The sequence below is a fragment of the Puntigrus tetrazona genome, chromosome 17 (genome assembly GCF_018831695.1).
Source record: "Puntigrus tetrazona isolate hp1 chromosome 17, ASM1883169v1, whole genome shotgun sequence".
In the NCBI taxonomy this organism is placed as follows: Eukaryota; Metazoa; Chordata; class Actinopteri; order Cypriniformes; family Cyprinidae; genus Puntigrus; species Puntigrus tetrazona.
In genome coordinates this window covers 19,885,500-19,997,463 of record NC_056715.1, presented here as the reverse complement: position 1 = coordinate 19,997,463, position 111,964 = coordinate 19,885,500, and the positions used below count along the sequence as shown (strand labels likewise).

At 38.9% G+C, this 111,964-nt stretch overlaps 5 protein-coding genes and 1 pseudogene across 7 annotated transcripts; 4 read left to right on the top strand and 2 right to left on the bottom strand.

Annotated features, from left to right (window-relative positions):
- Positions 1 to 316: 316 nt before the first annotated feature.
- On the top strand, positions 317 to 13,456 carry LOC122362215 (C-1-tetrahydrofolate synthase, cytoplasmic-like). The gene is given in 30 exon segments (XM_043263559.1): positions 317 to 507; positions 2,211 to 2,295; positions 2,500 to 2,559; positions 2,683 to 2,736; positions 2,837 to 2,973; positions 3,097 to 3,197; positions 4,074 to 4,210; positions 4,440 to 4,551; positions 5,317 to 5,444; positions 7,058 to 7,155; positions 7,476 to 7,649; positions 7,754 to 7,890; positions 8,070 to 8,116; positions 8,197 to 8,304; positions 8,994 to 9,068; positions 9,182 to 9,284; positions 9,463 to 9,539; positions 9,953 to 10,027; positions 10,029 to 10,094; positions 10,179 to 10,247; positions 10,372 to 10,498; positions 10,872 to 11,011; positions 11,120 to 11,161; positions 11,338 to 11,407; positions 11,410 to 11,437; positions 11,787 to 11,964; positions 12,064 to 12,171; positions 12,446 to 12,598; positions 12,803 to 12,903; positions 12,995 to 13,456. Coding segments are annotated over 29 exon segments (2,817 nt in total). The 5' UTR covers positions 317 to 469; the 3' UTR covers positions 12,893 to 12,903; positions 12,995 to 13,456.
- A 130-nt stretch (positions 13,457 to 13,586) lies between these two features.
- Positions 13,587 to 15,253, top strand: LOC122362216 (glutathione peroxidase 2-like). Its single transcript, XM_043263560.1, has 2 exons — positions 13,587 to 14,501; positions 14,657 to 15,253. The coding sequence occupies exons 1-2, from the start codon at positions 14,280 to 14,282 to the stop codon at positions 15,008 to 15,010; spliced, it is 576 nt and encodes a 191-aa protein (XP_043119495.1). The 5' UTR covers positions 13,587 to 14,279; the 3' UTR covers positions 15,011 to 15,253.
- Positions 15,254 to 16,943: 1,690 nt separating this feature from the next.
- LOC122362397 lies at positions 16,944 to 29,571 on the top strand (annotated as a pseudogene).
- A 971-nt stretch (positions 29,572 to 30,542) lies between these two features.
- On the top strand, positions 30,543 to 52,241 carry LOC122362030 (mitochondrial dimethyladenosine transferase 1-like). The gene is given in 9 exon segments (XM_043263275.1): positions 30,543 to 30,631; positions 31,297 to 31,451; positions 31,555 to 31,706; positions 33,188 to 33,296; positions 33,728 to 33,879; positions 34,898 to 34,970; positions 34,973 to 35,016; positions 51,333 to 51,460; positions 51,989 to 52,241. Coding segments are annotated over 8 exon segments (1,044 nt in total). The 5' UTR covers positions 30,543 to 30,631; positions 31,297 to 31,318.
- LOC122362271 (claudin-20-like) lies at positions 46,068 to 51,291 on the bottom strand. 3 transcript variants are annotated; one of them, XM_043263655.1, is made up of 2 exons: positions 51,064 to 51,291; positions 46,068 to 47,057 (listed from the first exon to the last, which is right to left on the bottom strand). In XM_043263655.1, the coding sequence occupies exon 2, from the start codon at positions 46,951 to 46,953 to the stop codon at positions 46,222 to 46,224; it is 732 nt and encodes a 243-aa protein (XP_043119590.1). In that variant the 5' UTR covers positions 46,954 to 47,057; positions 51,064 to 51,291; the 3' UTR covers positions 46,068 to 46,221. The 3 variants fall into 3 exon arrangements, with proteins under 3 accessions (XP_043119590.1, XP_043119591.1, XP_043119592.1); XM_043263656.1 differs by lacking the exon at positions 51,064 to 51,291 and adding an exon at positions 47,453 to 47,823; XM_043263657.1 differs by lacking the exon at positions 51,064 to 51,291 and adding an exon at positions 47,193 to 47,435.
- Positions 52,242 to 52,997: 756 nt separating the features above from the next.
- Positions 52,998 to 62,551, bottom strand: tiam2a (TIAM Rac1 associated GEF 2a). Its single transcript, XM_043263685.1, is given in 16 exon segments — positions 52,998 to 54,326; positions 55,296 to 55,319; positions 55,322 to 55,452; positions 55,532 to 55,613; positions 55,688 to 55,784; positions 55,942 to 56,000; positions 56,312 to 56,356; positions 56,359 to 56,419; positions 56,507 to 56,625; positions 57,452 to 57,515; positions 57,518 to 57,633; positions 58,640 to 58,748; positions 59,352 to 59,405; positions 59,407 to 59,478; positions 60,042 to 60,110; positions 62,370 to 62,551. Coding segments are annotated over 16 exon segments (1,842 nt in total). The 5' UTR covers positions 62,499 to 62,551; the 3' UTR covers positions 52,998 to 53,715.
- Positions 62,552 to 111,964: the final 49,413 nt, after the last annotated feature.

Sequence of the window (111,964 nt, the reverse complement as noted above, 5' to 3'; positions counted from 1 at the left end):
GCATTTATGGGGATTTATTACATTCCAAAGTTTGTAATTTCATATTTAACAGACAGATAGATAGATAGATAGATAGATAGATAGATAGATAGATAGATAGATAGATAGATAGATAGATAGATAGATAGATAGATAGATAGATAGATAGATAGATAGATAGATAGATAACTCTTATAGAGTGAAAGTTGTATTTCTAACATTTCTCGCTTTACTATAGCCTTCTGTTGTATTCCTCGTCTTAAGGCGCCTCGGGTGTTGATTGGTGCAGCCAGAAGCACGTCATTGACGTATTACGCACTTGACGGTGTTCAGAAACGCGGGGGCGGATTCAGTTCGTAACGTCAGACGGACACAGGGCTCGAGAAAGAAGTGGAAGAAGACTTCAACACGTGCTCTCTGTTAACCGTGCAAACTGCAGAACACAAAACCTCACCTCACTTTAAATCCGCAGCGCTTTTCAAATCTCACGATGCCAGCCCAAGTCATCTGCGGGAAAACGATCTCAGCGTAAGCTACTTTCTAAGTTTGTTTTTTTTTTTTATTCATGTCACGGTGATGAAGCTTTGCATTTTTTTTATTTACGTGTTTCACGTTCGCTTGTATCTGTTTAAAGCTGAGTGCGTTTTTATGCCCCAGCATTAGTGATTGTTACAAGGGTTTTTGGGCGCATTGAACTCTGAACTTTGAGACATTAACTGGGGATTTCCATTGATCTCGTTTATCGATGTTAAAGTTTAAAAGACTATTATGCAACCCGTGCATTTTTTTGCATAGACTTATTCAAGGAGACCAAACATCACATGATCTCCAACTGACCCTTATTACAAGACCCTTAGTGCAAAAGCCATTTAGTTAGCCATTCAGTGCACTGATGAATGCTTTTATACAGTTTCTTATTTATCCTGTGACTATTTTTGTTTAATCCAACTCTTATTTTTGTGCATTTCCAATTATAGTTAGCTAGTGTAAAAGCAAAAAAAAAAATACATGAAATGGCTTTGTCTGTGGTTTGAAATCCTATTCAAATGACATTTCTGAAACTCTGTTTTAGGTTGACCGCTCTGAAATGATTTTCTCATGGCATTTAAAATGCGAACGTTTTTAAGACGTGCTTAAATGTCTTGTGCATTATGTTGTGCATTTGTCAAGTGCATATCTACAGTGTATTGAGGTCCTAGGCCATTGAGTAAAAGTACTTTAAAATGTAGCTGGAAGCCCGTGTAAGGACCTGAGGACTAGTGTGATATGCTGAGATTTTTTGGTTCTAGTCAGAATCCTGGCAGCAGCGTTCTGGGTGAGCTACAGCTGTCTAATGATCTTCTTGAGAAGGCCGTGAGGAGACCATTACAATAATTCACCTTGCTGGTGATAGAGGCATGAACAAGTCTGGACTACAAACAAAACATTGCATCTTGCAATGTTTTTCAGGTGATAGTATGCTGATTTAGTTACTGCTTTGACATGACTACTAAAACTAAGGTCCGTCTCAGAATCGCACCAAGATTCTTGACTTTTTAGTTGTTTGACCTCTAGAGTCAAAGTACGCATTCACCTTGAGAACTTCATCTTTGTTTCCAAATCCAAATTTCTGGCACATCCAACGGGTAATGTCTCCGCGTTAGCATTGGCAGAGGGAGTCAATGGGGCTGTAGTCATGTGGAGATAAGGCTAGGTGGAGATAATGCTCCTGCTGTTCCTCCTTGCACAAAGGAGTGGATGCGGGTCTTGCTTTTGGGATGTTTCTATTCTACTTCCCAGCTCTCCTAGTTTCACAGCTCTTCTCCCAATATCTCACCATGCTCTCGAGACACACTGAACCTCCTCGTGAAACATAGATGTGCCATCCTGGAGGAACTGGGCTACCTGTGCCTGATTGGGTTGTGGGTACTACCTCATGGCGCAAAAGGAAAGAAAGACCTGATCAAAACACTAATGTCAATAAAAGCGCAGGAAGGATAACCAATTCCAACTTGCGCTTCCTAACAGGAAAGATTGGTATCCCTGAAATTCAACACCAGTTATCAGCAGCTGTACTATGTAGTTGTCTGTTCTGACACACATCTATTATTTATTAATCTAAAATGTGTGATGTAGATTTGAGAGAAAGCTGTATTAGTAGATGTAGAAAGTAGATGTGTTTGTAAGTCGGTGTAGTCTACTTTTCTTACACCATGACTTGCACAGCTTATTCCGAATCCTTGTTTCTCCAGTCAGGTAAGAGGGAGACTGAAGGAAGAGGTGGAAGGCATGAGAGCGACTCTTCCCAATTTCAGACCGGGCCTTGTGGTGTTACAGGTCAGTGGTCACTTGTCTGTGAATGACAGTTAATCATTTGTGAAGTACTGATGAATATTGATGGTAATCGTTTGTGCATCGCTTTATTGCGTTTAAGAACGTGTTCAAAAGCATAAACTGGAATAGAGGAAAGACATTTTCATACATTTTTTTTCCAATGAAATGTTTTTTAAACGTTGCTTGAATGTTTGTGTTTTGTTGTAGGTGGGAGATAGAGAGGACTCAAACTTGTACATCAGCATGAAGCTGAAGGCAGCTGCTGAGGTAAAACCACGTTCAGCACAGTGATTCAGACATTTTAAATGCAATTTGTCTTAAAGGAACATAGCGAAATAAAAAAATTCTCCGTGTGAGCCTTTAATGACTATCACCGTCTTGTTTTTTTAGATCGGGATCAGTGCTGTGCATATGAAGCTTCCAAGGACTGCAACTGAAAATGATGTAGGATAGCTGGAGCCATTAACTGTTAATCCACGATTTATGTCTGCTGTTAACGGCTGTTTTAGATTTAGCTATTTGTAATCAACTTCGTGTTCTGAAGGTTATGAGCAGCGTCATGAAAGTCAACGAGGACTCCAAGATTCACGGGCTCATAGTCCAGCTGCCCCTCGACTCCGTCCACGCTATTAATACAGAAAGGATCGTCAACAGTGTGGCTCCAGAGAAAGATGTGGATGGGTACAGGAAAAATAACTCTCTCTTGAACAACACGATTGAACGTAGACTTAACGTTTCTTTCAACAGATTAATAACGCAAACTGTTTAAATTGTTAAAGAAAGTCTTTTCTTCGCTTGCTTCAGATTGACGAGTATAAATGCGGGGAAACTGGCACGCGGCGATCTTGGAGACTGTTTTATCCCTTGTACTCCCAACGGATGTATGGAGCTCATCAAACAAACAGGTGAGACAAACACCAAGACTTCAGACGGGGTAGGGTTGTCAACTGATTTAAAAAAAAAAAGCTAATTTATTATGTATGCTAAATAATTAATTTGCTGAGACGTGTGATATGTGCATAAAGAGAGAAGTTACTATACGGTTTTCGCTTTAAGTTTGCTACTTATTAATAGTTAGTAAATGGCTGGGGTATGGGGTAGAATCAAGGGATCAAAAATATGCTTATGCAGAAAAGTAGTAATAGACGATATGCTTGTAATGTGCATGGTAATAAGCAACTAGTTAACAGTGAGAATTACTCTCTAATGTAAAGTCCTTTGTTCTATTATCATTCCAAACTCGTTTTTTTTTTTTCCTTCTGCACAAAAGGACTGTTACTTTCGCACACACTATCAAACTCGTTCTCATACACTGGAACACTCTAACTGTGCTTCTCGTCTGGTTTGTGACCGCATTAAGACTGGATTAAGAATGTTCAAAGTTAACTTTTAGAAGACACCGTAAACTACACTGGTGGTTTGTTTGTTTTTTACTCCTTACGAGGGTTCAAGAGTATCCCTACTGACATACAGCTCCCTGTCCTTTGAAGAGATACTATCACTTTGAATGATCATCTCTATTACAAAATCTAAATGTAACAACCAGTCAAATAGATCAAACGTTAGCCATCATTACTTTATGATAGGCCATGCAAGACCTACTTTGATAAGACTGACTGTTCCCCGTTGCTTTGGGTTTGCGTATATGAGGTGATCAATGACTTTAGTTAGTTAAAGAGTCCCTTATTGTGTTTTTGGAGCTTAAAACCGTTTATATTTCAAAAGATTCCATTTCAGATGGCGATTTATTCATAATTTCATTTCTACAATGTCTTGTTTAGGTGTATCGCTGGCAGGAAAAAGGGCCGTGGTGATTGGCCGGAGTAAGATTGTTGGCGCACCAATGCACGACCTTCTGCTTTGGAATCATGCGACTGTGCTCACCTGTCATTCAAAGACGGCGGACTTAGCTTCTGAGGTACAGAGATTACAAGAATTGTTAATACATTTTTTTTTTTTTAAACTTGAAGTGAAAGTTCTATTAATTAGTCAAAAATCAAGCAAATCCATTGATCGCAAATGGGCAGATTTCAATATGTAAACACATTGTTTACATTTTAGAAGACTAGATACAAAAATGATTAAAACGAATTGTCAGATAGTTGTTGTTTGTGACATTATTATTTGTACTGTACTTTGTGTTGTAGGTGGGACAGGCAGACATATTGGTGACTGGGATTGGTAAACCAGAGATGGTTCGTGGAGAGTGGCTGAAGGACGGTGCCGTTGTCATTGACTGTGGTATTAACCCCATCACAGGTATGTAGATTGTAACGCATGCACTTTTTAAATGCAGTTTTTCAGTAGGAGTATACCATGTTTTAACTTGATTTACAAATATATGATTTTTTTCAGTTAAATGTTTCCTGCTTTTCCTTTTAATTGGTATAAGTCGAATTAGTGATACCAGATTTCAGGAAAATTAAGGAAGGAATGTTAACATTCATTTTCTTAAAAATATGATAATGCATCGTTTTATTAGTACTGAATAATGCATGTGGAGAATGAATACAGGCTTTCTGCATGATATACACAATGATATGAAAGATTAAATTAATGCACGTGTGCTACATTGCTTTCTATTTTAATTTTGTTATAAATGAACATATGATTGTGCGATTACATGCAGTTCACATTTGTACAATACCTTTCACATAAAGGGCCTGAAAGTTGATTTCAGTACTTAAGAGGAATTGCTCAAAAACAGAGATCCTTTAAATATCTTGATATGTTGTCATTAACTCTCTGGATGATCAACAACTGCTTTATCATTTTGTGATAAGTTTGAGTAATTCATCAGTCCCGAGCGGTTAATCTGGTCACTGTTATTTAGAGAAATCCTTTAGGTTTTTTTGTGGTTTCCCAACATGGTGTTCATATTTTGAAACCTTAAAAACAGATGTTTTATGGATGTGAAGTATTATAAGTCATAAAGATTTCAGAATTGGAACAGTAACTCGGGTGAACCTGTAAAATCCATGGTTCGGAAACATGGTCATTCAGTCACTTAAATTTTTATCTCAGACAGCAGCAGGCCAAGTGGGAAGAGGATCGTTGGAGACGTTCACTTTGACTCTGCTAAAGATAAGGCTGCTTTTATTACACCTGTACCTGGAGGAGTCGGTCCAATGACTGTAGCCATGCTCATGCAGGTACATTATTCCTGTTTCTAATGGACACTGGTTTTTTTTGGTTTACTTTTTATACTTGACTAACTTTTTCACTTGAATTAATATTTTACTCTGTATCTGGTATGTCTTGGCCAGAGCACATTTTTTATATTTAGTAACTAAATTCTGATGAAGGTTTCTCAACATCTGCATTAGGAAAAATGCCTTGATTGACGTACATTTATTATGAAAATATATAATTTATAGATTTTGTAGAACATCTGTGAATGGTGCCATTGCAATGTTCACATCCCTTCAGTACTAATACATTCCCATATGGATACAGCATGGTTTCCCTGTCATTATAGGCCTTGGCAAAGGAAAAACAGTTCCTTGAATCCAGTATGGACAGTAACAAAAATTGTATTTGCCCAGAGTTATTTATGATTATGCTTAATTTTGCCTCTATAAACCACTACAAAGTATTTGAAATAAAACAAAAATGTGATTTGAAGTGCAGATTTATGACATTTAACATTTAGGAGTTCCAGCCATTTTATGCAAAGCATCTCCATTTTCAAGGGCACAATAGTATTTGGACAGCTGATTAAGAGGTTAATTGACCAGGCGCTGTCTATTTCCTCAGTATTTCAAAACAAATTAAGCAGATAAAAGAATTGGAGTTATGAGAGAGCTGCATTTGAAACCATTTTGATTGTTGCTACCACTATGAAGTCCAAGGAAAAGTGAAGGAGGTCCTCATCAAGCTTGAAAAAAACAATCTATAAGAGAGATAGCAAAAACCTTAGTCGTGGCCAGGTCAATGGTTGGCTAAATTTTTCAACAGCATCAAGGGCCTGGAAGACGACTAAAGTGGATGATCACACAGTCCTTTCCTTGGTAAAGAAAAACCCCTTTCATAATATCAACAGAAATCAAGAATACTCTAGAGGAGGTAGGCGCATCGTCAAAAATCTACAATCAAGAAATGCTTTGAATGTAAGTACAGAGGGTTTACAACAAGGTGCAAAGAACTGGTAACATTGAAGAAAAGGAACATTTTACCAGAAAACATAAAAAAAAAGCTTTCCATGTTTTGGAATCCAAAGCCCATTTAAGCACAAGACTGACGGCAAAAAGACCCACAAACAAGAAGCAGCTCAAAGTGAAGACCTCAGCCGCACTGAAGACCTGGCAAAGCATCTCCGTGGAGGGAACTCAAAATTTGATGTGCAACTGTGCTTATATTTACAAGTTGGTAGCAGTCATTGCCTCACGGATGAAGATTCAGACCTCTAACCTGAAGGTCTCTAACCACAAGTCACTTAACTTTCTGAACTGTAGCTTTGTCAAAATACTTTGGAGCCCCTGAAAAAGGAGGCAGATTGCTTAACTCCTAAATGGTCAATGGTCAAAATAAATCTCAATCCCATTGTGGTGTATAAAGGCAAAAGCACAAAAACCCAGTGTACAGAATACTCCCAGGGAATTTATTTGTCTATCTTTGTTGCCACAGTTTTGGAAGTGCCTTTTTCTGTTCTACAGAAGGGGGTTTCCCAATACTTCTGTCCATATAGTGAATGTACAAGTCAAGAGTTTTTGGCTCAAGAACTGCTTTTAAACTCACTCTTTATACTTTTCTTTTAATTTCTCAGAACACAGTTCTGAGTGCCAAGCATTTCCTTCAAGCACAAGAACCTGGGAAGTGGAACATAAATTACACCGCACTCGACCTGCAACGGCCTGTTCCAAGGTTTGATGCATTTTTAGCTATGCAAAAGAAAAACAAACCGTATTTGTAGTAAATGTGATGACATCTAATGATAGTTTACAGTCACAATGCACTGTCAAGCTAAAAAAAAAAAGTGTTCTAAAACAATATAATAGCTCCTCAAACAAATCATTTGGATGTCCTCAGCAGTGTTAATTACATTAACAGTATTCACCACCTTTCAAGATTTATTTTTTTTGGCATGGATCATTTTCAGTTATGAACAATTCCTTGAATTAAACGGCTGTTTGAATAATCAAATTTTTGTTCTTGCCATTGTTTGTTCATTTTTCATTATGCAGTGATGTCACCATCTCTCGCTCCTGTGTACCTAAACCCATTGAATGGCTTGCTAAGGAAATCGGTCTTTTCTCGGATGAGGTTGAGCTCTACGGCAGGACCAAAGCCAAAGTCCAACTGAAAACAATTGATCGACTGCAGACTCAACCTGACGGCAAATATGTGGTCGTTACCGGGTATCTTTTTTAAACTTCATTGAGAGAGAAAAAAATGATACGTTTAATTTAAATCGAAATTGAAATGAGCGCCTTGTAAGCTATTGATACTTTGTTTAATGTAGAATCACTCCGACTCCTCTGGGTGAAGGAAAGAGTACAACTACAATAGGCTTGGTTCAAGCACTTGGGGCTCATCTGAAGCTTAATGCGTTTGCATGTGTGCGCCAACCATCACAAGGTCCAACATTTGGCATCAAAGGTAAGTAATGATGATAAGACGATAGTAATACCATATTTTACCAAACAATATTACATAACAGGTTTGTTAAATCAAGGTTTGTTTACTAAACTTGCACAAAGGAAGTAAAAAAATCTTATCAGTTTTCATAGGAGTGAGAGCAACTACGGAAAATGTAACCTTAAGTTTTCTATCTATAGGTGGTGCTGCTGGTGGGGGCTACTCGCAAGTTATTCCCATGGAAGAGGTATTCCTTTTGCATCAGATTCTTGTGATTTGATAAAGCTGTATAAAAGCATGCATTTAGCGATCGTCTTCTCTTTTAAGTTCAATCTTCATCTTACTGGTGACATTCATGCCATCACAGCAGCCAATAACCTGGTGGCTGCTGCAATTGATGCTCGTATGTTCCACGAAGCCACCCAGTCTGATAAGGTATTGTCTTGTCTTCATTCATTTATTGGATCCCCGATATCACATTCTGATGCGATCATGGATGAATTTTTGGTCAAACGTGATTAAGGCTGTCAGCTAATTCGCTATATGTAACACGTAATAGCATTAGACAAAACATTAATCATTAATAAAAGAGTTTGTTTGCAAAAATATATTAATTAATATATATATATATATATATATATATATATATATATATATATATATATATATATATATATTTTATTATTATATTATTATATATTATTATTATTATATATTATTTATTTTATTATTTTACATTTATTTTTTTTTTTTTTGTATTTAAATTTTTTTTTTTTTTTTTTTTCTACAAATCACTTTTTTGGTGCCTTCCAAGTAATATCAATCAAACTACAAGTAGGGTTGCTTTAAGTATAATAACTTAAATACAGGTAATTTACAACATTAAGTTTTATTCCCGTTTTAAGTGTTATCATCTAACACAGTTTTGCAAAACACTAACACTGGCAAAATTCATTGTTTCTTTGACCTTTACGCTGCAACCCGAGTGTTATCATAGCTTAATACTGAGAAAATGAGCAATTTAAATGTGCCTCTGCACCAGTTTAAATTATATTATCTGCATCACAATTTAAGAATTGCTTAGTCCCTATCAACAACTAAATGTCATTCTATCACTGCATTAGGCTCTATTTAATCGGTTGGTACCCTTGACTGGAGGTCAGAGGAAGTTTTGCCCAGTTCAGATCAACAGACTTGAAGTAAGAATAATGTTTATTTGCTTCTTTTTGTAATTTTATAGCCTCTCTCTAAGATTTGCATTAGTTTAGCTCTTTCATTGTCATGCTTTCTATACTTTTTATTGTATTGATAGAAACTAGGTATAAAGAAAACTGACCCCAGCACGTTAACAGAAGAGGAAATCACACGCCTTCGCCAGGCTGGACATTGACCCGAGTCCATAACTTGGCAGCGAGGTATGATAGAATGCATTTGTTCTTATGCTATAGAGACAATTGATCTGAAATCAAAAATCTTTAACACTTGAACATTTGTTTAGATTGCTATTCGTTTTAATGTTGGTGAAAATGATACATTTTTATAGCATATGCACATCTGGATGAAATGTAAATCGTAAAATTTAATTTTTTTAAGTGCTGGACACAAATGATCGCTTTCTGAGAAAAATCACCGTTGGCCAATCTCCAACTGAGAAGGGCTTCACCAGAACTGTGAGCATCGCACACATTACCACATATTACCAAATGCTTTAGATTCAAGACTTGCTTTATTTTATAAAGCCTGTAAAACTGAGTAACACTACAATAATGGTAGTAGCTTCTAATAATTCACGTAATAGAGTCTTGTGGCTTGTCCACCAGCAGAAGAAATGTTTTGTGATCTTGTTCAAAGAACATTAACTTTTAATAGCTCAGGAGTTACCTTTTATTTCTATCCCATGTGGGCCATGGATAATGTCTTGTCTTTCTGCAGTATTAGTCTGTTATGACTGAATAAAAAACAGAACTTGAGAGTCGAAACAGACAAAACATGCATGTTTAATCAGTTGTAATGACAAGGGAACCAAAGCATTTGATCTCATTCTGTTGGCAGGCAATACCCAGTTTTTTTTTTTTTCCCCCAGGCCCAGTTTGACATCACTGTAGCCAGTGAGATTATGGCAGTTTTAGCTCTCACCACCAGCCTGGCTGACATGAACGCAGAGGCTTGCAAAAATGGTGGTGGCCACCAGTCGCAGCGGTCAGCCTGTCACCACCGAGGATTTGGTGTGCTGCTGTCATGCGTCTCATTTTTATCTCGAAGTGTGTAGAAGTTCGTCCCGTGTTGATTCTGTAATGTCTGTGTCTTAGGGAGTGTGTGGAGCTCTGACGGTACTCATGCGAGATGCCATCAAGCCAAACCTCATGCAGACGCTAGAGGTGAGAAGAATTGTGTTGGGTTGCGTACCCCGTATTCGTTCCCAACTGCTCTAGTTGCTTAAATCGGTTCCCCTGCTGTTTTCTTGTCGCGTCTTTCTCTGGTGCTTCAGATGAGTGTCGTAAGTTTTTGTATGTTTTAGGAAACCCCGTGTTTGTTCATGCTGGACCTTTTGCAAACATTGCGCATGGAAACTCTTCAATCTTGGCAGATAAAATTGCACTGAAACTGGTTGGACCTCACGGATTTGTGGGTAAGTACAAAGCCACCTTTTTTGTTATTTGCTTAAGCCCCAGTATGATTCGCAAACTTTGGGGCTTACAAAAAAAGATGCATATGAATACACACGTGACTTTAAAATTAGTATACTGTATACAGCAGTATACACATGCTTGAGTCTTTTCGGATGCACCAAAGCAAATCTTTCAAATCCATTAGTCCTGATGTTGGAACTCAGAAATTGACTGAGGTATCTCACAGCGCAGTGCTGCTCACTTTTGTTAGAGACGGGATGGTAAATTGCTTATTGGCTGATATTATTTCCAAAATTGTGCAAGAATTGTATTGTTTGGTTGTCTTGGATCTTATCAGTGTCAATTCCTAAAGGGTTTGTTGTTTTCTGCCAGTCACTGAAGCTGGTTTTGGAGCAGATATTGGAATGGAGAAGTTTTTCGATATCAAGTGTCGGTACTCTGGTCTCAAGCCTCATGTTGTGGTCTTGGTTGCCACCGTTCGGGCACTCAAGATGCATGGAGGCGGCCCAACGGTGAGTCTGAGAATACAGCATCTACATTGTCATGTAGATTTTCTCCCATTTAAACTTATATAAATTTGTTCATGGACTTAATAAATATGCGTTGCATCTTTTCTGTAGGTCACGGCAGGCACGCCTCTGCCAAAAGAATATATCGAAGAGGTACTGTTATATATCATTTATATGTCTTTTGTTTAACCGAAAAAAAAAAACCTGTTCTCATTTCTGCTTACTTCATATCAAATAGAAAAACTATTGAAACATTACATGCACCTTCGCTCTGGAAACATTCCCAAAACTTAATGTGGTACTGATAAAGTTGGTTTGACCTCCTGCAGAATCTGGCACTGCTGGAAGCTGGCTGTAGTAACATGAGGAAGCAAGTGGAGAACGCTCAGCTTTTTGGGGTTCGGTAGTTGTGGCTGTCAATGCTTTCAAGTAAGACCGCACCTGCTGATTGCATCTGCATCCGTTAAGTTAACACTTAAGTTGTTGTTTTTATGTGTTTTGTTCAAACTCTTATAAATGCTTCAAGGAGAGCTGAAAGAGCAAATTCCCATTCTACATCGGGACAGACCGACTAATGAAATAATAACAAAATAATGTAAATATTTCCTCAGCAAATATGTGATTGGAGGTCATACTCAGAATCTTACGATGGTAAAATTTGTACTCCAATTTGACTGTGTGACTAGATTCGTTTACGTGAGTAAAGTGCCTGGGAGAAGATATTGAGACCTTGTTGATCAAACTGCTGTATGACTCGAGTGCCATCTCTTGAATGCAGGACCGACACGAAGGCTGAGCTGGATCTGATCTGTAAACTAGCCAAAGAGGCGGGAGCGTACGATGCTGTGCATTGTTCTCACTGGGCTGACGGGGGCGCCGGCGCTGCAGATCTGGCTAGAGCAGTGCAGAAAGCAGCAGACCTACCCAACAGCTTCAAATTTCTCTATGACGTTGAGGTAAAAAAATGTACATGTTACTTCCGATATTAGAGGGTTTGCTCTGCAGTCATATTTTACAGTTACCTGTTCTTCGGTTGTCCGTTACCTATATTGCAGTTACCTATTGTAGACAAGATCAGAATCATCGCTCAGAAGGTCTATGGTGCAGATGACGTTGAACTTCTTCCAGAGGCCCAACACAAGGTGGACCTGTACAGCAAACAGGTATGAATAGTGCATTGATCGTCACCTGTTTGGAAACCGTGTTGCTGTGACAGGCCACTTTCACAGATTCATTTCCACAATTATGAACTTGATGTTTCTCCCCAGCAAATGTGAAAACGATCCATTATACTTGAAAACAAACAAGAAGTTGGCTAGCTGCACATTGGATCCAACACGGATTGAAAAAGTGTAGCAAAACATATCTGTGGATAATACATATCTTTAAACGTGAGGTTGCAATTGCATTTAGAAAGCTTTTATTGTCTCCCTCGAGGGTTTTGCGAGTCTGCCCATATGTATGGCGAAAACTCATCTGTCTCTGTCACATGATGCTGAAAAGAAAGGTGTGCCTGCTGGATTTGTTCTTCCAATTCGTGACATCCGTGCGAGTGTAGGGGCAGGCTTTCTCTACCCACTGGTTGGCACAGTAAGTGGCGTAATATTCACATTTTTACATAGTAAAATTTTACATGATTGTTCAAATAAATCGTATTCATTAATTCCAGAACAAATTCACAATTATGTAGGAAGAGTAGTCATATATATATATATATATATATATATATATATATATATATATATATATATATATATATATATATATATATATTCATTTTATTTGTTTCTGCAGATGCCGACTATTCCTGGCCTTCCTACTCGGCCGTGTTTCTATGACATTTGTCTGGACACTGAGAGTGGAGAGGTTCATGGGCTTTTTTAAGCTTTTTGGGGGTATGCATTCATCTGTTATTTAAATGTAATGCATTGTGCTGTAAAATTGTTCACCTTTATTAATATAGCTGTAATTCTTTTTCTTTTTTAGTTTGTGGCAGTCTACATAGGTTTCCTTCCACTGGATTAAAGAGCTCAGCATTCCTCTCAGACATTTCTGTGGTGTCATAACTTCTCATATATTCTGATATATCTATAACATTTGTTTGTTTTCCTGATAAAAAATCTAAAGGAATATTTGTATTAAACTACACTACAACACTGAGCCAAAAAAAATGTATTGTCTATTACATGATCTGGTCCAAATATTTTTGTAAGTAGTTAAGGGTTTTTTTGTTTTTTCTATTTCTTGTCATTTCTAAACTAATTTTGTAGATTTAATAATGGTGCTTTTTTCTATTAATAACGGTTTTCAATCTGTACGTTTTTTTTTCTGTTTGTTTTTGCTTAAGTGCCAAACAGGAGTAAAAACTATTGACTGACAAATCTAACTAACATTTGTCAGATACATATTTTTGAATACAAAATTCAAATAAACTGTAACAAAGCCTCATATACAGTCTCTCTAGTTTTTAATTGTTTGGTGTGGGTTTTTTTTTTTAACCTAGTAAATAATTTTTTTATTTTATTTTTATGATTTTTACCTTTTTAAACAGACCAGTTTTTTTTAAATAAAAATATAGCTTTTTTTTGAAGTATCCAAATGCTTTTTGGTTGCAAAATAGGTGTTCTGTTTGGGTTTTGGCTTTGTCTTTAAAGTTTTGTTTCTCCAACAACAGTTGCTAGCCTGTTCGTATGCAGGCTATGAATGCATTTCTGCACTAAAATCATGAGATGGAAGCTGTGCATGTATGCATATTTGCACCACACTTGCACAAAGAAATGAATGGTACTAACAAAAAATAAGCATTTAAGGGACACAATACGTTGCATGAAAGATCTTCGACATGCTGTGCAATATAGTCACTCTAAAGATGATTAACCTGTGCAGCCATCCATTTTTTATAGCATTCAAGGTAATGGAGACAGACTTTATTAATAAAGCATGGCCCAGAAACTGATACACTTGGTAAAATTTCCACAGAACTTCATGGAGTGTTATTTAATCTGTAGCAGGCTGTGAATTGATTTCCATTTAAATATGAACGTATTGTTAACGTAGCTATGTTTGAGTAGTTCAAGAAAAATCTACATTGGTTCATTGCATTGTCTTTAATTCCAACTTCTGAGACGGGTGTCTTCTCAAAGGTTGATGTATCGCGTATCTAAGACACACGATATGCGTTATACACGTGATCACGTGACCTGTGCCGTCAACAATAAAGTAGGAAGAGACACTGCTGATGTCATTGTGAGGAGGAGAGCGATAGAGAAAGATGGCGTTTATAGCCAAGACTTTTTATGATCTGCGTGCGACTAAGCTGGAAGGGGAAACGGTAGATTTCAATATCTTCAGAGGAAGAGTGGTGTTAATTGAAAATGTGGCGTCACTTTGAGGGACGACCACCCGGGACTATAACCAGCTTAATGAGCTCCAGAGCAGGTACCCTCACCGGCTTGTGGTCCTGGCCTTTCCCTGCAACCAGTTTGGATACCAGGTTTGTATGACCAGTGTGTTTCCATGACGTTTAGTTGCACTTTATTTAGTTTGGTGTCACGTAAATGCTAAATATATCTGTAAAGTTGCAATTTTGTACATCGTTTGGATTGACGTACTAACTATTGCATTTTTGTCCTCTTTCTCATTTTCCAGGAGAACTGTTCTGATGCTGAAATTCTTAATTCCTTGAAATATGTGCGTCCAGGTGAAGGGTACAAGCCTGCATTCACCATATTTCAGAAGTGCGTTGTTAATGGGAGTGATACGCATCCCGTCTTTTCTTACTTGAAAGACAAGCTTCCGTACCCAGACGATGACCCTATGTCATTCATGCAGGACCCCAAATATCTTGTCTGGAATCCCATCAGTCGGAATGATATTTCATGGAATTTTGAAAAATTTCTAATTGGACCGGAGGGTGAGCCCTTCAAGAGATACAGCAAAACGTTTCAGACTATCGATATCGAACCGGACATTCAACGACTCCTAAAGCTGACTAAGAACTAATCGAACTTAAGTGAATCGTGTTTCACGTTCGGGCACGTGTTGACTCATTGTGACGATACTGGCAGTGACGGTAACGTTCATGTTAGCACACGTTGTGGCATCATCTTAGTTTCTTTTATATTACTTAATGAGAGTGAGGCGCCAAAATGTGACAGGGTTTCACTTGAGATTGTAAATATGAAAGGATTACAGACGGTGCCATTAACAAAACCTCTACAATGGAATGACCTTAATAAAATATTGATTAACACGTTGATTCTGGCTTAGTCTTTGCACTGGGGCATTGTGAAATCCCATGCTTCACTTCTTTTACTAAATGCCTACTCTGTTTTATTAATATGACGTTGCAGTAGAGGTATACTGTAGATTATCTTTAACAAGGTGACAGTTTTCGTGCAATCCACCATACTGCTTGATATTGACGTATCAGTGTTTAGAGTATGCTGGCTCAACATTGAAATTTTGATTAAAGTTCACGGCACTCATGAGTGAAGAAAAGGACACTGAGCTAACATCAGCTTGTCGTAAATCGATGACTACAAGTTCATGGAAGTATATCTATGCGGAATGGGTTTTTTGTTGTAATATGTTGGGGATTGGTTTAGGATACTTTAAAATACTAATAGGAAGCAATGAGAGGAAGCGAATATGTGCAAAAGTACTGAAGTGTTTATGAAATGTTCATTACGATCGAATAGCTTCATTGTAGAATAAAGTATTAATAACAAATAAATAAGAAAATGCCAAATGATAATGGTTAGCTAGCAGTAACCCACATGGTAATGACATCCCTGGTAATGACTCATCATTGACTTATTATTTAAATAAAGCAACGCGCAACATAACATCGGCGTTTTCCAGTCCACCCTGGAGCGAAGAGGCAAAAGAAAGCCTTTAAATCCCGACAAAACATCAAACACACAAGCCGCGGGATGATTAAACGACAGCATTACATATTACTACAATACATACAAAATGAACCGAGGTTTAGATATTGAGGTTTTGTTGAAAATAATAAAGTAAGAGGTCAGAGTTTGCTTTGGTTGGGCTCTTGACCCTTGGCTTTCCAGCATTAGTTTTTCTCTTGTGGCATTATCTGAGTCTTGGGTGATACTTGCTATACTTATTGGTGATCGATTGTGATTAACTGACTCCACCCAGAGTTCAAACCAGGCTGTTTGGGGTCACAACCGACTTCAGAACTAGAAGAACAAAGAAATTCATACGGGTTTGAAACTACTCGAGGGTAAATGATGACAGAATTGGGGCGAACCATTCCTTTAAGGCTTTATTTAAATTAAGATTTTACTTTAATTTGATAGTTTTTTTTTAGTGTTTGTTGGTGTTTTTAAATGTATTTATTAATTTATTTCTTACTTTTTATTTATTTTTACAACTTTCCATTTGTTTGCTAGCTTGTGTGCTCTTGTTTGTACTTTTGTCATTTTTCATACACTTTTATGTAGCTTGAGAAAAATGTATATTCTATAAATAGTACTGTAATGTGTATTTAATGCTGTACTACTCAATATAAATTTTCTAATTAATTTATCGAAAGTATCATCTGCATGCAGGACATTCAGTTGAAACTATTACATAACTTTATAATAACCGGCTATGATAGTATCCTATACAGACAACGGTCTTGGAGGACTATATCAATGTATTATTAAACCATAATTATATGATGCATTTCATGGATTTCAAACCAAATATATTTAATTTTTAACACTTTATTTCGATAGCCATTAGACATTCTGCTAAGTAACTAAACAATAATTAAGGAGAGAATATGAACAATGCAGGGGCTTTCACTCACACTTCCGCCCGGCAGGTGGCGCTAAAGCGCCTGAAAGTTGTGCCACAAAATATTGCGAAGAAGGAAATAGCGGCAGAATAAACGCGTGGAAGTTTGTTCGCTGTTGATGTTTGTTTTTGAAGGACAGAAATGAGCGACGTTCCTCTAACTTCATCCGTGTCCAAGGTAACGTTGAGCAGACGTTCGTTAATCCTTACGTGGTTGATGATATATATACACATATATCCGTGCTGTTTTTCAGGGATGTTTTGTTTTTAAGTCAACCTCTAAAAAAAGAAAGCGACATGTAGGAGTCGGTGAGTATTTATAGTCATTATTACTTTACGAATCCTCATCTCCATTGTCGAGCGTCTTCGTGTTGTTTCTTGGCGTGTAGGTGGATATTTGGCGGATGGTGGTGACGACGACGGCAGCGATCGCTTTAAGGTCTGTCAGAAATTATGGGAAACCGTTCAAACGAACACTGAGGTACGTCCGCTCTGCCGCCGCTGTATCCATTTCATTGTTACCAATACGTCTTTGTCCCTTGTTAAATATATTTATTCGCAGGTAATACAAGACCAGTTGAATAAAAGGTACTTGACAGTCTCGCGGAGTTCATTAAAAGCATGGCCTCGGCCGTTCGCCTGATGACTGGAGACAGAGATCCAGTGAAATCCCCACAGCTGCTCTGATGCTAGGTATTTCTTGACTCTTTGCTCTGTTTTAATTTACTGATTTATTTCCTATAATGCAGCACATAGCTCAGGAGAGTTGAACGTTTAGAAAAATCACTACCGTGTTGGCTGTTTGAAAGTCAACAGTTAGAGTTAATACGCACACAGCATTATGATGAAAATGTCATATTGTACTATGACAGGTATAATAACTGTCCAATTTAAAAAAATGAAACTATGTTTTTGTGCATTTCCTTTTATTTAAGTATTTTACGTAAACAGATGAAACGGATTAAAGTGCAAAAGAACGATCAAGAACAATGTGGTAACACTTTATGACGGGCTACATTTGTTACGTTAGTTGTGTTAACATTAGTTAAATACAACTGAGCTTTGTTAGATCCGTTGGATAATACAGTTTCATGATGCATTATATTTTATTGGCCCGTTCTTAATGAAATGCTAGGTGTTATCTCGAATCAGCCTCTCTAGTGGTAGGCACTGCGTCGGTATTGTTACAAACGGCACAGCCCCGATATTAGCTCAATTTATTATTGACCTCTGTAAAACCTTTTATCGTCATCTAGGAGTAAATGTGCCTGATCATGCCATGACGTTTCGAAGTCTGTGTAATCTCCTTCAGGATTCTGTCACGCCGTTTGTGGTGTCCGTTCATGCCAAAGAATGTGCAGGTGCGTATTTCTGTGCATTTAAATCTTTCGGATTATATGCATATGTATCTGTGCAGAGTTTGCTCTTGTATAAAGCTCAATGGATGATTTAACGGTTTTATCCTCTGTCCGTCTCTGCAAAACCTTACTATGACTTACGTGTAGGGCTGGGCGATAATTCGATAACGATAATTTTCACGATATAAATTTTCTCGATAACACGATAATGACAGTTCGATAAGCGCTCGATAATGTTTACGCACTATACGTAACGCTGCGCGCGCATTTTGCAGCCTGCGCTTCTGGATGCCACACGCAGTGTTAGTACTATACAGCCATACAGTGTCAGTTGCACGTGTTGGAGGAGTAAGAAAAATGAGCGACAGTGAAGAAAATGCACCGTCCACGACTAGCTCGCAGGTCACAGACTTAGTTGACAAGAAAGGTCACTCAACTTCAGTAGTCTGGAGCTATTTTGGTTTTTTGCAATCCGACACAAAACAGAGCGACGTGCACTGCAAACTGTGCAGACGACTCGTGCCATCAAAAACAGGCAACACCACAAACCTCTTTCATCATTTAAAACAACGTCACCCTTCAGAATACGAAGATGCAAAGAAATTACAGACCCAAACAAGTGTTGGTAAACGTCGTGGACCATCTACAAGCATCAGCGCAACTACCCAGCAGAGTCTCATGTCGTCATTTTGAAAGCCGTGCCTTATGAGAAAAAAACAAAAAGACATGGAGACATCACAAAAGCAGTTGCATATTGCATTGCAAAAGACATGCTTCCCATTAGTCTTGTCGAAAATGAAGGATTTAAGAATCTTATCCACGTTCTTGACCCCAGATACGAACTACCGGGCCGAAAACATTTCTCGCAGACAGCGCTTCCACGGCTATATACTGAGTGTAGGGAGGCGGTAGAGCGGCATCTGCAAAATGTACAATTCTTCGCTACTACTTCGGATATATGGTCCAGTCGCACATCGGAGCCTTATCTGAGCCTTACAGTTCATTTTATAGACGAAGACTGGAATCTTCAGAGCAAATGCCTTCAAACAGCTTATTGTCCTGAAGATCATACAGGTGAAGTTATTGCCCAAGGAATGACTGAAGCACTCACCTCCTGGGGCTGAGTGAAACCAGACAAGTATGTATCACAACTGATAGTGGTGCAAACATGGTAAAAAGCTGCATCGCTCAATAAATGGACACGACTTCAGTGTTTTGGACATCGACTACACTTGGCTATTGGTAAGCATTAGTCTCCGTATTCCATCTAATAACAAAAAGTTATAGAAATAATAATAATGATGATGAATTTTAAATCAATATTGTATTTAGGGCTGCAACAACGAATCGATTAAATCGATTAAAATTGATTACTAAAAGTAGTAACTTTTTGGGAGTAACGTTAACTTATGAATTTACGTGCTGAATCTTGCGTTGTGTGTTAAAATTTTTGAATTAAAACGGAAAAATAAAATAAAAGGGATACATCTGTCATACAGCGTTATTGTGGCTGCGTGTGTCACGTGACAAACATGACGCGTAGCCATGGAAACATTAAAGGTGAACGTTCTAAAATTACGGTCGCCTAAAAAATTCACTCCTACACTGCAAAAAGCTTTTTACTTAGTAATTTTGTCTCGTTTCCAGTCCAAATATATTAAAAAAAAAAAAATCAAGATTACTAGACAAGAAAAAATGGCATGAGAAAATTAAGAGATGCTTAAAACTTCTGTTTGAGATGCTTTAAATTCTTTTTTTGGAGTGCACTTTCTAAAGATTTTAGTTCTGTTTGAATAAAAATTAATGCTTTAATTGTTTTTTGTTTTTATCAATTGATCGATTAACCAAAAAATAATCGACTGACTAATCGATTATTAGAATAATTGTTAGTTGCAGCCCCAGTTGTATTATTGATGTGTTCTTAAATGTTAATGATTACAAGAAAGAAGCCATATTTAAAACTGAAATGCATAATTTAGCCTAAATATTTAATGTGGAGTAGTAGTAGTAATGATGCTGATATAAAAGCTAATTTATATAGTGCTGATGGCCTTGTGCTGCTCAATTGTTGCTACAGTATATTATATATATTTTTCTTTACATATTGTGGATACATTTGAAAAAATATTGTGTTGAAAAAGACAAAGTAAGTATCTATTTCCATTCCTTCCTCAGAGAAAGCGGGGAAGGACAAGAGGTGGAAGCAGGCTGTCGGGCTGTGTAAAAAGTAGTGGCTGCCTTCTCTTTCTCTTGGAAAAGAAAAGAGACCTTGTGACTGCTCAGGAAGAACTTAAACTGCCCAGACACAAGATGGTGACAGAATCACCTACCAGGTGGGGCTCACGTCAAAGATGGTGGCCAGGGTGATTGAACAGCACAAGGCTATCAGTCAGGTACTCACTGCTGACAAGAAAACCAGACACTTGGTGCCTACCTGGCAGGACATTGACGTTTGGAGTCAATAAATGAGGGCTTGAAACCACTTCTTGAGTTCACAGATTCACTGTCTGGTGAATCTTATGTGAGTGTGTCCTACCTTAAGCCTGTGCTGCACCTCTTCAAAACAGAGGTCCTGAAACATTCTGATGATGACACACAGCTCACAAAGGACATAAAGACAGTAGTCATAGACTATCTCAGTGAGAAGTATGATGAGGAGATAACAGATGAACTGCTTGATATGGCATCCTTGGTTGATCCAAGGCTTCAAGACTCAATATATCAGGCCAGAGAAAATTGAGGGAATCAAACAAAGAGCAGTTTCTGAGATTCTGAATATGGAAGGAGACCAAGGTCCATCCACTTCACAGGCTTCATACAGAACAGAAGAAATGGAGGCAGAGGGGAGCTGCTGCAGCTGTTCCTGCCAAGAAGCAGAGGAAGTCACTTGGCAGTTTTTAAGAGGCCATCCCCAGCAACACAGGACTCACTGACATGCAGGTAGTGGAGATGGAGCTGGAGCACTACCTCATGGCTCCAGATGCAGACAGTGAAACAGAACCCTGGATTGGTGGAAGATGTATGACAAAAATTTCCAAAAGTAAGCCAACTAGCAAGGCGTTACTTGTGTATCCCTGCTACCAGCTCCCCTTCCGAGAGGCTTTTTAGTACTGGAGGAAACATTGTGACCTGTCATAGAGCAGCTTTAAAACCTGAGACTGTAGACAGACTTGTCTTTCTTGCACGTAACTTGTAGGGAAATGTCTTTGGCTGTTGAAAACTTGAGCAGTAAATGCTGAAAAATGGTTAAGATTGTTCTTTTGTTTATTATTTTTTTATTTATATTGTCAGACAGCTCAAACATTTTACAAAATGTGTTAAATCAGCTGCACAAAGGGATTGGCATGCTGAAAAGATTTGTCTATTCTCATTTTTGTTGGAAGATAAATATACTTAATCACTTTAACTCTACATTTACAGTCAGAGCCATGTTACAAATGTTGTATAATTTTACAGTTCTTATTTTTTTATAAAAACGTTTTATATATTCTATTAATATTAATAATATTATTCTATTGATGTTGATGTAACTAGTAATATTCAAATCTGTATCTACCTCAATTGATCATTGTTTGAAAATTATTTGTCATGTTCTGACAATAAACTATAAATAATAATTAATTGTCTGGTTTTCTTTTATTCAGGAGAGAAAAAACCTGCCTTTAAAATCGCTAGATATAAAGATTTGACATTTATCGTGATAATTATCGATATCGACTGATAAGGAAAAAATTATCGTGATAATTTTTTTTTGCCATATCGCCCAGCCCTACTTACGTGTAGCCTCTTCTGCATTCGCATGTTTTCATCAAAATGTGACGTAATCGTATTTTACGGTATAATGCTTTTTGACAGCTGTGAAGCTCTTGATTCAGAAGGTTCTAGAGCAGCTGACGGGAAGAGGAGTGTCAGTGGATGATGAACAGGAAGATGATACGGTTTTGATTCAGAAGACACAGTGTACAATTAGCGCTCTGTGTCAGTGGTACAAGACCAAGGTAGGAAAACCTAAACTGCGCCTACCTACGATAGAAAGAGCGTGTTTATAGTTTGCTCCGTAGTAATGGGATCTCCAAATGATGCTCTTTGATCGTTTCTTTGCGCATCGCCGTGTAATTGACGTTGACGTAGAATAAAATGCTCATTTCAGATTTATAAGCTAAGAATGTTTGATTAGTTCTAGCAGAAATCTGAAAGAGATCCTAGGCTGTTATTTACTTTGTGTCAAGCTACTTTAATAATCCGAATAACTGGTCTTTTGCAGAAATGCATCCAGGCTTCTCCACAAAGGAAAGAAAACTCGACTAACGGTGACTTTCCTCAGAGTTTGCCTGTCGTTGTGATCTTCAAAGACTTTGAGGCTTTAAACTCACAAGTTTTACAGGATTTTATCCTTATTTGCAGGTGGGATTTGTGTAGTAAATTTGCGCAATGGTAGCATGAAAAGTGTGTTTCCAATAAGAGCCCTATGAAGCCGTTTTAGCTGATGGATTACCCAAGTCTTTCCTTTTCTTTAGACTATTACATTTAAGCCAGTGTAGACCTATACAGCACGGCACGTCACGTCAATGTTGGTTGAAATGTTGATTGTCAAGGCGACGGCAAATACCTGAAGCATCATTTGAACAGAATCCATTGACTGAGATTACCTCAATTTTAAGATAACTTTCTTTTGCATGCCTTGAAAGCAATGGTGTTTCCTGTTTTGCTTTTGCTAGTAATGTTGCATGCCTGAAATTCATCGGATATAATCATGATGTGAAAATCTTTTTTTTTGTTTTTCGTCTTACTAACAGTCGATACACTCAGGAGCTTCCATTCGTCTTTATTTTCGGCATTGCCACTTCTCCCAGCGCTATCCAGCACAGGCTTCCCCACTCGGTGTCGTCACTGCTCTGCATTGAGGTCTTTCATTCTCTTTCATGTACTCAGCATTTAGCCTCTGTTTTCGACAAGGTAAGTAAGTATTGTGTTTAGCAATGCACGCTAATGTCAACAGTTTTATTCTGCGTGTTCTTCTGACGTCATCGTTCTTTTTTCTAGCTCGTTCTGAACTCTCAGTTCCCATTCAAGCTCAGCAGCAGGGTGATACAGGTTCTGGTCGGCATCTTCCTCTACCATGACTTCTCTGTTCAGAATTTTGTTAAGGGCTTACAGGTGAGCTGACAGTCTTGTTTAGTTCTTTTCATCATGGCATATGCAATGTTTCTTTGTTGCTTTGGAATTATGTCTGCAGCTGACGATTATTTTGATCATTGATTAGTTGGCTGTATATAGATATAGCAATATATCACACAACATAATCGTGCATCTGATCAATAAAGCCGTTTTTTTGATTAGCGATACATCTCCATTAGCTGTAGAACACTGACAAGCTAGGCTGGCTTTACTAACCAGATGCACACCAATATATCATGTGATATTGCCCAGCAGTTTTTTTTTTCTTCCGTGTTTTATTTGAAGGACATTGGGCAAATGTCAATTGCATGCTATGAAAACGGTTTAAAAAAATGGCTTAAAGTGTTTAACGCCCCTGTGACAATAAAAAGAAAACAAATACTTTAGGATTGAAATCTATACAATTTATTTTATTGTTATTTACTAGGCAAATAAACCTAAAATAGGCTAGTATTTATTTGGGTAACAAAACTGGCCTCCTGTGATTTTCGTAACCGCTTGCGTTCTTGCTGGCATTGTTTAGGTAATTTTTCACTGGTGTCTGATTTGGTATCTGGGGAAAAAACCCACTGTGCTTGACTCTTTTTGTTCCAGATCTGCAAAAATCATAGCTTTAGAAATAACTTACTGCTACTAAAGAGCTTACGCGTAATGGAGGACTAACCACTAAGCTGAAAAATTAGTTTGGTGTGTTCTGTTAGTTTAGTCTCAAAGCCATACATTTGTTTTAATAAATGTGTTAAGCACTGTATATAGTGAAACATAGTTGAAATATATTAAATATATTTGCTAACAGGATGGAACTTTCTGCAACGATTGAAATGCTTGCGTGAATTTGTGACACTTTACGCTGATTTTCATGATATGGCACCTCTTTAAAGAATGTATATTTTGCCAGCGCTCTAATGGAACCCTTTTTTCTACCAGTTCTCTCCATGTTGGAGCACTTTAATAGCCAGCCTCTCAGTGCGCTTTGCTGCCAAAACAAGAGGCCTTGCTTTCTGCCAAGACATTGAGCAAACGAAACGTTGAGCGAATCCGCCATCTACCATCATTCATGAGGTATGCACATCAATGTTGGCTCCAGTAAAGGGATAATGACAGTTCTGTAGCCACACACTTAAATAAACGATGTCTTTGTAGGTATGTGGAGACTCAGGAGCCCCAGGAACAAGTGCGGCTCCTTACCAACGATGAACATGTCAAGGTATTATTATTATTATTATTTCATAGTAGTCAATGTGATTTGACTGAAATCACTAATCTATTTATTGATTTTACAGAGTCTTTAGACATACCCCTATCCTATTCTATTGTAAGTCAGTTTATCTTATTGATGCGATTTTTAATTTAACGATATTGAACCACAAGCTAGGCGTATGTTTTAAAATAAGGTGAAAAGACGTATAGATCTTTAATTTGTTAGTGTTGCACACTGCTATGTACTGAGAGAGAGACTACATGTCGCATGCAGGAAAATGTATATTGTTGATATTAATTTTACATTCTCTTGTTTGAATTTAATTGTGGCCATAAATTAGGAATTTGTTCATTCATATAGGAGTAACTGTACTGTTTAAAAGCATTACTAATCTTGTTTTTTTGTTGTTTTTATGTATCCCATTTTCAGTGTGCACATTTATGACTCCATATATTAACAGATTATAACAAATTATATGAAGTGAACAGTGATAAATCAATAGAATAGGTCACACATGGCTCTCTCATTCATATTTACTAAAGGGGGAAGAAAAAAAATGTTTGTTTTTTTATTTATTTATTTTTTTTACATGTTTTGTGCAATGCCATTTACATTCGTTTTAAAAGGTTTCTGAAATAATTTTCAATTTTTTTTTGTAGAAGTGTTAAAGTCTGTATAAGTGTTTATTGCTGTTTTTGATGTTATTTAATTTGTATTTATATTGTTTGTTTGGGGTTTTTTTTGCATGTTGACAAAATTGTTAATTATTGGAAATTATATTGAAATTATATTAATCAAATAGTTTGAATGATGCAATTGAATGAATGTAGCCGTTGCTGTTAACTTGGCATCACATTTTTTGTGTGATTTCTCTCTTTTCAGGAAGTATGTCAAACATTACTGAAAAAGCTCCATAAATACCACAAGAATTACTATCCCGTTCTACAGTGTCTGCACTCTTTGACCTCGTCACTGCCTAAGTTTCCTCTAGGAAAGCATGTTAGTACACCTTTTAATAACCCTATATTACACTGTCCTTGTCACATGCATTTATAAAACTAATAACAGTAAATTATATGCAACTTACCATAAACTTAAGAAAGCTGACAAACGTTTAACTTTATACAAAGATGCATATTCATTTAAAATGAGTTGGATTACGCCTCTTTGCCTTTGTGTGAACACGTGTTGGTTTTAATCGCTGATACAGAATAGTTTTTACTGTATTTAGTTAAATAATAGTCAGTGTTTAATGCTCAGCACTTATGAAACGGTTACTGCGTTTACAGATACGAGAACTGCATGTTTCTTGCATTGAAAAGAATTTGTGGGAGACCGAGGAATATGAGTCAGCCTTGCAGCTTCTGAGGTAAGTTGGGCTACTGTCCGGTCCGAAAACAAGAAATAGATTTGAGTGTCACTCTTCACTCTTAGCTTGTATTTCTTTCCAGGATTCTAGCAAAAGATGAGCTTGTTGCAGCTCTACGGAAGTGTGCTGAAATTCTCAAATCTGCAAGTTCCAAGAAAATGCTAAATGTTCTGCGACAACTGGAAGGTTTCATTGGCAGATTGGAAACACGGGAGGGTAAGACAGACTCAGTGTGTAGTTTTTTTGTTTTTTAGATGGGATATATTAGATCACTGTGTTTAATGGCGCTTTTCCATTGCACGGTATGGCACGGCACAGTTTGAGTTTCCATTGCAGTTTAGTGTTTGTCTTTGTGAAATATTTACATGGTTTAAAGTCATATCATTGATTCAAAAAACATGTTTTGTTCAGGCAACTGTATTTTTGTGCATCGTGGTGTTTCCATCCAACGGTTTATTGCTAGAATGCTGTTTAAGAAACCAAAGTAGATTTTTTCGTTTTGTGCACTGTATTATTAGCATGTACTCAACTATAGTATATATGTGGCAATGTTAATCAGCTCAGCTTTTTCTTTCCGTTTGATGAACATTAAAAATGTAACATGAATTCTGATTAACTCTCTGTTTTAAGCAGTGAAAAAACTATGTGCAGTGCATGCTTATAATAATCAGGAAGCATTAATTGACTTTTTTATCACTATACTATTGAGATATAAATCTTTCATAAAATGATAGTGTTATAATAAATTAGTTTTTGCCTCAAGGTTGGTGGGCATGGTCGTGTATTTGCTAATGTTTTATATTTTCTGAATCTGTATTTAATAATTCAAAAAGTCACGACTAGATGTAATGCATTGCTTTGTCTTATCAGATGTCTCTTCAGAAGATTCCTCCGGAAATGGCATCATCTCAGGAAAAATGGAATATCAGAGAACGGATCTCTTTCAGCTTCAAAAGGCATATTATTTATTGTACTTATTTCTTTTTCTATTTTGAGAGTGTAGGAGGCCGAGTCGGTGAAATCGTTCGTGGTGGAGCTAAAGAGCTTTCGGTGTGTTTTGGAATTGATGGTCTTTTAAGCAGCACGCATGAACGGTGTAGTTTTTCACCACAAATTCCTTAAAGATGAAATTCAGTGACGTGTCTTGTTTTATAATAATCCGTTTTCAGAAGTAGTGTTAGTGTATTGCTGTCTTTTACAATCCAAAGATGCTGTTATTTCTTTTATTTTGTCATTGCCTAGTTCAGAAGTTTAATATTTAATAATCATTAATACAATTGCTTTTTGCAGTGTAATTTAGCATGTTAGCAGTCCAACTGCGCACAATGAGCAACAAAAATGAACGCCGCTGATTGGCCACTGCAGTCATAAGCTCAACGGAATCTCGTGTGATTGGTTTGAACACTAAATAAAATATGAAGGAACACGTAAGCCTTAGTATTAATTGGTTGGCATTACCAAACCAAAAATAATCTTAATCGTCTTGCTGCTGTAAGTGGCACCAGCCTCTCTGACTCTGGACGATGCGTAATACTTTTGTCAATCAACACAACTCTAATGCTAATTAAACTGGATGTGGCACAAAGCATCACTGACAGTAAATAGATGTCTCGTTACTTCTGATCTACTTTATATGATTGCATTACGTTCAGTAACGGGACAACAGGATTTTCAATTACCTCAACAATTCAGTGCTATATGTATGGACTACAGAACGTTTTTTGGTGTTGTGAATACCAGTACCATACTATAGGGCTATAAATGATGGAAAAATAACATTGCTGGATTTCTGTGTGCAGACTCTGCTTGAAAAAGAGTCCCGAAGAACAAAGAGAATGAATCCGTTCGAAGTGCTTCGAAGTGAGGTGATAGACTTCATTGATAGCCTTGTGAGGTGAGTTGAAGTTTATTAATAATGCATTTTATTTGTAATGCGTAACAGTTTTAAAAAGGTTGGTTTTCATTATGAGCAAGTTGAGCTTAAGTACTTGCTTCCCTCACAAAACGGTGTAAGATTTCTTGATCTCTCCAGAGAATACTTGACTCCAGCAGAACTCCAGCCGCTCAATGAAGTGTGCTACTACAGTTCCTCTGGGGTCCTGAGACAGCGACTCAATGTCACCCCTCGAACATCCATTCAGGCTGCTCTCAGTCATCCTTTTTATTACTTACAGGTAACTGACCACTCATTTTGACTAATCGGGGATTTGGTTGAGGTATTTATATAAAATTGAAAGATGCACAGTATATACAATTCTTCGCTTTTTAATGAGCCGATATGTGACATTGCAGAGCTTCCCAAACTCAAGCAATAAAGCTGTTTTTGTGAACGGCTCCTTTTATGGATTTGATTTTTAGCCGAGTAGACATTAGTGAAATGATTCGGACCGATTCGGTCTAAAGGGTTTCTCTTTGTAGAAATCGGTTGTGACCGTTTGCCAGCTACGGTTGCCCCAATGGAAAGCATATTTGCTGTCGGAATATTTACTGCTTCCCATTAGCTATGTAATGGACGAAAATAGCCCATGTGTGAACAAGCTGTAGTTTATTTTGTAACTGAAGGGTTCGAGACACTGCAGATACTAGAGAGCATTCGACTTGGAAGAATAATTCATGAGAAGTGCAGAATGCTGTCATCAAGTTTCTGATCGGTACTTAATGTAGAGAGAGACAAAGATTTAAACGCATATCTTCTAAATATGAATTATGTCATTGTTTAGGGGCACATTGACTTATAGATAACCTTAAGCCATACATACAGTTTTTAACCTACATCATTTACAGTATGGGAAAGTTTACCCAAAAATAATAATCATTTACTCACCCTTGTTTTTTCAAACTTGCATGATTGACTTTCTACTGTGGAACATGAAAGATCTTTTGAGAAAACTTCCTTTTTTTTTTTTTTTAGTGTCCATCATTCCTCATACACAGTATAGCAGTCTCTTAGTTTTATTACTGTTCTGTTTTTGCCGCAGAATGAAAACCTGAAAACGGACCTTGTGCGATCTCCAGTGCTGCACCAGACCTCTGCATTGTATACAAGCTTCATCTGGAGTGCGGAAGACTCATAAATCTGTATGACTGGCTTGAGGTATAAACACGCTAACACAAAATCACATATAAAGGTGGATTCTCTTTCCCAACAGTGTGTATCGAACCTGTCATTTCCAGGCATTTGTAACCGTGATGTCATCCGCTGAGGACCAAGATACTAATTCTGAGGAGGGAGGCCAATTTGACAGCCTTAAGCAGTATCCTTTTTGCTTATTCTGTTTTAGTTATGAAAAATAGTTTATTTAATTAACATTTAAAATATGGTTCGTGCATTTATAGAATCATTATAGTGACTGCGGTTTGTTAATTGTATACAGTAACCAGGCTTTACAGATGTTAGAATTATGGTTTTCTAGACATGTGTTGTTCTTAACATTGACAGCGCTCGTTTCATTCAGGCTGTGTCGGAGATGGAATTTCTTGGTTTCGTTAAATCGACGAAACAGAAGACCGATCATGTGTCAAGACTGACTTGGGGAGGTTGTTAAAGAAATGCAAAGCAAAACGCTGAAGTAATGTATAATGTATTTTGCATCAATTATGTATCAACTGTATTGTATGTACGTGTTACTATTAACTTTTTAACATTTAATGCCATTTTGGTTATGTGGAATAAAAATGATGAGCTGTTTTAATGTCTCCGTCTCATAATTCACATACGTCTTTTAATTTACTAGATCTGGGTAATTTTTAATCAAACCTCAACTGTATGAGTTAAAATATTTGAAAGCAATAGATAAGACATATATTCTTTGACAATTCAGAGAAATAAATCCACACGGTTGGTAGAAATGGCACTTTTAAGTTTTGTCAAACACTGCAGAAATGCAGGGAGTGTTAATAGGCTCCCGGACTTTAGTGCAATTTATTTGTTTTATTCTCCAATATTATATTTTAATACTAAAATAAAAGCTCCAGCACTTAACAGGTGCAATTAAACCCTAGGACCCCAGAAAGCCGTATTTTTAATGGATACAATGCAATTTTGATTTGTATAAGATCGATATGTTCTCTGTTTGGAATAATCAAGTCACCTTTAAAATTGTGCTGAAATTAATTATAATTTTCTGTTAATCATTTAAGTCAATAATAAAAAAGGGAATTTCTTAAGGTTATGTCATGGCCTGCCAAGAGCTTACAAATGTCTCAAAAATACATAACTAATAATAAGCAGACAGAAAAAAATTGTTCAATCAGAGTCCAGATTTGTGGACTGATTTCTGACTGATGATGGGATAATATGAAGGACATGCTGTTAGATGACCAGATATTGGAAATATACACCAGGGATATTTAGCTAAGTATTAAAAATAGAATTGAAACCTCGCCTGATCTGTGAATCAAATCAAATAATAATAATTTTATTGTTTCTATACTATTGTAATTCCAAATTATTATAATGTGTGTGGTTCAAGCGACGCATTTTCAAGGGCACCAAACGTCCCCGCCCTTATGAACGCGATTGGTTAGTCTGTTCATTGCCAGCACTGCATTGGAGGAAATAATCACAGCGTCGGTGTAACCGCCTCCGCCGTAGGAAGGCATCTGCGCTGGTGAGGAAAACGTGTTTCCTGTTTGTGTCGTCCTTTAGCCTAAAACAGTTTTGTTCTTATTGAACATAGCTGTCGTTTAAATTTGCGCTCGAGTAAGAAGTTAAGTCATAAAAACTCATTTCTAGGCGAATTAAATATGTTAACAAGACAGAAGAAAGCATTCTCGTTTGCTAGCATGTCGCTGTCTGCACTGCTCACGGAATTATTTGAACATGTACAGACTTTGTTATAAATCTCTCCACCGAGGAAGTGTGTCTTAACTTAAACACAATTATATTGTTATTAACTGCTTTATCTAAGTGCTCAAGGGCGGTTGTTGTTACAACTTATATACATTTACGTTGCTCAATTATATACTGTATCTTACAATTAAATCACAATCATTTTATGAATGGGAAAAGTCCTTCACACGCCATACGTTTTACCTTTAACGCTTAAATGTCAGTTATTCTAGGAAAATAACCTAGTTTGTTTCTGCAGTTCAGAAGGTTAACCACAAGGTGTTACCCTAATATCAATATGTGGTGGTGTTTGACTAATATAATATAACATAATAATAATAATAATAATGTGAATGGCATGTGTTATTGCACTCTCTCTGCTCAAATCTTTTATAACTGGGAATATTTTTTTTCTCATGCACTAAAAGTGTATCTTTGCAGCGAGGCGTTCGGGGGTTGTTCTGAAAATCTGAGCTCTATTTTAATTCATTTAAAGATTTAAAAAGACAAGTCGTGCAATTGAAGCATATTTTTGTTTTTCAGTTGTGATTTTAGCTGAAGGGAGATGGCAGCCACGCAGAAACTGGCCTGTTTTCGGTTACCTCCTCTGCCTACCTTAAGGGAGATCATCAAACTGTTTAATCTGAAAGCAGAGAAACAGCTTTCTCAGAACTTCCTCCTAGACATGAGACTCACAGGTCGGTCCAGCTGTCGTTTACATGGGTTTCAACGAAGTAGCGCCCTGTGTGTGTTTGTGTAATGTGCGTGCAAAAATGTGAACAAAATCATTGTGGATTGCAGATAAGATTGTCCGGCAGGCGGGAAACCTGAAGAATGCGCACGTGTGTGAGGTGGGACCCGGACCTGGGGGCCTCACCAGGTCTATTCTGAAAGCTGGAGCAGCAGACTTATTAGTGGTGGAGAAGGACACGCGCTTTATTCCAGGATTACAGGTTCACAAATAAATCAGTCTGTTCTATAGAGCAATACGTTTTTTTAAATATTTGACTATTCTGAGAGGTGTTCATTCCACTTACTGTACTATCATTTTTAAATATTTAAATATTTTAAAATATTGGCATTGGCAGTGGCAAAGGGGAAACGCTGTATAAAAGAAGTTTCACTTATATTCCATTCCCAGTTACTTTAAAATGACACCCAGGGATGCATCATGGGTGAAAAACATGACAAAGACACACTTTGTATAAGTGTTTTTTAAACAATATTTAAAAGCCTTGTTATTTTTAACTGTACAGTTGTGCAAAAATTCACATTTCATTCATAGAAATGACAAAAAAAAGAAAAAAAAACCCTTTGAGATAGCATTATTACATTAAATTAGCATTGTATCCAGTAGATGGCAACAGAGTATCACTTAATAGCTCAGTTGCATTTCTAGTCCCTAGTTTTAAGCTAATGATTTTGAATTTATTATAAAATAATGATTATAACACATTTTAGCACTGTGCTCTAGAATAGTAATATAGAAAGCTCCTGATAAATCAATAAAATACCTTGATAAATCAATAACTAACTGCACAATCTCTTATTTACGTCATGTTTTTTTCTCTCTAGAAACTTATGGAAAAACTATTAAGGTAGTTCAGAGAGGATTCTTCCGATTAACCTACAGAAAACGCCTCTGACTGACCATTGAAAAAGTGGTCTAAAAGCCATAGAAATACTTTCTCATTGGATCTAAATCTAAGTAGATGACCTATTTTGATCTGTAAATGTTTAGGTTTTTACCAAAAGTGAGGAGTTTGCATCTGTGGACACCTGTTTGTGTGGATACAGCTGCTTTACCTTAAAGCATATATTTTTAGCTACTAGTGCCTGATATCCAAGAAACACTATAGGACACGTTTGAAATAATTAAGTTTTTTTTTATGGTTTAAAAAAAAAGATTTTATGTTCACCAAAGCTGCGTTTGTTCATTAAAGATGCAGTAATATTGTGAAATATTGCTGTGAAATATAACCAAAAGTTGTTTAAATATATTTTAACATTTTAAAATATTTTAAGTTATTTTAAAATAACTTTTAAAATTCCATTACCTCAAAATCAAGCTGCTTTTCAGCGCATCTCATCCTAATGGACTGAGAAAGATTTGCCAGTTCTTGCTGTGAGAGGTTACTTCACTCCGTCACCAAGGCACTTGCAAGTTATATTGTTGTAAGTTTGCGCAAACACACAAGGAATTTATGTTTTTAAGGAGCTCTTGGTACATGCATGCGTAGAGTACATATAACCATGAGAACAAAAATAACATCTAAATAAGGAAAAAACAATAAATTATGATCATTTGGTATGAATCTGGAACAGAACAATTATGTATGTGTACGTGTGCGTTTCTGTTTCTAATTTTATATTGTATAATTAGGCTGAGTAAGCATGTATATGGAAGTATGTGGGTCTTCTTCTGTTTGTTCAGCTCTTGTCTGAGGCTGCTCCTGGAAGAATGAGGATAGCACATGGAGATATTCTCACATACGGACTGGAAAGTGGGTTCCCAGCCCACCTATCAAAGACATGGGAAGATGGTAAACATTATAAGTGATCTCAAACACAGTTCGATAAATAACTAGCACTTTGCTATGGAGCGATATGTTTTATTTCACCCTGCGATCAAATACGAGCAAAACACAAATGGCAAATGCCTTTGCTGCTTATCCTTTTTGTCTTTGTAAAGTAAAGACTTATTTTTCTGACACGACCTGGCCTGGCCAAGCATTGCACAACCCCCCAGACCTCTGTTTAAAACCTATTACAGCCACTGTCATATTTACACACAAACAAGCTAAAGACACCTTGCCTTAATATCTGCCATCCAGTATTCAGCCTTTTCTGGGTGATCTAAGGCCACCTTAGGAAAGGTCAGCTGCCTGCTGGTGCATCATTTGCGTACTCTATTGTTACGTGAGCGGTTGAAGAACGCGAAAGGTTCTTTATGAATGTTGTGTTTGTGTTTCAGTACCCCCCAACCTGCACATCATTGGGAATCTGCCCTTTAGTGTGTCGACTCCTCTCATTATAAAGTGGCTGGAGCAGATATCGAACAGAACTGGGTGCTTTACGTTTGGACGGACAAGGCTTACGCTGACCTTCCAAAAAGAGGTGGCTGAAGTAAGTTGAACAATATCCCTGGTATATTTCATTTGCAATAATTTGTTTTAAAGTTGTTATGGGCAGTGAAAGGTTCGTAGTTTGGTTGCAAGGTCAAAAAAACTTTTTACCTTAAAACACTTACAGATCATTAAGCGTTCTTTGCATGTGGTATGAATGCATGTAGAATAAATATAATATGCATGTACTGCATTCATCATGTTGTAATTGACATGTGACCTAACAGTGACAGATTCATTGCCATTTCCGTGGCCTGATAAGATAATAAAGTGTTAAATGGATGTGCACTTTAGATTATTGCCAGAAGTAGCCTAGTAGGTCATCCAGTTACTTTTTTCTCTTTTCATGAATACTGCTCTTTGGGCTTTTGGGCTGTTTTGTTTGTTTGCTTGTTTGTTTTTGCCTTTTATAGTTAGGAAGTATGTATATTTTGATAAAACAACAGGCTGGAACATGTTAGCAACAAGCTATAACCTTATACACTTGTGGTAATGTAATAAAAAATGCTAGCATTGTCTAGACAATCCCTAGCTGAGTGAATACCACAACAAAGCCTATTCATTGTTTAGAAGTTTCTTTTGGTCCTTTATAAAGGCCTGCAAACCAGAGTTAACAGACGTCAATTTCAAATATGAATTTCGTCAAATATTTGATGTTGCACACTATGCAAGAAAATATGTTTTATATGAACAGCAACTGTAATAAGATCTTACAATTAAATTTACAGGAAATATGTTATTAGATTAAGTGAGTGAGTATAGGTTTTCAGATTTCATTGTGCTTTTTTCAGTTGTTATTTGTCTTTCAGCCTTAACTGTAGATAAACAAGCTATGTTCGGTTTATTTTTAGCATTTTTAGACGTTTTGGCACAATGTAGCAAATACAAAATATTGTGTGATGGTAGGTAACAAGTTAGAACTTTTCACGTTCCTTTTTACATCTAGAACAACATTAAACGTAAGTATTTGAGTGCATTATTTTAAAATTTAAAGAGATTGTCCTCTCTTTAATTGCTAGAGGTTAACAGCCAGCACAGGAAGCCGTCAACGCAGCCGCCTGTCTGTCATGGCTCAGTATCTCTGCACTGTCAAAACTGTTTCACCATCCCAGGATGTGCCTTTGTTCCAAAACCTAAAGTAAGTCCCTTCTGCTGCCATTTATGTTTCTGTGTCTCTCTGTGTTTGACTGCTCATGTGGAAGGATGTGGGTGTTAGCTCATTAGAAGAGCACAGAGTCAATGTTGTCTTAGATATGGAATCAGAGATGGCGACGCTTACTGTGTAATGATGCCCACAGGGCATTTGGTGCGCCATTCTTTTGTACAGTAAAGGAAATAAGAGCCTTAGTCTCGCTGTTTTACTCCACTGGATTTTTGAGTTTTGGGGAATGCCAAGGGTTTGTAGATAAGAGGTCCTATAAAAGAAAGTACCTTGCGCACAAAGTTCCCTTGTCTGTAAATATTTTATCCAGCCAGAGTGCTTTGGAATGAAGAAGAGAAGAAAGGAAAGTGGGACGAATTGCTCATTCTCTTGGATTAAATGGCACGGATGATTATTTCATTGCATACCAAGGCTTTTACACAACTGATGAAAGAAGTATGCTGCTTCATGAGGTTTCTCACAAGAACTTACTGAAACATCTCGAGATATAAATTGTACAAGAGTGATGATGCACTGTAGACACACTCCTGAGAAAAAGCTTAATTGTACTCTTTGAAAAAACATAGGCTAACACTTCTAAGATATCTGAGGGCTGAGTGCTGATAGGATGTTTCTCCATCCACCGAATTCCTTCCATTTTTAAGAAAATCTTTTTTTTTTTTCAAACACTGTGGTATTGGAGGACAAATCAATTTTCTTTGGTTGACTGAAATTCAATGAGGAATTCACCTTTAGACCTATTTGTATGCTATTTAGTTATCGCTCGTGTTTGTCTTCAGGTGTCTGATGTCAGGAAGGCGTTAATCTTGTGGAAAGGCAAAATAATAATCAGTGTTAAATGAAAAATAACCGCTTATCTTTGAGTAGGACTTAACATGCAGTTAGCGTTTTAGTGACTAATGAAGTGGCTCGCGGCTTCTTTGTGTTGCTCTGCTCTCGGTTTGTGCTGTGGTGGTTTTGAATGACATCAAATTGTGTGACATTCAGATCTAAAAAGGTCTTAATTTTTATATATAATAATAACAAATAATAATAAAATTGAATTGGCCAAACAGACTGAAGAAAAAGTCACATGCCGTATCTTTTGCCATTGGGCCAGTGATCAACCACCATGTGCACGACTATCTCGTAATTAAAAAAAAATGTCGAAATCTAGTTTACACTGGCCATAGGGACAGATAAATGTATGTGTTCTCCTCATGCTTGCATTAAAGAAGTGAATTCTTTTTGATTTTAGTTAAAGCATTTATTACTGCAAATTTGCCTTTGCCAGTTTATTTGCTTCACAGATCTGTGGTGGTGTGGATGCCATCTGTGTTGAAGAGGCTTACCCTAGAGAGGACTGCTCACGTCTTTTGAAATCAGCATTAGTTTGTGTGTGTGTGTGTGTGTGTATTGGCTGTGGAGTCTGCATACTACCTTAAATGTCAACCTGGTATCAAAAGGATGTAGTTTTTCCGGGATTAACAATAAGAATGGTCTAGGTTTTAGGCAAGTTCATGGATCAGCATCTTGCCCTTTTGCATTTGATTCAGCAGTGTCTCAGCAAATCTTAAATTTGTTCATGTACAGCCATATTTATGCCTTGCAAATTCTACTGATTTGTCAGATTGATAACGATCAGTAAGCGGCTAACTTACAAAATGTTCATGTAAATATTCATTTTATATATAAAAATGACTGTTTGTAATTCCAGTTAGAGTGTCTGGCATAAAGCCAGTTCAACGTTAGATTAGTTTACCAATCAAATTAGGGACTGATGAAATCACTCTTGGTCACACTAGGTTCTCTTGATGCACATGAAATATCATTTAAACTAAAATAATTGGAATAAAGGTGTTTTTAGTGTTTTTTTGTCTGTCTATCTATTTGTTTAATTATACCTTAGTTTATTATATTTTGTAATTAATATTATGCTCAGTTTAATTTTAAGTATACAGTCATGTGGAAAAGTTAGGACTGAATTCCATGGTTTCCATATCAGGACATAATAAAACATTTTCGCAGTTCTAAAAATTTTGAAAAATAAAACTTCACATGAACAACAACATATCACGTTGCACCAGCATTTCATTATTTATTTAACAAAAAAAGGCCAAAATGGAAAAGCCATGTGTGACAAAGTTCACCCAGTGGTAACATAGGACTTAAGAGTAAACAGCAGTTAAGCTATTATTAATCTAACAGCTTTGATTAATCATCAGCAAGTAAGTTTTAGCAGTTTGCTGGTCTGGACCGTTCAGGTGTGTGTTAACACAATGACAAGGAGGTAAGACACCAGCAATGACCTTAGAGAAGCAATTGTTGCTGCTATTAATCTGAGAAGACTAATATGGCCATTTCCAAACAATTTGAAGTCCATCATTTTACAGTGAGGTAGATTATCCACAAGTGGAAGACATTCAAAACACCAGCCTTGCCAGGAGTGTACATCCCAGCAGATTCACCTCAAGATCAGACTGTAACGCTCAGAGAAATGGCAGACAACCCAAGAACTTCATCCCAACAGGCCTCAGTTAACGTTGATAAAGTTCAAGACAAGTACACTGCAGCGTGGTTTAGGTTTGCAAAGTTGCATTTGACATGTTACAAAGAAGAGTGGGTTCAAGTTATTGCTGCTAAAAGTGGAACTACAGGTAATTAATCCATAGGGTGTTCTAACTTTGTCATTTATAGCTTTTCCATTTTTTATTTATTTTGTTAAATAAATGATGACACGGTGTGATATGTCATCTGATGTAGTTTACCTGAGGTTCTATTTTTCAAATTTTAAGAACTGACAAGAACCAGATAATTTTTATTATATCCTGATAATATTATCACAAAACCATGGAATTCAATAGGGGTGTCTAACTATGTACATGGGTCAAAGGCGAAAAAGGGTTTAAGCAAAAATACAATAAGTATAATACTGTTAAGTTAAATTTCAGTTGTTTTTCCCCCAACAAAAGAAAAAGTTTTCTGTTTAATTGCAAAGAATAAATGATACATTTTCCTGATTTACAAAAAGCATCCGCCAAAATGTCATTCAGTGTTTTCACAGTTCACAGTTTTGTCAGACATATTTACAACAAAAATCAATTTATGACATATTAAAAGGCTAATTACTTTCACCTCGAATACTAATTGTAATTTTACATTCTCAGAATTTGCCACTATCATACACATTAGGTACACCTTACGAGTACCAGGTTGGACCCCCTTTTACCTTCAGAACTGCCTTAATCCTTTTGAACAAGGCACTGGAAACATTCCTCAGAACATTTTGGTCCATATCGACATGATAACATCACGCAGTTGCTGCAGATTTGTCGGCTGCACATCCATGATGCGAATCTCCCCTTCCACCACATCCCAAAGATCTACTGGATTGAGATCTGGTGACTGTGGAGAGCCATTTGAGTACAGTGAACTCATTGTCATGTTCAAGAAACAAGTCTGAGATGATTTGCGCTTTATGACATGGCGCGTTGATGGGTACACTGTGGTCATAAATGGATGGCGTTAACACGATGCTCAGTTGGTACTATTGGGCCCAAAGTGTGCCAAGAACATCATTGCTCTTGGCACACCACACCATTACACCACCACCAGCCTGAACCGTTGATACAAGGCAACGTTTTTCCAATCTTCTGTTGTCTAATTTTGGTGAGCCTGTGCAATTGTACCCTCAGTTTCCTGTTCTTAGCTGACAGGAGTGGCACCCGGTCTTCTGCTGAGGTGGTAGCCAATCCGCCTCAAGGTTTGGCGTGTTGTGCATTCAGAGATGCTCTTCTGCATACCTCGGTTGTAACGAGTGGTTATTTGAGTTACTGTTGCCTTTCTGTCAGCTTGAACCAGCCTGGCCATTCTCCTCTGACCTCTGGCATCAACAAGACATTTGCGCCCACAGAACTGCCGCTCACTGGATATTTTCTCTTTTCGGACCGTTCTCTGTAAACCCTAGAGATGGTGCGTGAAAATCCCAGTAAATCAGCAGTTTCTGAAATACTCAGACCAGCACGTCTGGCACCAACAACCATGCCACGTTCAAAGTCACTTAAATCACCTTTCTTTCCCATTCTGATTTACGGTTTGAACTGCAGAAGATCGTCTTGACCATGTTTACATGCCTGAATGTATTGAGTTGCTGCCATGTGATTGGCTGATTATAAATTTGTGTTAACGAGCAGTTGGACAGGTGTACCTAATAATAAAGTGCAGGTAAAGGTGACCATTTGTCAGCAAGAATGTTTTACTAATTAAAACATAAAATATAATATCGCTCCCTCATTCTTCTATATATTTTAATATGTACAAGACAGAATAAGCTTATTGTTTGAATTTTTACATAAATACTGTTACACTGAATGACAATGTTGGTTTCAAACCAATTCCAACATTTTATTCTTCAAAACGTATCTAAAACCTTAACCTAGTAGAGACTTTACTTACATTTAATGTGCTTTATGGACATAAAATTATTTAAATTAAATAAAAAAAAGGAGTATGTATTTATATATATATATATATATATATATATATATATATATATATATATATATATATATATATATATATATATATATATATATGAAAATAAAGCTTATTTTGCATGTGATTTACCATATGACAGCATTTGTTTTAAAGTTAATTTGTAACCATGTGAGTCTAATTGGGTTGGTCTGGTTTTGTAACCAATCATGTAACTCTAAGTTTGTTTCATCTAACTTCATGGTACAGGACCTGTAGTCATACTTAAATTTTTTAAATAAAATGCTTTTTTTTTTTTTTGAGTGTAGTTTTACCTGTATCTCACGTCATCCAAAACACAGTACCAGTAAAACTATATGAAATAAGTCTGTGTGAATTGGTCCAGAGATCACAGCACACGAACACTGTGCAAAGTTAATAGGATTTATCAAGGTTTAGAGAGAAGATGCGTCTGGGAGTAAGTTGCCACACATGCTGTATAATACACAGCCTCCTGTTATGCTCTTGTCAAATTAACTGGATTAGAGAACTGAATATTGTGCAGCTGGTAATTAGCAGTAGCTCATTCACTGTATTTAGAGAAGAGTCCTGAATTGCTCTGCACTACATTCACACTATGGCTTGAATTATTAGATTTGCCACGTTTCATTTCCCTGCAGAACCCCTCTGTAAGGTCAGAGAGAATTAGCGCAGCATTTCAGAACAGGATGGAGTTGTTCTATTTATAATCAGAGCATTAGCTGATATTGGCATGCCACTAGGGCTGTGTTTTTTTTTTTTTTTTTTTTTTAATGTGGCTTTTTTATGTCTGGCAGTCTTGTGTGGACGCTGCGAGGCACCTTGTTCTGTCACATTGAGTGACTATGGTTGTCCTTGAAGGCTTGTGTCCACGGTGATTGGTTGTGCATTGCATGTCCTCAGGCCCTCGCTGCACTCGCTGGTCTCCTCTGTCACGGATCTCACTTGACACCCCCACCAGGTGCATCACAAGGCTTTAACCCCAGCACTTGCCCACGCAGTGACTGCTACAGTAAATGTTAAATTATGACACGTTTAAACTAAAGTTCTGATTTCTAGCATGCATGTCTTATTCAGCTGCAATACTTGAGTCATCGCCCACACCGTGTCTGCTGTTAGACAGGACAATTGCATTCCTTGGAATGACTGAATGAATAATTATAATGTCTTGATCATCAGATGCAAAAAGTGGTTCAGTAGCGAAGCCCCCACGCGTTTCACGAGCTGCCGTCCCTTGAGCTGATGCGTGTACGGAGGCAGACATGGAGCCAGCTGCTACTGCAGTGTCCTTCCCACACACAGAGGATAGAAAGTGTGAGTATGGGGAGACAGCTTGAGGATGAGCTCACGACAGAGATTGATCTGTAGAGAGAGTGAAGCGTGCCTCAAGCAGATGTTTGTCTGGATATTAAGAGTAATGGAGGCAATGGCACCTCCGTCCCTCTGCGATCTCTGAGGAGACGATCCTACACAGCTACACATGTGGGTGGATGACATCCGAGCAAGAAAACGTGGAAAAAGGCATAAAGAAATAGTTTTGAATCCTTTGAGGATTTGTAGTATATGATAACTGCAGTTGTGTTTTTAACTACATTTTTTTTTTTTTTTTTTTTTTTGTAATTCAGTTAATTGGTGAAAGGTGTAGGAGCTTTGCTAAAACCATTATCCCATTTCAGTTCTTTTATAACAAGTTTATCCTATCAAATATTCCCATTACTTAAATTTGATCACAGATATATTTCAGCTATCATTTTTGAATGTTTCAGCAAATGGTTGTGGGTCACACACAATGTTATTAAAAAATATCCAGATATATTCCAGTAGAGACTTGCTGTTCTGCAACAGCAGTATTCTGGCATTATTTTCTCATTTCTTAAAATAAGAGGGAGAGAGGAAAAAAAAACCTGAAAAGCTATTTTGAAATGATATCCTGGACATAAAAAGGTGTAATTTCAACTACATAGCAAGGCCAGTCGCTTTTTTTATGTCCATTTTAAGGATCATTAAACTCTTTTTCTCCATTGACTGTAGCACCATGGGACCATCACCGAAAAATGAAACCTCATAGAGTGAATAATGGGGTCAAATTTGGTATAAGTAGTGCTCCATTTTAATAAATGGGGTCAAATGAGGTATCAGGAGTAAAAGAAGGTTATTTCAATGTCGCAGAAAGCCCACAGCCAATATATTTGGATTACATATCTAAAAATATCCCATTTTAATATGAATGCTTTGTATTTTGACCAAAGCTGTTCAGTTTTCAATGAAGATATTTAAGAGATCTGGCAAATGTTTTTTAAATCAACTGTAAGATTTGATTATTAACTGCTGTTATGCAGTCTATTACAACAGCATTATTTTATGTTGGGCTCCTCCCACATATTTACTTATAATAATTATTCTCCTCTGTGTGTGATGCTTAAATGCACAAAGTATTTAAATTTAATGACAAAATACAGTAAAACCGTCACCGAAAGAAGCGTAGTATTTACTTTTAAACACAAAATTTCGCTCTGAAATCGCTAGTAAATTTCACAAATTCCGAGTAACACAAGTTAATTGACTGAAATAGTATTTTTCTAAAACATACTCCAGTAATCTTTTATTTACACATTTAAAAGCAAAAGAAAAATAGTTTTCGTGCAGGCTGTTTTATCTTGGCATTCTATACTGCCTGTCTCAGCAGTTCACAATGCACCAAACAAGAGCAGTATCATCATTTCATTGTGCTCACGGTACTGAGTGTGTGTACAGACCCAGAAGTGTTTCCAGAAGGGCAAGGTCAACTACAGTGTCTGACAATCATCTTCCATGCTGCTCATATTACAAAAATAACACACTGCCTCTAAAAGCAAATCATAATAATAATAATAGTAATGCTTGCAGTGAGGGTGCTAGTACTAACTGATCGATGGTCGCTGGTGTTACTGAAATGCTTTACCTTGCATGAAGACATGTAATGCGTTATTTTGCCTTTGTGTGATGTAATGCAGTAGCTGGGGGTTCTTCTCATCACTATGTACAACATGTATTAAACCATATTAAGATGACCTAAAAAATTCACCTACAGGACCAAGCCTGCAGTGTTTAATGGTCTGTGGCACTATGATCAGTGCATACATCAAATCATAATGGATAGTAAATCATTTAAGCATTTTATATAAAAAAACAGCCACATCTGCTACTAGTAGTAATAGTGTAATTCATATGTACTACTATGGTGTATGCAAATGTGCTTTGTCATTTAAATGCATCATCCTTGAATGAAGAAATTGGGTAAACACCTCTTATAATGACCTCTTTCAGTGGTCTTCTAGGACACGAATGAATGAAAGATTTTATTTTTCCATTTTTAATGTTAACTAAAAATACAGTAAATGGAACTGTAGCTGTGTTTTCAATTCAGATTTTTGCCATTTGTTCCTCAAATGAACAATACAGCACAAATGAATTAAAATAAGACTTAAGTTGTTTTTAAGAACATACTACTTTACACCAATTTTTATTAATAAAAATATAACTACTTGCACAAGCACACTGAGAGAACAGTACAGAAATATTTGAACATTATCCTCTGCAAAATTAAGAAGGTGCAGAAGCATCCACCAAAATATCAGCTGCATTTATCCAGTGAGAAATAATTAAATTGGCCACTGAACAAAAATGAGGGCCTGTTTGTTTCGTCTGGGTCATATGAAACTTTTTTTTCTTTCTATAGCGTGCTAATAAACAAGCTGCACCATAACAATATATCAATAGTTTGCTTTTATAATTACAAAACCTCTTCTGGCAATACTATCTACAGGTAATCATCTTCGTATCAGTGCATCTTTTACCACGTTGAGCTAACAAAAAAAATAAATTGCTTTCAATTGAGGTTACACAATTAAAGGTGTAAATGTTTGTCTTCTTATAAAGAAGATTCGCTGTGAACATGCTTGGGTGTCGAACAGTGATCTCTGTAAATTAATAACGATATATATGCAATCTTTGCAGAGCTTTGATGAATATGAAATCCCAAAGCGCAATTTAGAGTCATCTCTGCCCTTTCAAGCCTACCCTAGAACTGCCTGTGATCCTAGAATCATTGTGCTTTGGAATTCAAGAATAGTTTACGTTTTAGTTGACAATGTTCGATTTATAACATTTATAAATCATCTCTCAGTACAGATGACAGTCTTTCGAAAACTTTAAATCATCTTGCATTTGGCAAACAGAACAGTACACCTGTACATACATTTGCAAAGTAGTCATGAGTTTGGCACATTCACAATTGTAACATTTCAGTGCATCGTTACTTTTGGAGGTAGGAGGAGTGCTTATTGCATTCGGTAATGGTGCACGGGCAGTCGTTAATGTCCAGAGTTGGCATGGTCTGCTGAGGAGTGCGTAATCTGCCCTAGAGGGGCAGCGCAAAACCCGGCTGTGCCCACGCAGCATGCCCGCCGCCGCCTGCAGGGGGCGAGCTGGGCCCAGCCATCTGCTCGCTTGTGGGAATCTGCTTGAGAGGAAGAATGCGCTGTGCTATCCATCACTGCCAAAGCTCTTTTTTGCCAGAGCAGAACAACACTGAAATTGCATTCCTCCCTTCAGCAGCACAGAAACGCATGGCTGCATCCAAGCACAACACACACTTAGTCGACTCTTGGCACAAGTTATATATGCAGGGGAGGGGGCATGCTTATGAGGGGGTGTTTGTGTGTACATGCATTGGCAAATTTGCACATGACATGCAGCTGTTCTGGCTGTCAGAGGCAACATCAATAAGCGCTCCGGGATGAAGAGTACTGAGGGAGGTAGAAAATGAAGTTTCTTCTACTTTAATAAATAGTAAAACCTTTATGGCCAGTATTTGTGACATGTTGTCTGTTTAACAGAAACAGAAAGTCCATGTTTCCTAAGACATTTAGGAAACATGTTACGTAACATGCTGTAGCCAGTAATTCTACTGTGAAATGTGTGTTTTGGGCAGATTCCCGGACAAAATTGCAGTACCCCATTACATACTGCACCTTTAATCCATGTAAAATTGCATCATTGCAATGCATTTAAAGGGACTCGAAAAAAAGTATCCATTTTGCCATCATTTATTGGTTTGAAACTTGTGTGAACTCAAAAGAAAATGTTTTAAAGAATGTTGATAACCAAGTTCAAACGCATACCATCTTGGAACAACTTGAGGGTGAGTAAATGATGACAAAGTGTTAACCATCCTGTGGGTGAAGCACCATAAATAACACTTTAAATGTTTAACTTTCCCTTTTTCTCACAATCGACAGAGTGCCACAGATGGATGGCCATGAATAACCTGAAATATTCCTTTAAGATGACATAAGAAGCCCACTGTAGGTGACAATCTGTCAGCAGACACACTGCTTGATGCATTTCTAGATGAATGTGGCTGCTTATTCAAATTGGGAAAAAAGGAAAGTCATTTGGCAAAGAACCACTTCCTGTGAGAGTGGACCCAAACAGATTGCAGCCTTATCAGGTGCCACATGCCTCCATAAAAACGCTGCCAGTTACTGAAACTCAATCTCGTCTTTGTTGATGTTATGTCTGTTTAACACGTACATTGTCTGCTGATCGTATTCTCAAGCTCGGAGGTGGTCAGCAGGGTATGGACCCTCCCATCTGAGAGCAGAGGCTGGGTCTCTAGACACCGATCCTCTGCTGTTAGCTGGAGTGATTTATGACAGTCTCCAGCTTGTCGCAGACAGGACCACCCTCCTCTGAGTGTGCAGAGAGACACGACCCTAGACAATACACGTATTTGGGTGTAGAATCCCGTTTCCATGGCAGTGAGTGTAGCAGCACGAGTAAAAAGCACACATGCAGCATGATGAGTGTGTGTGCGAAAGAGCAAAATGTTTGGGGCAAGATGCGAAAAGTGTTGAACAGCAGAACGTTACACCATCCATTTGACGTAAGAAGGGGCAGTGTCCTCTCAGCCTCGATATGGATTTCCCATACATGCCTGACCCAGCGACCCCTGTACACTCTCTCCTCCTACTTCTCTCCAAACAGTTTCAGCGGTTTATGTACTACAGCTCTTTAGGCACAGGCTATATGGCTACAATTCAGTCTACATCAGGCATTCCACTGCATTATGCACAGGCTCCAGAAAGCATGCTTAGGCAGAATATCAATCATCCTATCAGCTACCAAAATAAGACAAGAGATTTCATTAACACAACCATTACTCAAACAGAAAGCAAAGCAAAGAATCTCCCAAACAAGGGCTCTCCCATACTGTTGCCTCTTAGAGACATATTGCCATCTTACTTAAACAGAGGTTACCAAGCGATTGTTAGCAGCTAAACGATTGCTTCTGAGTTCAGATCTTTGGGAAGGGGGGTAGGATTTAAAGTAGCAGAAACATTCCCTCGTTGCTAATCCGGTCCCAGAGGAACACTTTAATACGATTTACTAGGATGCTGGATATGTGCATTTATATATCGCCTTGCTCAGTCTTGCTGCCACTCGCTCCTCAGTATTCACGATCCATCTGTTCGTAGACGCGTCGCTTAGGGAATACTTCCACCGTTTTGTGCTTGCTGATCTTAAAAAGAGAAGAGACGACAAACGATAAGGGAAATGCTTCAAAGTTGCAGTCCCTCTCGCCCTTTCGTGTTGTAATCACGAGAGCCTAGAGGTCGAGTGGCAGTGCATTGCACTCGTCTCGGTCCCCTATACATAGTCCTGCAGGCTGTAGCCAGTCTTGTTGTCCAGCGGGGAGAGAGAGCAGTACTGGTGCTGGAGCTGGTCCTGTTGCTGTTGCTGCTGGAGCAATTGCTGCTGCTGCTGCAAGAGGAGTTTGTCCGGAGGCAGAAGTATCAAATCCTGGGGGCCGTGTCTCTTCCCCGAGCAGGACAGACAGAAAATGGATCCGCCCACGAAAAGGAAACCAGACGAGACGAAGGCTACGTAGACGGCGCCGCCCGGCTCGAACTTGTTGCTTTCTGGCACATTTGCGTCCAGGAAACTGACAATAACCTCGTTTGTGTACCAGGAGGCAGGAACAAGGCAGAGAAAGCCAGAGGCCAGAAAGCAAGTGCCGGCGGCCATGGCAGCGTGACGCTTAGCGCGCCGTCCCCCGCCCCAGCGAGTGCACTTTAAACCCAGAGAGGCCAAACACAATCCCAGCGCTGCCAGCACGCAGGAGAGCACCATAGTGGTGCGTGCCGTCTGGAGGTACGCGGGCAGAGCCAGCACGGAGTACTTCAGCGTACAGCTGAACATGCCAGTGCTGTACCAGGTGCAGTCCATCCACAGCCCCTGCATCTGCGAGATGGCAGTGATGATGTTAGAGCCAACGTCCGCGCTAACCTTCCAGTTGGGCAGCAACGTGGCCACCGTGGCACCTAGGATGCCTAGCAATGCCAGCACGAAGGCGAAGATCTGCGTGCCCGTGGACGCCATCCTGCCGCGTTCCTGAACTCGGCCAACATTCACACGAGCTTGCCTCGTCCCCTCTCCTTCGGCTGCAACTGCGACGGCAGAGACTCCTCAGCACCGCCGCCTGCCTGAGGAAATAAGTGAGAGAATTAAACGAGTGTCCTCCTCCTCCCCCAGCGCGCTGGGAACAAAGAGAAGTGTGCACACAGGATGATGAGGAAGCAGGTTCCTAACTGTGCTTTTACTGCTGCCTTGCCTCCTACCCACAGCTCTGCTGGAGAACTGAGTTCTTAGCGCACGCATTGTTGCCATGTCTGATATCTGGAGTCAGATTCCGTTTTCCGTACGGCCAGGTAAAGGAAATAAAGTATCGTTTCAGACGCACGAGCGCACAACTTGTCAGCACGTTTTCTTCCCCCCCCTAGTTTTTACCAGTGACAGAAATCTTTTAGGTTATGACTCATAGTGGAGGCTGAACGGTTTGTTTGTAATACGGAGCGGAATGCAGAAATCCTGTCCTTACCTCGGCTGGTGCAGAGCGAGCTATGACGCGTCAGGTTTCCGAGCACACACACACACACACACACGTACGTACACACGCTGCTAAATACATAAACGCAGTATAAACGCCCGTAGTTGTGTCGTTGGCGATCCGTTCATGTTATCCGTGTCTTCAGCTGCAGCAGCGGTATATTAGAGGACATCGGTGATGGAGCGACGATGCTGTTTTCAAAGCTGCACGAATGATGCTCTACGTCACGCAGCAGCGATCTCTCAACTTCACGCGCATGAAAGTCTGTGTTGTTTGCTCCGTATGCTTTCACAGCGATTCAAGACCCGTCTATGATCTAATGTCCTTGCTTAGTTATTTGATTCGATTTAACGTCGATTTAGAATGATTTCATGTAATCCTTCATTTAATTCGTTTTGAAAGGTTTTTAATGCAGTTTTATCTGATTTAAGCTGCATTATATGACATGTTTTGGATTTGAAGTATGTTAATGTAACGAATAAATCATATTCTTATTGAACATCTTTGTTTGCCAGTCAAAAGAAAGAAGAAATTATCCTAAAAAGATTTGAAATATTATGAAATGGTTGCATTTATTAGAGGAGCAATACTTCTGTCATTTTGTTTATCAAATGTATTATATATTAAAAATAATAATAATAATAAAAATAAATTATATATATATATATATATATATATATATATATATATATATATATATATATATATATACACACACACACACATATATATATATATATATATATATATATATATATATATATATAAAATTTAAGCAAAGAAAAATTGGACTGTCCCATGGTGTGAAAAAAAACTTAACACACAAATAACATGAAAAAAAAATCATACTTAGTTTATCTTCATTGTTGTTGTTTTTTTTTTGATAGGGTATTATTATTCATACATCAACTACCCATATGTGTGTGTGTGTGTGTGTGTGTGTGTGTATGTTTGTGTTAAGGCACATGCTATGTGAGTAGTGGCCTCATCGGGGGGTCTAAGGCATGGCCCTTTCACCTGCTATTGAGGAGTTTCACTAAAGTGGCAATGCACCACTATCGCCCTAATCATAATATGACTAGCCACTGAGCAGGAACATTCACTCTGCAGGAGGATGAACTCACAGCTGCTGCCCCTATAAACCCCTACACACCCCACCCTGCCGTCCTCCATCCGTCCTCTCCTCGCTGCAGGGTGGGAGTGGCTATATGGCATTGGTTTAGAAATGACAAAGAGGGCAAAAGAAGGACGAAACTGAATCTATCTGTATGTCAGTCTGTCTGTAAAAAACGAAAAAATATCAAAATCAGAGCTGTAAGTCAAAATCAATACTTTTACGCAGGCGGAGCTACGTGTAGCCTTGTACTCTTATATCTCATAGTGAGATCTTAATTTGAATGCATTTGGGACTTTAGTGGGGTTTAAACATGTTGTCCTCACCTTATGCATTTTAAGTGCTGCTGCTGGGATTGCGCTTTAGCAAAAATGTATAAACAATGTGTAAGGGTTTGCCTATAGGGGATGTGTGTGTGTGAAGACTCAGAAAGCAATTATATGCATGGTGTCTTGATTTTATCACCTCTAGCTATCATGTGCAAAGGCTTGAGATGGACATCGAAATTGTCATTTCTTGAGAAACGGGATGGGGGTGTGTTTCTTTTTCCTGTTCATTTTTTATTGTTTAGGATGAGATCCATTTGTTATTCACAGTTGCTGATGGAGACATTTCATTACCCTGCTGTAGCTGTTTGCCTGTAATGCAGATGTCAAAATGGTCTTACTGCAACTGCTACAGAAATGGCTGTTTAAATTCATGATAATAAATGGAAATTACTCTCTGCTGTGCAAGAGGAAGTGCATGGGTTTCCACACTACCTTGATTTATTGCCTCTGTGCTTTTTCTTGTGACTTTACTGTTCAATAAAATAGGAATACCTTGCATTCGTCAAGTTCTTAAACATAGGGCCAATGTTCATTTGGCCCTCTTATTTTCATCTCGCCTTGCGTCTTCAGGGAAGACTGTTTAGTAAAATAGGAATACCTTGCATTTGCCAGACATTGGGAGTCTGTATTGTCCCATATAGTAGGCTGGAGAGAGTCTCAATGAGAATCAATTCATATCAAAGCACATCAGTAGTTCCTTTGGTTCCCATCAATGCCTTGGGCTGTTCATAAAGCGTAGGACGAGCCATTCCTACAGTAAAAACAAGCCTCACTGGCTAAAGCCCTGTCAGCCCGGGCTGGTTAGATTCTCTTTTTCAGCTTCCTCATCTGAGGTGAAGTAAGAGCGGTTGTCTTTTGAAAGTGCTGTCATGATTAATGTATCCATACTCATTGTGGGACTATTTTCTCCTTTCCTTCACTGTATGCATTTCCAGCCGTGTACTCCGTTCTTTCACTGGCAGTTATGTAAAGGAAATAATGGTTACTCAGATAGCCCGAGGACTGCCACCTCGATTTGATCATTCTCCATTAGAAACGACAAATTAAAATTTCACCCTTTGTATTAAGGAGCACTTGCACTCAGGTGTAAAATGAGAAAGGACCATATACAGTACAGCAGGGAGCGAATGTAGTGTGTAGTGGTGCTGTATAGAGTTTTACTTGTAACGTGTGGAGGTTATTAATGACGGTTTTTGCAATATATGTATGTGTGTATATAGACCATTTGTGTACTGCCTTATTACCTTATTATTGAAATAACTTAAGGAAAGTGAGGGTATAATGTGTATATAACTCTATGCAGTTGCTTCTAAATCCTGAGCTGTAAAAATTGCTTAGTGTTTCTTTGTGACGAATCTACCTGGTCAAGATTTCAGACACCTTCGCAGAGGGAAAGGATGAGTGTCTCATTCTGAAAGCTGGGTAAATGACAGGTGGCCAAATTGATTTCTTGAATGTTGGTTCTCCTTCTGCATAGCTGAGGCGGATGAGTTGATGCTTTCTGAAAGCTCTCGTCACATCTTTCCTTCTCTGTCATCTCCAGTGTAGTGCTGTTTTGTAGCCCTAAACACCAGAAGGGCTCTTCAAAGCCTTGTATCCTGCTCGTAATTTATTTAAAATGAGTGGAAGAATCTAGACAAAGTCTAGAAAGCCAAGAGTCCTGCATGACTGCGACACAACCAGCTGGGTTTACATCGCAGTAAGGCATGCTGCTGAAATGCAGGACAAACCATTGGGCATTTTCTCTTCATCACCTCCGTATCGGTTATCTTTATCACACGACTCCATTCCGGGGGCATACCACCATCACATTTCTAGAATTTAATGCTGCGTATTACTACTATATTTCCCCTAGATGTTTAGCTTTTACTTAATCGATTAAGTCCAGAATCCACAATCTGGATTAATACAGATAAACAATTAGTTCTGCTGCAGGTCGGTAACTGGTTCTGGAGCTAGAAAAATAACGCCTCTCTCTACAATTACACGAGAGAAACGTTTTTTTGGTGAGCACAGCAGACGTCTGTGTCGATTTTGCATAATGAAAAGAAACACCGTCCTTTACTGCTTATCGGCAGACCAGGGAAGCATCCCCCACGTCATCACCAGACTCAGGTTAGAAGAACATTTAGGAAGCAACAGTGTAACAAGCGACTTACTATTCACATTTGAAGAGGCTTGTTTTGATGCTCCTTCAAACAGGTGTTACTGTAGCAACCGGAACTGGCTTGTCATCATGCAGCGTCACCCACCGCCTCCTCACAACCCTCTGCTTTTCTTCACTCGCATCCCTCTCTCGTGCTAGTTTCCATTCCGTTTCTCCCCCTCATTCGAGTGGGAGTAGCTTGTGAAAATGGTATCCAGGTCTGACTGTAACACTGTTGTCTGTGTGTGTGTGTGTGTGTGTGTTTTCATCTCGTGTGCGTAGGTGGATGTGGGGGTGGTGCACTTCACTCCGCTGGCTCAGCCCCAGATCCAGCAGCCCTTCAAGCTGGTCGAGAGGATTGTCAGGAACGCCTTCCAGTTCCGGAGGAAGTACTGCCACAGAGGGCTCGAGTAAGCATTCTGCATTCTGCACACTACTTTTCCTCTCTGTTTACCTCTGTTCTCCTGGATTTTAGTCAGGGTGGATACAGAGATACGAAGTACAGTACGCACAACTGGTGTTGAGCGTTCTCCAGCAAAACATTAAATACACACATTCAAATTATTGCACTCCCGCTCCTGAAAGGCCACCGTCCTTCATCATAATTAAACAGAACTGAAGCTGAAGCAAAGCGTCGGGGTTACTGGAAGCTTCCAGCCAGATGTGTTGGGGCTAGTTGAAGCGCAGTGCTACAGGAAGTTGCCCTTCAGGAGCTGGAATTTGGGAAGGAGCTTGACAATTAGTGTCACTGAAGTGAGGGAGAACATCTGTAATTTCACCAGCAACATGAACTGCACGTGTCGCTGCGTTTCTAGCTTGACAAGCGCTAAGCGAACATCCGCACAGACCATATAACGTCACTTCCATGCCTCTTCTCTAGTGTGGTACGTTAACTCGTCGTGTCAGCGTGTGATGACTGTTTTTTTTCTTTGCTGCAGGATGCTGTTCCCAGAGTCTCAGCGTCAAGAACTGACGGAAGAGTTGCTGCGCAGTGCTGATGTGGATCCCACACTGCGGCCCACAGAGATCTCTATTTCTGAATTCAGGGCTTTAGCAGACGCCTACAGTAAGCTTTGCGAGGAGAACCAAGGCCTCATCGACTATGATTTCAGAGAAGAACTCAAACTCAAGCATCAGGCAAAGAGACAATTTGGCAACAAACGTAAAGTTCGAATCTTCACAACTCGATAGAGGAAAATATTAAAGACAACCACTAATGCAGCAGTCTCCCTTTTCACGGTGACCGTTTAACCAGCAGGCATGTATTATTTTTTGCTCTTGAATGGATGTATGTAGAAGACTAGCCAGCAGTGAGGTAAATGAAGCATCAGCTGAAAAAAAAAAACGCATTGAGTGTGACATTTAAGCATTCTGCGAGGGCTGAAGAAAAAGCTTTTAGAAAACGCAAGGATCAAAATAAAGTTATGGGAGATATGGTTTGAGAACACTGAATTATCACCATAAAGCTATTTTGTAGGTAGGAAGGAAGGAAAATTACGTTAATTAATATCAGTTCCTAGCCACCATCGCTGTATTGAACTGAGGAAGACAGGGTTTCCCAGAAAACCTGTCATATCATGAAACAGCTTTGGGGATGCTTTAATCATTTTACAGCTAGAGGCTGACAACCATCTGTCAGAGAGAAAAAAAAAGTTTGACATTGTTACCTAAATATAATTTGACTTTGATGAATAAATAATTTTTCCTAGACTTTTTAATGTGTGGTAATAGGATTTGAGTTCTTTGTGTCCCCGAGACATGTCTGTTATCTTCATATTGTTCAAATCCAGTGTTGAAAGCATGATTCAGTTGTCTGTCACTTAATGTGTGCATTTTATTTCCGTTTTATTCAAAAAGGTTTTTGTTTTGTCGTTGCAGAAAACAGGAAATCATTAGGACGAATATAATCCAGCAATATAATCAGACACCTTTTTATTACAGTTTTGGCTGTGAAGTGTCAAAAGTATATAAACTCTTAAAATTAAGTTACAGTAATCCATGAAAAAAAAATACTATTTACACATTTGAACATACTAAAAAAGGACAACTGCAGGCTTTTAATTTAGAGATACATTTCCAGCATAGCACATTTAATCCTGATTTATTGTTTACAACCGACCATGTTTTTGTAACAAAAGTATAAGTTTGGATTCCTGTTAAAAAGAAATATAAAAAAAACTTGCTAATAAATAAAAGTTTATACAAAGCAAACCCATGACAAAAAAGAAGCAATGCTTAGAAGCAGCAAGAAGCATATGTAGTGTCCAAAACACAAGGCAAAATTAAAAACCTGACAATTCAGTTCTCGTAGCCGGAGAGATCCTAGTATGTGTGTGTGGGAGAGCAGTCTGGTCTTAGTTTTGCATCAGGATGCCACGTAAAAAGAGTGAAGGCAGGTAATTTTGTTCTCTGGAGCAAAACGGTTGCAATGTGGCCAGTTCAGCGAATTAGTGCTGTGGATCATGGAGAATCACGAAACACTTAACACCATTTCAAATGAATGTCTGTCAAACTGTGGTTCCACAAAAGGTGCGAATGAATTGTCTGGCCTCAGTTGCTTCCCTGAATTGGCTAATAACTTTAGAAAGCTGTATGGGATTAAGTCAAGCATGTAGGCTCTGAAACCATGTTCTGCTTTTTTTCTGTGATTGCTGGATGACTTTCACTATGAACTGGTCATGTTTTTGGCCTCCGCAGTGTTGTCATAGAAGAAGTCCTCATTGACAACAGAGGTCAGGCTCTGCACGCTGAACTCCTTCTCCAGTAGTGAGTTAAGGTCCACGTTATTCGCCATCGTCTCAGTCTGGCTGTCCAAAGAGTGGCTATGTCGACGCATGTTCAGTAGGGGCCCCTGGCCGCGTCTGAGACTGCTAGTGCCTCGGCCAGGTTTGCGCTTTACCGCGTTGAAGTGAGCTCGCTTTATAGAAGACTGTCTCTCCGGAGTGTCCACTTCCCCGCTCTCTGGAAGCACATGGGGAGCGGGTGCCTGGGAGGCCTCCTCGGTCAGCCGGAGCCTGCAGAACTGGGCCTCGATGGCACTGGGACAGTCTTTGAACTCGTTGGGCTCGTTGTCCTCGTCACTGATGATGTTGGACTCTCTGAGGCCGCTCCGCTGCGGGCGAGACGGAGGATCCAGGTGAGCGCTGGCACTGCTGGTGGTTCCGCTGCTCACGCTGGCTGTGTCCGAGTCTGGTAGAGACAGCCTCAGAGGATCGTTGTTGGGGCTGGAACTTTCATTTGAAGGCTGCTTGGAGAGCAAAAAGGGTCGAGAAGAACCTGTGGGGCACAACGCAGAACGCAGTCATGAATGTTGAGATTTTGTTTAGCCCGGTTTCACGGACAGGGCTTACACCAACCAACGATCAGTTAGAACATTTAATTGATTTTATTAAAAAAAACAAACTCGCATTGACTTAAAATACATCAGTGCCTCTATTTCGGTTGAAACAGCTAAAACGTTGTTCAGGACTAGCTTAAGCTTAAGCCGGGGAAAGAATTGATAACTCCATTTTTATAAATCTTATTGCGCATTCCAAGTAATATCAATAACTGCCACATTTAATAAGTTTAATACAGAGTAATTTACATATTAAACGAAAATATTTGTTTTATACCAAAAAGATATCACATGTTAATAAGAGTTAAAAAGAAGATATTTCATCAAGTTTTTTTGAAATGATCCATCCTCGAAACTCCTCTCAGCTTGCGCATCTTTTCAAAGTGAAAGTAGCCTTGTCACCTGACCTGAATATAGCACTCTGATTCGCGAAAGACTTATGGGCGCTTGGGATTAGGATTTATGGGCGCTTAAGGAGTGCTTGCTGGCTTTTGATACTTTTAAAGTTCATAATATCTGCTATTTTGACAAACACGTTTAGATTGAGCAACATGTGGAGAATAATGCACTGCAATCAGCTTTTTTTAAAGTGACATTTATAGGTTTTTGCAAATAAACTTCATATATCGTTGATGTCCAGTATCTCTGATGTAACACTGCATTGCGACACTTGACAGACACGATTTCTATTCTTAACTTGCTGCACAGCTACTCAAATCTCTCTGTCCTGGCACTTTTGAGGGAATTGATTGCCATGACCTTTGTTATATATTTTGAAAGGTTCTGACATTCAAAGCTTGTGATGTTTTTTTTTTTTACCAATAAATTTGCCTTGAAACTGCATCAACACATCCATGCTTCACAATGTTGGCCAGTTCAGACATAAGTAAATGGGAGGTCACACTGACCTAGCCTAGCAGAAGTTGGCAGAGTTTTTCAAGAGGAGTTAGGGCGCTTTTACAGGTTCTCTCAGGCTGTTGCTCAAGTCTTTGCATGTTACGACGCAAGTTCTCTCGCAGGATGGAGCGAATCACCTTGATGATATTCACTTTGCATTCTGGGGTGCTGCGAATGAGAAAATGTAAAATGTTAAGCTCCTTATGGAATAAAATGAGATACTAAGTTGAAATGAACCAATTCCAACCTGCTACACAACTGGAACACCGTCTCAGGCCTGCCCTCTTTTTGTGATTTGGTGTGGATCAGCTCCCAGATGCAGTCTGTGTCTTCAGACAAAAGGTGGATTATTTGGGGAAATTACAAATCTATGATCTTCTAACAAGCCAGATGTGTCTCTTACCTGCTGCATTGCCCAGTCTAACCTGTAGCGCTGACAGGGGAACGAGCCAGCGAAACTTGAATGGATCCTGCTCTCCATGAGCTGATTTTGAAGTTGGCTGGGGAACAAAAGCATGAAATAAGGATGTTAATGGATGAATATGTAACACACGAGTCACTGAATTTGTCAAAATATAATGTAGGAAAATGTTTTTTTAAAGTGACCCCATTAAGGAACTATAAAGTAAATAGACCGGATGTGAAAACAGTACTTACCATCTTCTTTCTCACTTTGTTATTCTCCCTGTACAGCAGTATCACAGCTCTCTTAAAAACTAATAAGACAAATCAGAGACTCTGAGTCAAGCAGATATGTTAAATTTAGAAAACGACAGAATTCTTTGTTTCTGAAGCTGCAGAACTGCTGCCAATATATCTGAAACAAGCCCAACATACTTTCACAGATCTATAAAAAGCTCTCTGCAAAGTGTTGCGTGACAAAATAAACTTTAATATTCGCATTATTTATTTAATATATTAAGATAGAAAACATTTATGTTGGCACGTGAAAAGATGAAAATACGGTTTCATGGGAAATGTGCTTTTGACAGAAATATGGTTTCATGGGAAAAGAGCAGAGCCTCACCAAAAACATTCAACTCGGGATCCTTTTTCATACGGCCCAGCGATGGAATGGGTTGAGCCAGATCACTGAGGAATGTATGAGGAACTGTCCCATAGAAATCTCTGTGACCTGAGACAGAAGAGACAGATGATGATTGAATATCCTGTTAATTCGATGGATTACCCCGATGCGTTCAGACTCTGTGTGCAGCTGTACCTCTTTCTCGGTGCCACTTTGCTCTGCTACCAGCTGGTCAAATACCGCACCATAGTCTTCATAGATCTTCTGCATTTCATTTATGTGGCTTGCGACTTTTTCCATTTCTTTCAGTGCCTCTGTAATAAGAAAAAAGACTGTCTTAAAATAACTAATTCTTGGCTTTGATTTCTAAAAATAGCTGTCAAATTGACTGTGTGAACTCAAACTGGAGATTTAAAAAAAAAAAAAAATCAGACCTTAGTAGCATTACTGGGAATATTTCTGTAATACATCTGTTTAGCTCACATAAAAAAAAATTTCCTCATTCAATTCAAACCTTTCAGCAATGAATGTTGTTAAAATGATCTGGGCCCTGGTCACAACTTGCTTTCAGAATATGTAAAATGGATAGATTTGTGAAAATATATAACTTTTTTTAGTCCGATTTTATGTTGTGGCCCTAATACCCGTTCACTTAGTAACTAGATGCGTACACAGTATGTAACCACAGTGTAAGTATCTACAGCTCTAATATTTCTGTAACTACACGTGTAACAACCCTCAGAATGGTTTGTGTAAGTACAAATGTGTATGTAACAGGACATGCATTACATTTTATAACAATAGTATGTATGAGAGCAATTGAAACAATTTGGGTGGAGATGGGTAGGTTTAGGGATATGTAAAGTGGGAGGAGTTGGATCTGGAGTTGATGTAAAACAACTAAGTAAGTGAACTTGCATGGTAACTCCTCAGGAACTGTCCATTCAACGTGTGTGTAGTTACAAAGCTGTAGATACTATGTACCAGTGTGTATTTACACAGTGGTTACATACTACGCACACATGTACATCGGTGTTAAAGCTGCTTAATACAAAGCGGGACAACATTTTTTGAAATTCTCAATGACCAACCCACAACCCGACATCCAGACAGCGAGCCCTGCTGTGTGCGTGTCTGTACCTGTGAGGTGGTAGTGTTCCTCACTGTCTGTGTCTGTTAGCGACACCAGCTCGCGCAGCAGCAGCAGGGGTATTTCAGGACTCTTTGCACCGGTTTGATTAGGTAGGACTCTAGTGTGGTCGAGTGCTGCTTGGTTGGATTCCTTGCGTCGAGGAACTCCTTAAACGATCGATCTGTTTTAGCTGCAGACGAAAGGAAATCATAAATGCCAGCACCACCCACCGAGCTAGAAATAACACGTTCTTAATGGCCACTGCAGGTAAATGGCTTTAGGCGAGCGCACAGGGCACAAAATCCATCCACAAGGAGGCAGCACAGGCTCTCTGACACCTCGTTAGAACCACTGCAGTATAAGCGCAACACTGCAGGCGATGAACAACACCAAGGTGAGTATCAAGGATCGAGATTGCACTGAACGGGTGTTTTGGCAGGAGTTTGTGAGGGGAGTTAACCACCACCACCATCTCTAAAACGTGCAGAATGATAAATGTATTCCTCGCATTGTCGTTTCAAATCAAGAGGAGCTATTAGAGCAGTAATTGAGGCACTCCTCGCCCCCAAATGGATTGACACTTCAGGGAGCAATTGGCAGGCAATTAACAAGTCGACACAAAAAGTCGTTTGCGCTTTGCAAACGGAAACCTTGGCACAACAGAAGCAGTGTGTGAGAATATATAATTACAAGCGCCGCTGACAGACTGCTACGCACACTCCTGTTGTTGCATCTGCAGTGCAAGGGCCACGTTTCATCTCCTTACCCCGCAGTGGTTAAGCAGAGCGTGCTGTTTCTTACAGCCCTCAAAGTGCAATTTCTGAGGCTGCTCTGAATATCGCTCTCCTCTTGTAATGGGACGAATTAAAAAGGAAGCCGAGGTACAGTTCTCCACTTTAAATGTGGGCAGGGCAGCCTCTCAGTCATTTCTAACTGGGCAGTTTGCCCAAGAAGGCAAACCAGGCTAATGTTTCACACATAAATTATATTTAACATTTATAGTCGCTAATCACTAATACTCGGCAGAAAATAATGAAAAGATAAACCAACAAGGGCTACTGGTGTTGTGACAGTGCCAGCCTGAAACATTTCAGAAGCACCCATACAGAATGAGAGACATTAAATGGGTTCAGTTATTTGACATGTAACAAACTATTATTCTATTGTTCAAAGATGATGTGATTGATGTGTTGTACCTCGTTCCAGAACCTTCTGCACTTTAATGTGGTTGGCGCAAAAGCCACTGTAAAGTTTGAAGTGCTCTGCGTAATACAAAAACGAACCACCCAATGAGAAGAGCAGCTTCTGGATAAGAAACAAAAGACAGCATTGATGCATCATGGGTAGAGAAGCGAGCTTGCCACAAAAGAGTGATTCGAGACTGATGTTTTTCATTTGAGTCTGATTCCCTTCAACGAACCAATTCTTCAAGTGATTCCAAGTCTGTTTGATTTTCTACCATGGAGCATAAAGAGCTATATTTTACAGTGCGATCTGCTCTTTACCATTAAAAAAACGTATTATTATTTATTTATTTACTTATTTATTTTTATTCAATATCATTATAATTGTATTAAATAAAAAATGACTTCATGTTATTTAATAAAATAATCATTACAAAATTTCAGGTTTTCGTTTTTTGCATCTAGAATTTTGGTTTCGACCCAGACTTTATTTGGTTAATCCCTATTATATACATTATTATATTAAAAATCATGGCCTATCTTATGGCCTTTTTGTATTCCATGGAATAAAACACATGCAAATATCAAATGATAAAATAATCCACATTTTTGGGGTGATCTATTCTTTGAGAAAACTTTTTCTAGTTATTCTACTAAAATGTTGTGTATCTCTCCTATATTACAGGTGAGAGTGTTAATGAAGAAATTAATGCATTTGGCATGCCTTGAACTGTACAGGCGTCTCGAGCATATTAAAGTTGGGGAAGGAACTAATCTTTCTCTTCCAGGGTCTGCAGGAAAACCTTCTGGAACTCCAGCATCTCTGGAAGGCTGCCAAATAGACTTTCCATCTGGGCAAAGAAAATCCACAAAAACATAAATAAATAAAAATTATGAAAAACCAACAAAACAAAATCATGTAAGTCACAGTTTTCTTCATTATGTGATAGAAAATTACTTCAGAGGGTACTAGTACTTCACAGGAAATGGATTTAAGTCTGCAGATTTCATTTTAGTTGTGCTAGCTCCATCTATCGCAGGCCTCTTGCTAAAGTTTTATTGCCACTCAAATTGTCGCTAGTAACTTAAGAAGCAGCGGTAAAGCCATTTTATGTTTAGTCCTTGTCTAATTTGTGCAAGGGCATGCTCTAGTGTCCATTAACGGGGCTTTAATATGGACCACTCTTCAGCACATATTGACTGATCTTTCCACAGGGATATCCTGAGTCATGTCAGGGTCATATCTAGTTCACTCTGAAAGCTGAAGTCTTTAGCATCAGTCACATTAGTGGGGACATGCAAGCTTGTGGCAAATGACCCAAGATGTATCACTGCAATGAATGACTGTGCAGTCGGTGACAACTCAATCCAACACGATCCCCTGAAACTAGCTCCAGCAGGGGGTTTGCTTTACCTCGTCTTGTGTGAGAAAGGTCTCCTTTTGCAGGGGCTTCAAGTAAATTTCAAACAGGCAGTTGAGATCCTGTATAGAAGAAACGGATCACAAAATTACATCATGAGCTCTAGGAGTATTAGCATCGCCAGAATTGTTTTACTACATAAAGCCTCTTTTTGGATAATACTAAGGTATCCTTTTACAAGGTTTGAAAACAAAACACGCAAGGTGATTAAAAATGTAAAACACTAAACTCAAAGCAAGGAGGAACAAGACTAAAGCTGTCCTTGCACAGAGGTTGTACCTGCACTTAATTATTGATATATTTCTACAAGACAAAATAATACAAAATTCAGTTTCATTAATAGCTTAAACGGGGCGGTACATAAAAAATGTATGAACCCTCTTGTATTGTTTGAATATATATATATATATATATATATATATATATATATATATATATATATATATATATATATATATATATATTACACACAAACATCTTGTTGACTTTAAAAGCGGTGTAAACTAGAACTCAGTTGTATATACAATACCACAAGTAAAGTATGCTTTTTCTGTTGCAGTACAAAGGCTGTGTTAATGTTTTTACAGGAATCTCAATTCCAAAACCCCTTTCCCCTGAGCACACAACTCGCTGCCCCTGACCCCAAATTACAACTGAGTCCAATAATACGTTTCACACTCGCATATTAGAAGCTAACAAAATGGCAGTATAGCAGGCATAACTATAGATGTCGAGCAAAACAGAACCATGTCATTTTTTTTTCAACAGTTCAGTTTCATATTAACCATTTATTTGAACTGTACTTTGACAGTACTTCATTCTCCAACTTAAATGTAATTTTTACTGAGCTCCACACAATGCATCTTTATTTCTTCCTCATAAAATTCATGCAATGCCGCCTTAGGAGCTGTTGGTGCATTTCTTAATGCTGTCCGCAGATGCAGTTCACAAGTTTTTGAAAGAAAGAGTTTGTGTATCACACATTTAAACATTGATGTATTCTTGTGCACAGTGACTGCATGGCACTCTGTAGACATCCTTTTAATCCAGCAGTGTAAAGATGCCTCAGCTTGCAAAATCATTCTTGCCAGAACTGGACCAATTATGTCTCTTCTTTTATACAGTATAGGAAAAATGAAGCAAGGTCACTTTGTACAATTTGCCAACCCTACTCTCCGCCTTTAAGTATTAAGTTTGGTTATTGTGAAATCTTTGGAGTGATTTTTTTTTTTACCTAAACTACAAAAACAAGTTTTCATTTAGCCAAAACGTAAACTGAAAATCTAATAATCAAATCGCATCAATTTTTAAAAATCCCAAATACTTAAATAAAGTTGCATATAAACTCTTAAATTGCAGTCTTTGTAAACTTTTTAATTAAATAATGATTAAGTGATTATCTCAGACATAATACAAGCTGTGTAATTTCCTTCTGATGTTCATTTGGGTTTATTTCACACTTTAACTAAGCAAAAAAGAGGAAGAGATGATCGGATCACATGCTGTTTCAACACACCGACCCTGTTCATCAAAATGTAGGCATGGATGTAGATGACAAATCTATATTGTCGGTTCAGCTAGGACCCACACAGCTCGCATGTTACCTCTAGTAGCTTAACCTTGTGGGTCTTTTGGTTTCAATGATTTAGCGTCACCAAAACCAAAAATTCAAATCTGCTCCCAGACAGCTCCCAAACCTGCACTGTGTGCTGTGGCCATGTTATGGCATCGCTAGGCTGTCGGTGCATCAACCTGAATATTCTCATTAGGCTGATTTATAGCGGTCTGCCAGTGCCAATGCAGCATATCACAGACAAATGGCTCCGGCACAGGACTCTGGGATAGCACCGCCCCCCCCTCCCACAAATCACAGAGCGCTGGAATAATCAGACACCTTCCTGACACCTATTAACCACCAGGAGAACATTACCATTACAGCAGAGTTTTAATGCCACCTAAAGGTTCACCATGAACATCAGCAGGGTAAAACTGATCATATGCAAGCCTCGGGATTATTCAGAAAACAGATGAGAGGGGAGGCGTTTCTATTTAGCAGCTAAAGGAGTTAATTAATAGGCGGTCCTTCAGGACTCGGTAAAGACTCTTCCAACTATCCATCGCACGTCTTCTGCCAAAACAGCCATTTTCACCTCACAGGTCTTTCATTAAACAGGTTTAGAACTTAACTGATGTGAGCTGCATAAATAGGCGAAACAGTTCAGTATTAATGAAGTCAGAGTATCGTACGGACGACCGCATGGATCTCTTCGTGAGCGCTCTAGTCAACTATGTTAATAGGGGATTACAGAGTCAGTTCTCACCTTAACGTAGGATTTCTCCGTGTCTACTAATTCCTGGATGACCTTGCGCAGCCTCTCTGTGGGGGACATATGACGCGGACAGGGCCTGAGCGTGGGAGCCTCTGGTCCTGTTTGCTCCTGGCCCTCCATCAGACCTCCAGAGCCCTCCTGGAAGGAGTGGTACAGCGAACACACCGTATCCACACTCTGCAGGAGACACAATTAAAAGAATTGCATTAAATTGCAATCTAATGTTGAGGACAAATTGAAAAGGACGAACATAGAAATAAGGCTAAAGGATTTACTATTCTTCGTTACCAATTTTCACTCAGAAAGTGCTAGTAAATTACAGCAAGTAAACCAAGATTTTCTAGTAAAATATGACAACACATTTTGCCCCGTTAGTATTCATTCTCTCCAAAGTCTTTTAACGGTTCGCACCAGTATTGCTGTCTGTTGCATGCTACTGTAATAGTGCAAAGTAAAAATCATATTAATAAAATATTATGTGAATGTGAATATGTAGGAACTGTGTATATTTGTATATATGAATAAATACAAACACATGCATGTTTTCTTTTTTAAATATGTAATGTTTTATATATTTATATATGGTTAAAATGTAATAAATAAATACAAATACAGTATTTTCTAAATACTGAAACAATTGCGATCGGTTTCAAAATAATAAGACTTGAAGGGTTGCATCTTGTGTCCCGCTATGTCAGCATTTACGCCATTAAGGTCCCAGCCAAATTCTTATTAAGGTGGTACATCAATACAAACAGCGATACTGCTTACAGCGAAAGTCTCAAAATAAAGGCTGCAGCATCTCGGTTTCAGCTCTCGGAGAGCTGTGAACAAGTGAAACAGCTGACAGGGACAGATCTGTGACCACAGGGGACAAAAACAACACCAAAGCCTTTTTCTGGCTTTAAACCAGCCAGACAGACTCCATACTGAACAGAGCACACGCACCCCGCCGCTGCGAAAACATAAACCCATCACTTCGACCCTCTCCTTACACGCATGTTAACATGCATCCTTTTTAACCAAACACCTGAAAACCACCAATCGATATACAGCGACAGAGAACACATCACAACGCAAAGGCTGTTTGTGTGAAATGAGTCGGCGACTCAACCAAAGAGCGGCAAGAGAAAATGGGATCTCGCAAGGAACAAGCAGATTGCTTCTGCAGTTCGGTTTACTAATTACAGCGCGGCCACTCTAGGGACCATGTGCTTCAGTAGCTTCAAAGTCAGTTTAGTGAGCCGGGAGAGAGAGAGAGAGAGCAAGAGGAATAGGTAAGCTCAGCCGCAATCTTCTGACAGAAAGCTTAGGACCACCCAAAGCAAACACTTGGGCTCCCAGGACATCTTCTCACACATTAGTTAAACAGAGATTAAGGAGCCTCAAAAACGCTGCAGTGAAAAATAAACACTACGCCTCAGCAAGTAGGCTGCATTCAATAAGCGGTGTGTACACATGCATGAACTGTATATTTGTGTGACAGCACTCTGTGAACAGTGTCAAACAGTGTGTTTTGCAGCGCTGATCACGGAGCCAATCGCAGACATGTTTGTCGTGCGTGTGAACACAGCATCCAATCGGACGCATTGAGCGTAGCGTCTGTCATGTATGCATGTACTTTGAGCTTAAGCAACTTTGTGACACATTTAGCAACTTTTTGAACCATAGCTACTTTCTGAGTGACAAGGTTTTGCTTCCTGGTATACGGAAGAGTAGTGGGTTTATATTAAATAAAACAGGAAACACTTTATAATAACTGTACACTATGAATCGTTAGTTAAGCATTTGTAAACAGCTGTAAATAACTGAGCCTTTAAATCTTCTTTGCAACAGATATGCTTATGAATCAAGAACAAGGCATTTAAAGCTGTATTTATAAACTTGTGACAATTCATAGCATGCAGTAATTATGAAGCGTTACTGTAAAATGTGCTGCTTCTTGGTAATTTTACATACAACCAAAATCACAATACAGCCTAGAAGTGTAGAGTAACAGCTTCTAAATACATAAAGAACAACATAAAATGTATATCAATTGTGACAGAAAAAAGTTGACTCTACCCAACACTCTAAAGTGCTACTGTCTCAAACATCCTAAATTTCAGGATATAATAAAAAAAAAACCCACATAGATAAGAGGCAGAGGGAGGCAGGAGACATCATGTGGACACATTAATCGAGCACCTTGTGGCAGAGTCGGTGGGAAACCCAAGCCTGGCACAGACAGATAACAGTAATTGTGGCTAGCGCATGTGTCATTTGTTTGCAGCAGTCACCAGGAGGTTAAGAGGAGCGCTGCAGGTTGTGAAGACTCCATACAGGTTCCTGTTAACCTCAGTAAAGCACCTGAAAACGATAGCGTTTCTCACTACACACATACATTTACACCGAGTGTGAAATAGCTGTATAAATTCATGCCAAGTCGCTGTGAGAATCAAAAACTACAAACAGGCCAATACAGTGCGACAGTGCGGTACTGCATAAAATGTTTCTGTTTGCATGCTGTGTGACCCAAATTCTAATTAACAATGATAAAGAAACCATGTGGAGGTGAAAAGACAGTAACGCTAGAAATAAAGAGTTGAAAGCTTCAGTTCTCGTTTTCTTACTCTCAAGTCCCTAGATGACAGCTCTTTCAATGCTGTGATACCAGCTGTCAAAAAGCTTCAGCCTGACAATCTATCCTCCTTGACAGAAAATGTTAGCAGCTCACTGTTTGCAGAGGAGGCGAAACTGCTTGGCAGCACAAGTTTGAGATCCCAGTGACACATCGGCCCACTTTAGACCCTATTAACATCTGTTTTAGGTTATCTGAATGTGATGCGTCCACTGCTTATTGAAAATGCATTACCATCCGCTCATTAAACGGTTTGAAAGCTGTGCATGCACGTATACAAAAAACGAGATAATGCACTCTATTAGGCTCACTATTAATCTCCCTATACATGCATCCCCATCTCCCTATAGAATCCTGTCTTCTCAGCACACATGCACTCTCAAAAACATCTGCTAGAATGCCACTTTTGTTTAAGTGACATGTTAGCTACATTCTCCAGTGGAACCATATAGCCCGTTTTAAACAGCTTTCTTAATCTCTTCAAAAGCATAAGGAATATGATGTATTAAGTGTTTACATGATGTTTCTGCAACAGCCCTGGAATAAGCTGTTTTTTGAAGTGCATGTAAATGGGGTCACAGTCCAACAGAGGATAAGGTTTCAGAGGAATGCAGCGCCCCGCTGACATCCCTTGGATTCCCTGTATTCTTATTACACTAAAGCATGTCATGAATGCGAAGAGGCATAACTGCAAAAAGCAACGTGAGAAGAGGCAGGTGCCTGTGCTGATAAATTGACTCATTACCCTGTCAACGCCCATACGTATGATGTTTGTAAATGGCCTCTGATCTGCCTGAACAGGTCAAACTGGCGTAAATGCTTAAGGTATTTACAAAGTATTAACCCATTTAGATTTACCATTTTCAGACATGCCTAAATTGAAAAAACAAAAAACACTTGGTTGAATGAGCATAGATTGTTGAGCAAAAACATTAAAACTTTAACCTCTCCAATGATTTATAATTTGAACTGTCAGTAATATTTCTTGGAAATGTCAACTTTACTTCACTATGTCTGTAACAAAAAGAGGACGTTTTGACTATTGTAGAGTGTGCTCGAAGTGTGTTAATAGTCCTGAGAGCTTGTATCCATAACTAATAAGCAATATCATTACCACGATGGGTCATTCAAAAGGCAACCATCTCAGGAAACGCCATTGTTAAAAAGGAAAACTTGTTCAGAGAAGATTAAAGCAAAAGTGACAGAGACCTTAATAAAACGTGTTAAAATCAGATTGGCTTTCCAGAGATGACGACAACTCTGAAGCTTCAAATATTTCCAGATCTGGCTTTTCTTTTTTTTTTTTTTTTTGACAGGTATTTAGCAAGATATCCTTGAGTGACACCTCAACACTAGACGGCCACTTCTTTGATATTGCACTATAATCAAGAGAGATGACAAAAAAAGTGATTTTTAATTATTAATGTAATAATTGCAAGACAATAGTAACAAATGCTACATAAATGCGCTTTTTTACATTGTTAAATAATGCATTTGGGATTGTGACAATACAGAAATTTAAAAGCATTATAGCTTATTTATGTTTTAAGGTGTTTCTTCCAAACTGTAACTGCAAATGTACAGTCTTTGTGGCGCTAATAAGCAATTATTAACATCAAATAAGCTCCATCTGTAATTGATCAGACCCTTTTGAATCACTTCTGTTATTTGAGGTTTTTTTTTTACATTCAAAACATGATGAACCATAATACACAATTTACTTGCTAAATAAACAATAATTAACCCTTAATAATAAATAAAATAACCCTGTTAGTAATTAATCAGAATCAGTATTTTTCCTTGTTGTTCCTCTCAATATCTCTCTCAGCATCAGTACTTAAATATTGATTTGCTCCAAATGAAATGCGATTAAGTTGTCACTAGCGACACCCATGAGATGCTTTTTCTCAGTCCTCTTGTTCTGACCCATAAATACACTCACCACAAAAAGCAGCCTATAAAGTATCCTCCAGGCAGCTATGGAATGGTACTTGGTCCTTCTGACCAGAGAACTGCCCTTCCTTCTAATCTTGCCCACCCTGAAAGTTGGCATTTTGTTGGGTTGGTCTTCAGCTCTCCCACTCTTGCTCCACCTTAACTCATGACGTGTCTCCCTCTTCCGACTGCAACTCAACAATCAAGCATTTCCAAAATCCTTGGTGTTAGGCCCATTATACAGTGTTGTTTTAAAGCACAGGGCTTTCTGACAGGATCTAAAAATCGATCACTAGGTTTTGTGGACATAGACACTACACTGAAACTGCTGCTGCCCACTGAAATCTGCATATCAATTGCTGGCTCGCATGACCCCGCTGCAGCATAATAAAGTGCTCAGACAGTTTGCAAACACTACCAGCACTAGCCTAGCCTTTCAATAACATAGACACAATGGAAACGTTTCTGGATGGCCTGTGAACACTAAGGCTAACATTTCCACACATAATGTAGAGAGAATTGCCTGAAAAATAACAACCAGAACTAAACCGGTCACAGAGGAAAAGAAACAGACAATGATTTTATTTTTTATTTTTTGCAATAGATCTGCTTTTCAAACGTTCTAGAAATAGTCTGAAATTTTCCATAAACATCAAGCCTGAACTCTCCTCTGTGTTTTGCTCTGGGCTACTCTCACACAACTCTCAGGCAAAAAAAATCCTATTCTTAGAAGAATTAATGTGAAAACATATTTTAAGTAAACAGCATTACATCTGATGTCTGGTTCTACGCATGTGAACAAAATAAACCAGTTTGCTGCCCAGTTTTAGTAACCAGACAGGCCTCTCAGAGTGTTGTTTATGTCAAATGCAGATCTTGTAATACTTAACATTGTTAGGATCTGAACAAGCGCGTTAAACAAACATCAAAGAAACACCTGCCAGTCAGTCCTTTTGATCACAGGGCATTAGAAAGCAATTTATTTATACAAATGTTTGTTTATGACTTGTATGTGCAGTCTTTATTCTGATAAAGTAAAAGAATTAAAGAGAAAATTTACAAAAATAGATGTACAAAAAAACCTCACATTTTACAATTCTCAAAATTCGTGTTTTTTTATTTGAATTCAATTAAACTCAACAAACTGCAGTTATTTTGATTAGGTTAAAGGTTAACTAGAAATAAAACACTATAAAAAATATGATAACATATTAAAAAGCGTGACTTTTGAAAATTGCACATTTTTTCCAAATAAACTAGATACACTATAAAAAAAGATTTTTTTGAGATTACGAATAAGTCACATATAAGCAATAAGAGTACAAGAAGCTGTACTGAAGGTTTGCTAACAACTCCTTCCGCCATGATTTATTCACGATACAGCATTGACTCATTGAAATAGTTCCTGACAGCAACAGTAAACAACAAGAGAACGTTTCCGAACATGCCTCTCATTTTAATGGAGTTTAAATAAAAACTGAGAACCGCTAATCATCCAGCTGTATCATTTTTAACACCAGCACATATGATATTTTCTGTCACTCAAACATCTGCTTATGTTTCAGCATTAGAAAACGTCTGTTTTTCCATCTTTTACTTTTTTAAAATAGACTGATTTGGGGCCTTAGCTCGAGATTACAAGTACCATTACAGTATAAACTGATGGACATATGAACATATATAATCACACGAAACTAATAGATAACAAAATATTCCTTCCTCACTGTAGAAAATTGCAGGCTTTCACAAAGAACACACACACAACATATTTCTGCATGCGAAGCTTATTAGTCGTAGTCTCAAAATTACATATGAAGATGCATCCCATAAGGCCAGCGAGGATCACTGCATTACTTCATTCAATAAATCATTTTAATATTGCCTTGAAATACATAATACATGGAACAGTTTTATCACTGTAGATTATTGATTTTTTATGTTACTATGGTGTTGCTCAGTGATACGAGAACCGCGGGGTGAAGCGATCATAGAAAAGTGTAATCAGATTCCAGGAACGGAACTAAGCATTTTATAAAAAGAAAATACTATATTATATTTTCACATTTAACTCATTGTTGTTGTTATTGCTTTGTAAAGTTTTCAGCACTCTGGCGGAAAATTATTCAAAGTAAATCAAGTAAATACATTTTCGTAAATGACAAAATACTTTTACTGCAAATGTCATTTGTTTAGACATTACTAGTCATTCAGTGTTTGTACAAGATTTTAACATTTAGTGGGCACTGGTCTTTACTCGTAATACATCCGTGATTGTTGCTGCCAAAACTAGTATGACAAGTCAAGTTTATTTGAAAAGCACATTACACAATGGTTGTAATTCAGTTTCGCTTTCTCAGCAACACGAAAATATGAATGCCATGCTCATGTGGAAGATAAAATTTGCTCTTCTGACCTACCAGTACACTGCTTTAGAATATCAACAAACAGCAAGATAGATTTTAACTTTATTCACTGAAAACATTTTTAAAGAACTTTTTGAAAAACACTGAAAACATTGAAAAGCCTGTTAAATTGGTTTATGGCAAGTCCTCTTCTATATATACGATGGAAAACTGTATTAGACATTTCAGACAATTTTACAGTAAAATTTGTTTTTGGAAGTGAAAAAGACTGTAAACTCACATGAATAAAAGTGGTTTGGGACCAACGATTTGTTTAATTTCTTTGTACTCTTGCATTGTAAATTGTTTCTGTGATTTATATATGACTTTGTATTGTTTACAGCATAATTTGCCCAATATATTTATAACTATATAGCTCTTACAGGCTGTTAATACCCCGCTTAAAACATCCCAAAGGCTGGTTATGTTCAAGGCATATTTACAGCTGCAAAAACATACTATCAGGGTCATTAAACCAGCATCACCCAAAGCAACATGCACAAAAAAGAGAGTCTGTGTGACAAAAGTAAACTTATGAATACAATCACTGAGTTCTGCACTTATTAGCTGAATGAAGCCATAACAAAGAACAAACAGTAGTGACTTCTCTGAGGTCACCGGAGAGGACCGTGGGAGGCAGAAGGATTATGGTCTTGTACATCTGCCAAGAGAAGGATTATCCTCATTTGGCATATTCTGTGGGCAAGGTGTTAAACTAACTCCCCATCTTCAACAAGCACACCAACAAACAGTGATTAACTCTTGCACTTAATTTCTCTGACATACTCATTTTACTGTGTTAATTCTCGAAACCCACACTAGATCTTGTATAGAATGCTGCTCATACAACATAATAAAATAAAATCAGCACGGGAAGCCAAAAGGATGTAAAGTCCCTGGAGAAAGCACTGGCCATTGCTCAGAGGGAAAATGTCCTGTCACGCTGTAGTAGAGCTCTGACAGGCTGTGATTCATCCCTGAGGTTACAGCAATTGTGCCAAGTGTAGCCATCTTCTTTTAAAGCCCGAGTAAATAAAGTGATACACATAAATCGACGTGATAGCCAGGCAATTCAAACGGCACTTGCAGTTATATGCTCTACTGCACATTTTAATCTATTATTCTTCTGTGTGTGCGTGTGTGTGCGTGTTTTTGTGTATGAGGACATAAAGGACCTGGTATTTATCAGCTATAGGGACCAAATGTCTCTCAAGGATAGAATACCAGCACATTTTGACCTTGTGGGGACATTCTTTAGGTCCCTATGAGGAAACAGACTTATAGAACATAATGAGATTATATTTTCTGAAGATCTAAATATGTCAGTAGTAGAACAAGTAACACAGTATAAACACTAAGTCTATGAACGTCCCCATAAAACATGGAACGTAAATTTGTGTGTGTGTGTGTGTGTAGGGAGGTCTTAGGCCAGCGCATTACAGTCAGATAAGGCAGTGCATATCTGTATTTCATATATGTCATATCTGACAGGCTGTGGGTTGTACATGATTTTTATAGCTCTTCTTTTCTCCGTCACATGCTGCAGGGATGCTTCTGTTTGTCTTCTATGAAATCTTGGCCTTTACTGCGGGAACTCTTCATGGTAAACGAAATTGAGGGCAGCGTTGTCGCCTTCAACACTGACCACACACACACGACACACACACACACACACGCGTGTACCATTCCCAAGTGACTTCTGTTGTTGTTGTTTTATCATTATGTTTAATTATAAATGCTAAGCAGACAAAACAAAGCAGATCGTTTCATATAAATTCCTCTACTCTTTGTTTCTCAAGCTGCAATTAAACATGCTGTTTTTGCAACTGTACCTTTAAGACTTATGCAAGTGAAGCGAATGACTGCCTAATTTCTTCACTTGCATGGAGCAGCAGCAGTTTCCGTTCTGGGACAACCGGAGGAATTTGTCTACTGTACATTTAACCTACAGCCTCATGTCAAGAGCTCTGCACATTACTGACAAACATGGCAAAAGCTGATGAACAGAACAGTCAGTGCAAACTGACCGTTTTTATAGAGGAAGCTTTAAAGTCAGTATACGGACACGAGGGAATACATTCGCCATCATGTAAATGGTAATTTGTTGGTGTGTGATTTCCAAACTCAATGGCAAATTAAAACACACACACACACACACATTAGTGTGTTCTAGCAGCGGATGCTCTGCAGTGAATGGGTGCCGCCAGAATGAGAGTCCAACAGTTAATGCATTGTGAGTTTGCAAGACATAAATTCATCTTTAAACATTTTAACTTCAAACAGTTGCTTAAATAAGAGTCCATTATTTTAGCTCCATTGATGAAGTCCATCTCTCCTGCTGTATCTGACATTTGGGAATCCACCACATATTGTTTAGAACACTGTGGACTGTTTTGGCTTGCAAAAGTCATGTGTTAATTACTGTTGTTGGGGATCATTGTACATTTTATCAGCTGTTTGAGCTCTTTCTGACGCACTCCATTCACTGCAGAGCATCCACTGCTGAGAGACCGATGCAATGCCACATCTCTCTCTAAATGCTTTCCTATGAAGAAACGTATCTAACCCTGGATGCTCTGAGGATGTACTTTTCTTTTTCCAGATTCTCATTTTATGTATTAGTTGATGGTTTGTTGCCCAAAATATTTCTCTGAATATGACTTCACTTTTAATGACCAGGAATCTAAACGATTCAGCAAATTTTGTACACTTGCAACATTTAAAGCATAAAGCAGGGTTATGGAAGATCTTTAGACTATTATTAAATATAAATGTAGACTAAATAGGTAATTTATAAAAATATCAGTTTATTGATAACTACAAACCAACATTTGTTCTTAAAAAGGAAGCTCTGGATGACAGCTCGATTCATGTGCTGTCGTAGGTTATCCTGCTTGTCTGTTTGCTGTGATGCATCGCTTATTATTACTGTCCTGTTTTGTTATATATATATATATATATTTGCCATGCCATGCCATGTATTTTCAGTCAGTATTTTGTTCTTTCTCGTGAACACTGACCTAACTGAGGCGCAGTGAGACCTGTAGTTCTTTGGGATGTTGTTGCGGGTCTTTTGTGAGCTCTGAATGAGGCGTATGGGGTATTTTTGGTCAGCCGGACGCCTAAAAAAGATTCGCCACTGCTTTCATGTTTTCATTTGTGGATAATGGCTCAGTCTCAAAGCTTTAGAAGTGGTTTATAACCTTTTCCAGACCGACAGATCTCAATTACCTTCTTTGTCATTTGCTCCCTGAATGTCTTTGGATCTCAAGATGATCTGTGGCTTTGAGGACCTTTTCGGTCTACTTCACTTTATTGGTATGTATCCTATTTAAGTGATTTCTTGATTAAGTAACAGGTGGCAGTAGTAAGCAGGTTTTCGAATATACTATCTTTTGATTAATATTTACATTCGCTGATGATCTGAAACATCAAGTGTGAAAATCGAATTCTTTCAAAACTCCAACAATACCGCGGGTCTGGCGGTTAATTATTTCCCAAGTTCTTTCTTCAGGGTTCTCCAGACAGTGATATTCTTCAGATGTAGTTGGTGACTGAATGCAGCAGCCGCATCAATCAGAAGTCCTCCAGCTGCGCTGATTAATGCTGTGCCGTGATTGTTGAGTAGTTTGAAGAGCACACGCATGCTTGACTGACACGGCCTTGCCTTACCGCCGCCTTCGTCTAGTTCAGATGATGTGTATTCAGAGCTCACTGGGATACCACAGAACATCACTGCGCTGCTGAAAGAGCGTCCGAGCCGAAAGAAGCGCATTGAGCCACGTAACCTGAGCCTGTTATCTGTCAAGAGATCAAAAGAGCCTGGGCGATGCCAACTCTATTGTTGCTTTTTTGGCGTGTGTGTTTTCATGGGGTGGTGTTACCTGAAAAGGTAACGGGAATGAATAGAGACTTATCCTAGCTTCTTTTCCCTCGCTTTCATGTTTTCTTTTATTCAGGTCAGCTCTTCAGGTAAGCGGCGATAACACTGCGCTCCCAAGCTTTCTGAAGGCCACAGAGAAGCTGTCAGGGACGACGCTTAACATGTTGCGCCTTATAAACACACTCCGCCATCGCAGGTTTGAGGTGTGTACATGTGTGCCTTCAGGTCTGTTGCTGCTGAATAAAAGAGTGAGAATCATGGGAATCAAGTTTTACTTTTCTCTCAGATCTTCTCTTTCATTTTTGTTCTCCTGCAAGAAGCTCATCTATTATGAGAGGCTACTATGCATGCTATCACAAGGTTTGGTGTTTTGTGCTTGTCGGTAATCGTGCCAGCTGCTCTGGAAAATCAGCCTGCAGAAATACTGTCTTTCACAGCCAGTCAGACTTATTATCTTTTTTTTTTTTTTGTGAATGACAGTTTGAAGGGGCATATCTTTGACTGCTCGCTACTATATTTGAGCAAAGTCCCCGGCCGTGTTACATTGTAAATCACCATCAGCGGATGCCTTGAAAACTACAGCACAGCAATACTGCTTTCATAAAATAGTTGCCAACAATATTTTAAGAATACAAATCATTTTCATTATTAGATTTTGCAGTAGATTTTGCAAAAAAAAAAAGTATTAATATCAATGTATAAATTATCCTGTTCAAAGAAGAAATTAGCAGTGGCATTACATTTATTCATATTAATTTTTAATTTAATTTAATTTAATTTAGCAGTGGTATTCAGTTTAGCATTTTTTGTACATTGATTAATTGACTAATTGATTTTGCCTCACCAAAGCTGCATTTATTTCTTTAAAGCGCAATAAAACTACTTTAAACTATTGTTTCAACTGCTTTTTCTATTTAACTGTACTTTATTTCTGTGATTACTCCAGTCTTCAGTGTCATTCCTTCAGAAATCATCTAATATGCAGATTTGCTGCACATTAGTAACACTTCTGATTATTATCCATATTGAAAATGCTTGAAGCGTTTCATATTTTTAAACCTTCTCACACAGGTCTTCCAGATCGCTATGTGATCCTGAAAGCCGCAACTCCTCGCCCGAAACTGACTCTAGAGTTTCCTCTGACGCAGGTGAAACATTCATGCCGTGGCAGTATTATGCGACACGACACGAGTGCATCACGCGCTTCAACATCGCCCCCAGAACAGGCCCGCCGTCCTACATGCACGAGCGACGAAGTCATCTGCACTTCCTTCACTCTAAAAATCCATCCTCTGGAGAACGGTGAGGTGAGAAACGCCACTCACAGGGCAACGGTACAAGTTGTCTGAACGGTGCTGTTTCAGTGCTATTTTTAGATGAAGTCATCGAATTAAACTCTGATGGCCATTTTACTCCCTCTCTGACTTCTGTTTGACATCTGGCCCTGCATGTTCCCACAATTACATAACTGAATACCAAGTAAATATTAATGTGTATTGACATTATTTCTAAAATGATTGCCTTTTTGGGTGAACTGTCCTTTAAATGCATTTGAATATGCGCACGAGGGTTGAGGAATGAGAACTCATAGAGTCTCGCCCGCTGCATCTTAAGATACCTTGTTAACTGTAATTCTTAATTAGAGAAAACAGACAAGAGAAAAATATATTCACGATCAGACACACACACACACACACACACACACACACAAATGCTACACAACCCAATGTCCTTTTCTATTCACAGCCCACTCAATAAATACACACTCTCTCATTTACAGATATCAGATCACATTTACATACAAACCAAACATGTAGAATTATGCGGCTTGCATTAATACAGCTGCTAACTTCCCACACAGTGCGTCCGACAGCCATTGGCTGACACTAACACCCACACACGGGTGATAAATGAGATGGAAGTTCTCTTACAGTAGCGGGTTTAATGTGTGTTTGCTGAAAGTCAAATTTGAGCTGTCAGATCATAGGATTATATTCAACAGCATTGTGCGTGCGCATGCAGTGTGTGTGTGTGTGTGTGTGTGTGTGTGTGTGTGCCAATTAATGAGGGAGGTGGGTGGGAGATCAAGCCTGACTCAAATGTCGCTTCTCTATCTCCTTTAAAAACAGACAGCATAAACTCACACAGCACTAATTAGCAAGTACACATCATTAACTCCAAGAAAAACAGCCCAGTACTGCACACACACACACACACACACACACACACACACACACGCCGTGCGCATCACTCCTTCCAGCTGCACTTGCATTAAAATCCGTGATTGAACACGCTATTTGTTTATGTACAATTAACCCACTGGTGGTCTTTGATCATTTTCGGATTAAACAAAAACATTTTTTACTTCTAATCAGAATGATACAAAACTTAGTGACTTTTTGGCAATTTGCTATATATCATGGATAAGGATTATATAAAAAATTGTGATCTTCACTGACAAAAATACCCACAATAGAACATTTGTGGAAATACTAAAATGCTAACAGCTACAAATGAACAAAGCATTTGCAGTGTCTTAAATATATCCAGCAAATGCAAAACATACTCAAAGTAATTGCCTGAAATATTCTTATAAGCAACTACAATATATAGCCTTCTGGTATAGCCTCTTCTCTGATCTATATATATATATATCCTCTGTATAGATCTACTGATTAAACCATTATATGTATATATAAATATATATTTATATTATATGTGATATATATATACTCACCAGTTCGGCCTAACAAAAAAGTAGTATTTTTGAAGTTAAACGCTTGTTGCTTTTCTCTTACATTTTCATTCTCTGAATAAACAAAGTGTGGAAAACCAGAGGGTTAATTTACTATGTATATGTTAGCAAGATTATGTTAAAATTTTCAGTTAATGCCCTACATCTTAAAAATATATACAAACTGGTGCTTTAGCAGAATCATCAAGATAAAGTGCTCACCCTCTTAAACAAGCTGATTACGCACGCATTGAGTAAATGATTCAATGACTCACATGACTCAGACGGTCATGCCGCAGTTCATCTCTTCTCCCGCTCTTTTAGATCTGGCCACGCCACTAATAAACGCCGCCCCAGCGCCGGACGCATCCATCGCCAACACTGCTCGCTTCACCTCGCGCTACATCCGCCCCGCGCTTTCAGAAGGATCCGCACCCTTAACGCCGACTCCCGCGACCTCGCCTCTCAACGAATTCCCGAGACATCGACCCCATCGTCACCAGACGGTGAGTGCTCATCTGGAGCTGGAGAAGCTGGAGAAGGACGGCGCTACACGCTTGTGCCATTCATGCGCCATCTGTGTGTGTGGATGGGCTGAGCTAACGTCGCCATCCATTACCAGCCTCTCCTCAGACAGATGGCCTTAGCCTAAAATCATACAGTAATTAATAAATCAGCCTCTCTTTCCTCAAAGACGCCAGGTAGACCACCCAGCCTCCCACCAGCCCACCTCCTCCCACACAAACTCATTAACTCTCTGATTGACCTGTTTCCATCAAAGTATTTGCATTGAAATGCGGGATTACGTTTCTCTCGCGTGCATTGAGCAATTTGGATAAATGAACCCAAAGTATTTAGTTCAAGAGTCATTTTGCATTCTGAGAGGCTTAAGTCACATCGGTCGCGTATGATTACGAGGCTAATTTAAAGGTGATGTGTGTCATTCTCATATCAAAGTGCATTGTTGGCTTGCTTTCGGGAAGTTTAACACTGTGACTTTGTGCCACTTTAAAAACATTGATCTGTTTAAGCGTCACAACCAACTTGACACACGCTGTATGCATTAACAGTATAGAGTGAAAATTCGGTTGGTGTCTTTAATGTCTACGTGAAATTAAATTGACTATATTCAGTTGAGTTATTATGGAAGAGATCTGAACTGGATGATGACTTTACTGAATCATCAATGACTTGACTTTAATGGAAAAAATATCAAACTAAAAAAAAAAAGTTTCTAATCAACTTTTTAAATCAATGCTACAAGTATTACAACATAATTATTCTGTATTTTTGTAACATTTAAATGTTTCATTTAGCACAATATTTTGCCATTGCAATATTTTATTGCCATTTTTGCTAGCAACTGCAATTGGATTGTATTCAATTGAAGTTCATCGTTAACCCACCAGTCGCTATTGTGACCATCAAGATGTTTGCTCACTCTATGACCACACTCAACAAAAATAAACACATGTGAATGCATATATTAATAATAGAGACCCTAAACATAATGTGTACCAAAAATCTGTGTTATATCGTTATGTTAACATACTTTACAAGCCTTTCATTTTGATGCAGTTATCATCTTCTCAAGGTGCAAACAGGAAATAAACAGTGACAATTTGCACTAATAACGTGAATCTTCACATATTTAATTGAGACCCTTTATGGTTTCCATATTTTGCAGGAAGTGCTTCTTCAGTATTTTCAGTAAGCTTTTAAGAGCTTTATGAATGAAAAAGCCTTTTATGGTCACTATTGTGGCGGTTGTATTAATTGGGTTGAGTTGCATCAAGTTCAAAATCGAAAGTACATCTCGGTACTTTCATGTGTCAAACCCCGCTGACATATACAAATTGTTAGTGAAATGAATAAAGGTCCCACTTTATATTAAGTGGCCTTGACTACTATGTACTGTTGTGTTCATGTTGTACTGAGGTGGTATACGGGTATAAGGTTAAAGCGTGGGTTAAGGTGTAAGGCATGGGTCACAAGCTCAATTTCAAATGCAGACAATTTATAATAATCATTTATATTATTTGCTTAATTATAAATACTTGCAGACAATAATAAGAATGGGTGAAAGTGATTGTTTAAACCATAGTCAAGGGCAAAGTGCCCATCTAGGGTTAACACTAATCACCATAATAGTGACTTGAACAACATTAGCACACATGCTGTTTCTTGAGGTCTTGGGGTCCTGGGGTCCTACCAGCATCCTAATGACAACAAATGCTGGACCATTTCCCAGCACACCAGCGTTGCTGGGTTTTTCTAGATCCAGATCTAGATCAATTCCTTATTTAGATTTAGATTTTGGCGACTTTGGGCGGTTCACCGTGTGAAGGAGTTCATAGATAGATACTAACTTATAGATACTTTGTTTCCAAGATTCTCACTGCTTCATCAGAACCTCTCAGTCCAGACCACAAAAAGGTCTTCCAAGTGGAAAAATAAATTAAACAATAAACCTTGATCTCCGCTTCCACACTGTACGCGTAAAGCAGAAGAAGAAGCAGCGCGCTAACTGTGTTTTCATACTGCCAGCGTTTGTACTGCAGTAGGCTACAGACGAGTATCTTCATTTCTGACATATTTACCAGCATTCTCCTCTGAACACCGTGTGCCATGTGCTTTGAACTGTGATATTGCCAGCATACTGGGACGCGACCGTGTCCCCCTCCCCTACACGTGCAAGTAACTTACTGTACTATAGTTCACACAATAACTTGAGCCAAGTTTTTAAAGATGTGTATGAAAAACATTGCCGACCTTGTAAGGAAAAGTTATGTCTGATCCTTCTCACATCTTTTGTGTAGGCTATCATTCTGTAAAATTAATAAATCAGCTCGGAGGTTCAAATAAGACTCTGGGCTTTGGGCTCTGTTTGTTTAGTAGCCTAATTATCGACGTGAATCGATACGAGACAGTACATGCTGTGAGGTCCAAGACAAATTTTGGAAAGAATTCCAGCAATAAAGTGTAATTGGACTGAATAACGGAATTGAAAAAGTAATCTTAAAGCTAACCTTTAAAGTTTGGGCCAAAACTAGTGAAAGTGAGGTGTTTTTGTGCATTTAGTTTTTTTTATATGGTGATCGTGGAAACGCGAAACACATCTTCATGGTGAAATGTTTTATGTTAATCGAGCCAATCATCAGTGTTGGAAAAAACGTCCTGCTTACGCATGTAGTGTGAAGCCAGTAAAAATGAAATGGTTAGTTTTGCTAGTTGCTTCTTGTCAGTGGATGCAATAATTAATTTATGTATGAGTTTGAGGTTAATGTGACTACATTGCTTTTGTTTTTCAGTATTACTACTCCATTAAGGATATATCAGTAGGAGGCATGTGCATCTGTTACGGTCACGCTAAGGCCTGCCCTCTCAACCCATACAATAAGGTTTGTCATCTGAAGCTGAAGAATCTTTATCCTCAAATGATTTCATATGTGCTTGCTGTAATTAGGGTTATTACTTCAGCCTTACTATTATGTTGTTAATTAGAGACTAATCGCTTTTGACCTTTATAAAGCATACGCCGCAACAGTTGCAAACATAAATCAATGATTAAAGTCTCGTTGTGTCTTATATGATCAAAATGCTGTATATTTGGTGTCCATGTAATCCTCGTTTGATAGTCACTACGACTTCCAAAAGAGCTATTTATTTCTATTTTACAGTACCTCAAATTGTCAAATAACTTTATGAAAATCATTTAAAGACATCTAAAGCGCAAAAATTGACAAATATACACAATTTGACACGGATTCACGGCTTGATTCGAACTATCCGCTTCCATGGTTGCAGACACTGATTTTCCTTCGTCCAAAAGAGTAAATGAAGAGAAATAGTTAAAGACCTGGAATGAATGCATTTGTTTATTATTAGATCTGTTCATTTAAAAGTATTTCATATCACTCTTCTAACCTCCACCTGTAAACATTAATCAACATAACGCTTCGCTAGTTTAGATCTGATGACAAGTGAATGTACTGAAAGGCTGTAAGAAAAGCGTAACCTGCTTACTTACTCTTTCATTTTACAAAAAAAGTATCATGTTGATTCTTAAATGTCCGTTAATGGTAGAACGCTCGTCTTTTGCGATTTGATTGTCCATCATTTTGACACTGACAAGAGCTCTTAAACCACTGATCTGCTCAGCACCAAAATACAGCTAATATTAGGTCATTTTTTATTATACACATTGTAGCATGCCTCGGTAGTTCTGCATTGGGTTTGCCATCTCTCGTCGAGTTTTAATCGAGAGCCATTCTCAACACAACGCGGTTGGTTTGATTGACTGTTTGGTTTTGACATCAGAAATTCAGCTGTGAGTGTGAACACAACACTTGTGGCGAGAGCTGCGACCGCTGTTGCCCTGGTTACAACCAGAAACCCTGGATGGCGGGAACCTTCCTCACACGCCACATCTGTGAAAGTAAGACCAGTTCTGTCTTATTTAGGGGTGGTCTAGAAACATCGGTTCATGTTATCACGACATCTTTTTAACTTTGCTCACCTGTGCAAATTCTTCATAAAATATAGAAGCTATTCAGACAATATGAGATTTCTGATAAACACACAGTCATTGTAGTATTCACTATATATAGTATAATTCAAATTTTCCATGATTTTGGTATGATGCACTTATTGTGTACATACATGTTTTTACATTGTAACTTATATTTAAAAAATACCTATATGTATCTATAATGAATTTTTATATTTACATTTATATTTAGACTGCTAACCCACCCTTAAACCTTCCCATATCCAAAAGTGTTTTGCGAATATAGAATATGAGCACGATAAGTAGATTGTACTTATTTTTTGAAATACATAATAGTTAAGGACTCAATATATAAAGTCTGACCGAACAGTTTTCATTGGCGAAGCAAAAACACTTTTATGCTATATTAACTCGATTATTTAACCGCTATATTAAAGCAAATTATTCTAGTCGCCTTCTTATTACTCCATTCTTTTCACACTTTCTTGTTACTTCATTCTGGAGCGACCAAAGCTGCGGTGGCTGGCTGTAATGGGTCGTTCTTGAATTAGGAACAAAAAGATCCAGATCTCTTTTTGGACTATCAATGGAAGATCCCGAATTCATTGTGCTGTTGTTCGTAGTGTAGTGTTACTGTGTCTGAATCATAGCTGTGCCAGTATTCAGATCAACTCTTGCTCATGTGGTATTGTCATATCATCAGTGGCACGTGTCAGGAACCGCTTGTATAATCACGCGATGTCTTTACTTGCCAGAGTGCAACTGTCACAACAAATCGAAGGAATGCTATTACAACCAGACTGTGGCCGACGCTAAGCTGAGTTTGAATATTCGTGGTGATTACGAGGGAGGCGGAGTCTGCCTTGGTTGCTCCGAAAACACCGAAGGAGTTAACTGTCAGTCATGCGTAGACGGCTACTACAGGCCGAGTGAGGTGAGTGCCTTTACGGGGTTTTTAAGGCAGGGCTCGGTGAAGGGAGAGTCAAATGGTTTTTGTTGTGTGATTGAGCATGGCGTGAATATTTTTCCCAGGTGAGTCCGCATGACCCCTGGCCCTGCAGACCCTGCTCGTGTGACCTGACGGGTTCACTGCGCTCTTCATGTGTCCCAGACGAGAGCCAGGCCACCGCAGGTACAACACAACACTGTTTTTGCGCACGGAAGATGAAATAAAATGGGCCAGTGGCAAAGTGAGCTGGATTTGTTGAACAATATGTTACAGAAGTCAAATATACTTGCAAAAATATACCCACCATTTAAAGGAAACATCAAAGGAATCTCTCAAAGAAGTATTAAATAAGCTCACAAAGGTGTGACATATTTTGCTGCAGCCTTGGGCATTGAAAAATGTTGAAAAGTGTTTCGCCGCAAATATTCCGAATATTTAACCTTTTCTGGATGTCCTTAAAAAGATGTTAATAAAGGAGGGAAAAAGAAGTTTCTTTCATTGTATATTTGTCGTTAATGTATAGTTTATACATACTATATTATTTTTACTCAAAATGTAAAGCGTTGAGTTTCACGCAGACGTGGTAAAGCATGCATCTTTTTTATAGATGATATTATCATTTCATATAAAACAGCAGACCTCCTAAAATATGACTTTTAGTTAATTCTGTGTTAAGTTTTTCCAAGCATTCATCGTACTGAGGTGTTTGAGTGAATGTGTTGAGCAGGAGCTCAGGCTGTAATGGTGTGTTTTCTGGTCTCTGCAGGTTTGGCAGTGGGCTCGTGCATCTGTAAGCAGGGATACGCAGGTGAGAAGTGTGACAGGTGTGCGTTTGGATACACAGGATTCCCTCTGTGTGAGCGATGCAGCTGCAGCAGTGAAGGCAGTGTTAACCAGGATCCCTGCAAGCCGCCCTGCGTGTGTAAGGTACATCACACCGGCCTCCCTCTGCTCACACAGCCACCATCTCTGCTGCAACATCTCTATGAACAAAATATTGCTATACTTTGGCTTAATTTGATGCTAACTTGGAATTGTGCACATATTTTTATTATTATTATTATTATCTTATTTTTTTCTCCTTTGCGTCTGCGGCAGCCCATGTGGTTGAAAGTTCAACATTGCACTTATGTAAAACGATATCTGATAACTTTTGCATCGTGTGTTCTAAAAATGTGCTCTTTTTCCCCTTTGGTCATTTTAAATAAGCTTTTCTTACAGTACTTCTCGTGCAAAATTTGCCTCACAAAATGCATCGATCAGATTTTTGATTTTCTGAGAAATGTCTTCATGGAGGTCAGCGCGATTCCTCGGGTGTGTGGGTTGGGGTCACGATGTTTAGATATTTATGAATGCCAATCTGTGTTTGTGAAATCTGCTGTTCAGAGGATGCTTTTAGAGCTTCTCCCTCATCGGCTAATTACAAAGAGTGGTTTCTAGAGCAACCGTGCAAGGTGAACTTTGACACTGGTTGGGTTAATTATTGAGATGCAGAAGATCACGCATACACAGTTTGTGGGAAGTACAGAGAACCAGCAGCATTAATGGTTTAACCAGCAACTCTTCCTAAAGTCCAGCACAGAGATAATTATACTCACTGATCAATTACCTCGGTGACGAGGATCTTCACTTAGCTTTCAAACGCAGCAGTCAGATATCTGTGTATAACAAGAGCAACGGTCAGAAGCACAATGGAGAATTAAAAACGGAGGAAGACAAGTTACGCTGAAGCTAAATATCTACTTTGACATTTGAGTACTGTGATGGAGTTGCAGCGTTTGTCGTAACGGGGTGGCAGGATTGGTTTCCGTCCTCTTACATGCTCTGGTCCAGTATCCTCTGGAGGATTTGCCAGCGCTGAGCTACAAAACACACCTGGTCTAGGATCACTGCGGTCCAAGAATAGTGAATGGACAGTTTCTCGACAGTAATACCAACAGATGTGCCTCGCTGATACTCCTAAGTGGAGTGAAGGGATTTCGAATCAAAAGCCGGAGCGGTAAGAAAATGCAGGTCAACTAACAGGTTTTTGAACAACTGATGGTGCGTGGACATAATCTGGTCAGTGTTCAGGACCTGAGTACTGAATAGAGGGTATGCACGTGACGTCACCGTCAGCTGGAGCGACTGCGGCTCTGCCCGCTGAGTGGCAAAAAGACTGAATACCTAAAATGAGAAAGAGCTTCGCGATTGACTGTGCAAATACATTTGACAAGAAATGTGATGAAATCTGAAAAGCTACAGGAAAGAGAAGCAAAAAAGATCCTGCAATTCAAAGAAACACATGGCAACAAACAAAGATTCACATTTATCAATTTTTGTTAACATGCTGAATTTTATGCGGTAAAATCATACCCTATATATTGTATTGTTAGGTCCAATTATACATTGTGGCCCTAATACCTGTGCACTTAAGAAGAAACTAGATGTGTATGTAGTATATAACCACTGTGTGAGTACACTTCGGCACATAGTATCTATAGCTGTAATATTTGTGTAACTACACATATATAACAATCCATTGAATGGTTTGTGTAAGTACAAATGTGTAACTTGGTGCACTTTTTCAGCGAGACATGAAATACGTACCAACAAGTACATATCACTGCTGTTTCCAAAAGAAATAAACACTGGAGACAGTAAAACATTTTATTTCTTTTCCCACGGATTAACAGAGCTTTGATTAATAAAGCATAATTATCATAATATCAGGTTATGTCTTCAAAACAGTAAATAATGATAGAATCACACATACCCAGTTTCATGTCTATGGGTTTTCTTAGGAGGTGGGTTTGTTAAGTAGCTCACTGAGTAGAGATGTACCTGAGAGGTGAGGAGCTCTGGTAAAACTACCTTTCAACAAAACAGATCTGTGTAAAAGAAAGTTGAAGTGACACTGCTGCATCAACAGATGTGTCTTTATATCAGTTTTGCATTTGTTAATACTATTGGGTAGGTTTAGGGTTGGATTTGGTGTAAGGTATATTTCAATTATGATTCATTTCAGCAACAGCCCATTCTGAACGGTCACAAAACAATGTAATAAAAATGTTAACAATGCCCTATTACACATTTGTACTTACACCATTTAATGGGTTGTTATATATGTGTAGTTACATAAATATTACAGCTATAGATACTATGTACCAATGTGCACTTATACTGTGGTTGCATACTACATATTTAGTTACTACATAAGTACACAGGTATTAGGGCCAAAATATAAAGTGGGACCGATTTTCTTTCTGTATGGTGTTGAAACCAGGCACATATAAATGTCTTTGGTAAGCTGTAAGGAATATCGATTCCAACAAATTGATTATCACTTGTTTTACTAGCGTTTCCACAGCTTCCCTATTAAATCCAGTCATGCAGAAGTTTCTTTTGCTCAATCTGGCTGAAGGGCCGTGTTCAGGCCGTGCTCATTCAATTACCAGACACTTTAGATTTTAATCACGTAAATATAGTCAAATGACAACATTTTGGATATGGCCCATTAGGATGGCTAAATATGTTTGCAGCGTAAGTAACAAATACCATCTCAACATGTTTTTACAGCTCCTCTCTCAGGAGCTCTGTCAAAAACAACTTGATTTTAGCCTGTCTAATTAATCTTCATGAGCCTCTCTTTTCTAGCTGGCCTGTCTTTTTCTGAGTGACGCATGACCAGGCCAATCAGATATAACGACGTTGCAATTATGTCACGAAGCTAGCTGTGAGTTTGTCTTTACTGTAACTTACACGTTAGATGGGATTAAGCCTCATACTAACGATTCCTGTCAGATCAAGTGAGCACAGGTCGGCCGATCTGGTTTCTTCTAGTTAACCTTTTTGACATATTTCTGTGTTGTTGTTGGTCAGTGATGTCATGGACGGTGGGCAAGAAATAAGTGTTGCGGTGTTGAATTTAAAGCTGGTGACAATGAGGCTGAGAGGCAAAGACTTACAATTACATCCTGTTCAGTGGAGTTTGTGTCTAAAAAAGGTTGTTGTTTTTCTTGAGAAAGAAATACTGTCAGATGAACTATTGTTATATTGTTAAACAACAGAACAATCCATTAAACACTTCAGTCCATCACAGCCTTCCTTTCATTCCAGTCAAAAATTAAATCTGGCACAAAGGTCTGTGGCAGCATTAGCTTTCTACAGACTGCTCATCCTGAATAAGACAACCAATTAAGCAAGAAAGCACTGAATCAGAAAGGCCACCGTTCAGGTTGTGAGGCATCACACACAAGCTTGTGGTGAAATATCCTCAATATATGCAAATGAAAACAGTCTTCTACATGCTCCGGAAGAATTTCTAGATTTTCTAAGATGAACACAGAAAACTGTCAGCTGTTTTATCCGTGGCCGGTTCAGGTGTGTCATATCCATATGCATTAACTTATTGTTAAAACATATGAATATGTGGATGCTGTGAGAGGGACATCAACGTGCATGAACAATGCAGGTCCAAAAGGACAAAAAGCCACAATGAAGGATCTAAAGAACATACTTTAGTAAGAAGAAGCCTTTAGATCTGGTTTTAGTTTAACTTTAAGAGGTGAGATAAACTGATCAAGTCTGAAGATCAGTTATTGTTTACAACAGTCTGGTGCAGGAGAGCTAGATTATTATATAGCTGAATCTCAAGAAACAGACTCTCAGAAGTCTGGCTCAAAGAGAAAGTTTGCTTTACACATGAGCCCTCAGAAACAAGCTAGAGGATCTACAATGTCTGGAGACCTGACAACTTGTCTTGAAGCGCACAGCGCTGGAGATGTGCACCACACACAGTCAGAGTACAGGAACTTTCAGCTGAACATACTGTATACGCTGTAAGAAAATTTCCTCCATCCCTGAAACACAACACAGTGCAATGCATAATTCAGATAAAGGTAAATGCAATACGAAACATTAGGTCTTATTCTCCTGCTGGACAAGGGAGTTGCTTATTTTTGGTTCCATAAAGAAGCATTAAAGAACTATTTCTTTCTTACCTTTTTATAATCTGAAGAGCCTTCTTTTGTCTCAAAGAAACTTTTGTAAAACAGAAAGGTTCTTCAGATGTTAAAGGTTCCTTGTGGAACTATTTAGACAAAAAGGTTCCTTCTATGGCTTTGTGAAGCCCATTTGTTGTAAAGAGTGTGGCTGATTTTCCAGTCCTTCAGTGGGAAAACACTGCTGTTGTATAAACCCAGGAGGCCACGTGGACAATAAATCAGACACAAACCGCCAGAACTGCCTCTTCCTCCCGTGAAGACAGCAGGTGGGAATCCTGATTGATTTCAGTCTCATCGAGGGATTTTACAATTTTCCAGCATTAGAGAGGGAAGTGAGTCTTTTGCAATAAAACGTGCAACAGACCCAGTGATTCAGGCTTTCCAGAGTAGGTAGACGTTTGCATGAGGGATCTGACAACCAGACAGTAGTTCCAAGAAAGCAACAACAGCCATCGATTTTCTATTTCTGGGTCAAAACTCACAATACAAGGTTAAAATGCTTCTCTGACACCTACAAATTCAGTTTAAGAGGGCAATGCCTCATTTGAACGCTGCGGTGATCTCTCAGTATCAGTCGCTCAGCTGACGTCGCCTCTGTTCTGTGTAAATTAGTCATTTCAGCTGTCGGATCGTTGTAGTCTGGATCTGTTTTCCTATCATAAAAAAAGAATTTCAATAAAAGTCTTTCAAATAGAAAAAGATCGGCCATTTCAGTTTTAATGCAGGCTTACAGCTGATCGAGATGAGATTTCTCTCAGCGCTCCGGATGGATGGGTGGATGAACAGATGAAGAGTGAGTGGAGCTGAAGCGTGTTTGGCGTTGCCTAGATGAAGAGGCTGTGATGGTCAGATTATAGAGGCAAGCGTTCGGCTCTGTTCAGTAATGGCCGGGCTCAGGCAGAGAGCCAGTGTAAATGGGACATTAAGAAACATCAGTAAATGACACCCACAGACGGGATGGACTCGCTCCAGGTGCTGCAGTCGGATGCCAGACTTGCAGATAGCTGTAATATACAGATATAAATGAAAGTGTCAGAAACTCAGGCCGGTGACTGGAACGGAAGAGTTGATCTGAGAGAGGTCCTTATACTGTAGTTAGTACTGGATTCACACAGCAGGGGCGATCCGGATTGAAGAACTGTGAGTGTGAATCTGAACTGAGCTGGTCACAAAAAAACAAAAAAACCTTACAATTGCTAAATGATAAAATGTGTAACATATTTTCCATATTAGAATAAATAAACACAATTACACATATCAGCGTACACTCTTATGGATTTAACATAATCAAAAGGCAATTTTAAAATGTTTTCCTCAAGATTAGGTTAACATTTTTAAAGTAGTAATATTTTTATTCTGAATGGATACATTGAATTAATCAAAATGGACAGTCGATGGTCTGTTTCAAATAAATGTGCTTCCTTTTTATTCATCTGTGAATGCTGAGAAAAACTCTTCATGCGTAAATAGATAACAATCAGCGTATGATAACAATGTTTTCTCAAGCTGAAAATCTGCATATTGGAATGATTTGGTGAAGCAGGAGAGACTTTGTTTAAAAAATCTCACTGATGAACGTATAGGCAAACTTATTTCTAGTTACAGCTGCGATTCTGAATGGTGCACCATCCCACTTACACACACAGATGTGAAAAGGCCCTGCAGCTATTGAAATAAATGAAATGGAAGAATAATGACTTTTCCTTCACTGTGGAGGTTTGTTCACGCGCGGGTGTGTGTGTGTTTAAGTAACACACTTCCCATGGGTTAGTGCTGCTTTAGCAGTGTTTAATAGTGCATGGAGCCCAGTTTCACTCAACAGTCAGTCTCTCTCTCTCTCTCTCTCTCTCTCTCTCTACAGGAGCATGTGGAGGGACAGAACTGCGACCGCTGTAAACAGGGGATTCTATAATCTCCGTGGAGACCGTCTCCGTGGATGCGAGAAGTGCTACTGTTCTGGTCTATCCAGCCTGTGTGCTGAATCCCACTGGGACTACAGTAATGTAGGAGACAAGCCGTTTCATTACCAGTGTGTGTGTGTGTGTGTGTGTGAGAGAGAGAGGAGTCTCGTTTCTCATTAGTTACACTATCTTAAATCTTTCCTCGGCTAGTGGGATTCAGTCTTATTAAGCAGTAATGGCTGTTCTTACACACACATGCTCACGCGATTCACGTGGATATTTTCCAGTTTAATGAGTGAGCAAAAGTAGCCGGTCATCACGTTTAGAAGTGAACTGTCGTGAGCGCGGTCTGTACACACATACACAAAGGGGACAGGAGTCAGGAAGGGTGAAAGGTTAATAGTGTACGGGGCCCTGGAATTTTGTGCATCAATTTGTGCATGTGTGAGGGACAGAGAGAGAAAGAGATGCTACCAGCATCTGTCTGTACAATTAAGCTGACCTTGAGTTGTCTTTACTGAGCTCTGCTAGCTTTAATTACGGCCTTGTGTGTGTGTGTGTGTGTGTGTGTGTGTGTGTGTGTGTTAGTCCACTGCTCATGCTCTTGTGAGAGAGTGTTGGTCTTTCCAAGTGTGTATTCTGTGCCTTTGATGTACATGCACATCTTAATTACTTTAAATGTCCTTATTAAGTGGTCAAACATTGACGAGACTGTCTAACATAATGCTAGACTACACTGAAAAAACTCCTGTTAGTCTTGCACATAATTTTACTCAATTCTACGTTTTCTACAATTGCATTACTGGAAGTCCCTGTGAACAGTTATTCAATATAACAGGCTGATGAGTAAATGAATGCACACAGATGAACAGATCAGATTCATCTTCGTGTCAGGCTATAAATTCACTAACAATGCCAATTAAGTTATTTTTGTATATACATAAAATAAAGTTATTGCACAGAACGGCTGTCACAAAATCGTCTACCAGCATTCTTCAGAATACATTCCCTTATGTTCAATACATGTTTGAAACAAGTGTAGGGTGAGAGGATGATGACAGGGTTTTAATTTAGGGGTGAATTACCATTTTAATAACACTCTGTTTTAAATGAGATCACACTGTGCTAATGAGGTTTGAAATAAAACGACAATGACACGAAATCAATAACTGCTGAATGTATGCAGAAACAGATGCAGATCTTTTATTGCATTGTATTTTACAGCACATTTAAGCAGTGGAAAATAAAAATATCGTCTGTCAAGCTTAACCGAGACCAGTATAAATAAACAAAAAGAGTGAGACTTCACAGAAAAGAAACACAAAGGCATCAGTCTGCGTTTCATAAGAACATTACGTAAATGCGTGCCATTTTACGTCGAGCTGAGTACCTCTGAGCCATGCATAACCTGAACGTTCCTCCAAACTGCCTCTTCAATCATAGTCTGGATCACAGGAAGATCAAATTTCACAACATTATCAAGAACATTTGCAAGAATAAGGATGACAGATGTTTGATTGATAACCTCTCAGTCTGGACTGATTCTTTAGCACAGGGGAAGTTTACTGTGAAGGATTATTTGGTTTAAAGAACAGTTATGAGCACACAATAATCATTTTGTTAACTAGTTACCAGCGTCTTCAAATGATTTTAGAGTCAGAAACAGTTGGAAGGGATTTTGTTCTTTAAATACTGATTTTTAATTTTGTCATTGCAGTAATGTAAATAAAAATGGGTAACACTTAACTTGGATAGTCCACTTTAGACTGTTCTGGTGTGTTTGTTTGCAGGTGACAGACATGTCAGGATGGTATCTGACAGGAGTGGATGGGGGAGGGCTTGTGTGGGCGGTGCCCAGCGGAGAGACGGCCCACCAGCTCACCGTCAGCCAATCAGATGCGCAGGCTCACCTGACAGCACCGTACACTGGAGTGCCCGACTGCTTACCTGCGCAAGAAAGTGAGTTTGTGCTTGTGTGTGTGTGTGTGTGTGTGTGTTAATCTGGGCCGGCACACTGTGCTGATGTATAATGTGATGACACCCTCACATGACCACAATACAGACATCATTTATCATCATTATGTTACAGGCTCATTTAGCCTTTCGTTTGCCCTTGATTTAACTTCAGTGTCTGCAGGGGAAGAGACACAGCCGGGGACTTTAAATAATGGGAGTGTGAAAAATTAAATCAGAGGAGTGTACAGAATTGTCTGAGACTTGCCTACATTTCATTTCCGACAGTGTTTATTATCGTTATCATATAATATTAGAATAGCAGTCATTACTATCAGAAACTTTACAAGTATACGTCAGCTTATTCTACTCACCCTAAACCTACCCTCTAAACGGTCTACTCTGAGAGTCCGTGCATGTAAGAGCAAATGAAGGAGAATTAGTTGACGTTACTTATAATTAGTATATTGTCTAAAGTGGACTCAAAATAAAGTGTAACCAACATCTTACTCAGTTTTAATGAAAAGCAGCATGGGCGGAGACTAAACACTTGAGTGGTCCTTCAATCACATGACAGGGGACTAGTTAAAGCTGCTCAAAGCTTCCTCTCAATCGGTTCAGTTGATTGTAGTGTAGGTAAATGTGCACTTCATCCAGTTTGCTGAAATATCACGAGGCTGTCTGAATGAGAAACCGCTTCAAATGATTCAGTGAGAGAGCGTCTGAACTTCATTATGAACCGTCCAGATCAAACCCGTGAAGTGCAGGGTCGTGAAAATAAGTGTCTGTTTACCCTGAAAGTGAGTTTGTGTGTTTTCCGATGTAAACATGTGCAGATGGATGTGCCGAGGTCTTTAAAAAACATCTGAAGATGCACTCTTCCCTAAGAGCTCAACTAATCCTCAGTCATAACGTGACATCAAATTTTTATTACTCCAGCTTATATAACTTCTGTACTAATCTTGTTTATATTCGATTTGCATGTTTACTCGAGACCTGATCTTTAAAAGACAAATGAAGATTTTGAACGAAGCACTTCGCGAGTTCTTCATCATAGAAAGTGATTGTGCCTCTTCACATATGGATTTGTTTTATGATGCCTTTATGGCTTTTTTGAATCTGTTAAGTTTTAAACGCATCGTAGCGGCAGATATCGCTCACATTTTGTTAAAATACCTTAATGCGTGTTTTAAATATGAACCAAAGGAATTGCATGCACATTAAGACCAGTAACGTACTTTAAGAAAAGGCTGTGAAGACACCAATTCATTTGCTCCTCTCTGAGCTTTAGAAGAATGACCCCACACACACACACACACACTCTCTGTGAAGGAGATGAATATGCTTGTGATTGTCCCGCGTCTTCAGATGTGTGATGTGGAAATAAACCCCGAGCTGTTAAAGTGGGTCGCCGATGTGCTTTGACCTCTGAACTCTCTCCACTGCTAATGATGCCATTACTCTGAGTTTCTGCCAGGCACTGTCAGCATTCATCTAAAAGGCTTTTCATATCCACGTAGATTAGGCTTCATTGACTTTTAAAGTTTTAAATGAAGGATTTATCTTCAGTGAATGCACATATGTAAAAGAAGAACCAATCTCATGAAAAAATATGCATCTCTCTATGCAAAAAATAACAATAGTGAGATAAAAGGATGCAATTACCTTTATTAATCCATTTTTTTATAAACATGACCCAGACACTTCATCATGAGATTCACCGTCATATATTTGCGGTAATCGACGCAGTTTTAAACGACTGATCGCGTTTGAGGATGTTTTTATGGCTTTTGAGACAGACATTGTGTACTTGTTTAACATTTAATGCTTTCCCTAAAAAGAACATCACAGTAGTTTTAGGCTGACATGCACTTTTACACACATTTGCAATAGTGTTTATCGGGTATGTGACATAAAAGTTGTTAAATGCTAGAGTTCATACAGATTCAGTCTTTCCACCGAGCAGCTGCATATTTGACGGGATGTCTGGTAATAGTTTATCTCTATGGCAACAGCCTCCTTCGGTAAGCTGAGACCTGCTCATGCTTCCACAGAGACATTCAGACATTTTTACATTAAGAGTTTAAATTGCTGTGGACAAAGTACACATTACCTGGAAAGTGTGGGTCTTTACCACTCTCGCTTACAGATTTCACACATAGGCTGGAGATTATGTGCAATCATGATTATGTGCAATTTGATACCCCTTCCTAAAAAAAGAGAACTTTTACCTAAAATATTCCCCAAATGTTTTTTTTTTGCCACCAAGCCGATTTGTGTTTAATGAGAACGCACAAAGGGGTTGTTAATAAAGGTTAATATAATGCAAGTTTATATAATAATAACAGTTGTGTTTTATCGAAGCAATAGCACACAATCAAGATCTGTCACGCTGAACATCAGCTGCTCATTCATAAAAGTCGTTAAGGAAGACACTGCTTTTGGAAACAATGCTTAACTAAATCTCAATCATAATGGTTAAATCATAATGTCTATAATATATGTTTCGTGCCTTATACTCATACTTAGGGGGTTAGTTTACATTTTGCAACAGAATGAACAATTGGAAGATGGATGGATGGATGGATGGATGGATGGATGGATGGGTGGATGATGGGTGGGTGGGTGGGTGGTGGGTGGATGATGGGTGGGTGGATGGGTGGATGGGTGGATGGATGGATGGATGGGTGGATGGGTGGATGGATGGGTGGATGGATGGATGGGTGGATGGATGGGTGGATGGATGGATGGATGGATGGATGGGTGGGTGGATGGGTGGATGATGGGTGGATGGATGGATGGATGGGTGGATGATGGGTGGATGGGTGGATGGATGCTGTGTGGATGGATGCTGGGTGGATGGATGGATGGGTGGATGGATGGGTGGATGGATGGGTGGATGGATGGATGGGTGGATGGATGAATGGATGGGTGGATGGGTGGATGATGGGTGGATGGATGGGTGGATGGATGGATGGATGGGTGGATGGATGGGTGGATGATGGGTGGATGGGTGGATGATGGGAGGATGGATGGGTGGATGGATGGATGGGTGGATGATGGGTGGATGGATGGATGGGTGGATGGATGGGTGGATGATGGGTGGATGATGGGTGGGTGGATGGATGGATGGGTGGATGGGTGGGTGGATGATGGGTGGATGATGGGTGGGTGGATGGATGGATTGGTGGATGGGTGGGTGGATGGGTGGATGGGTGGATAGATCATATCATATTCATTCAAATTTTGATTGTTCTTATAAATATTTATGTTTAAATTAAACCCTCAAGTTTTTTGACAGCCTACATTTCAATGTTTATATTTCAGGCGACAAATTAGAGTAGAGTAGGGAGCATACGATGTCCTCGTGAAGTCTCAGGAACTCTCGCAATGCAAATGCCAGGTCATAAAACTTTCTAATCAGACCAGAAGATCTGTGAGAAAGACCATTTGTTAGTCGGCCCCTTCACTTTACCCCAGCTTTCAGGCCATTTCACGTCCCATGAAAAGGTCCTGTCAAGCTTTTATTATGTTTCATTTATGATTGCTATTTTCTGATTTGAGTATTTAAAGAAGATTGGCGATACTTTCAAGGAAGCATCTGCAACGAGAACTTCCCACGATTGCCGTGTGTCTCTATTTGCCAGGTATGCTGACTCTGATATTATTGTAGTATTTTAAGATTTGCGCTTTCATGCTGATCTGTTATGTAACCAAAGTCTAATGTGTTTTGTGTAAACAATGCGTTCTTAATTTGAATTAATTGAATTAGTTTTTTAACAATTTTATTGTTGCCTGGCAAAAAAGAAATGCTTCTTTTGACTTATTTTGAATCCTCCAGACATCTTTTATTCTAGCAGATTGACTCGGTGGACTGATAAATTAGTGAATTCACTAAACGGCCGAGTGAATTTTTTTATTTAATTTAAATTTGAGAATCAAAATCAAATGAAATCAGTATTTTTGCCTTATTATATGTAGCTAAATGCATGCTGATACGCTTTATATATTCAAGGTTATATACATAGAGCTGTGTGTTATAGTTAACAGTGTGCATTCATATAAGCACACAATATAGATTTTCTATAGCTGATGTAGTTGATTTTGCAGTATAATCTGCAGTGTCTTGACCTGTCTACCATATCACTTTTACAGCAACTTTTACCAACTGTTAATATCTGGATCGTGTAGTAAGTGTTTTTTTCCAAAGGCAACAAGGCACTTGAGGTAATACTGTAAATATATCGTCTCAGCAGCATCAGCGACAGAATGACGTCCACAATCAGAGACGCAAACATGTAAGATCTCACTGGTTTCATGGTGCTTACAGAATTAGTTTCCGCCCGTCTAGACTCGACGTATTTAGCGGTCACTGGCATTCACACATGGTATGAGTTAGACTGTGTGTGTGTGTGTGTGTGTTTATGTACTGCATCTCTCCAGATGTGTGTAGCCTTTTGAACTTTATGTCGCAAGCACAACACAAACAAACCACACTGTGTGTGTGTGTGTGTGTCTCTGTAGGTGGGCTCTGGTCCATATCAGGCCCACACTGGTCTCTGCTTGGTATTAAGACGCAGCGGGAGGAGCAGAGGTTATGGGGCTGATTTTGTGGAGAGGTTGAAGGGCAGAATGCTCTGGAGTTGCTCGTCTTTAGTTTTAAGGCGCCCAGCGGACGGCCTGTTTCTCATTTCCTGTAAGATGTGCCAGAGGCGATGCTCTAATTTTCACTCTCTTCCTTCATTTTTTCCATTTAGTCTACATCTATTCATGCTCAGTCTTAGTATTCAGGATTTGATAGTATTCGCTGTGCCAGTGCCGTTGTTTTTTGGCAGTATAATGTAAACATCATGGTGTATGAGTCTAGCATTTTCACTTTTTTAATGACATTATTCACGTTAAATGATCAAATAATTTGGGTAATAAACAGGTGGTTTGAGGTGACTTTGTTGACCTGAGCATGATTATTTTTTGCTGCTCAGAATCAAGTGGTTCTTGAACACTCAGGACTGATTGAGCTGAAGAGGCTGCCAAAAGCTTGATTGATAACAAAAAGCAGAGCTTGTACCAGTAACAGAGTGTGTGTGTGTGTGTGTGTGTGTGTGTGTGTGTGTGTGTGTGTGTGTGTGTGTGTGTGTGTGTGTGTGTGTGCATGCATTTTCGTGATACAAATTTGTATAATGACATGGGTATTACATAGGTATTACAAGAAGAAGGTGACTTATGAGCACATTTCCTTATATCTTCACTTTTCAAAACACTTATAAAGTTGGTGTAGGACAATAACACATACAGTTTATACAGAATAAAAACCATTACGTCTCCAGAGAATCCCCACAATTCACAAAAATAAACAATGTGTGTATTTTAATCACTGGAATGAACGAAAATGACAAACATTTTTCTTTCATCACACATTAAAGTGCCATTATTTCTTATTTCCATGTAAAGCATGGATTCCCCTTTTTTTATGCCAGACCTCATTGAGCTAATATTTGAAGTACCCTGAGATTTTAAGGTAATAATTTAATTATTAGGTAACTCATTGTTAATGATAAATATTATTTTAACTAAAAATGTTTATGATTGAATTCATTGTTAGCTTTTCATCACGAAACTCACAAAGCTATAGTAATGCTCTTCATGCTGTTAATAATAACAAATGCAATACATTTTCTTTCTCTTTGAATATTTATATGAAGATGATCCTATTTGAATCAACGTGATAAACAATTTAGGTCAAAAGTACTCTAAAAAGGTAGTTTGTTTATATTATCTAACATGTATAATTTAATGGATTACATTTAGAGCTACTATTTTTGTCGTGTATTTCGGGGTCAGTAACAGACTACAGTATTTTCTAAAAAGAAACGTTTTTGAGAGTTTTGTGAACATCTCTGTGTAAACATACATGGTTCACATATATAACATGGACCGTTTTTTGATGTCTCACAACCGCAAAGTATTAAATATGTATTTAAAACAGCAAAGTAATAAATATGATTAAATATGCAAGGGTGATTAGCTAATTACTAAAAAAACAAAATAAAATTATATAAAATGTAATTAATTTTTTGATCTTTACGCATTAGACAACTTGTTAGACATAGCATAAAATTGTTTTTCATAAAGTAATTTTGTTGTTGATGTTAATAGGTCCTCAACCCAAGCATATGCTCTACACAGAGGCAGCCCAATTCATAAAAGATGTCTAAAATAACACAATAGCCCTGTGCAAAGCATGATGGCAATGGGAAAACCACTTCCTAGTTACACAAGTAAAATCATTTAAGTTCTTTCAAAATGAAAATATTGAGTTGAACCAAAACACGAAATTTTAAAGTCAGTTTTACGCGTGCATTTGTTTAAATGGGAAACCTAACATAACGGTGTTAAACAAAAATTATAACAGTGTTTCCACAAAACAGAGCTCAAGCACCTCACAAAGTCGACGTCCATGAAAGAGCTGCAATTACCGAAACTTCAGAACAAATGCTAAAATGTAAATCAAATATAATGATGAACTTTAACATCTTCCATGACCAAACAAATCTGTCTCCCAGTTATTCCACTTTCAGATAATAATTCTCAATTTCAAAACATTCATCCTTATGACTGCTGTTGTGCTCATATATTAATTGCATTATAGCGGAAATAACACTTAATTATCTCGAAAACAACGTCATGTTCTTAACGAGGCTTCATTTTGTGTAAGCCAAACATAATTTTGTATTGTTTCTATCGATGTTGGCGTGAAATATGGCATTTCTTGGGCGATCTTGCCGAACAGCTGCAGCGCTGAAAAGTCAATATTTCTTCACGTGCCGGTCAGGACACAAATGTCTCTCCTCTTTCCTTTAGTTTAGACAAGAACAGTCAGAACATATAAAAGCGGGCCGATGTTTGGTTTGGATATGAACGCTGGAGAGATGTGCTCTGACCCAAGCCAGTGTGTGGAGAAGTGTAGGAGTATGTATGGAGCTGGTCCGATTCACCCCGAAGCCCAACGTTACTCAATATCAGCCAGAGAGCGCGCTCGGCTTTGTTCAGAGATTTGTGTGTGTGTCTTCATCAATAATCGCTGCGTGTTTTGAACTTGTTTTCCGTGTGTGTGTGTGCTTGCGTCTGCAGCTCTTGGCGTACGGAGGCCGGCTGGAGTACTGGCTGTCTTATGACACCGAGAGCAGAGACGAGCCCGTTCGCATCCGCAGCGCTCCTGATGTCATCATTGAGGTACGTCTGCACAATCACAAACACGTTACACTGAGCTGCACGGGATCAAGGCCAGCCAACGCTTTCTTTAAACTCGGTGCCGTTGCGGTTCCTCGTGAAACATGCAGGCGGACTCTTAACCTCCAGGCCTTGAAACCAAACTCTCTCCAACAGATTTAATTGAAAACTGTTCGTTGAACCCGTCCTACAGCTTTTACTTGACCTCCGCCAGATTTTGGTATGAATATCTGCCGTTCAGAAGTTCATAGGCAGACTTTTTGATTCGCTAAAAGATTTCCTGCAGAAAGATTTGGCTGAAAGTGAAGCTGTGCCTTGATAAATGATCTTTTTTTATAATTGTTTTTATAATTGTTTTTCAAGGGTAATACACATTAATAGAAGTCCAATTATTTCTTACAAAATTAAACTAAATTAAATTTAAAGAATCCCTAGAAATGTTACATTTCTAATTTGATATTTATTTAATTTTGTTGGTTTGTTTGTTTGTAATCACTGTGAGTTTTTGTGAATTTTAGGGGTCTATATCAATCATGTGTTCTTTTAAAGGCAAAAGATATCTCTGCAAAAGTACTTCCTCTTGTGTTCCTTCCTCATATTTGATTCATCCACTCCTTAATATGAAGCAAAACCAGAATGATAAAAACAACACTAACAATAAATCGGCAAATTTTACTGTGTTACTAGCTTGAAAAATAATACATAACTAGCAATGGAAACCTTTTAGCTTTTTATGTAATTCATAAACATTATGCTTTAATCTGGAAATCTCAGATTTGCATGTTTGTGTTCAAGTAATCATACAATATGTATATGCAGCAGAATAATAGCTTTCATGAATAACATCTTAAGTTAAGCTGTTTCTAATGAGCCTAAAATTGGCTAAATTGGATTTCATTTGAACCACTTTCTTAACCTTTAAAAGCGAGCCGAGAGTCAATTATTATTTCTAAATATGTAAACATGTGCTTCTCCTTCAGTATCAAACCTTACCCTTAATCTAAAACATGCTAGCAGTGTTCTTGACATTCAGGTGGAAACCGAGCCATCGTGAAACCGATCCAAAGATTTCTTTATTGAAATGAAGTTTAATAGTAGACTTTAGGATTGTCCCGAGGGGGACAGAGTTGTAAAGTACTCTTAAACTGCTGATAACCTCAAAAAAGTTCTGCTGTCCTCGTGTTCTTTGGATCGTGAAGAACTTACTGTACACCTGCAGCTGATTGGCCACCTAATTGCTGCTTGCAGCTATATTTTTAATTTAACCTTTTTTTTTATTTTGTAAAAAACATTAAGGAACTTATATATGCTGTTTGCCTTAACAGTCAATCATTGTACCGTGACCTTGAGTAAAAATGCCACACGTTTACTGGATCATTTCTGCAAAATAGCAACATATCAAAATGTGAGGACTTCCTGTAATATACCGAAAGCACACCAGATGGATGCACTCGTCTAATATAAAAGAATGCTTTTAAACGCAGAAGTTTGTACTGTATCTGTGTGTTTTAATACACTGCATGGCTTCAGCTTTACCCAGAGTTCCTTTCACCTGAGCCCTTCACTGACCTCAGACGCCGTCGTCCCCGGGTCGTCCAGAACCGCTCCGGATCAAAGTGTAGATGTGCAGCTGTTATGTCTACGAGCGTGTTTGTTTGTGAGTGTGTGTGTGTGAGTGTGTGTTTATGGTGTCTCGCAGCTGTGTTTATGTTTGCGTGTGTTTTTCACGAGCTCACAGAAGCGTTTACGTCTGCGTGTGTGAAAGCACACTTCAGTCTGCATACACATACCTGTTTGTGTCTGCTCGGCATTCTCCTTTATTTAGTCTCAGCAGAAAAGCACTCCTAATATTTGGTTTATTCAGTTTCTGGGCAGAATCGTCTTTTTAGTCTCAGCCACATCTATATGGGTGGTTATCGAACTCTGGTCCTGCAGAATACAGCTTATTATGATAAACTACAACTGAAACTATAAAAAACGAAAAATAAAAAAATAGAATTTAATTAGAAAATGATATAGACATTTAAAAATATTTCAAATATTTCAAAAATATGGTTCAAATATTAATTAGAATTTTAAATAATATGTAGTATATTAATGCTGTCAAACTATATATATATATATATATATATATATATATATATATACAAACACAAATATTTATATTTTTCAGAAAGATGTGTGTTACATTTTTAAAAGTATTTATTTAAAGTATATGAGTAGAAATATGTAATTCATAAATATTTTCAAAAACATTTACTGTATGTACTTAAAAATACAGTAAATAATAAGTAAATATGCATAGTATATTTATATATACACGTATATTATGCAAACAAAAAAAAATATTTTGGATGTGATTAATCATGATTAATTGTAAGACAGGCAAAATTAAATTAAAAAATATAAGATACAGTAATAAGTAAATTTTTTGTATAGCTGTTCACGCTGTTTTTCAGCAATTGCCTCACTTGTGTCTATTTTTATTTTTAAGAAAAACATCTAAAAAACTCTATTAGGTCTCCTGAGCGCTGAAAGAGCGACCAATTTTCCTTCGGGAAATCCTGTCTTGTTATTTTACTGCATGCAATAAACCTGCGTGCGTGTGTGTGTGTGTGTGTGTGTGTGTGTGTGTGTGTGTGTGCGTGTGTGTGTGTGAGAGAGAGAGAAGTTTCTATTCTGACATTGTGATAATCTTCTGTCCTTTGTAGATCTGAAAAGCTGTTAGTGTGATGTGAGGCTGTGTGTGTGTGTGTGTGTGTGTGTGTGTGTGTGTGTGTGTGAGTTTGCATGTGTGTGTGTGTGCCGCTGTGCTCATACGTGTATGACAGGTAATTATTGTTCGTTAAGCCCTGTTTTGCATGTGCATACCTCATTAACTCTGTGCAAATAGAGAGTCCAGCTCCCATAAATCCTCAATCTTCTAGCTGTGTGTGTGTGTGTGTAAGTGCATGTCAATAAAGCGTGATTTTCCCAGCAGTCTGTGTGGTGGTGGTAAATAAACGAGCGAATGAATCGCATCCCATAATGCTCTAGGATGAGTCCGCTCACAATGTCAGAGCGGAGATATATGGGTTACCTGTTATTGCATCAATGCATGCACACACACACACACACACACACACACACACACACACGTGCGCGCACACACAAAATTCTTCACAATTTATTAAACATAATTTCCTGAAAATATTCCTCCTTCCAATCTCTCTTATCCTTTATTTGCACATCACTTGTCTCTTTATAAATCACCTTATTCACACACACACACACACACACACACACACACACACACACACACAAATCTAAACACACACACTGTACTGAGCTACCTAAATGAAGACAAACCACTTTTACTGTTTTTATGTAAAGATAATTATACTGACTATATATATATCCATCATATGGAGATGAGGTTTTGTCCTATTAGTTCATATGTAGGGTCAGATTGAACAAACTAAACCCACACTTACACAGTCACTTTGTTTGGGAAACATACCAAAGATGTCTTGTGTATAAAGCTGATTATACTTATTATACTACATGTCTAGGAAGAGAGGTTTTGTTATGGGTTTTTCAATTATGGGAAGCTAAGTGCATAGTTTAGTAAAGACGCGCACATAAATGCTACCGTTGCTTTGTTGTGAAGCCAGTGTGTAATTTACTGAAGGCAACGGTTCAGCTCCTGACGTGTGTGTGTGTGTGTGTGTGTGTGTGTGTGTTTCTCTCTCTTCAGGGCGGCGGGTTGAGGTTGATTGACAGCAGCTCCGGGGTCGCGGTGTATCCGTTCTCCACAGCTGCGCGCGGGATAGATCTCCTGCCCGAGAGCTTTCAGCATCACGCCTCAGGACCGACCGTCAGTAAGAGAGACTTCCACAGCGTCCTCAACAACATCCAGCGGCTGCTGCTCCGGGCCTCCTACACCCAGGAACACAGCGCCATCTACAGGTGCGCCGCACACACACGCTCAAACCCCAGATCAGCATTAGTGGAACGTGATCCACATCCGTGATCATTAACTGGAATTCGAAACATCTTCTTCGTGAAGACCGTGAAGACAACACAGAAGCTGCTGCAACGTGCATTTATCATATATCTATATATGTATTATTCCAAACACTGATTCTGCCACTAATTGTAATAATCCAGTGAGATGTTTGATCTGATCGTCATCCATCTGTCTGGAATGGCATGAACTGAGACTCAATCTGTGTCCTTCAAGAAAGCTACCTGCAAAGCTCCTGAGAAGCTCTGACAAAAGCTGCTTTAAACGCAAAGATGCTCACAACAAACGCGGATTTAGTTTAGTTAACTGAGAAGAAAATCTGTTTATGACAGTATTTGACTGCATCCTCACACACGTGTCTCTTGAAGCGTCTCGGAGACATTGTTCTTCTGGATTGAGTCATGGAGACAACTAAAGTCTCACTGGATTGGTGCAATTGCAATACGAGTATAATAATTCTCTACATAAATCTCTATTCATCTTAATGCGTCTGCTGCCTCTCATACACAGCTGACGGAAAACAAGACGCACAGATCGTCATGACAACAGGAAAGTTTAGGGTTTGATGTAACATTTTATTGATAAGAGTCACAGGCATCTGCTTTGATCAAATCTAATATTACATCTGTTTTAACATAAGAAAGCAGTACTGGATAAATGATCTCGTTGACTTTTTGGAGGAGTTTGACTGAGAGTTGACGTTATTCCCGAGGTTTCAGCATCCATCCTTTATAACAGGCTCTGAACACTTCACTTTCAGCAGGGCTTGCGCATAATACACTTCCATTTTCTATAAAGCAGGTCACATCGTGAAGAAGCATTTAAAAGAGACGCCAAAGACGATGACATGTGCAGACTGATATCTATATCTATTTATATATTTCTTACTTTTCTCTAACATCCGGATATTAAAAAAGCAACGATAAAACAACTAGCCGGGATCATCAGTTCAATGGGAACGAGCGATCATTCTGTCATTTCCGTTACTTTTAAAATGAGACGTTTTTTAAGTCGTGTTTCTCTACCAAGCAATTAAAACGAATAGGGACTGGACACCCTGAAACACCATAAAAGTATTATTATTATTATTATTAAAGCTATCCTACAGCTTCTTTCTAAAACCTGATGAGTCATGCAGTGCTTTGTTTCTCAAACCTAAACGTGTTCCCTCACTGATCAGCTGTCGAGAGCACACTGTTGAGTCAAAGAGTTTGGGAACAAATCATTCAGATTGGAGTCAAAAGAACAAACCATCCATGAAAAGCATCCTTCGTTCTTTAATAAGCAGATGTTAGGGTTTTCAGTGAAGTAAAGACTTTTTCTGGGATTGATGAATTGGAAACCCTTGATCTTGGTAACACATGCAGTAAAAGAAATGTTTAACACCGTTAATGCATTTGTCTGTAATAACTAAAAATATTACAGCTACAGATACTATGTATCAATGTGAACTTACACTGAGGTTATATACTACATAGACATCTAGTTACTGTGCCTCATTCTGAAGTGGGAGCGCTCTAATAACACTGTAGTAGTGACAGGTAGTAGATGTGAAGGTGCAGCATTACTTACAGTCAGTGTTACGTGTTAAAGGGAGCATCAGAATAAAGTAAAACAGAATAGGTTTGTGCATTTGAGATGAGTAAAGAGCCACTGCATGAATCGCCACACACTGCTGGACCTAATTATTACACCAGACTTGTTATTAACTTTGTGCATTAACTCTTTATCTACAACTGAATTATGCAATTAATCACAATTAAGCATGTTATCATCTGACAGCAGAACAGAAGTGTCCTGTGCAGTGATAGACCATGCTCTCTCTCTCTCTCTCTCTCTCTCTCTCTCTCTCTCTCTCTCTCTCTCTCTCTCTCTCTCTCTCTCTCTCTCTCTCTCTGTCTCTCTCTCTCTCTCTCTGTCTCTCTCTCTCTCTCTGTCTCTCTCTCTCTCTCTCTCTGTCTCTCTCTCTCTCTCTGTCTCTCTCTCTCTGTCTCTCTGTCTCTCTCTCTCTCTCTCTCTCTCTCTCTCTCTCTCTCTCTCTGTCTCTCTCTCTCTGTCTCTCTCTCTCTCTCTCTCTCTCTCTCTCTCTCTCTCTCTCTGTCTCTCTCTCTCTCTCTCTCTCTCTCTCTCTCTCTCTCTCTCTCTCTCTCTCTCTCTCTCTCTCTCTCTCTCTCTGTCTCTCTCTCTCTCTCTGTCTCTCTCTCTCTCTGTCTCTCTCTCTCTCTCTCTCTCTCTCTCTCTCTCTCTCTCTGTCTCTCTCTCTCTGTCTCTCTCTCTCTCTCTCTCTCTCTCTCTCTCTCTCTCTCTCTCTCTCTCTCTGTCTCTCTCTCTCTGTCTCTCTCTCTCTCTCTCTCTCTCTCTGTCTCTGTCTCTGTCTCTCTCTCTCTCTCTCTCTCTCTCTCTCTCTCTCTCTCTCTCTCTCTCTCTCTCTCTCTCTCTCTCTCTCTCTCTCTCTCTCTCTCTGTCTCTCTCTCTCTCTCTCTCTCTCTCTCTCTCTCTCTCTCTCTCTGTCTCTCTCTCTCTCTCTGTCTCTCTCTCTCTGTCTCTCTCTCTCTCTCTCTCTCTCTCTCTCTCTCTCTCTCTCTCTCTCTCTCTCTCTCTCTCTCTCTCTCTCTCTCTCTCTCTCTGTCTCTCTCTCTCTGTCTCTCTGTCTCTCTCTCTCTCTCTCTCTCTCTCTCTCTCTCTCTCTGTCTCTCTCTCTCTCTCTCTCTCTCTCTCTCTCTCTCTCTCTCTGTCTCTCTCTCTCTCTCTCTCTCTCTCTCTCTCTCTCTCTCTCTCTCTCTCTCTCTCTCTCTCTCTCTCTCTCTCTGTCTCTCTCTCTCTCTCTCTCTCTCTCTCTCTCTCTCTCTCTCTGTCTCTCTCTCTCTCTCTCTCTCTCTCTCTCTCTCTCTCTCTCTCTCTCTCTCTCTCTCTCTCTCTCTGTCTCTCTCTCTCTCTCTCTCTCTCTCTCTCTCTCTCTCTCTCTCTCTCTCTCTCTCTCTCTCTCTCTCTCTCTCTCTCTCTCTCTCTCTCTCTCTCTCTCTCTCTCTCTGTCTCTCTCTCTCTCTCTGTGTCTCTCTCTCTCTCTCTCTCTCTCTCTCTCTCTCACTTCCGGTGTACGAGTGTGAGCGGAGTGCTGTGAGTGCGAGTGGAATAGGTGTGGAGTGTTGTGAGTGAAACTCTTTTCTTTTTTTTCCTTTTCTGTCTATCTCTGTCTGTATAGTTAGCGGTAGTCTTTGCTGGTTTTCAGGCCGCGTGCTCTTCACTCTGAGGAGCATGTCGGCCCCACGTGGGTGGAAGTTTAAACTCACTCACGCGACGCCACGCTGTGAAGGTGGCGTCAGCGGTGAGTGTGGAGGAGGCTTGCCTGGCAGTGGGTGAGGTAGTGGGGCACGGGAGTGTGCTCTCAGCCTCTCGAATGAACAGCGCTATCGTTATTTTTTTAGACAGCATAGACAAAGCTAACGAGGTTGTTGAGCATGGTATAATCGTTAAAGGAGAACTCATCCCCGTTCTTCCCCTCTCTCTACCTGCTAAGAAAGTCACCATATCTAATGTGCCACCTTTTGTGAGTGATCTTATTTTAACTTAGCAAGCTTTATCCCGGTACGGGAAGCTGGTTTCACCCATTAAAAGATCCTGATCAACTGTAGTTCTCCTCTGTTGAAACATATTGTTTCTTTTAGGCGGTTCGCATACATGATCATTAATGATGACGCTGATCTGGATGTGTCTTTAAATTTTCGAATTGGTGATTTTGATTATGTTGTTTTGTGACCACCGCTAAGATGAAGTGTTTTAGCTGCGGGACTTTTGGTCATCTAATGCGAAATTGTCCAGAAATAATTGCAGAAAAGGAAAGGAATGTAGGAGGGCGCTCTGGGAGTGGTGATCTTGCGGGGGTTAGCGGTGAGGCTGAGGGAGCCCCCCCGGGAGAGGGCTCGGTGGCACCGGCAGCGGCAGCGTCTCCTCCAGCCTCTTCCAGTGAGACGGTGGAGGGAGCGGTCGCGTCGACACACGCCGAGATACGTTCGGATGAGGGTCGTAAGGACGCAGATAATGTGACATGGGGCAAAACTGGAGATGGACAAGCTGACAGGGTTTCAGAGAATAGTGCAGAGCATTTTCAGAAAATGTGTGAAATAGCTAAGTGCTGTGGAATGGAAGAAGAACAAGCCATTTTTAAAATGCCCCAAAAAAGAAAGAAAAGTAACGAAGTACCAGATGCTAAAGTAAGCAAAAAAATAGAAATGCATGACGATGAGGATCTGGAGACTGAGAGCGATGCAGAGTCTTCTGACTCCAGTGTGACACTTTCTCAGAATGAGGTTATTGGGCGGAGCTATGAGCTTGAAGATATCAAATTATTTCTCAGATCAACCAAAAACAAGAGAGGTGTGCGAGTGCAGGAATATTTTCCTGACTTAAAACAGTTTGTTGATAAAGCAAGAAGTCTAATGGTAGAAGGTTCATTCACAAATAAAGAAGTGTATCGTTTAAAGAAAATTGTGAGGAGTCTTAACATTGCTTTAGACAATGACACGGGTTAATCTTAGGAGCAGGACTGGTCTTTGCTCTTTTTTTCTTTTTTTATTTATGAGTGTAGTACATTTAGCCACTTTTAATATCAATGGCGCAAGGAATGTTAGAAAAAGAGCATTAATATATGAAACAATAAAACAGAAAAACATTGATGTCACTTTTTTACAAGAAACTCACAGTGACCTGAACAATGCTGTTGATTGGATGAAGGAATTTGATGGCACTTCTGTGTTAAGTCACAACACTTCAGTTAGTGGAGGAGTGGCTATTTTATTCGCAAAGAATTTCAGTCCTGTATCATATGTGATTGATGAAATTGTTAAAGGTAGGCTTTTAAAAGTCAGAGCTGTTTTCGAGAATTATGTTTTTGTTTTTATTTGTGTGTATGTTCCAACTGTACCGGTTGAAAGGTTAGTTTTTTTAGATTTACTATCTTCCACCTTACAAAATTGTTGTTCTGAAGAATTTCTGTTCTTAGGTGGTGATTTTAATTGCACAGAGCTAAATTTAGACAGGAATCATGTTGAACCTCACTTAGCTTCACGCAATCGTCTTATCCATTTTATAAAAAATATGAATTATGTGATATTTGGAGATCTTTAAATGGCAAGGAGAGACAGTATACTTGGGTTCATACACGGGATAATATTATCTCTTCAGCAAGATTGGATAGGTTTTACAGTTTTAATCATCATCTTAACATTTTTAATAAGTGTTACATCACACCGGTTGGTTTTTCGGACCACAGCATGGTGCATTGTAATTTTTTTGTGTTCAGTAAAACATAAGAGTGCATATTGGCACTTTAACACTAAACTGTTAAATGACAATTTTTTAAAGAATCTTTTAGTTTTTCTGGGAAAGCTTCAGAGCAACAAAAGGCTCTTTTCATTCAGTACAACAGTGGTGGGACTTGGTAAAATTCAAATTAAGCAGTTTTCGCAACAGTACACTCACAACGTTACTAAAGAGCTACTTCTGTCCTTAGAATCGTTAGAAAAGAAATTATTGAGTGTCATAATCTAGCCCAGTCTAGTGGTGAAGCTAGGCATTTAGAAGCCTGCTCTAAGAAGAAAGCACAACTAACAGATCTACTGGGGAGTAGAGCACAGGGGGCTTTAGTCCGTTCACGTTTCCAAAGTATCGATCAGATGGATGTACCTTCTAAATACTTTTTCAGCATGGAAAAAAAGAATGGGCAGAAAGCGTTTTATTTATGCACTTCGCTCTGAGGATGGAGTGTTGTTGTCTGATCCTGCCGATATCCGTATGAGAGCAGTTATGTTTTATCAGAACCTGTACAGAAGTGAGATTAATTCAGGGCATGGCGCGGAAAGTGTCTTTTTGATAATTTGCGAAAGTCTCAGAAGAGGCTAACTTTGACCTCTCAGGAGTGTTGACCCTGGAAGAGCTCTTCAAGGCCTTGCAAGCCATGGAGTCTGGGAGGGCACCAGGAGTGGATGGCCTCCCGGTCGACTTTTATAAGGCTTTCTGGTCAGAGCTGGGAGATGATCTGCTTGAGGTACTCAGCGATAGCTTGACAGAGGGCAGGTTGCCTTTGAGTTGTCGGAGGCGGTTATCACTCTGATTCCAAAAAGGGGACCTCACTGATGTCAAAACTGGCGCCCTGTCTCACTTCTTTGCAGCGATTACAAACTGCTTTCCAAAGTTTTGGCTACTAGACTGGCTGGAGTGTTGGAGCAGGTCATCCATCCGGACCAAACATATTGTGTACCCGGTAGATCTATATTTGATAATATTTCCTTAATTCGAGACATTTTTCATATCTCTAAATTTTTAAATCTGAGTTGTGGTTTGTTATCCTTAGATCAAGAGAAGGCTTTTGATCGACTTGAGCACTCTTATCTCTGGAATACTTTGGCAGCTTTTGGTTTCCGCAAAGAGTTTGTGGACATGATTAAAGTGCTCTATTGTGACGTTGAGAGTGCACTGAAAATTAATGGTGGTTTATGCGCTCCATTTCGGGTTCTGAGGGGTGTTAGACAAGGTTGTTCCTCTCTGGAATGTTGTACTCTTTGGCCATAGAGCCTTTACTTCAACAAATAAGAAACAATTTATGTGGCTTGTGTTTTCCCAGTTTTAATAATAATGTTTGTTTGTCAGCATACGCTGATGACATTGTAGTGTTCATAAGCAAAGGAAGCGATGTACAGTCTTTGCTTAACTTATTTGAAGATTTTAGAACACTGTCTTCTGCTCAAGTTAACTGGCAAAAAAGTGATGCGGTTTTACTGGGTCAGTGGTCTGATGGGCCACCTCGTCTTCCTGATGGGTTGTGTTGGAGAAGGAGGTATAAAATATTTGGGAGTTTACTTGGGGATGATGAGTTTTACAGAAAAATTGGGAAGGGGTGCAGGAAAAGGTCAAAGGCCGATTAGATAAATGGAATTGGTTGTTGCCAAATATGTCCTATAGAGGGAGGACTCTCATCATTAACAATCTTGTTGCTTCTTCGCTTTGGCATAGGCTGGCCTGTGTAGATCCCTCTCCACAGTTTTTAGCTAAAATTCAAGCCTTTCTTGTTAATTTTTTTTGGGACAAACTACATTGGATCCCACAGAGTATTTTATATCTCCCCAAAATGAAGGTGGGCAAGGTGTTATTCACCTGCAAAGTAGAATGGCTGCTTTCCGTTTACGGTTTCTACAAAGCTTTTAGATGGCTCAACGGACTGCAGCTGGCGCACAGTTAGTTGCGTTATTTCACGAACACTTGGAGGCCTTGGGCTCGATAAAGCACTTTTTTAATGGATCCTGCTAAACTGGATGTATCAGAACTGCCTGTTTTTATCGTAACCTCTTCAAAAGTATGGAGTTTTTTCATATTTATAAGACTGAGAACTTCTCTTCACTCTACTGGTTGTTGCAGGAGCCTTTGATACATGGAGCCCGTCTGGGCGTTGCTTCACGATGCAGTCTACTCGGTTTCAGCACTTCCCTTCTGAAAGCCAAGGTTTTACTTTGGGACATTTATTAACACTAACTGGATCTTTTTTGGACAGGTGGAGACAGCTTCCAAGTTTTGGGCATCAGATCTGTTAGCCTTTTTACCCAATTTTTGACCAAATTAAGAACATGTTTTACTGCTGAAGAAGAACACATGTTAAAGGACTTTTTGCAGGGGTTAATGCCCCTGATCCTGGGGATTCTTTCCCCTGTTTGTTTGTACAACCCATGCTTGATGAGAGTACAAAGAGTTTTTTATTTTCACGTGATTCCCTATTATTAGATTTCTTGTCAAGCGAAAGCAAAAATTTGTACAAAGCTTGTGTGCTGGTTTTAACAAGAAAGTTATTGGTAGCAGAATTGACACACCATGGCGTTCTGTTTTAAAGTTGAGCAGTGATGTAAAACCCGAATGGAGATCTTTGTATAAACCACCATTGTCAAAGAGAGTAGGTGACATACAATGGAGGGTTTTGCATGGTGCCATTGCCGTTAATTCTTTTATTTCAGTGATGAACCCAGGAGTGGGTCCTGAATGCCCTTTCTGTCTCCAAAGAGAAACTGTTTTTCATGCTTTCATGGACTGTTTTAGGCTAAAACCCCTGTTTGTGAAGCTAAATGAGCTCTTTTGTAGGTTTAACAGAAACCTTCTTAAGTGAAAATTTTATTTTGGGTTTTAAATATTCCAGGAAGAAACGTGCTATCTGTCACTTGTTAAATTTTATTTTAGGACAAGCAAAGTTGGCTGTTTACATTAGCCGGAAAAACAGAATTGAACAAAGCTCTAGTGATGACGTTCTCGTGTGTTTCCTGGCTTTTGTTAAGTCCAGGGTATTGGTTGATTTTCACTTTTATAAAGCTATGTACGATCTGGTGACTTTTGAACAAATCTGGTGCATTCATGGGGCTTTGTGCACTTTGTCTGAAGATGCTCTAGTGTTTTGTTTGTAGGTTTGTTGTGTACTGTTTTTTGTCTTGGTAATTGTTATTGTGGTTTGTAATAAAAATTTTTTGCAAAATCAAATCTCTCTCTCTCTCTCTCTGTCTCTCTCTCTCTCTCTGTCTCTCTCTCTGTCTCTCTCTCTGTCTCTCTCTGTCTCTCTCTCTCTCTCTCTCTCTCTCTCTCTCTCTCTCTCTCTCTCTCTCTCTCTCTGTCTCTCTCTCTCTCTCTCTCTGTCTCTCTCTCTCTGTCTCTCTCTCTCTGTCTCTCTCTCTCTCTCTCTCTCTGTCTCTCTCTCTCTCTCTCTGTCTCTCTCTCTCTCTCTCTCTGTCTCTCTCTCTCTCTCTCTCTCTCTGTCTCTCTCTCTCTCTCTCTCTGTCTCTCTCTCTCTCTCTCTGTCTCTCTCTCTCTCTCTCTCTCTCTCTCTCTCTCTCTCTCTCTCTCTCTCTCTCTCTCTCTCTCTCTCTGTCTCTCTCTCTCTCTCTCTGTCTCTCTCTCTCTCTCTCTCTGTCTCTGTCTCTGTCTCTGTCTCTGTCTCTCTCTCTCTCTCAGGTTGGGTCGTGTGAGTATGAGCGTGGCTGCTGAAGGCTCTGGCAGCGGCTTTAAAGCCCAATCTGTGGAGGTGTGTCAGTGTCCTCCTGGATACCACGGCACTTCCTGTGAGGTGAGACAGAAAACAAAACTTACATACACCCTTAAAATAAAACTTTCACGGCAATTCTGAAGAAGAGCTGTTAATGTTTTCTGTGGAACACAAAAAGAGACTTTCAAAAAGAGGTTTTCAAGAGCATGATAATGAGCTGACTCTGTAGTGCCGTTTAGACACCTGTTGACTGCCTTTTCAGGACGAGTAAAAGCTATTTAAAAATCACAAGAGTTTATTACTGATTTGTATATATATATATATTGGGCTGGTGTTCACTGCTGATGTCCTATATAAAACATATTATTAAACTCTATTTGAATATATAACTAATAACTAAACCAGGAACTGACACAAGACTATGAAAACAAGAAACTGGAGACACATAAAATAAAGACAGAATGGTTTGGTTAGAGCGCTAATACTCAACAGCTTGAGCAGAAACTTAATGGAGTATATTGTACAGATTTATCAGATTGCGTGTTTATCTAACCTTCTGGTCAACTGGCTAATGCCGGAGGGTGTTTTAAAGACATACCTGCTCTGTTCGGTCAGGTGTTCCTCAAGTTCCTCCTGAGATAAACCCTGATCAAACTGCATTAGCTCGTTTGTTTCAGGTCCTGTGTGTGTGTGTGTGTACTGTGACCTGTGTGTGGGTGTGATTCCAGCTTTGAGTTTTGGTGAAGTCACAGGAGGGTTTATTCTGCGGTTGAGATGATCACAGTCTCATTCTGTCTCTTGGCCAGTGGGACCTGCTCACATCAGCATAAAAATCTGCTCGCTCAGAAATCAATAACCACTGCAGCTTTAATAGAGAACACTTATGCAGAGAAAGCATGTCCCAGTGATTCAACACAGTCAGCCACCCCTGCGGACACACACACACACACACACACACACACACACACACACACACACACACACACACACACAGAAGTTGGTATTTGTGGTTTATGACTCTCCATAGATGTAATGGTTAGACAAACTATATGTGTTAGTGTTTTACACCAACCCTACAGCTAAACCTACCCTTACAGGAAACTTTAAGCACAGAAAAAAAAACTTTATAGTTATATTTTGAAATATGGAGACATTGGCAGTGTCCTCATAAATCAGTTCCACCTCTGTCATACCCATATCATTAAACTAATTTGTGTCCCCATAAACCACAAAAACTAGCTCACACACACACACACTCTCGCTCTCTCTCTCACACACACACACACACACACACACACACAAATAAATGAGGACACACCAGAGAAAATCCAATGTTAAGGAATATAGACTAAAATCATAACAGAGATGTTTAATTTTGTAACGTTTACAATATTATTAATATATTATGATATCTAAAAGATCATGTGACACTGGATTAATTATGCTGAAAATTCAGCTACAAAACTAT

What these genes read in the sequence shown, in the direction of transcription:
- LOC122362271 (XM_043263655.1), bottom strand. Translation starts at nt 46,953, where the DNA reads ATGGCGTCCACGGGCACGCAGATCTTCGCCTTCGTGCTGGCATTGCTA.